We start from the raw sequence: 135,957 nt of genomic DNA on the forward strand, positions 1-135,957 counted from the left end.
AATGAAACGAAAGTAGAGCGAGATGACCCACTGGGATTGGCATTTCTCCTCTCCTCCACTGTTTGGCTAAGTCTGGGGAGCGACAGGAAACTCTCATCCCTGTGGGAGTAGGGAGGGCCACGGCACACAGCTAATGACACCGGACTGCCCTTCTCCTGGACGGACTGTGTGTTCCTGAGGAGTCGAGATACTGGTCCATTACACACATCCAACCACTTGTGTCCTTCTGATAAGCCAACAGGAGAGGAGGGCGACGGCTTGAGTGTGTCTGAAAGGTCCCAGTGACATGTACCATATGAACTGGAACTGCTTAATAAATGTTTCCTTGACATAGTTACTATAGAAATCAAGGCCTCCTTCCTCCAGATCATGCCTGGACCTACGTTCTGGGTTCGAGACTGGATACAGCTCACAGCCCCCCATTCGTACGTACCCATGGTGTGGTTCTGCTACCATCAGCTGCTTGCTACCCCAGGGAATAGCCAGGATGGAGTTTTAGTTACTGCTAACGGCACTACTGTTCCCCCAATACTCTACCACTTCCTTATTTTACTAAGCAAGTTACCTGTGTGCCGTGCCTGTTTGGACCATCGCATGTGACCGGCCAGGAATATGATTGTGTCTGTCCCGTCACTTTGCTTTGGTCAAATTATTTAGCTTCCGTGATGGTACAGATCTGAGGAGTCCAAAGGGCTGAGCAGAGGTACTGTGCACCCGGTCTACTAGAGTGTCTCTACCTTTACTCAGGGTCTTACCCTCCTCCTCATGCCAGGAGAGCTGAATCCTCAAAGGAACCACGCCGGGGCTGGAGCGACAGCACAGCGGGTAGAGCATTTGCCTTGCACACGGCTGACCCAGGTTCGATTCCCAGCATCCCACATCCCACATGGTCCCTCGAGCACCGCCAGGAGTGATTCCTGAGTGTACGAGCCAGGAGTAACCCCTGAGCATTGTAGGGTGTGACCCAAAAAGCGAAAAAAAAGGAGCCACACTATGATGCCTCTTACGTGAGGCCTGTGAAGATGAAGGCACATTTAATCCACAAGATTCTAAAGGCAGAAGACAGAAAAGCTGCCTTTGAATATAGCCGACTCCGAATTACTGGCCACTGCCCAGCTACTTCAGAAGCGGCTGGGATGATGCCAGGAACTCAGCCCACCACTTTAGAAAGACCCCAAGACTGCCGTTCCCACAACCCAGAGATCTGGCCCAAAAGGCTGCTTGTTCTAATGATAGAGTGAAGACAAATCCTTGTCACCGGGAAATCTCTCTGCTGTTGGGCTAATTAACACTCTTAGTAGTCGCTTCTTGCAAACCTGACTTTCCTTACACCACACCACTAGTTTTTTATCTTCTAACAAACACGCTATATGCTTTTCTCTTCTAATACACAACACTGAAAAAACAGTCGTCTTTTACACCAGCTTCTTTCTAGGTGACGAACTGAGAAACTCAATCACAAAGAGGAACAGCATCTCATTCTCAGTAAACCGAGCAGGTCCTCACACCCTCAGACTCGACCCTCTGTGGACTGAACGTCACCAGCTAGGTAGTCAGGCATATGGCGGTTGTGTCACCACTGAACCTGCACAGATTTTTCTTGTCACCTGCCTCTGAACCACACACTGCCTTTTTGTTATGACAGGTCTCCTAAGGAATCAGAGGATTTCCAGTAGACCACCAGGGACCCGAATACCTGTGGGTTCTGGTATCTGCAGGAAGTTTCTAGAGCCAAACCCCTCAGATACTGGGGATCAACTATATATATCAAAATTAAGGTTAACTTTGAAATTGCTTTAAACTACCATAAAAGATCCTCTGGTCTTTTACATTAGCATTAATGACACAGACTAGCTTCCCATATAATGTCAGAAGAGACTAGTTTGACTGAGAGGGCCCAGGCTGACAAGTCCTCCTGAAGATAGAACCACAAGTCATGGCGAAGTCCGGTCACAAGAACAAAAGGCAGCAGGCTGGGCTGGAGCAACAGTACAGCGGGGAGGGCGTTTGCCTTGCACGTGGCCAATCCGGGTTCGATCCCCAGCATCCCATATGGTCCCTCGAGCACTGCCAGGAGTAATTCCTGAGTGCAGAGCCAGGAGTAACCCCTGAGGCCAGAAGGATGAGTGCACGCGGCCCCTTCCCTCCGGGCCGACCCCAGAGGCAGCGACTCAGCCAGGTTCTATGATGCCCCAGCCCATGCGCTTCCCACAAAACCTCACCACCCTGCTCTTACCTTCCCAGACCCTTGGGAAGCATGCATGAGGGCTGGAGAGATGCGTCTGCCTTGCACGCGGCTGACGGGGGTGCAGTCCCCAGCAAATCCCACGTGGTCCCCTGAACCCTGCCTGGGGTAATTCCTGAGTGTGGAACCAAGAGTTACCTCTGAGCATCGCTGGGTGTGACCCACCCCCCCCCCCCAAAAAAAAAACAGAATATATGCATCTACAAGTTCCTCGATACTTGATCAAACACATTGCATCCAGGCTTGGGTAGGTTCGAAAACAAACACTTGACAAAGCCGCATGTCACAAACTCCCTACAAAGGGCAGGCAAATGCTCAAAACATTTGTTTTATCTTTACCCAGTTAGATCCTTTGCACAAGGTCTGAGGAGTCAGAAAGCGGGTTAAAAAAAAAAAAAAACAACCAAACACTCCTTCATTCCTCTGTGTAAGGAATGGAAATGCCTCCCGTGAAGACCAAGATGGGAAGCTTTACTTGCTCTGGTGCAGGACAAAGGTCCTTCGGGAGGAGTAAGAGCAAGCACTGGGCATGTGGAGATTCCCTCAGCAGGAGAGCAGAACGGGCAGTCTCTAGGCAGGCAGTGGTCGAAGGAAGATGAAAAAAACACCACACAAACGCTGTGAGCGCTCTGCATGCAAAAAGCCAACAGGAACGGGAAAACACCGGGAACTCGCCTTAGTTTCACACAAACGAAAACGGAGTATGTTCAGCAAGAGGAAATCACGGTCCATCGAGGAGGGCGCCGGGGCACTGGCCTCCCCATCCTCCCCAGTCAGAAACGCACTCCTGAATTCCAGCTTCCCTGAAATGTAGCCACTGGCCGGCTATTTCCCAGCTACCCTACTGATGAGGGGAAATGGACCAGCACATATCTTGGAGGTCACACTCCATACATGGTAAAGTAAGCTATGAGGGGAAAGTTACTGAGGAAATGAAGGGGCTGAGGAGGGAGCTCAGTGGGCTGAGCGTGTGCTGTGCGTGCAGGAGACCTGGGTTCAAGTCCTGCCACAACAGCAGGAGTGATCTCTTGGCAGGCCCTGAGCACTGTCAAGCAGGGGAGCCCCAAACCAACCCAAGAAAGGGGGAGACACCACGTACAGTACTGTACTCTGGTATCAATACAGTAAGTTTACGCTATTTGCAAGAAATTTTTAATTCACACTCCTGCTGTTCAAGGGACAATTCAAAGGTCAACTGTACATGGTTGTAATAAAGCAAAAACAAGAACCACATAGATCGAACACAAAATCAGAAGAAAAGGTCAAAGACATCAATTGGTAGCTTCAACTCATCAAACAGCTCTTCTGACCAGGGTAAATTAGGTTCTGTTGGTCTCCCCCTGTATTTTCAAGTTCAATGTATTTATTAACTTCCCAGCATCAGCTGAGGTCTTTTTTTTCTTCCACATATAACTTTTAGTAGCATTTTGAGTAATCCTGAGTGCGTAGGCATGGCAAAACGCTCTCTAAAATCCCATTGATAGGAGTTATCAAGCATCTTTAGAAGGGAGAAGGCAGAACGGCTTGCTCTGGCTCGTTCCATCCCAAATTCATCGGAGGCAAAAGCCCAACAACACATCCAGGTACCAAAACTTTCAGTACCACAATCGCCGCAAGCCCAAAGCCACAACAAATTGCAACTACATCCCAAGGGCACGGATGGCTCTGGGCTTCAAGACACCCCTTAGAGAGGAGAATCTAGCCTGACGATTCTTTCAGCCCCTTTTCACTGCACCAAGAACAGAGATTCACAAAAGCATCTCAAGGGTGACAGCTAAGTCAGTCTGCACTATTCAGTGAACTCCTGAGCAACTGACGAGGCAACATCAGTGAACGCCAGAGCTGGAAGTTTGCACTGGTAACAAAGATCCTACATGCAAGGTTACTGCCTCTCCCAAGGGAGTGAAGCCCTAAACCCATGAGTTTCATCCCAACATATCACCTAGACACCAGAGAGCTAAGAGATCTACAGCCCTAAAACTGCAGTTCTGAGAGACCAACAAATAATGCTAACCTAGCTGGTGATAAGGAATTCCACTTTGGGAACTGTTTTACCACTGTAAATTCACTACTTACTGGATCTTGTGCAAAAACAAGCACTATACCCAATGTAACATAGCTCCAGTCCCCTTGAGGGTAATTTTTTGCATACTCTCAAGGATGATAAACCTTTTACTCCTTGAGGCTGTAATTACATTCTTCTAATAATTCAGTTACTTAACAACAAACCTGTAGGCCTGGAACAATAGTACAGCAGGTAGGGCGTTTGCCTTGCATGTGGCCAACCCGGGTTTGATCCCCAGCTTCCCATATCATCCACCGAGCACGGCAAGGAGTAATTCCTGAGTGCAGAGCCAGGAGTAACCCCTGTGCATTGCTGGGTGTGACTCCGCCCCCCCCAAAAAAAAACCTGTGCCCTGTAATTATTACCAAGGGGGGGGCATGTAGATTTTCATCAACAATGCAGAGCGAGACCACAGAATGACACATTTGCACAGTTTATGAACTGGTGCTAACAGCAAATGCAGGAAAACCAAGTATTGACCCCAAGTGGTACATCTGGACTAATTTCTCCAGTTTATTGATCACTTTTCAAACCACAGAGTGTCACACCACTTACGTTAGCTCAACTGTTTCTCATGGGAGACCAGTGAGGTACGGATGGTCTCCATGTCTTACAGAGCACACAACAGCTCAAAAAGCAAGATGCTGCTTGCCTAAGTCACACTGCTGGGAAAACAGACTGAAGTTTTATCCTCAGCATTCTCTCCTTAGGACAAAACTATCTCCTTGAACAAGAGCTCCGTGTCTTCAAAAAGAAGCAGAAAAATTCCTGCAGATGGTCTCTGCTAAAGTGTCTTCAGTGAAGTTAACTAAAATGCACAAACATGATTGCCACTCAATGCCTCTTTTGCAAACCACAACACCCAAAAGGAGAGAGAGAACAAAAGGAAATACCCTGCCACAGAGGCAGGGTGGGATGGGGGATGGGGGGTGGGAGGGATACTGGGACCCGCGGTATTGGAAAGTGGGCACTGGTGGAGGGATGGGTGTTTGATCATTGTACAAGTGAAACCCAAACACAAAAATTTGTAAATCTACCTCATCGTGTTTCACTAACAAAAATTTTTTAAAAAAATGTAAATGATGGAGAATGGGCACTGGTGGAGGGATGGGTACTGGATCATTGTATAACTGAAAACCAAGCACAAAAATTTGTAAGTCTACAACTGTACCTCATGGTGTTTCACTAATAAAAATTAAAAAAAAATTATAAATTGCACTTTAAAAGAAACCACCCACCAATGGCACTTCATACTTAGCTCAAGTTACACTACTAGGACTTGAGTTTGTAGCTAAAGCAGATGTCTTAGATGCCGTCCTTGCCGCTGTATAACAGCAAAAGACAGCAAACGGTCTCAACAGTTTATCAGTAGAATATTGAATAAATTATAATATATCCACCCAAACGAATCTTACGCAACAAAAATATAAGAGCGGCTCCACTCAAGTTCCTTAAATACTAACATGGAATGGTCCTCTTAAAAAAAAAAAAAAAGGAGGGGTTAAATTTTGTGTATATCATTTATCGCATAAAATGCTATAAAACCCCAAGCATCACATTTATCGCATAAAATGCTATAAAATCCCAAGCACAGAGTTGAGACTCACAACCCCATCCACTGAACACCCCACCCAGGTACACAGGAAACCAGGGACGTCTAGGAAGATGGAGCAGGGGCAGAGGGCAGTGATGAAAGACTTCATTCTACATCACGTTTGAACCCTGACCCATAGGTAGATGGAAAAAGGGAGGTGCTTAAACTTTTTTAATTGAAAAATAAAATGAATTGGACAGGGTTTTAGCTCAGCAATAGGGCACTCGCTTAGCATGCGGGAGGCCCTGGGTTCATTCATCCCTGGCTCTGCAAAAACAAACCAACAAATACAGGTGACATGCATGAGACAAAGTGACTTTGCTTTGGGACCGCATCTGGGAGAGCTCAGGGCTTACTCCTGACTATGCTCAGGAGTTACTCCTGGAGGTCTCGGAGGGCCATATGGGATGCCGTAGGTTGGGTGAAAGGCAAGCCCCTCACCCACTGGGACATCACGTCAGCCCCCTCTGAGGGTGATTTGTAACTACACAAAAATAAAGCATAAATGGTAGCAGAAAGCCGATCTCCTTTTTGAGACCTAATTTCACTACATATTTGGAGCAAACTTTTCTAATGAGAACCACTGAGATGTTCTAAGGTGTGATTTAAATGTACAGAAAGCATAGAACTTTTTCTTCAGAGAAATCAGGGTATAATCACCATGTAATGCAAATGCACCACTTGTCCTTAACAAATCTAACCCTTTTGAGGGCAAAGAGCCAGATCAAATTCATCAACAAGGAAAAGCATGCATACTACATCTAATTTTTACTGAGGACAAAGACGATTTGTTTTTTAACGTATTTTTTTAATTCCCCAGTTCCTGAACAGCAGATTGACTTACTGGTTAATTGAGCAATTAGGAAACGGCCTGACAATTTAAATGGATCATCCACCAGAAAAATGGCTTCCAGATATCAATTTTAATTACTTCGAAATGACATCATTTAGTACTGACTGGTTCAACACCCATTACAGTGGCCAAGCTCTAAAATCCGCATTACTTCTATCTGATCATCAGCAACAGAAAGCTCATCGATATTTTTCTTCTGAAAAAAGAAAGGTAGTAGAATCCCAAGAACTAGGGAGCAACCACTGGTAACGGTCACATTCGCTAATCGAGCACCAGAACTCCAGTCCGAGACTCCCGAGGGCCTGGGAGGAGGACAGGAAGACATGAAGACACTGGCGAGGTCGGGGTGGCTGGGGACCCGCATGGCCCCGCTGCGCTCGAAGGCAGCACGAGGTCTAGCAAAGAAGAAAATACGAAAACTGGAGGTTGACACACAAGCTTTTGGTTCAGATCGTAAGGGGGGCCCTCCAGAGCGGCCGGGTCAGCGGGTCCAGAGGACAGTGCAGGGACGGACCTCATGACCGAGGGGGCTTCTTCTTGTCTTCCAAGTCCCTTTTGATGTCTTCAAGTTTTTTAGCCAGGTTTGGCATCTTGGAAAAGGAAAAAAAATAAGATTAGTTTAATTTGCATCCTTGCGTTTCCTTTCCTCTACACCGAGTGGCTGTGTAAGCTTTAACTTTTCTCTGAAACAAGAGCCAGGAGTAAGCCAACAGCACTGCCCGATATGAATCCCAGTGTAGCACTGTCCTCCCATTGTTCATCAACTTGCTCGAGCGGGCACCAGTAACGTCTTCATTGTGAGACTTGTTGTTACTGTGTTTGGCATACAGAATACGTCATGGGGAGCTTGCCTGGCTTTGCCGTGCGGGAGGAATACTCTCGGTAGCTTGCCGGGCTCTCCGAGAGGGGCGGAGGAATCGAATCTGGGTCGGCTGCGTGCAAGGCAAACGCCCTCCCTGCTGTGCTATCACTCCAGCCCATGAACCCCAAAAAACAACAAAACAATTTTTTTAATGAATAAACAAATGTGCTATTCTATACAGTGAAATGATCTCAATCAGTGCTACTACTTGGCAGGGTGAGGGGAAGGCTGAAAACATTGTCCAATTAGAAATTCTCACTTATCATATCATGTCCCATAGACTGTCAGAATTAAATTTAATACTACTCCAGGATAACAACACAGCTGAGGCTAGTGATGCAGAAAACCAATAGTGTCTGCCTCCCTGTCATACAGAGGACAGATGCGTCTATGCTCATTCTCTTCCCAACAGAACAGTTTGTGCTCTTATTCCTCTTCCTTTGGGGGGATGGGGAGGTGGTTTGTGCTATACTCAGCAGCACACAGGGACTATTTCCCGGCTCTGTGCTCTGGAATTAACAGTGCTGGGGGACCGAATGTGGAAACCTAACCAGCACTGGCAGCATGCAAGGCATATAATGCAAGGCCTTACCCTGTACTATCTCCAGGGCCTAACAAAAGAAAAGTTTTCACAAAATTCAGGGCTTTGCCCTCAGAATTATGGACCCAAGTCTGGTGGTGGTGGTGGGGGGGGGGGGGGATTATTTTTATTTATTTTTTTTAGAGGGGGCTACACCCAGCGACACTCAGTGCTTACTCCTGACTGTGCTCGGGAATTACTCCTGGAAGGGTCAGGGGACCATGTAGGTTGCTGGGGACGGAACCCAGGTCGGCTGTATGCCAGATAAACGCCCCACCTGCTGTACTTCGGTGCCTCTATGGATCACAGTTACACCTTTACTTCAACAATCACTAAGACAAGAATGTGGAAATGGTCACTTACATCATAATTCTGCGCCAGAAACATTCCGACCACGTTGCCCAAAGTAAATCCAAGCTGAAACAAGAAAACATGAAGAGTCATACTGGATACTGACTTTGGTGTCAAACCAAACAGACAATATTCTCCCAAGGATCTCAAGGCAGAAGACCCAGGTATTCAATGGGGGGCATGTCCGACCGGAGTCCCATCTTTCGCCCATAAACAGAGTATCTAGCTCCTCAAAAGCTAAAGAACAGACAGAGGCTTGCTCTCTCAGCCTGTGTTCTCCAGTGAGCAGCTATTCCTTGCCTTCTCTCCCCTCACATCTTTTTTTTTAAATTGGTATCTATCTATCTATCTATCTATCTATCTATCTATCTATCTATATCCCTTCCCCCCCCCTTTTTATTGAATCACCATGAGACACACAGTTACAAAGTTGTTCAGGATTGGATTTCAGTCATATAATGTTCCAACATCAATTTCTTCACCAATGTACATTTCCCACCACCAATCACCAAAGTCACCAGTTTCCCTCCCACCACACCAGGACAGCAGATCTCTCTCTCTCTTCCTCCCTCTCCCTCTCTCCTCTTCCCCCTCCCCCTCCTCCCCTCCCTCCCTCTGAGCATTGTGGTTTACAGCACAGGTACTGAAAGGTTTCCATGTGCATCCATTACCTCCTTTCAGCACGTTCAGGTCTTGTCCAGTGTGGCCTCACATCTAAGCCAGTTTCATTCAATAAAAACTACCTTGTGGGTTGGGGCTGGAGCAATAGCACAGAGGGTAGGGTGTTTGCCTTGCACACGGCCAACCCGGGTTCGATTCCCAGCATCCTATATGGTCCCCTGAGCACCGCCAGGGGTAATTCCTGAGTGCAGAGCCAGGAGTGACCCCTGTGCATCGCCAAGTGTGACCCCCTCCCCCCAAAAAAATACTTTGTGGGGCTGGAGCAATAGCGCAGTGGGTAGGGCATTTGCCTTTGCACGCAGCCGACCCAGGTTCGATTCCCAGCATCCCATATGAGCCCCTGAGCCTGCCAGGAGTGATTCCTGAGTGCAGAGCCAGGAGTAACCCCTGAGCATCGCCGAGTGTGACCCAAAAAGTCAAAAAAAAAAACTATCTTGCTTCACACACAAAGACAGAATAAACGGTACCACAGTAAAAATACACTCTACATTCTTCTTGTCCCCTCAGAAGCCCCATAATAATGTGGCTTACATTCCAGAACACAAGTCAAGATTTTCAATTTGTTGTGGTTGTTAAAAGCAGCATTTTGTGGCACTGTTAGCTCTCACCACATCAAACAAAGTATTAGTTTAAAAATAAAATATTTCCTTAAACTGTAACACCTCAGACAATACGGGAACTGTCACTGTTCAACACTTCATATTTCAAAAAGGCATGTGAAGCCCAGGATCATGAAGTCCCTTGCTCAAGGCCACTGACCTTAGTCTAAGACAGAAAGAGACACATTCAGGGCCGGAGTGACAGCACAGTGGATAGGGCATTTGCCTTGCACATGGCCAACCCGGGTTTGATCCCCAGCATCCCATATGGTCCCCCAAGCATCACCAGGAGTAATTCCTGAGTGCAGAGCCAGGAGTAATCCCTGAGCATCACTGGGTATGATCAAGAAAAGCAGAAAAAAAAAAGAGACACACTCAAAAGCTAAAAGATATGACAGTTTTTGATAGCAAAGGACACTAATATACCCCGGAAAGGGGCAGTCTGCCAGGACTAGGGGCAGGGTCTTATAGACAGAATACTCAGAACTGTGAGGAAGCTCATGACAAGAGGGACAGGCATAATTTCTTTTCTTTATATTTTCTTCTCCTGAGTCATACCTGGCGATGCCAATCGAGGCAGGGGCACCCACAGCAGTGCTCAGGGGGCTGTGTGGTGCCCTCTGGGCCTGGAGCCATCTCCCAGCCCAGAGGACAGCACGCTGAGCTGGCACCTGGCAATGCACGGTGGCATCAACCACCTCTTCCAGCTGGAGGTGTGGCCCGGGAAATAAAATACAGCTGGGTCCTCCTGACTAAGGTTTAAGCCTTAAACACCAACAGCATCATTTAACTTGCACGGCTGTTGGCCAATTACTACGTGTACTAGATAACTCTCCTTATAAACCATTTTCTGATCATTCACAACCTGTGGAATAGTTTTGACCTAAGTGACACTGAGGGCCAGGAATGTGATGTAGTGCTACTGCACTTGGCTTCTTTGTGGGAGGCGCTGGGTGATTCCAGGTACCACAGCCCCGCCCCACCCCCCCCCCCACCACCGCCCCCCCACAAAAAAAAAAAACAATTTTCCAAGGGGCTCAGGAGGTAATACAGTGGACAGGGCACTTTCCTTTCTCGTGGCTGACCTGGGTTCATCCCCAGCAACCACTAGGAGTAAGCCCTGAGAACTGCTGGGTGGACCCCGGCCACTGCCCCAAAGTGTGGCATTAAGAAGCAAAAATGATTGTTCCTACTCTATAGGCTGAAACCAGGTGGACAGAAGTCTTCCAGCCAGGAAAATTATAACTCTGCTTAAGGGGAAAAAATTCAACTGAAACTTAGAGCCAAAAGCAAACATAAATGAAGAACATGGACTTGTCGATTAGAGTGCTGGTTCTCCGCTCTCTAGCTAGGGGGGTTTGGGGCAAGATGCGTAAGCTCTGAAACACTGCCGGCGTGATATTCACACAACACTGCCCAGATAGCCCTTCCAGCGCCGACCCTCCAAGGTGCCCAGTCTTTCCATAATAAAAATAAATAAAATAAAAAGGCCCTCCCGTTGTTCGTCGATTTGCTCGAGCAGGCCCAGTAACGTCTCCATTGGAGACTTTGTTGTTACTGTGTTTGGCATATCGAATACGTCACGGGGAGCTTGCCAGGCTCTGCCGTGCGGGCGAGATACTCTCGGTAGCTTGCCGGGCTCTCCGAGAGGGGTGGAGGAATCGAACTCGGGTCGGCCATGTTGGCTGCGTGCAAGGCAGACGCCCTACCGCTGTGCTATGTGTGTTCAAAATCACAGAGGCAGGGGGTGGGAAGAGGTGGGGGTGGAGGGAGGGATACTGGGAACATTGGTGGTGGAGAATGGGCACTGGTGGAGGGATGGGTACTCGAACATTGTTTAACTGAAACATAATTATGAAAGTCTAACTGTATCTCACGGGGGATTCATTAAAACAATAAATCAGCATGGTGGGGTCTAGAGCGACTGTACAGCAAGTAGGGCTCTTGCCAACCTGGGTTTGATCCCTGGAACCCCATATAGTCTCCCTACCTCACTAAGAGTCAGGCCTGAGCACTGCTGGGTGAGCCCTCCCCCCGCTCCACCACACACACACACACACAGAAAGAAGCACAGCACATCTCATGTGGCTCCATTTCGGCAATTTCACCAAGTACCAGACCACATGAAAAAAAAAAAGTTGTTTTTTTTTTTAAGAGCAATCCACTTGACTTGCCCCATTTCTACCTTGCGGCAGGGTCACACATGTGAAGGCGTGTGCTCTACCACTGAGTTGCATTCCCAGCACCCCAAAGCATCAGTGATTTCAAAGACAAAACAAACACTTCAAGCCCCTGGACAAGTCGTGTCCTACTCGAGCTTCAGAATACTGCCAGGCCTCCCAGTGGGATGCCGGGAAATCAAATACACGGCGAAAGGTACACATGCACGCTGAATGCAGGGGAATGCTGGGGTCACTCATGGAGGGTCAATAAACAGGAGAGAAAGCGTCAAATCCATGTAAGTGAAAAAAGTCTAAAATGAAAGCTGAAATCTGAGTCTGAGAAACAGTGACTCATGCGTCTGAGAAGTCAGGTGGACACGCGTCATGCGAGGACGTGGAGGGACTCCAAGAGGATCTACAAGTGCCCCTCAGGCCTAGGAGGCAGCTCTCCTAGGCATGGCCTGTAGGGGCCCTGGAGCCTGGGCAGCGCCATGCCCCAGCCCTGCCCAGCCTCACCCCACCGCACCCCACAGAGTTCCCAGCTGAGAAGGGGAAACACCAGAAGCTTGGGTGAGCTGAGCAGTGAAGGAGAGCTGTGGGGGGCAAAGGCGCAGGCAGCAGAGATGGTGGCAGAAGAGCCCGGGAGAGGGAGGTCCAGCCTGGCTCGGAGCAGTGGACACAGGGGCAGATGACAAGAGAAGCAATGAAGCTCCACGAGCCGAAACCCCAACTCCGTCGCAGCTAAGACTCCTACAAGCCACTGGACGGCAAAGTCACACCAGACTGAACCCACCGGAAACCACATCTTTTATTTTCCACACTTCCGAGCAAACACTCCTTACAGTAGAAATCACAGTCTTTCAACAGAGGATCCCGCCCTTAGTGAGGATTATGTGTGACTCCAACATGTTCGTGCATTTTATTAGTGTTACTCCTGAGCTACTAAGTTGAACATGAAGATTTTTAACTGCATCCGTAACCTCAAAGTTTTGATGAAAGGACTGCAGACCCTTATATACTAAAATCAACTTCATGTTTACTTTAGAAGGATTATCAATGGGCTCTACTAAAAGAATCGGGGGCATCCACAGTTTCTCAAGCACTCAGAGCTGGGATGGGGGTGGGGGCCCTGTGGTACGAGGAGTAGAACCTGGGGCTGGCATATGCATCTGTTCGACAGACACAGCATCCCTGTCCATGCTTATATGAGCTATGAGAATGTGTAAGATGGGGGCCGGAGTGATATCACAGCGAGTAGGGCATTTCTCGGAGAGCCTGGCAAGCTACTGAGAGTATCTCACCCGTAAGGCAAAGCCTGGCAAGCTACCCGAGAGGTCTTCGATATGCCAACAAGCAGTAACAACAAGTCTCACAATTTGTTGTGAGCCGTTACTGGTCCCCGCTGGAGCAAATCGATGAACAACAGGAGGACAGTACTACAGTGCTACCTTTAAAAAAATAATGTGGAAGATGTATTCAAAGAGACACTACATATAAGCCAAGTGTCGAAGGAGGAAAAATGACTAAAGCTAGTCAAACTGTTACCTAACAAGGAAAGAAAAAGCTACATATAAGTAAACTGTTAAATTAACTGGAGAAAAGCTACTTGTAAAAGTACATTCCTTTAGGGCAGGCTGGGGAACACCGCCAGCCCCTAACAGATGCAGGAAGTAGGCAGGGTGGGAGGGCCCCCCCACCCCCACAGCCAATGCAAAAAGGAAGGAGCTGACTTTTTGTGGAAAGCAGACAGGACCTCCCCAGGAGGGCAGAGTAACACTGCAGGGCAGGGGAAGGAAGGGGTCAAAGAGGGCAGCCCTTTGGCCCTGGAACACAGAAAGGAGCAGGCAAGGACTAGGCAAGGACCGGGGTAGTGGGGGGGCGGGGGGGGGGAGGGGGAGACTGGACTCTTCAGTGGGGCAAAGGTGAGGCAACTTTATACAGCCACACTCTCTACTGTCAACATGAAAATAATAATAATTACATTATGCTAATTATAATAATTAAAGCCCCCAATGAGTTTTGCGAAGGAGACAGGGTAGGGGTTGGGAGGGAACCTTGGGACACTGGCGGTGGGCCCTGGGAGCTGGGACACCGTGCCTGGGTCTACTGCAGGGAGTGCAGGAGGGGAGAGCAGGGGAGAGGGGCAGGAAGGGGGGAGTGGGCAGAGAGGATGGCTGGGCGGCGCTGGGGGCAGGCTGGCCCACCACTAAAGACACAGAGTCCAAATAATCTGACTCGTCATCTGCGCCTCAGCCCCTTCCCAAAGCAAAGGTTCCCTGTGCAGCTCGGCCAGGAAAAGTGACCTTAATCCGGGATGGCTCCCGGCCATCACCCAGAATGACTCTCACTACCTGAGAAGTCTCACAGACAACTCACCAAATTACATTTTCAAAAGCACACACCCAAACCAGAGTTAGGACACAAAACCCAAGCCGGCCTCTCTGCACTGACTAGTGTTTAAGAAACCTAAAATAGTCAACAGCTGCAACTGGCACTTGGAGATTCGCCTAAAACTTACAGGGAAAGGCAAATCAAAACAGGAAGACATCACCAGGGAGAAGGGACCTTATCAAAAAGCCTAGAAACACCCATTGCTGGCTGGATGCAGTGAAAACGGAATCTTCATCCACTGTGGGCGGGGCTGCTCACTGGTTCAGTCTGTATGCAAAACAGCACAGAAACCTCAAAAAAATTAAAAACTGAATTATCATTAAAAAAAAAGTGTTACAGGTTTAGGTAGAAAAGTTACATACTAACAAGAAAACAGAAAGTCCGCATTATCTGACACTAATGAAAGGGAAATTCATCAGGTTGTTTCTCAATTTCAGTCTCAGTTACACCGCACTGAGATCTCTCCATCCCACAGCAGAGAACAATCCCCCCTTTTTGGAGGAGTGCTGGGGAGAAGGCTCAAAGGGCTGGGTGCAGCTTTGCAAGGAGGAAGAAGATGCCCCCAGCACCCTGCTGGACTTGCCCCTGAGCACGAGTGTGTGTGTGTGTGTGTGTGTGTGTGTGTGTGTGTGCGCGCGCGCACGCGCGCATGCACACATGCATGCTCACCTCCCATCCCTGATTAAAATAATAACAATAAGACCAGGGGTGTAGAACATTACAACGTGTGTTTAACTACTACTAATTTAAGCAGCATCATTTGCTTAAAATCCCACATTCTGTATATTAAAACAAAGACCTGCGAAGGCTATCATCCATCTCCCTTCCTGTAGCACCACCGAGAAACACTTTGGATGACAGCTAAGTATTGTATTTAATAATTTTCCTTGGAAAATGAGAGAGGGGCAGGGAGACAGTGAGGTCCGAGCTGGCTTTTCATTACCCCTGGGGGCACCTTCAAGCACAGTACAGGGACAAGCCCCTGACCACCACCAGGTGTGGCCCAAAAACAAAAAGAAATGATGGGGCAGGGCCACCTTCATTCTTAGCCATGGCAGTAAGTTCAACAGGGGCACTTCTAAGAAAGTCAGGAGCTTTCTGAGAAAAGGCACATCAGGCAGTACTGGTTCGCCTGTTATCACAGAACAGACGCTTCCACGGGAACCTGAACGCAAACTGCCGGAGCTAAAGAGTCGGCAACACCTAAAATCAAACATTATTTCAAAACGGAGGCTATTCAAGCACAATAAACGAAAAAGAACCTCCTAGAAAAGTATCATGTTAAGCGAAATGAGTCAGAAAGACGGGGATAGACACAGAAAGATTGCACTCATCTGGGGAACATAAAGCAACAAAATGGGAGACTAACACCCAGGAGTGGCTGAGATTAGTACCGGGAATTTTGCTCCGTGGCTTGGAGGCCAGCCACACGTGCTAGGGGAAAAGGGAGCTCAGGTAGAGAAGGGAGCACCAAATAAAGGGTGTTGTGAGGATCCTCCCAGGGTGGGAGAAGCATGCTGAGAGTAGACTATAGACCAAACATGATTGCCACTCAATGCCTCTTTTGCAAACCACAACACCCCAAAGGAGAGAGAAAACAGAGGGGAATGCCCTGCCACAGAGGCAGGGGGGGATGGGGGGTAGGAGGGATGCTGGGATCCGTGGTGGTGGGAAATGGGCACTGGTGGAGGGATGGGTATTTGATCATTGTATAATTGAAATCTAGCACAAAAATTTGTAAGTCTATAATTGTACCTCATGGTGTTTCACTAATAAAAAAAAAAACCTCCCAGAAATAGATATAACAGGGCCAGAGTGACAGTACAGTGGGTAAGGCATTTGCCTTGCATACGGCCGACCTGGGTTCGATCCCCAGCATCCCGAATGGTCCCCCGAACACCACCAGGAGTAATTCCTAGTGCAGAGGCAAGAGTAACCCCTGAGCATCTCTGGGTATGACCTCCCAAAATAAAAAAATATAATAATAATAAAAAAATAGGTATAACAAAGTCCAAGTTTATTACTAAGAGAATAAAACCTGGATAAAGATATGTGAGATCCAAAGAGCCAGGGGGGAGATCATCACAGTGTGGAGACTGCATGGGAGAAGATGGCCAGTGGCTCCTAGGAGCAGAGAAGGTAAAGGAAAGATGGGGAAGCCAAGAGAAGGCGCAGAACAAGGTAAGGCGGAGGATGGACACGGGAGGGCAGAGGGGAAGGGAATGAGGTGAAAGTGGCCCCAACCTCACTGGGAAGATGCAGGACCACTGACAGACGGCTCGCTTCCAGGCATGTGATTCATCCTGGCTGATGACCGCAGCAGCTGCTCGGGAGGACAGACAGAATCAAGGGCACCAGGAGAACATTTATAGAACCGGAGGCTCGCTCTATGGCCGAAAAGACCCCCGGGGGAATGCCATGTGTTTAAAAAACATTGAAAGCTAGTCTGGGGCTGCAGCGATAGTCCAGCGGGGAAGGCACTCACCTTGGATTCCTCCAGGTTCCATCGCAGGCACCACAAATGGTTCCCTGAGCATCGCCAGGAGTGACCCCCTGAACACAACCTGGGATAGTCCCCAGATCAAACCAGAACTGGATATTCAGAAGGGGAAGTAACCAACAGAATTTGAAATCAAGAGAAACTGCAAGAGGCAACACTCTTGACGTATGTAAACAGACGCCCTTGGCGGAATTAAACTGCCTCGACACTGTCCGTAAGCAGAAAATGACCACAACTGAAAGCTCCCGGAGGCAGCAGGATCACGGCCACCTTGCTGTTGGGGACTGAAGCCTGCGCTCCAGCGAGGCCTACATGGGGCTCCCAGGCTCTTTACCCTTTGCCCAAGAAATGCTATGCACGTGAGCACGGCCAGAGGGACCTCCGATTATTTTTTTTTTAATTTTTTATTGTGAGATAGACCAATAAAAAGCTGTCCATGATTGGAGTTCAGTCATAGAGTATTCCAACAGCCATCCCTCCCCCAGTGTACATTTCCAGCACCTGTGTCCCCAGGTTCCCTCCCATCACCCCCCATCCCTTGCCTGCCTCTATGGCAGGCTCTTCTCTTCCTTCTTTCTCTCCTTTGGGGCATTGTGGTTTGCAATATTGATGCTGAAAGGTTATCAAGAATATCCCTGACCTACTTTTAACCCTCGGATCTTGTCCAGTGTGATCATTCCCAGATATTATTGTCATCAAGGGGACCTCCGATTCTTTACAAGGTTGTCTCTGAATTCCTTTTTGGTCACTGCATGTTCAGAAACCTTTCAGAAGTTAAGTGCATTTAACTCCGACCGTCCTGGCCCACACAGGTTGAACAAGTGTAGCTGGCAAGGGCCGAGGGGAGACCTGCTCTACAAGAGCTCCCAGGCTGTGCTGAGTCACAGAGGCCCGCTGTCAGCACAGCTGCTGTTTCCTGGGCCCAAGCACAACAAAGGAGCTCGCTCACTTGGCCGGCTGGTGGGTTTGGCTTGGGGGCTACACCTGTCAGGGCTCAGAAAGGACTCCAGGCTCTGGGCTCAGGGGCAAAATTTGCAGATGGAACCAGGATGGGCCGCGGGCAAGGCATTCCTCTTTCTACCTCTCGGACCTGGCCCAGCCCGTATAGTGCTTCCTTCGAACAGAACATTGCCCAGTTAGTGCTGGGGAAACTGAGACACCAAGGAGACCACTCACTCGCCACGGTCACAAAGCCGGGAAGTGCCAGTGTCCGTCACACCAGCCCAGAGACACACCAGCCCAAAGATACGGGTGAAATTAAGAGATAACTGGATTAGGTCGATGCTGCCAATTTGAGAGAGTCGAGAACAAAGAAAGGAGTGTGAAGCAAGGCGTGAGGGAAGGGGTCCAGAGGCGCCGGGTCCGAGAGAGGGGATAAACTGAGAGACTCAGGAACGCGGGACTGCAGAGAGCAAGCCAGGTCACGTGGGAGCAGAGAGCAAAGGGTGAGGCAAGGCCTGCAGAGGCCACACACCCCGATGAGCCATGAGTGGGCTGGAGGGAGGGGAGAGGCCAGGCCGGAGCCAGCAGGGCGGCCAGGAACCGCAGGCTGGGAGCAGCACCAGTGCCCAGGAGAGATTAGGCTGGGCCGCTCCCCACAGGGCCAGAGCACGGATCCTCAACTCCTCTCCCTCGGTGCAGGTCAAGTGTTCTGTGTCCTGCTGTGAAGACGGTCGGTCCATAAGCCAATGGACTGACAATAAGCTGATTCAGAGCAGCGAGGGGCCAGGGCCACAGAGCCAGTACAGCTTATATTGCATGCAGTCCACTTGGGCAACCCACACAGGTCCCCCGAGCTCCGCCAGGAGTGATCCCTGAGTGCAGAGTCACAAGTAAGCCCTGAGCATCACCCAGGGTGACCCGGATACTAAAAACCAAAACCAAACAAACAAAAAGAACCATGAGGGGCTGGAGAGATAGAAATAGAACAGCTGGGAGGGTACTTGCCTTGCAAGTGGCCAACCCTGATTCAATCCCTGGCACCCCAATATGGCCCCCAAAGCCCCGCCAGGAGTGCTCCCTGAGAGCAGAGCTAGAGGAAGTCCTGAGCATAGCCAAGTTTGGTCTGAAAACCCAAACCTCCAAAGCCCCCAAGTTGTCCCCAACCCTTTTCTGCCCACAGTAAAGTGGGATCACAGGAATTGGGGGGGGGAGGGGCGAGAACTTAGCTCCAAGGGGAAAATGAAGGAGGAATAAATGTCTCAAACAGGTGCAGAGGAAGCCGGATTCTGAGTAGAAACAAACTGAAGGGCTCATCTGCCACCTGGCAGATGGGAAAGAGAACAGTGTGGGTCCTCCAGGGACCAGTGATCACTCATTTCCGTTTCCCTCCAGGCCACATGACCGAGGCCCAAGATCCCGTCTTCCCTCGTGGAAACAGAAGCACTGGGAATCGTTCCAAGTTCCCACAGCCTAAAGCCCACTGGACCAGGGTTCAAAGCCAGCACCGGGCCCCACCGGCAGGGGTCCCGTTCAAAGCAGGTGATGGGAGGGATCCCGGACTTCAACCCCACAGCCCCACACACCAAACGGGGCTGCAAGCCAAAGGGGGCTCCCCACGGCCACCCCGCAGGGCCCCATCCAGGCGAGATGGTCGGGTCCACTTCTTCCAAACACCGCACAGGTGTGCAAGTGCAACACCAGGATCAGGAATACAACAGATCCGGATGTGGCCAACAAGGAACGCAAGAACCCCGACGTCCCTTCTTATAAACACACAGCCCAAGTGGACTTCACACCCAAAGAAACTCGCTCTGCGGAAAGCAGGGGTCAAAGTGGCACCGAGGGGCGCGCGGTCCAGCCGTAGGGGGGGCTGGCGGTCCCACTTCTCGAGGCTACGGGAGGCTGTTTTAGCTTTTACTTCATTTATGGGGGGGAGGGTGCAGCAATATGGGAGAGGGGAATGGAATCGGGGTCATCGGCAGGGGCTCAGCCCAGGGCCCAGAGGCCCTCTGCACCCTGCACATTTCCAGCATTTTCAACACGCACGTGAGTGAGGCTCTTGCGAGGATTCTGGAGGCGGTGGGGGTGGGTAACGACCCTCTCCCCCGTACTCCGGGGTTCCGGGTATCCCCAGAGGGCCCCGGGGGGCGCTCGTTCCTTTTTTCTTTTCTTTTTTTTTTTTCCGTTGTAGCCCTTAGGAAGCTCTCCGCTCCAGACTCGCCCCGGGCCGCTGCAGACCCGGATGCGCCTGGTGTTCGGGGCCCGCAAGCGACCGAGCGGCTCTCGGAAGGAACAAAAACTTTCTCCTGGAAGTTTTCTTTGTTTGCTGGGGGGTGGCGGTGGCGGAGCTCCCCCTCCCCCCCCAACACTTCCCCTGAAACTTTCCGCTCCCCGACAGCACGCCAAGACTTTTGCGGGACGGCGAGCTGGAAACCAACCGAGCGAGCGACCAACCAACCAACCAACCAACCAAAGGTAACAATGTATCAGCGCGGGGCCGCGCGCCGCATCCGCCCCCGCTACCCGCCAGGGGTTCCCCCGCCCCCGGTGATGCTCGCGTCGGCGGGGTCGCCACGCAACCGCCCGGCGGCGCGGGGGGTCCCAGCGGAGGGGTCGGGGTTAGAGGTCCCCGCTGGGGGGTCCGGGCTGGGGGGGGGGGGGCGGGGAGGTCGCAGGGGACCAAGGTGGGGGGGGGCGGCTGCTGCGGAAGTCATCAATTGGGCCCTATGACCGACCCCCCCGACACACACACATACACACAGACACGCACACAGATACACACACAGGCGTACACACAAACACGCACACACACACACAAATACAGACGCACGCACACACACACACAGGCGAGCCGCCCACCCCGAGGGGCGACGGGCGGGACACACACAGACACAGACACACACAGACACACACACATACACACACGCCCGAGCCAAGCCCGCCCCGCCTCGCAGCCGCACTCACCAGGAACTGGAGCATGGCGTCAGCAAGGAGGGCACCGAGAGCCGCAGCAGTTTGTGGGCCGCTCCCGACCTGCGTCCCCCCCGCCCGGCGCGAGGGGCGGAACTGCCCCTCGGCTTCCGGGTCACGCCCCGCCACGCCCCCTCAGCCGGAAGAGCCGCGGAGCGCCCCCGCGCCCCCTAGCGGAGCACGCCGGCAGCCGCGCTTTGAAAGGGATGGGCCCGAAATCCTCAGAGCTGGGACCAAGTTCCCACAGCTTTGGATGTTCAGATTTCGGGAAGCCAGATGGTTAAAGGCTGAGTTTCTGTCAAGCTGGATTGGGGCCTACAGTTTGTATTATTTACCAACACTTTACTTTTTTTTAAAGTTGTTCGCAATAATTGATTACATTCAATATTCCAACACCAATCCCATCACCATTACACTTTCCCACCACCATTATTTCAGATTTTACCAACCACCATCCAAGCCTGCCCCAATAGCAGGTTCTAAATAATTTATTTTGTATTGCTTGCTATGAATAATTCACTAAAGATGATCAAAGAAGCTTTCTTAGAAGAAAGTGTGTGGAGATTGTTGTATCTCGCCCTGGAGCCATTAAGCCCTTATATAAGAGATTACTAGCCCGTTGTTACAGGTTGATCCTGTGTGCTAATATATATTTTTTTTTACCGAGATCGGTTGTCTTCTACTTTACATCCCATCCAATGTGGTGTGCTATTCCTGGTACATCAGAGGTGTAGAATATGAGATGTCCATGCTCCAGGAATTTATTTTAAATAAGGGGATGCAGCCAGAATTAAATTTTAAACTGGATGGTGACTTTAGGGTTGGGGAGCATCTCTGCAGCTTGTTGATCTCTTCTGAGATTTATTTGTGATCTGGACCATGGCCATTAATGAGCTTATATGGCACCAGAGGCAGTGAGTGGGCATGACTGTCAGGCTTCCGGAGAACAGGGGAATGTGGGGAGGTCACCCATCCCGGACTCTGTGTGAGTCTGGAGATTTCAAGAACCAACACTTTAAAGGACATTCTGTTAAGCAGCCCGGTTTTAGGCCACCAGACCTAAAAAGGCTGCATGTGGCAGCAGGTCCCATGACTAAAAGCAGAGCACATCACCACTGGTGCTTGTACACAATCCTGGAATGTCAGGAGAGGGTGTCAGAATGTATTTTTCAAAATGTCTGTGTGTTTTCTACGTTAACCTGAGTTGAGCAGCTTCTCGATTAGATTAGGTGCTTAGGTACTTAAGACCAAGGCAATGATACAGCCAGTGGGCGAGGCATTTGCCTTGCATTCTTCATGAGTTCAATCCCCAACACCCCAGATGGTCTCTCTCCAGGAGTGATCCCTTAGTGTGGAGTCAGGAGTGCCTCCTGAGCACAGAACCAGGAGGAAGCCCTGAGCACCACTTGGTATGGCTACAAGACAAATTTCATAAGAGTAAAAATTTTACTGGAATGCTTCTCAAGCTTTAATGGGCATTCAAGCTACCCGGAGATTTCACCACCTGGGTGAGAAATGCTGACTCGATGATTCTGAACCTACCATTCTACACTTCTACTGACACCCACGTGATCCTTTTACTGGTCCTCATAAATTTGTGAGCTACAGGAGGATGAGGGCTTGGGTTCCTGACTTGTTCCTAGTCCCCAGCAAATGTCTAACATGATCCGTAAAGACAGTAAACACTGATGGGAATCCCTGGCATAATGCCAGCTCCCCTCCATACAGTGAGTCTTACATTACGAAGCCTGGCTTTTCTGCACGGTCTTTACAAAGGCTCCCCTACTCCGAGATAAAGCCAAGACCTGAAAGACAGACCTGCAACCTTCAGACTATTCCTTAAATGTCTGCAAGTAAAATAGCTCCCTTAAGATGGATGTCTTCCTTTGACCTCCATGATGCTTTTATCTGACTTGGCAGGCCTCTCATTCATACAAGGCTTTGAAGTCTGACTAATGCCTTTTAGTTCCATGTTATCCTAATCAAGCGTGACTCCAAATCCATACTTGTATTGTGCAGAGTTTTTATCTTCAGTGATCTTGGTCCTCATGTCTCTTCAGAGCCCATTACCATTACTCCTAATCCCCTGTGCAGTCACTTCTTGGATTTGCTACATCAGCTAAGTATTATTCTCTAGAATCCCACTGGAATCCTGAACTCTGACCTGAGCCAGATCTCTGCTGTTGGAAACTCACAAGCATTCATTCCTTTCTGTTTTCGTTCCTTTTCTATCATATTGACAGGCCAAGGTAGGTAACTAAGCAGAACTGAGACTACTATCCTCAAATCTCCTTAATATGCTATTATTTAGCTTTTAAAATTCTAATTCTTGGTCAGTCCTTTTTTTTTTTCCTTCCAGTCCACTGGTGATTCTGAGCACCAAATGGAGGAAAAGAAGCTGCTTCAGGGGCTGGAGTGATAGCACAGCGCATAGGGCGTTTTCCTTGCACACGGCCAACCCGGGTTCGATTCCCAGGATCCCATATGGTCCCCTGAGCACCGCCTGGAGTAACTCCTGAGTGCAGAGCCAGGAGTGACCCCTGTGCATCGCTGGGTGTGACCCAAAAAGAAAAAAAAAGTTGTTTCAGCAAATGATATTGCCGACTAGGTTAATTGGAATAATTTTCCCTACCTAGGAAAAATAATACTGGGTTCCTAGATCATACTTTATTTGCACATTTAATCAAAACGAAGCAAAAAACAGAAAAATGTTTAATCTAGCAGAAATTTAAATAATTTGCAAAATTATTTAAAATTTTACAAATTGGGACTACAGGGATAGTACCGAGTAGGGTACGTGCCTTGCATACGGCCGACTTGGTTTTGATCCCCATATGGTGCACCAGCCTGCCAGGAGTGATCCTTGAATGCAGAGCCTGAAGAAAGCCCTGAGCACAGCAGGGTGTGACCCCACAAAATAAAATGAAACTTTCAAATCGGAAGTTTTTTCACATGCCCAACAAGGTATAAATGCAGAAGCCATACAAGAGTGATAAAAGACAGATCAGAGAGATATAGCGCAGGCTGGAGCGATAGCACAGCGGGTAGGGCGTCTGCCTTGCACGCGGCCAACATGGCTGACCCGAGTTCAATTCCTCCGCCCCTCTCGGAGAGCCCGGCAAGCTACCGAGAGTATTCGATATGCCAGACACAGTAACAACAAAGTCTCCAATGGAGACGTTACTGGGCCTGCTCGAGCAAATCGACGATCAACGGGAGGGCCTTTACCTTTACCTTTAGGGTTTTTGCCTTGCATGCGGTTGAGCCGAGTTCCATCCCTGACACCACAAATGGAACCTCAAGCTCTCCAGGAGTGATCCTTTTTTCTTTTTTAAAGTAAAACTGATTTTATTTGGAGGGTTTTTTTTTGAAGAAAAGGAGGAAGAGAAAGTGGGAGAGAGTGGAGAGTAAGAGAGACAGAGTAACATGCTCTAGAGAGTATGTGGGCTTTTTCAAAGACGGAGAGAGACCCTACACGTATCCCAGCGTTAGACAGGAAAGCATGAAAGGACACATCTCAAGAAGGGAGATGCGGGCGACACGTTCTCAGGCACTGTAGGTACTTGGCCACGCGGACGCAAGCAGCACACGGACACGGGCAACCTATGTGCCCAGAAGTAATCCTTGAGTGCAGAGCCAGGAGTAAGCCCTGAGCACCACTAGGTATACTGCCTCCCTCCCACCCCCACCACCACACACACACACACAAAGACTCCAGGGAGATAGCTCAAGTGGAGAAACTTGGTTAGCATGTATAAGACCCTGAGTTTGAATCACAACACCACAAGGCCCCAGAGCACCAAGCACTGACAAAAAAAAAAGAGGTGTGGTGTGGGTTGGGGACAGGAACTGAAAAGACAGTAGAGCAGGTAGGGCACTTATCTTGCACATGGTAGACCTGGGTTCAATCCCTGACACTACATATGGGCCCTAGGAATGATCCTTGAGCACAGCCAGGAACCAGGAGTAAGCCCTAGGCATCCCAAGTATGGCCCCCAAACAAAAACAAAACCAAAAAATCAAATACATAAAAAAATTTAAATGCACAGGTTAAAAAAAAAAGAAAATACGATTGTAAAACTGGTGACAACTAATTTCCTAAAAAGATCCTGCAAATCAATGAGACTAACAAGCAAACAAATGCGGTATACAGGTATGAACAGCTCGGAGGAAATAAAACATATATAGGAAACAGGTCAGATGTTTCCAAACATATGGAAAAAACTTAGTAGCATTCATACTACGAAAAATGTTTACTGCCATCATGAGGTTATATCTTTCTTCGACTGGGAAAACAACAACAAAAAAATATTCATCTTGGGGGCTAGCGCAATAGTATAGCAGGTAAGGTGTTTGCCTTGCATGTGACTGACTCGAGTTCAATCCCTGACACCCCTTACGATCCCCTGAGGTTGACAGGAGTAATTCCTGAGCACAGAACCAGAAGTAACCCCTGAGCATTGCAGGGCATGGCCCATAAATCTAAAAAATAAAACAAAACAAAATATGGTCACAACTCTCAATAGTAAGAAAACACAGCACCCCCAAAACTGATACGTAATAGACCTTAACAGATGCCTCACTGAAGGCACAGATGGCAAAATGAACATGTGAAAAGATGGCCCCCATCCTATATCCTCGGGGAAACCACTCTGAGATGTCACTATGTCCCATGTAGAATGGCCATTCAGGACACTGTTTAAACACCTGTAAGAACGGAGAGAAACAGGAACTTGTACATTGCTGAGTCTCCCCAGCAAAACAGCACAGCCACTTTGGGAAGAGTTTGGCAGTTCCTAAAGGAAATATACTCAGTCCATACAACCTAGCAAATGCGATCTGTGGCATTTATCCAAGGGAGTTGAAATTTTATTTCACAAAACCCTGCAGCCTCATTCATCATTGCCAAAACCTAGAGGCAAATAAGATGTTCTCAGGTAGGGGAGCTAAAGCTATGATACTATTTCGTGCTTAAAATGAAATTAAAAGCTATCAAGCCAAGAAAAGACATGGAACATTAGATGTGTATTATTATGAGAAACTGATCACAATAGGTGACCTACTGTCTGATTCCAACACTGATGTTCTAGAAAGGCAAACTGACAAGAGATTAGTGGATGCTGGGGCAGAAATGAACAAGCAGGGTACAGAGGATTTTTTTTTTTTAAGACTTACAAATTTTTGTGCTTGGGTTTTAGTTATACAATGATCAAGTACCCATCCCTCCACCAGCACCCATCCTCCACCACCGTGGGTGCCAGCATCCCTCCCACTCCCCCATCCCCCCCTGCCTCCGTGGCAGGGCGTTTCCCCTTGTTCTCTCTCTTCTTTTGGGTCCTGTGTTTCGCAAGAGAGGCATTGAGTGGCAATCATGTTTGGCCTATAGTCTACTTTCAGCATGCTTCTCCCACCCTGGGAGGATCCTCCCAACACCCTTTATTTGGTGCTCTCTTCTCTATCTGAGCTTCCTTTTCCCCTAGCACGTGTGGCTGGCCTCCAAGTCATGGAGCAAAATTCCTGGTACTACTCTCAGCCACTCCTGGGTGTTAGTCTCCCATTTTGTTGCTTTATGTTTCCCAGATGAATGCAATCTTTCTGTGTCTATTCCGGTCTTTCTGAATCATTTCGCTTAACATGATACTTTCCATGCAGTACCACTTGTATGTAAATTTCATGACTTCATCTTTTCTAACAGCTACATAGTACTCCATAGTGTAAATGTACCAAAGTTTCTTTAACCAGTCATCTGTTCTCAGGCACTCAGGTTTTTTCCAGATTCTGGCTATTGTAAAGAGTGCTGCAATGAACAAACAAGTGCAGATGTCACTTCGACTATACTTTTTTGCCTCTCTGGGATATATTCCCAGGAGTGGTATTGCTGGGTCAAATGGGAGATCAAAAATGCTCTATATTAAATGATAGAAACATGTCACTGTGTCCAAACAGGCATAAGACATACCACCAAGAGTGAACCTTAAGGTTAAAGCAGTGTAAATACACATAGAAGAGAGAGAGAGAGAGAGAGAGAGAGAGAGAGAGAGAGAGAGAGAGAGAGAGAGAGAGAGAGAGAGAGCACAACTTGCTGATAATCCTGAGCTAGGTTAAAGATTTAGGTAAGAGTTCACCACAGTGTTCTTTCAACTGGTGAAGTCTTGGCAAAGTCGGAACAATGGACAATTTACAAAAAAGGCTGGAATGGAGATAGCTCAGACATACACATTTAATCAATTTATGAAAAACTACAGTAACAATGGTCTGGAGTGATTGCACAGTGTGGGTAGGGCGTTTGCCTTGCACGCAGCCGACCTGGGTTTGATTCCTCCGCCCCTCTCGAAGAGCCCGGCAAGCTACCGAGAGTATCTTGCCCGCACGGCAAAGCCTGGCAAGCTACCTGTGATGTATTCGATATGCCAAACACAGAAACAACAAGTCTCACAATGGAGAAGTTAATGGTGCCCGTTGGAGCAAATCGATAAACAACGGGAGGACAGTGCTACAGTAACAATTAAAAAGAGACCTCTTTTGAATGAATCACTCACAGAGCTGATGAATGAGTAAAAGCAGCACATTAAGATCTTGTACTTATTATCATTGTATAGTGTTTGCAGCATAGGGAACTGTCCTTTCAATGCTAATTTTTTTTTAAGCTTTGGGACCACATCTGACAGTGCTCAGGGGCTGCTCCTGGCTGAGCTCAAGGGTTGCGTCTGGGTTAGAGGGATTGTGTGGTGCCTGGGATCGAAGCCTGGCCTCCGGTATGTAAAGCATGCACACTAGTCCCACTGGGCGATCTCCTAGACCCCTAAGTCCCTAAAACTGTCCATCTTCCCCTTGCTTTACTAGAAAGTACATGCTACCCTTTGTTTCTCCCTAGGCCCCAGGAAAAATCCCTTTAGAAAAGAGTCAGTTTGACTTTCAGAGACATCTTCATAATACCTTATTCGCTGTGCTGGGCACAGTGTTCTATCAAAGCACATGGCGAAAGCTTTACTATCCACTTTTCCCCACATAGTGGCCCCAAGTAATAAAAATGATAATGTAGATGCAGAAGGAGAAAATAATATTAGAATTCCAGAAAATAACCATAAATTTTAGCTTTCAGAATAATACCCTTGGGGAGAAACCATATCAATGGAATGTATCTTCGTTGGCTTCCTGATAAAGTCCATTATTTTCTAGAGATAGAAAAGAACAACCGTGTTTTATTTTCTTAAAAAGTATTTACTTTCTTAATAGGGAGAATGGAACAAGGCTAAGAAGTTTACAGAAAAGATACCCATATATAAAGAAAAAAATAGCAAAATATTTTTTGGTCATAATTTAGAAATAAACTAATTTATAAAAAGGAGACAAACTTCCCCAATTCATCTCTTCCCCAGAAGAGCAGCAGCATGAGCTCTCAGTTCCGTGATATCCTCAGCAGGCCCCGGATACGTCTGACAAGGGCCTGTATGAAGCTAGAGCGAGATCGAACTTTCGAGTACAATCCTTCAATGTCCAGAAGTTTCTTCTGCAGAGATTCCCCGAAAGCGTTGATGGCATCCGACTGGAGCTAGAGGCGACAGAGATGACATTTCATTAGGAAAACTCAAGTCTTTGGTACTTCCTCTGTTCTATAAAACGTCTTTTAATTTCTGCCTTTGTGTTATCTCAGGCACCTAGTTAACTAAATAGGCACATTTCCCACCCTGGAATTTATTGGTATAATACAAGCATTTTGTCCTTTGCTCACTTATATATAAAAATGTAAGGTTACGAATCTTGCACGAAACTCTTGTGTATGAGTGCAGAATTTATATAGCAACAACCATCATGGCTGAATTAAAACAACTTTTCCACAACCCCCCAAAGTGCCTGGCTGCCATCCTGCTGAGGCACAGACCAACACCTGAACGCTTCCTGATGGCCTGTCCAAGCAGCTGCTGAGGAAGGAGACCAAGGGGGGGCGGGGGAGATTAGAAAGAAGCCTTTCCTTTTCGCTTCATTTTGCAATGTCACTTAATCACTTAATCACTTAACTTCCCGTTAGTCGTCGATTTGCTCGAGCGGGCGCCAGTAACGTCTCCATTTGTCCCTGTCGCGTGCTAGTGTAGCCCAATGGCATCTGTTCACTCCGGGAACATGAAGGGCCTCAGACCGATCGTTCATGATCTTGACGAAGAAATCTGACCATCTGGTAGGTGGGCGGCCACGTGGTCTTTTGACATCCCGTGGAATCCAGTCAGTAACAGCTCTGGTCCAACGGTCGTCTTTAAATCTCATTACGTGACCAGCCCATCTGATTTTCGACACCTTTTTTTTTTTTTTTTTTACATTGCAAAATGAAACCAGTAACTACAACTGGTCTCATTTTGCAATGTAAAAAAAAAAAACATTTGCTTGCTTTCACACTCAAAACCAAAAAGTGGAAGGAGGGGAACCTGCCTTCTACTTCGGAATTCATCATGTTTGAGGCTGTGCCTGCAGTTTCAGGGGAATCTTTTTTGACAAACAAAAAAATTGGGGGTCTCAGCCAAGCAGAGTGAAGTGATGAACCCTTTGTTTCTTCGACACTCGAACAGACCACTCTCCCGAGAACAACAGTCAAGAACCGCAATGGCTGTTTAGCACAAACGTCCTCCGGACAGTATCTTTACTGGCTACTTCTGCACGGGGCCTCACCCCACCCAGCAGCCCCAAGCCAGCGGGTGATGGAAGGGCTCTGATGCCAGCCACGAAGGGAAGGGAACTGTCAGGGCTGGGTGAGCCCTGCATGTCCAGGCCAGCTAGTGGCCCGCGGCCCGGAGGATGCTGGATTATCCGTGTGTGCGTGCGGGAGGGCGACTGCAGGTCAGGACACTCGATGCCCCGAGCAGAGCCGGCTCTGACTCACTCCTCCTCCTCCATGCCCAAGAACATGACTTGTTCCAGTACTATCTAATCTCACCGTGAGATTTTTTGCTTATTTATTTTTGATGGCCACACCTAGGAGCTATTTCCCGGGCACTGGTGAGAAGGATACTCCTCGTCCTCACAGTGCGGGGGCACCGGGGCGTGGGGTGGGGGACTGCATCTGAGCCTGCAGCGTGCAAAGCACATGCATTATGCCTTTAAGCTGTTTCTCTCACCTGGAATTTTGATTTTTTTTTTTTAAATTTCATCTGTTGGGGCTGAAGCAGTAGCACAGCGGGTAGGGCATTTGCCTTGCATGCAGCCGACCTGGGTTCGATTCTCAGCACCCCATATGGTCCCCCAAGCACCGCCAGGAGTGATTCCTGAGTGCAGAGCCAGGAGTAACCCCTGAGCATCAGCTGGGTGTGACCCAAAAAGCAAAAAAAAAAAAAAAAATTTCATCTGTTTATTTTTGGGTCTTAGGGGGCTTTGGGAGCGATGTCTAGCAATACTCTGCCCCATACTGGTGGACACAAGGTTCGATGATGCCAGGGCCATGAGGGCCACCCTAACACGCTTCTCCCATTTCCATGCAACAAAGAGAGAGCAACAGTTCCAGAGGACCTCGTGGTACTGGGAATCAAACCTGAGGTGTTTGCATGCCAGGCATGGGGTCCAGTCCTTGGAGCGTCACCCCCACCCCTGTGCAATTTGTGATGACCGCTCACTATCTCGCCTTAATTTTCTGAAAAATGAAGTGTGGGGTGAACTTGACGAAGATCATCAAAAAACAAAACAAAACAAAAACGAGGCATTTTCAGATGAGAGAATCTCCAATTCCCGAGCCGCTAACATGCCCCAGGCCTCACCCTACCCAGAGCCTCAGAAGGGAAGTGAGCGGTTCGGGGTCACGCAGCTAGCCAGTGGCCAGGCGAGAATTCCGGCAGATCTTTGCTGAGAACCCGGAAAACGATGCTCTAACGAACACGTGCGGCTTTCCTTTCTCACTTCCAAACAGAAAGACACCGGCGAACCAGGGCAGGTCCTTACCTGGTCCAGGTCGTGTTGGCTCACAATCGTCAGCCCACTTCTGAAATCCATGTTGCTTTCAGACGTGAAGGAATCTAGAGGGAAACAGCGCAGGGTCACACCAGCTCTGCAAGCGCACGTCTGCCACGGAGGCCACCTCGGAGCCCCAGCAGATGGGGCAAAGACAAGCGGGGAGGAACGACCTGCGTTCCGTGCCCAGCACCCCCCAGGGTGCCCCGAGTGCCCCCTAGAGTGATTCCTGAGCACAGAGCCGAGAGGGAGCCCTGAGCACCGCGAGGTGTCTCCCATAAACCCAAAGAAAGTCTGGAGACTTGGCTTCAGTCTCTGAAAAGGAAAGCCGGGGTTTTCGCGAGAGAGGACCACGGGCCTCCACGCATGCTGCAGCTTCAGACCAGACATCTCTGGGAAGAACTCCCAGGGCCTGGCCCAACTTGCCTCTGAAAAGACATTCTTCCAGAAAAGTCAGGAGGCCCAGAATTCCAGGAAACAGTCTGTTTCCAAGGGACACTGAAGCTGGCCAGCCCGAGGTGGCAAAAACCTGAGGCCTCGCAAAGATAATCTGAGGCCCTATAGCATTTACCAGGGGCAGAAGTAAAATACAAACCAAAAACAAACAAAAAAAAAATATGCTGAGCTGTGCCCCATAGCTCAAGCGTTCTGGCTTGCTCGATCCACCCCCAGGAGTGTGGGAAATAGCTAAAGATGTAACTGGTTTTAAAGGCATGCATAGCTGCTATTTCTGGAGATTTTACCTTGCAGTCGTCTGCTTTTAAGAAAGGACCTGGAGGCAAACAGGGAATCTTGCGAGTCCGTCGGGGTGCAATGAAGCAAGTAGAACTCCAGGTGGCGCCACAGAATAAACAAACATGTCTCCACGATGACTGCGGGCAGAGTACAATGAAAGGAAAACCTCTCCTGGAGGAAGATGGGATTCTGCGACCACTTAGAACAGTGGCCAGAGCCGCGGTGTGCCAAATGCTGGCCTCTCCCCAGAAAGCAGCCAAGTGAGCTGAGGATGGGGGTGGGGACCCGGGGCTTAGGACCCCCATCATCCCCAGTATCCTTGCTGCCTGTCCAAATAGAGAGCCTGGGTTAACTACCAGCCAGGGAGATTGAATCTGCTTGTTTCTTTTTCTTGGGTCACACACGACATGGCTCAGGGCTTATTCCCGGCCCTACACTCAGTAATTATTCCTGGAGGTGCCAGGGATCAAACTTGAGAGTTTGCTGCGTGCAGGGCAAGCGCCCTACCCACTGTACTAGCTCCTAGGAAAGATCTTGCTTGTTTTATTTGGGGGCCATATACCGAGATTCTCAGGACTTTCTCCTGGCTCTGCACTCAGGAATTATTCCTGGTGGCTCTCAGGGGGCCCATGTGAGATGCCAGGGATCGAACCCAGGTCGGCTGCGCCTCAGGAGAATGCCCCACCTGCTGTACCATCTCTTGGGTCCCAGTCGAAGCTTTTTAATTGGGATACACATCTGACATCACTAGGAAAAGTGCTAACCAACTCCTGCCTCAGTCTGTCCTGCCAGGCTCCGGGCACCAGGTAAGTTACTCAGACCCTTGGCCACAGCGATCCCCTGTCCAGAGGATCGTCAAGCCCAAGAACAAGGACTGAGTCTTGTTCTTCGACAGGCTGCCCACTCAAGCCCTCCCCAAAGGATACAGGAACAGAGAGACAGCAGCTTCGCCCGATTGTTGATCAGCTTCACCAACCGCCGGCGCGCCAGGACGTACTTCTGGGCAGTGGAGATTTTATCGACACCCGCAGGCATCACAGACTGACACAGCTGCGAAGGGAAACACACACGGCATGAGGGGCGCATGGTGCAGCGCTGAGGGGAATCGACGCGGGAAAGAAGGTTCCCAGTGACCGCAAGAGAAACACCGACGTGCTTTGACATCAGCCCAGGTGAGGGCCTGTCGTCGAGTCAGGAAGCCGGGAACTAAAATAAACCATGTCTAACCAGCAGGGCCCGCCAGCCCTGAATCTCCTGCCACAGGAAACAGTAGGTTTTCCGAGCAGAAGGTATGGCAATCACAGAGAATTTTTTGCTCGTTTGCTTTTCAGCCACACCCAGCAGTGCTCGTGGCTTATTCCTGGTGCTCAGGGGGCCTTAAGGAGTCCTGGGGATCGAACTGATGTATGTGCCAGGCAAGCACCTTACCCACTGGACTCCTGCTCTGGCCTCTACCGTAGAGAACTTCTCTAACAACGTCTATAGCCGCCAGGTATCATCTGGGGGAAATGCGGATTCTAGAGCTTAACAAAAATGGGCTCCAACAACCCGAAACCTTCCCTAACCAGCTCTCAAACCGCCTGCCTGGAGACATACCCAGTTCGGGGGACCACGGACACAGTCCGCTGTGAGCCCCACAACTGAAGGGTGACCCAAACCTAGTCACCAAGTCCTGTTTCAGCCTGTCCTGCTGGGTGAGTTACTCGGGCCCTCAGCCGCAATGATTCTGCTACTTAGACGGAACATAGGGTGTGAGGTCGGGGCCTGAACACCGGAAATGCTCACCGTGCGGGCTCTGTGATTCTCAGGGGCAAGGTAAGGGAGAGGTATGCACTGACAACTCCTAGGGGGTTGCCGTGACATGGAGCACATGGCAGAATGACTCAGGCTCCAGCGGAGCACAGGAGCTTCTGGACAGGCGAGGGGAGGAGGTCGTAAGCTCAGCTGTGCCAGACAGGAAGGAGGCGGGCCAGCAGGGGGCAGGAGATCCGGTCAGAGGGGCCAGGCCACTTGTCTGAAAATTCTTCCCCAAGACTGTGAAACTGGGGGCAGAAGCAATAGCACAGCAGGGACCGCGTTTGCCTTGCATGCGGCTGACCCAGGTTCGATTCCCAGCATCCCGTATGGTCCCCTCAGCACCGCCAGGAGCAATTCCTGAGTGCAGAGTCAGGAGAAACCCCTGAGCATTGGTTGGGTGTGACACAAAAGGCAAAAAGAAAAAAAAAAGACTGAAGCTGTTGGTGGAAAGGCACTCCTTCCTGGGGAATCTGTCATGGGAACTGCATTCATAGAGGCAGAGAGACAGCACAGCGGGCAAGGTGCATGCACTGTAGGCCACCCCTCAGGTTTGGTTCCCAGCATTCCACCAGCAGTGATCCCTGAGTACAGATTGGGGGGTGTGGCCCCCCAAAAAAAAACATAAACAAAACCAAAAATCATCCACAAGAGAGACCAGAGTCTCTCAGCACTGATTTTAGAGTTACCAAATAGTGTTGTTAACTGTGTCCAATTTGCAGAGGCTGTCCTAACGGCAGGGGGGCATCCGTGAGCAGCAGGGAGCAGCACCCCTCACCCCACCTCACACGGGCGGGCTTGGTGGGGGGCTCGGCGACCTCCACCAGTCCTACCTCTTTGATCTCGTCCGGGGGCAGCTGCTCCACGTTCTGCAGCTTGTTGACGCTCTGCCGATGGCTGTCGTAGTAGCTGAAGAAATCACTGGCGCTCTGCTTCAGCAGGTAGACAATGATGCCCAGGCCAGGCAGGCGCCAGCAGGGGACCACCGGGGCCGGGGCGTCTAGCATGGCGGATGATGGAGAAAGGAGAAGAGAGAAAGAAAGCTTCACTTACCAAGACGCTATGACGTGTCATTTTCTGACAAGCGATGCCCAGGAATTTACGGGCAAACGATGACGGAAACCAACCAAGGCTACTTTTAAACACCACCGGCGGCCCAAAGGAGTGAGGAGCCACTTCTACAGACAGGTATGGACACAAGGCTGGCAACTCCAGAGACTAAGTAAAACTGAGAATTGCCCCTTTATATGGCAAAGCCCGCCTTGAGACCTCTAGGAAACCAGAGACCCCCCCCCCCCCGCACCCCATGCATGGCAACATGCCAGCCTTTACACAGAGCTGGGGTTTCCCGAGCCCGGGTAAAGAGCCCAGGTCTCTCTCCACAGATTGATTTCCAAGCCACTATTTTTTTTTCCTGGTTACTTAAGTCACAGGCTAGAGCAATAGCGCAGCGGGTAGGGCGTTTGCCTTGCGCACGGCTGACCCGGGTTCAATTTCTCCGCCCCTTTAGGAGAGTCCAGCAAGCTACCGAGTATCTCGCCCGCACGGCAAATCCTGGCAAGCTCCCCGTGACATATTTGATATGCCAAACACAGTAACAAGTGTCACAATGGAGACGTTACTGGGCCTGCTCGAGCAAATCGATGAACAACGGGAGGACAGTGACAGTGACTGAAGTCACAATTGACAGTCAATTCTTCCAAAGGGATAAGATATAAACAACAAAAGAGGGCTCAAGTCTTTTAGCACAGTTAAGTCCATTTGGGCAGCAAAACAAAGTGAACTTTCACTTGGCTATCTTCTGATAAAGTTACAAAAAAGACAGAGTGATGCCAGCACGCTGTCGGGGAGGGAAGACCGAGGAGCAGCGTCAGACACTATTCCCGGGAAGCCTTGGAAGGGACAGCGAAAAGCACGTCCCGCATCTGCCCGAGGGGGGACAGAGAGAAAGACCAGAGTACGTCGACTGCCAGCTAAGCCGGAAGATCAGCTCTGGCTACCCAGGGCTGGACATGAACAAGGCGGGCAAGATGGGCATTTGCTCCCTGCGCTGCCATCTCCCTTCACTTGGCCCCAAAGTCAGGTCCCTTCCCTCCCTGCGAAGACAGAGACTAGAGTCTGCACACCCAGCCCCGACTCATCTGCTCTGCCAACCCTGAGTAGGGAAGCGCAGCCTTTACAACGCTGACGATGGCCCGACCGAACCAGGACCTTGGCCCCCAGCGGGACTTGTTAATCTCCATCCGGTCAGCAGCTATGCCTGGAGGGAAAGGTTGGCCACTCAGAGACCCCCCCGAAAGGCACCTCCCCTCCCATACACTCACTTGCCCAAGTCTAGAGAATGCTCCAGGGTGCCAGCCCTGGACTTCCCGTGAGGATGACTCATGAGAAACCTAATTCTAAAAAGCTCATGGAGCCAGCAAAGCAGAAGGGTGAAGGAAAGCGACTCTGGCTCACAGGTCACAGCTAACTGCAGAGAAGGAGACGGGCCGGGACGACTAGCGCTAATGAAGGGAGGGAGCAAACACCGGTGCAACACACCGGGGCAGGTGCCCGCTCGACAGAAAGCACTTTTCAGAGAGTCGCACGTTTGAGGTGCGGAGCAATTAGTAATTCACTGCAGAGCTGGGCCCGGCTTCCTCTCTAAGGGTGCTGAGATACAGTGAGAGGAGTGACCAGCAGAGGTGGGCTCAGAGCGGCGGTTCATTGGTCGCATCCTTAAGCTACACCTTTATGGCTAAGGACACAGCCGTATCCTTAAGCTATATATATTATTGAGGAGGGGACGCCTCGCAAAGCTTAGAGACGGCTCCAGGTGGACGTGGGGGGCCGGGCAGTGCTGGGGATCGGACCTGGGCAAGCGAAGCCCAAGCCCCCGTCCTTGGAGGCGTCTCCCTGGCCCTAATACCCTGAGCCTCCCGCACACCTCCCCACTCTGTCTGAATGGAAAAGAATACGCTTATGAACGCTTCCCTTTCCAAGTCTGAGGAGGGGCAGGAGCACATGCTTCGCCTGCAGGAGGCCGGGGTTCAACCTGGGGCGGCACGTGGGCCCCTGCCCAGAAGCACCCAGCCACAAGGAACCCCAGTCGCTGATACGGGTGCCCCATGAAATGGAAAGTTCTATGGGGGAAAAAAACTATAAAACTCACACACAAAGGCGTATGTGTTAAAGAGACACACTTTCCCTCTCCACAGAAGGGGACAGGTTAAAAGATCAACTTGAAAGCAGAGGTAGCCAAAAGGAAGTGTAATAATAAGTGGTCATTATTCAGTAACCTCGAACAATGACTCTGTTAGCAGAGGACTAAGGATCTTTGACATAAAGGAGATGAAATGGCCACTGAGTTGGGAAATCTTCTGAGAGTTGAAGGGGAGAAAGCATCTCCCTCAGGCGAGAGATCTGCGGGGATCAATAGGGAGATTCCTGTTTCCTTGCAAACTGCCCAGCAGAAAGGGACAGGCCAGGTTAAAGGCCATGCTGGGAGGCAAGAAAGGCCATTCTAAAGAAAGGGCCCGGGGCCAGGTTCCCCTCTCCCCTCTGGTCTGCCGACTGTGACAGTCACAGTCACGGGACAGGAGAGAACATTCCCCCCAGGCTGCCAAGGGCAATCAGGGACAGGAATCTACCTGGAGGCACTTCTGCTTTTTGAGTGTAGGAGAAAGGGAGAAAACTGTGTGGCATAATTGGCTCACCGGAGGAACCCTTTCAGACTCCAGCCAGAATGACTGAAGGAGCTTACCCCACCCAACTGGAACTCCTTAGGGCTATTGTTCTATTTCTTTATATATATTCTCAGCCAAGAATGACTAGGCTTTGAATGAATCACTGCATTTCTAAGCCATTTTACTAAACACTAAGGTGTTCTCTGCATATGACAAACTCAGACCAAGACCAGACCACAGCCCCGGCCCAGGGCAGAAAATGAAGACACCGAAATATCATGCAGAAACAACTCCCTGAAGGCACCAACACAGGAGAAGGCCCTACATCCACCTCACTGATGGGTCCATGAGCCACGCTGTCTGCAGGAAACGTTCTCAGAAAGCCCCGTCTGGGGCCGGAGCAATGGTCCAGCAAGCAGGGCGCTTGCCTTGCATGCAGCTGTGTGGGGTTTGAATCCTGGCACCCCATCTGGTCCCCAGCGCCTGCCAGGGATCTCTATTCCTGAGCAATCTAATCCCAAGGGAATCAGATGTAGGAAACCACCGGGTGAGGGTTTGACACTTCCTAGGGTGACACTGAGGGAAAACAAAATATGCTCACAGATCAGTGAAAACACATAGGCAGAGAACAACAAAATGGAAATTCTGAAACTGAAAAGTGCAGTTCTGAAGTAATAGAAAAGTCACTGGATATATTTGCAGACACATGAATCTGTCTGAGGAAAGAGTACATGAACACAAAGTCAGAAAAGCTAAAAATATTCAAGAGAAAGAACAAAACATGGAGACAAAGACCCTCAAAAAAATCAGGGTCACAAGATCAAATGCAAATGGTAGGGCACTGGTCTTTCAGGCAGCTGACCCAGGCTCCATCCTGGCACCCTCTATCACCCCCTGAGCCTGCCGGGGTGATCCCTGAGACCAGAGTCAGGAGTTAAGCCAAAGCACCACTAGGTGTGGCTCCAAACAAAACACTAAGGAATAAAATGCAAATGAGGAGGGGAAAAAAGGGAAAAATGCAAAAAGGACAAGAAGAAAATTAAGTCAGGGCCCACAGCACTGCAGACCAGCACTGCAGGTCTGAGTCTCTGGGTGAGCTCCAGTGCTACATAAAATAAACAGCAGGTTCTGGTTTTGTTTTGGTGCCACACCCGCTGTGCTCAAAGCTTACTCCTGGCTCTGCACTCAAGGAGTCACCCCTGGCAGTGCTCAGGGAACTGTATGCGGTGCCAGGGACTGAAACGCGAGCTGGGCACTTTGCCCACTGTGTTATCTCCCCAGCCCGATTTATTTTTCATATTAATTTTTTTATTGAGGAAGGGGCTCACACCTGCATGCTCAGGGGTTATTCCTGGCAGTGCTTGGGAGACCATATGAGATGCCAGGGATCAAACCTGGGTCAGTCATGTGAAAGGCAAACGCCCTACCCAGTGTACTATCATTCCAGCCCCCCAAATTTTTAAGAAATAAATTATTCTATACTTTGACTGTAGCTGTAGTGGCCTGAGTAGATAATTATCAAAACGAATTAAACTATATAACTGAGATGGATGGATCTTGTTATAAGTAAATACTGCTGAATTTAAAAAGACCGTTTCATCCTACCAAAAAGGCCATTTTAGGCAAGGATTAGACAGCTTTCATAGTACAGTCGTATTAGAGAACACTATGGTAATAGGGTAGAGATCATTAAATGAATCTATTCTTTACATCATTCTATTAAATAATGCATTTTATGTTATTTAGCAATTCTCAGGGAAACTGAGATCTTGAAGAGGATGAAAACGTGACAAAATGATTCACAAAAATATCAAACAAAAGGCTTCCTGAAATCGCTAGTAGTTCATTCCATTACAAACACCAGGATGGGAATAGGTTTGGTCTGTGACATAACAGGTTTAACCAATCCAAAATCCTGCATCATATTCCAAGTCTTCCTTACTGGGTCATTAAGAAATCACAAGCTGTGTCACACACTGTACTTACATCTATGTTTTACTTTAGTCTGCTACAGACGCTGGGAGCTAAAATCCAAAACTCGATTCAGACACTGTACTTGGTGAAACATGACGTCACAAACAAAACTACCTGACTGTTGCATTTTCACTTCGTTCACCCGGTTAACTCTCAAATCCTAACCCCTCTCTTTGTTTTTTGTTTGCTTTTTTTAAGTTTTAGGGGCACACCCGGTGATGCTCAGGGGTGACTCTAGGCTATGCTCACAGGTATTACTCCTGGTGGTGCTTGGGGGACCACACGGGATGCAGGATGAGCCGACTACACGGCAAACACTGTCCCCACTGTACTATCACTCCAGCCCCCACCCAGACCCCCTCTTCGGCGTCTTGAGTACTACCAAAGAAGAGACCCTCACCACAGAGCTCCTCTAGATTCACTCTCGGGAGAATGCCGAGTTTCTCCATTCCATAGGATACTGCAGCCCACCTGTGGGTCTTATAACACATCCTCGCCACTCCTTGCGAGTGCGGCTTATATGGGTTCTCACCATTAAGTCACTGTCACTGGCCTCCCGTTGTTCATCAATTTTCTCGAGCAGGCCCAGTCACGTCTCCATTGTGACAACTGGTACTGTGTTAGGCCTATCGAATAGGTCACGGGGAGCTTGCCAGGCTCTCCGAGAGGGGCGGAGGAATCGAACTCGGGTCAGCTGCGTTGGCCGCGTGCGCGGCAAACGCCCTACGCGCTGTGCTATCGCTCCAGCCCAGGTAAACGGCATCCAACAGATGCAACCAGAGTGTGGCAATAATCTTCGCAACTGAGTAGCTCAGATACAGAAGAAATGAGCACACTCACCTTGGCGGGGCCCGTCTCTGTTAAGGGTTTCCGAAAGGCTGGGGGTGAAGAGACACACCGAGTGCTGGAAGGTGGGCGAGCTCTGCAGCATGAGCGATTGGCAGTACTCCATGACGTTGGCACAGATCTACGAGGGAAGAGATGCCGCGACAAAAGCATAGACCCCCCAATGTCCTAAAGGCGCAGAAATCCAGGTCTGAAGACCCAAACTAGAAATCCTTTCGTAAAATTACCCGCCCCTGCTATATTCCACTCCCCCCACCACCAATTCTCTGGAGCAGGGCTGGGCCGCGTGCAGCAGTGCTCGGGGGCTACTCCCAGCTCTGTGCTCAGGGTCCCCCCCCAGTCACGGATTGGGGGATCACCTGGTGCCTGGGATACTCAGCTGGATACATGCAAGGCAAGCCCCTGTGCTACCTTGCTGGCATCTTATCACCTAAATTTTTTTCTTGGAAGTTGGAAGTTCACAGATTATAAGGTTAACATAACTTAATTCTTTAGTGATTAAAAAAAAAAAGGTTGTAAGTGGAATTTTTTCTTTTTGGGTCATACCCGCGATGCACAGGGGTTACTTCTGGCTCTGCACTCAGGAATTACTCCTGGCGGTGCTCGGGGGACCATATGGGAGGCTGGGAATCGAATCTGGGTCGGGCGCCTACAAGGCAAACACCCTACCTGCTGTGCTATTGCTCCAGACCTTATCAACTATTTTCATTTTATTTATTTATTTATTTTTATTTTTATTTTTGGGTCACACCTGGCGATGCCCAGGGATTACTCCTAGTTCTGCACTCAGGAATAACTCCTGGCGGTGCTCAGGGGACCATGTGGGATGCTGGGAATCGAATCTGGGTCTGCCGCCTACAAGGCAAACACCCTACCTGCTGTGCTATTGCTCCAGCCCTTATCAACTATTTTTAAAGACAAAAGTCAAGCCAGAGATAGTCAGGTGATTGGGAGCACACACATGGCGCGTGCAGCGACCCTGTCTGAGCCCCAGGAGCACCTCTGGGTGTGGCCCTGGAGGCATCTGAGCACCGGGAGGTCTCCATGCGAGCAAGTGTCATCCATGGGCCACATAGTAAGGAACTGCTCATCCCCGTTGGCCAAGTGTCACAGGAGCAGCCACCGGGCCCCAAGCACTGCTTGAGTGGACCCCCGAGAGGCAAAACAAGGACCAGAGCAGTAGCTGATCTGGGTTTGATTCCGGCAATCCCATATAGTCCCCCAAGCCCCACCAGTAGGGATTCCTGAGTGCAGAGCCAGGAGCAAGCCCTGAGCATCGCCAGACGTAGTTCAAAAACAAAACAAATATTTAAAAAAGGAAAAACACAAATGCCCTATGGAACTTTTCAGAAACAGTCACACACTTCTCACCCTTCTTACCTGCTGCATAGCCAGTTCAATCTCATCTTTCCTGTTCACTCTATCTCCCTCCACGTTATCATCTTGAAATTTAAACTGGCGTAATCGGTCCGAGCCACCAAAGCGACAGAGCAATCCTAAGCACTGGCGCTAAGAAAGAAAAGAATACTTAGTTCACTTTAGCTGAATTGTTTGAAATCAGCGATTTCTCCTTTTGGGAGACCACAGACACGAAAGCTTACTGGCTAGTGAGATCACTCTTTCCAGGGTGTAAATTCTTACATCCCATAGAGACAAGTGAAGCTAACACAATCAAAGTGGAGCCTTTTGCAAATGTATTGATTGGCAGGCAACTCAATAAAAGAACATTGATAATTTTTAGCAGTCAATCCCCAATATAACCACAGTATATGCCAAAAAGTTTTCTGAATCACACCTCCCCCCCACCCCCCAAAAAAGTGTTCAGTAATCCCTATGTAGATATCCATTAAAAAGTACAAGTTGTTAAATAACGTAAAGCAAAGTGAGATGGCAAATGGAAGATGATCTATAATAAACACACCCGTGCTCATTTTTCTATTAAGATTCAAGTATTAAAGATTAATGCTGGCAGCGACCTCTGGGGACTTCACAAAGGGACTGGTTTCATACAAGTATGGAACCTTAGCAGATGAACCGCAGATATGATCCTCTTGAAGTGGTACTTTCCACCAGAGAATATTCCTAAGGTTCTTAGATGGGTGAAGGGCAAGTTTTCCAAAACTGGCAACACACAAAGCAGTTATCATGTGTGCTTGGAATTGGAGCTGTGTATTCTAACAGCAAGTAGAGGACTGACTTGCTAAGTAACCTGGGACAAGTTATTTAACTTTTTCAAATCTCAATGCTCACACTTCTAGAATGAGAATAATGAGAGCAATTCCTACCTTTAAAAAAAATTATTATCAGATTACCTGAGACATTGGGTTGTATTTAAAGTGCTGAACATAATTTCTGCACAATAAAAACAGGTATTTTTTAATATTGGCAACATTGAGCCGGAGAGATAGTACAGCAGGTGGGTAGCTTGCTTTGCATGTGGCTGACCAGGGTTCGATACCTAGTAGTATCGAACAGTCCCCTGAGCACTGCCAGGAGTAATTCCTGAGCACAGCTGGGTGTTGCCCAAAAACCAAACAAATAAAAAAATTACAAAAATTAGCAATACTATGTATGTGTCTAATCTCACACACACACACACACACACACACACAAACACACACACGATGTCTTAATTAAACTGTTATTACTTTAAATAAGATTTGATGAGGCAAAATGCATTAAAGAAACAAACTTATTTCCCAAAATGAAATAGATAATTTTTTTTGTCTAGCTTTTGGGCCCGCTCGAGCAAATCAATGAACAACGGGAAGACAATGACAGTGACAGTGACAGCTTTTGGGCCACATTCAACAGTGCTCAGGGCTTCCTCCTGGCTCTGTACTTAGAGATCACGCCTGGTGGAGCTCAAGGCCCTCTGAAGTGTTGGGGATAGACCCCGGGTCAGCCCTGCCCTCTGTCCTATGGCACTGGCTCCTGAGCTTTTGTTTTAAAAAAGGGGGGTGAGGGGGGTGCCCATAGCCAGTGGTGCTGAGATGACGACGCAGGGCCAGGGTGCCCACTCGGGTCTCCAGCGTGCAAAGCCCGACACTGGCCCTCTCTGCCGTCTCCTGGCCTGCTATCTGTGTTTTGAAAACTTAGAACTACATGTTCGGTACTCTAACAAATTAAACAGCAACACTAATAAAACACCTCCAGACCTCACCTGATAAGAGACCATCAAAAAGATGATGGTAGGGACTGGGAACTTGTGCAGGGGTCAAGGTTCTTGATCTCATGGGGCTGACCCTGATTAAAACTGAGCAGAGTCACGGAGTGTGGTTCCAAAACAAAACAAAGCAAAACACTGAATCAAAACAAAAATAAAAACATAGCAGATAGCCTTGCACATGGTCATCCCCAATTTATTTATCCCATATGGTGTCCCAAGCCCTGCCAGGAATGGTCCCTGAGTGCAGAGACGTGAGGAAGCCTGAGCATTCCTGGGTGTGGCCCGAAAAGTGAAATAAAGAAAAACTGGTGCCAGAACACTAGTGTTACAGGCAGCGTGCTTGCCTTGCATGCGGCAGACCCAGGTCCGATCCCTAGCACGCTACATGGTTCCCTGGGCTCACTAGGAGGGATCCCTTAATGCAGAGCCAGGAGGAGTAAGCCCTGAGCACCATAGGGTATGGTCCAAAAACCAAAGTAAATAAAATTAAAATACTGTATCAAACAATAAAATATCAATTCTTGTACATATTTTTATTCTACAACCAGTCAGATATTTAACTCCAAGCAGACTTGCAGAAAGACTGACAAAATACCAAACTGACAGGTTATCTAATACGTGTGGATATATTTCAGACATACCCAACTGGAAAAAAGTTTGGGAATAAATTAGTAGCAAGTACATAAAATAAAAAAAGAAATGGTAAAGGTAAGGTAAAGGCCCTCCCGTTGATCGTCGATTTGCTCGAGCGGGCCCAGTAACGTCTCCATTGGAGACTTGGTTGTTACTGTGTCTGGCATATAGAATACTCTCAGTAGCTTGCCGGGCTCTCCGAAAAAAAGAAATAAAAAATATAAAATATAAAATCTTTTAAAAATCTGGAAAAAAGTATTACCGATGGATTAAGCATAAATATTTACATAATCATTATAATGATAACATTGATCTAACCAACATTCTGATTTTATTACATTAAGTCGGGTGGCTTGGGGTGAGGAGTGCCCAGAAAAGTTGCTGGGAAATGTATTTATTATAGGGTAGAAAGAAAGAAGTAAAGAAATCTAAACACTCATCTTCCTTGATGGAAAGTTAATAGATGATTTCTAACACTGTAAAACTCAATTGACAGTAACATAATCATTTTATTTAGAGATAGAAACAATTGAAACACAGTTAAAACTGGGTTTGTTCAAGTCTAGGAAGCAGAATGAGGAGGAAGGGTCAGAGAACCATTATATTTTCTACTAAGTTTTTTTTTTTCTTTTTAGCTCATACCTGGAAATGCTCAAGGGTCACTCCTGGCTCTGCACTCAGGAATCACTCCTGGCAGTGTATGGTGGGGGACCATATGGGATGATGGGGATCAAACCCAGGAAGGCCGCATGCAAGGTAAACGCCTTACCTGCTGTACTTCGTTTTGCTCCAGCCACAATTTTCTATTAAGTCATAACAGTCACCACTTTAAAACACACACACACACACACAAAAAAAAAAAAATCAATTACCTGGAATCTTCCGACATGGCCCTGTAGCTCCATTAGAGACCCTTCATTCACATCAACATCAAGCTCACTCAATATGCCTATAAAATTAGGAATGCTTTAAAACAGAGTTTTATCAGCAGCATGATAAAACAGAAGCTCAGAATCATATGGGAAAACGTACCTTTTTAGCAACTGTATTATGTACTGTGTATATATATAATATATACACACACATCATTTTAGACACATCAGTCCTATATTCAAATTGCATATTTTGTTTAACATAGCTTTTTGTCATCTATGTGCTATGTTGCCTTCTACTTTTATTATATTTTTTAAAAAGGTTTTTAATTTTAGACACCATGGTTCACAATATTGTCAATGGCAGGATCACACACACAAAAAGACATTTTGGCACCACACCACCCACCAGAGCATCGACCTTCCTGCACTGTTATATCCCCATGCCTGTCCCATTCTAGCCTATGCCCTGCTGCCCTCCGCTGCGGTCAGCTTTCTTCTCCAGACCAATACTGTTTCTGCTGCCACTGGACACTTGTTATTCTCCTATTTTGATTCTTTATATCCCATATATGAGAGAAATCATGTGTCTATCCCTCTTCTTCCGACTAAATTAATTCAGTATGATACTCTCCAGATCTAGCCACATAGCAGGAAATTGTACGACTGCAATTTTATTTTTTTTGGTTTCTTGAGGTGGTGGTGGGGCCATATGTATATGGTGCCAGGGATCAAACCCAGATCAGTCACGTACAATGCAAGCTTCTTACCCACTGTACTATCACACTGACCCGTTTATCTTATTTCTTCCATCTTCCCTATACTATGTATTTGGAATTGATGAGTAAAAAAAAAAAAAGAAAAAAAATTCCAAAGGCGGGAGGGGAAAAAAATCTCCCCCCCCCCCAAAAAAAAAGGGTAGGGAATAGGGTCAGTCAACTCTATTAGCAGTGGCAATTTTAACGATGCATGTACAGCTGCAAAGTAATAAAAACCTCTCTCCTGGAAGTATGTCATTTGTGAAGAATCATGAAAAGTCCATTCAGTGGAAACTCACCAGGAAGTGCTGCTTTACTTATGATTCCAGTCAGCAGAGCCAATTCCTGCAAAGAGCCAGCACTGCCGTCCTGACAGCGCAGAATTGCTTGGATGGTATCAGAATGTGAAATCAGAAACTGCAACACCTAAGACAAAGACGACGAGCGACAGGAAAAGCAGAGGGAGAAGAACGGAACATTGGGTTATCAACCAAAAATTCACTTTCTGAAAAACACGGAGTGAAGGAAATACCAGAGTCGCAATAATCTTTCGCACTTAATTCTTCAAGAAGCAAATGTTTAACGAAAATTCCCATTAAACAAAAATAAGGATTATTTCAATGCTTAGAAATCAATACATTTAGAGACTGGGAGGGAAAAGAATAACATAACCTGAAACCAAGAGCCTATTCAATGCCTAATTTATTTTATCCAGATCAAAACAGAACATGTTTAAAATCAGAGGGTACACAAGTAACTTACTGAGTTCCAGTTGGCCTATCAAAATCTGCCGACATGGAACCATCCCATAAAAGCTTAGTCAAAATTCCCCTTTCCTTTTTCCCTCTCTTCCTATTTCTTCCCTCCCCCCTCCCCCCCAGTGTTTGGTCTATACTCTGTGATGCTCAAAACTGACCCCTGGCTGTCCGCTCTGGGCTCACTCCTGGAAGGATCAGAGGACCATATGGAGTACCAGGGATCGAACCTGAGTTCACTGAGTGCAAAGCAAGTGCACTGCCCATTGTGCTATCGTTTAGGGCCCCTAACTCCCCTTTTCATGTGCTCAATAGAAAAGAGAGCTAAAAGCTGGCCCCTAAACCGTTCTTCGAAGTTGGCTTTCTCCAGAGCAACCTCAGGAGGAGACCCTAATTCCTTTCATCTAAGGTCTCCTCAACACGATCACAAATGCCTTGATCTGTAATCAAGGCAGAGATTATATCCATATAAATCGAACATCTAAATCACACAGAGATGCCTTAAAAAAAATACCAGATTCTTGGGCTATAATCTGGATATGGAATTGGATATGAAACACAAGTAATGTGCAGTTTTTAGAGCAGTGCCCCAGGAGACTCTGCTAGTTGGTCCCAGAGAGGTATTAAAGAACCAAAATTTTCCATAGATACGGAAAAAAATGGTTTTGGTGTGAAAGGTGTGGTGTGTGCCCCAAGCAGCTCAGGGGACCATCTGATGCCGGAGATCAAATGCACGGTCACTGCATGTCAGGCATATGCTCTTGCTATCTGAGCTATATCCCTGGTACCCTAAAAAAATCTTAATCTCCAACAAGCAGGAACAAGCAAAGTCTATGAGTTTTAAAGCACTGCTCAGAGACCTCAGAACAAATGGATCAGCTGGGACTGAGGCTGCCAGTATAAAATAAGGCAGCACACTAGATTCAGCAGCTCTCAAGCCCAACCACACGGAGGACGGGTCAGATCACCCGTTCTTCCAAGACACAGAACAGAAAAGGTACGATACAAGACTGCAGATATATAATGGCAAGCCCAGTTCACAAGAGGCTAGATTATTTGTGCTCTAATCTTACACAAATGATCGTGTGCGCACACGTGTGTGTGTGTGTGTGTTTATGTGTGTGCATGCGTGCGCTCAGGCTTTGTGGGAAAGCAATGAAAAATTAATTTCTAGTGTTTTAAGAAAAAAATTACTTGGTGGAAAATGAGCTTTAAATGACTTTATTCTCCATCACACCTAAATGTGGCTTTTTCTGCAAGGCCTCAAATAGCATATAATCATCTCTCAAAAAATACTCAGTTAAATGACATTTCAGAAGTCGGCTCATGCCTGTAGAGCTCCTGCTCTCAATCTCGCTGTTTTACCCATTAGCTGTGGAATTTCACCCAAACGAGCAGAGAAATGGGCTACTGGCACCCGGAGCCCAGAGCGGGAACAGCCTTGGCTCCTGATACAGCCCGTTTCTGATGCCAGCTCAGCGGCAGTGAGACTGAGGGACACTCTCTTGCGTTCTCTATACCTGGGGTCTCTGTATGTGGAAAATAAAAATCTGGCGCCAGGCAGTTTTATATTTGCACTGAGAAATCCACATACCTGTCCTGCAGCCTGCAAGTGCTGGGCCATACTGGATGTGAGGATAACCTGGCACAGGCGGAGAGCAGGAAGGAGAATCTGCCGGTAGCGATCCACGGGAGTAGGGATGAACACGGGCGGGTCTCTTATGCTGAACACGCTTCATTCATTTAAATACAAGGAGAGAGCAACAGTCCAACAGTGAGAGGATGTGCTAAATGGCCCTGACTCTCACTGTGGCACCTGAGGTGCAATGTCACAAAGTACAACTCTGCGCCCTGAACTGTGAAAAAATCTCAGTCAAGGAAATCTGCAGAATCCGGAAAGACAATATGTGACATTTCTCAGACATATTTACTCTACGCTAAATGTTCCCTTGGGCCAGAATGGGAGGGCCTCAGCGGGCTTAAATGAACGCTTAGCTTGCATGCTAAGACTTGCATGCTCCCAGCACTACACAGTCCCCTAACCACCAGGAGTGACTTTTTTTTTTTTTTGCTTTTTGGGGTCACACCCGGCAATGCTCCGGGGTCACTCCTGGCTCTGCATTCAGGAATTACTCCTGGCGGTGCTCAGGGATGCTGGGAATCAAACCCGGGTCAGCCGCGTGCAAGGCCAAATGCCCTACCCACTGTTACCATCGCTCCAGCCCCAGGAGTGACTTCTGAGCACCCAGCTGGGAAAGTCCCTGAGCACCTCTGGGTTTGGCATGGCCCCCAAGCCCAGAACTTTAAAAAAGCTCCAGTCCAGCCATGCAGGCTGCTTGGGTCAGCACGTCCGGGAAGCCCCAGAGCCACCCTGGGCTACTGGGGTGGCAAGGGAGATTGTGCTGGCAGGGAGCTAAGTTAGGGCCGAGCACATGCCAGTCCATGAGGGATCTCTGAAAGAATCGCCAAAACCCTAAGTGTTATTTGCTGCTAGGAGATCGCGTGGCTAATCTGGATTCCATTCCTGATATCCCATATGGTCTCCTGAGCCCCACCAGGAGTGATCCCTCAGCAGAGCCAGGAGCAAGTCCCCAGCACTGCCAGGTGTGGCCTGACTACCCCCTTCCCTCGCTCCCCAAAAAGCTTAACTTCAAAAAAAATTTAACTTGAAACTTTCAAATTAGCAAGCGGTTGGTAAAATGATAAAATAAGAAGGAAAATATTCAACTCTAAAATGCTGAGTCACCAGGAATAGGAAACCCTCAACAGTGCGAGACAGGGCCGTGGTACAGGGGTGAGAACAGGCCACACTGGGGCGAGGCTCTGGGTCTGATACACTGGCAAAAAGAAAAAAAAATCAAGAAAGCCCAGGAGAGTTTCCAATTCCACTACAGCACTTTGAAAGACCACGGAGAAAGGAAATTCGTATTTCCCTTTTTCCCCTTTGGAGCCACGCCCAGCAGTGCTCAGGGCTCACTCCTGGCTCTGGACTCAGGGGTCACTCCTGGTAGGGCCCGGGTGACCATTTGTCACACTGGGGGCGACAGCATGCAAGATAAGCACTTTATCCCTTGTACTCCAGTCCCTAAAACATACTTATTTCTTATTGAATAAGTACCTAATACTTAGTAACTGAACAAATCAGTGAAGTGGGGAAGAAAAACATGGGGACTGTACTTCCCTTTGCCTTTTACATTAATGCTTCAAAATGGGTCTCTTCCGGTCCCCACTTTTACCCCTACCAGCGACTTCTATTTATCAAGAAATGAATGACTAACCCATGAAACAGTGGCCAGCTGAAGCCTGAGCTCCCTTTCCCCCGACCAGGCCTGTAGGGACACTCACCCCTGTGAGTCCATGTCCGGCCGCATGTCATAGACTTGGCAATGCGCCAGCCTCACAATCACCCCCGACCTCAGCAACTCCAACGCGCCCTGCTGGATCTTTGACACTCGGGTGAGGAAAGCCTGCAAGGAGGAAAGCAGAAGGAGCATCCTCAGTGCGGAAATCACGCCCGGGGCTCCCCTCAGAGTCGGCCTGCACTTCCAACCCTATTCGGAGCAGAACCAGCACGCCTGCACAGGGAGGCCCAAGCGGCCAGTCCTGCTGGCAAGCACCCCGCCACTCACGGCCCTCCCTGGCATTGGGGGTCACATCCCCAGCAGTCACCTGGGTGAGCCGGGTTGCACTTCCCTGCCGGCCCTCTCAGCACCATCCCAACCCACCCTGACTGAGCCAAAGGGAGGGATTTTCTAAGCCCTGTCCCGAGGCTATGTTGGGCCAGGTAGGGCTGGCGCCTCTGCGTGGTGTGTCTCCCTGGCCTGGCTCCTGGCACCACATAGTCCCTCTAACACAAAGTGGGGGGGGGGGGATCTGGCCCCCAGCATCAACTGCATGGGCCAAAAGTAAACACTAAAGGCTGAGTTTCTTTTTCCTTTTTTTTTTTTTTTTGCTTTTTGGGTCACACCCAGCGATGCTCAGGGGCTACTCCTGGCTCTGCACTCAGGAATCACTCCTGGCAATGCTCAGGGGACCATATGGGATGCTGGAAATCAAACCTGGGTCGGCCACATGTAAGGCAAATGCCCTACCTGCTGTGCTATCAATCCAGCCCCTAAAGGCCGCATCTCTGGGCAGGGATGGTCACTAATTTTCTTCACTTCATCTACAGCACAGCGGGTAGGGCATTTGCCTTGCAAGTGGCCAACATGGCCGACCCAAGTTCGATTCCTCCACCCAGCAAGCTACCGAGAGTATCTCGCCTGCACGGCAAAGCCTGGCAAGCTCCCCGTGATGTATTCGATATGCCAGACACAGTAACAATTATCACAATGAAGACGTTACTGGGCCCGCTCGAGCAAATCGATGAACAACGGGAGCACAGTGACAGTGACAGTGACATCTACAGCCCCGGGAGCAAAGGAGCTACAGGCTGTGTGTCAGAGGGCACTAAAGCCTTACCATCTTGGACTCGTACGTATAAAGAGCTTTGAGGAGCGGCGGCTGCGGGGTGAGGAGGCTCTGCAGAGTCCGGTCATCGTCGGCCAGGCTGTCCACGAGCACCTTCAGGTAGCCGCTGTTGGACAGGTACAGGAGCCACTGCTGCTGCTTGTCCACCGACACGATCCGATCGAGCAGGGCCAGCGCCAGCATCTGCAACAACCACCCAGCTCAGGCCAGGACACAGACCAGCAACTGCCTCTCTCTGGAGGTGTCTGGAACTTTCCAGGTGGAGAGACAAAGCTGCCTGCCCTGAAACGTTTCCACTGGGAGCCAGAGAGAGAGCACAGGGGTTGGAGCCCATGGGACACGCCTGGAGCAGCGCTGCAGCCTCGTTATACCGTCAAGCCCACGGCCCAGTGGGCTGAGCACCCCCGGGATGACCACAGTCCCCCGAGTACTGCTTGGGAGGGCCACTGCCACCACACCACCAAAAATTCCCAAACTTTTCCATTTCGTGCTATGTTGTTTTCTTTTTCCAATTGTGTTTGGTTTTATTTTGCAACTGGTGTGCTTTGTTTTTAGGACGAGCAACAGGTTTTGTATCTATTTTTAAAGGCCCTCCCGTTGATCGTCGATTTGCTCGAGCGGGCCCAGTAACGTCTCCATTGGAGACTTTGTTGTTACTGTGTCTGGCATATCGAATACTCTCGGTAGCTTGCCGGGCTCTCCGAGAGGGGCGGAGGAATCGAACTCGGGTCGGCCATGTTGGCCGCGTGTAAGGCGAACGCCCTACCGCTGTGCTATCACTCCAGCCCATAACCTCAACTTAACTCATAAAGGAAGCAGTTCTTTCATTGCTTGCTTCTTTAACTTTTGGGCCACTTCTGGAGTCCAGGGGACCATAGGAGGTGCTGGGGATCAAACCCAGGTTGGCCACATGCAAAGCAAGCACCCTATTCACTATATTATCGCCCCACAAAGGTAACATTTCTGAAAACAACACATTCAATCAATTACCTCAAATATATATATATATATTTTTTGTCAAAATCTAAGCTTTAGTTACTAAAGAACTTTTTTATTTTCCTTGAAAAAATAAAACACTATTTCTTTTCTTAACTCTAACGTTGTTCATGTTCATTATAAAACAAACAAACTTCGGACTATACATAAAAATACACAATCTGAAAGATATAGACCATTGCTGTTCAGTATTTTTTTTCTTCTGTACATAAACACGCACACAAATCCCAAATATCCGTGATCCCTGGGAGTGGCCCCCAGGTCCCCTGAGCACTGTTTGGGTGGCCTCTGTCCCATATGAAGCTTTAAAACAAAATTCAACAAAACATATTAATAAGCAAAATAGAAATCCCAAATTACAGCAAGTGACCAAATTCACTAAACTCCATTACAGGAAATCACAGCAAGCTCTCTCCGAGAAGCCGACTTGACTCTGTCACGCAGAGTACTCGAGCCTTACCCTTCCGATCTCGTGACCATCACATGCATCTCTGCAGACCACCTCCATGAGGGCGGCACCGTAGCTCTCGATGATGGCTATGTTTTCTCGCTGCAGTTTACTGAACACATCTTCGGGGGCCGTCAGTCTTTCCCACATGGTTTTCTTGGCTACAATGGCCACAATAGGAAAGGTTTAAAACACACACACACACACACACACACACACACACACACACACACACGACCTATTATACTACAGAAAACATTCTCCATCACATATACAAAAAGTCTGGGGAAGGAGAAATCCAAGGACATAACACCATAGTCCATGTAGGAATACTAAAATATAGTAATGACAGGAAAAAAGTCAACTATTCTTACAGAAATCAAAATCAGATACCCTGGTGGAGGGTGTGGTATAAGGATGTGATATGCATAAAACCTACACATTAACAACTCTATTATGAAAAATTCTGTATATCATGGTATCTTAATTTAAAAAATTTTAAATAATTTATTTAAAACTTTTTTGAAAGTGGGGCTGAAGCAATAGTACAGCGGGTAGGACATTAGCTTGCACGCGGCCAACCTGGGTTTGATCCCCAGCATCCCATATGGTCCCCCAGCACCGCCAGGAGTAATTCCTGCGTGCAGAGTCAGAAGTAACCCCTGAGCATCATTGGATGTGACCCAAAAAGCAAAACAAAAAATTTGAAAAAAAGAACTTTTTTTGAAAGATAAACCAATTTAGAAGAAAAAGATGAAAACAATTTTTCATCAGAATAGCCCCGTTGTTGAAGGCTCTGATGTAATCTCAGTACGGTAGGTTGTACTGCTCTTTTTATTCTACACGAGGAGACTTAGAGCCATGCCTGGCAGTGCTCGGGGATTACTCTGGCTCCGTGCCTGGGGGTTGCTCCCAGCAGTGCTCAGGGGACTGTGTGGTGCCAGGGATCACACCCAGGCCTCCTGTGTGCAGGCCTGTGCACCGTGCTTTGAGCCAGCTCCCCGCCTCTTTACTGCTTTCAAAAGAGACTCAATATCAACTTCGCATTTCTAGCAGCTCATCATTCAGCTTTAGTTCACGGTAGGTATAAGTAGGTATATGGAAAACATCAATTTAAATTCTTCATTTTAAGACTAAAAAAAGGTCATAAGGGTATTAAATTATTCCCAAAATAGGCCATTTAAAAAACGGGTTTTTTTTTCTTTTTGGGTCACACCCAGCGATGCTCAGGGGTTATTCTTTCTGGCTCTACACTCAGGAATTACTCCTGGTGGTGCTTGGAAGACTATATGGGATGCCAGGGATCCAGCCCAGCTCAGCCACCTGCTAGGCAAACGCCCTACCCGCTATACTATGTCTCTGGCCCGCCATTTAAAAAACGTCTCCATTGGAGACTTTGTTGTTACTGTGTCTGGCATATCGAATACTCTCGGTAGCTTGCCGGGCTCTCCGAGAGGGGCGGAGGAATCGAACTCGGGTCAGCCATGTTGGCTGCATGCAAGGCAAACGCCCTACCCGCTGTGCTATCATAAAATCACTTTTAAAAAATAAAAATAAAAACACCGTAGAGCTCCCTCTAGTGTTTAAGTGGTGGTTTTGCTAATCCAACTCAATGAGGGGAAAAGGCTCATCACAGTCTAGCTTGGTCAAAAGATGTCATTTTATTTTATTTTTTAGGGAGAGGGGGGGTGGCCACACCTGGCAGTGCTCAAGGGCTATTTCTGGCTCTTGTGTCCAGGGAACTAAATGCGATGCCAGGAACTAAACCACAGTTGCAGCCAAGCGGTCACATTAAGGCCTTATTACAGCGGGCTGGGCGTTTGTCTTGCACGTGGCCGACCAGGTTCTATCACCGGCATCCCATATGGTCTCCCAGTACCACCAGTAGTGACTCCTGAGTGCACAGCACAGAGGCGCCACTGGAGAGGGAAGGTGACCCGAGAGCACACATGTCCACGGGGCTAAGTCTCCTGAGCCCAGGTGCTTCCTTCTAGCAGGTGTGGGCATGGTCCCTTCCCTGCTGTGAGGGCCAGAGGGGACCACAGGGTCAGGCCTCTCTGGGCGGACTTCTGCGGGTGCATCCTGTGGAATGAATGTGCTCTCATCTCCCCAGCATAGAATGATTTTCATGTTAATGTAAAATAGCATCTAAATATAGGGCCAAGGGCTGGAGCTAGAGTATAGCAGGAGGGTGTTTTCCTTGCATGCAGCCAACCCAGGTTCAATTCCCAGCACTCCATATGGTCCCCAGAGCCAGTCAGGAATGATCCCTGAGCGCACAACCCAGGGAAAGTCCTGAACATTGACAGGTGTGGCCAAAGACCCAAAAACAAAATAAAAACCCTCAAATTAAAACAGGGCCTCTAGAAATGCGCCCACTAGTACCTGCTTCCAAGGTGTCTGGCTCATCTGGTCTCTGTGCGATCTGCAGGTAATACAGCAGAGAGCCGTACAGGTGTGTCCGCACGCGCTGGAACCCGCCGCCTAGGGAGATGAGTAAGTGCAAACCCTTTTTTGTTTTTTGGAATTGAATTTAAAATAAATGTCAAAGCTATAATTCATAGAAATCTTAAAAAAAAAAAACACACAAACCTGTTTTCAAAATGAAGTCTAAGAGCTTCTTCAGTATGATGTGCAGTGACGAGTCTCCGATAGAAGCGAACCCCACCACCGGGGTCTCTACCGAGGAGGAGGTGAAACCACTGTCCAGCATGCACGTATAATGAGCCTCTGCAGGCCCCAGCACCAACGGCTGCTTCTGCTCCGTGCGGACCGCCTGGCTTAGGTGGGCAGTGAGTGTGAACACGGCCCCCGCCACCACTGGCATCAACTCCTGCGCGGCTTCGTCGTCCAGGATCTTCGAATAGAAAGACAAGCCGGTCAGCAAAAGCCACTGATTACAAGGCCACAAAACACTACGGATGGACCTGCCTCAGTCACAGGAAATGCGAAGCGCATGTTGAACCCTGTCAGAATCCCCTCAGCAGAATCCCTTCCAACAGGCACAAACAGGCTCGCCAGGACTAGAGTCTCAGGGGTAGGGCGGGGGGTAGACTCCCCCCTGCCATTCTTAAAAGCATTCTCTGGAGAGATGATACACGGCTGATGGCTGAATGCTGGTTCAATCCCCAGCCCAGCGGAAGGTCCCCTGAGCAGCCTCAGGAATAAGCCTGCGCACCCCTGCCCCCAGGGTAGCCCACAACAAAAAGTAAATAAACCAACCGAGTCCTCTCGAGAGTGTTCTAATCCACCCTTGGGCTGAAGAGGCACAGAAGAAACCCCTTTCTCAAGAAAAGGGAACCCCCGAGTCCCGTTCCCAGCTGGGAAAGGGAGAGGCGGGGCCTAAAGCTTGACCCGCATTCGGTCAGCGGTGCAGAAGGAACTGAGGAAGAGCGTCACCTTGTCGTGCACGTCCTGCAGAAGGTCTCGGATGATGAGCTGCCGATCCTCTGTCTGAATGAGGTCCTGGGGACAAGCCGTCAGGATGATCTCGACCAGCTGCCGCCACGACTCGAGCACGTGCCGTTTGGCGTGGAGACACTGCAGCAGCTTGTTTCTCTCGACCACATACTGAAGTATGGTGCTGATCTCCTAAAGCCACAGAGAGAGACGGGACCGAGGCGTTCACGTGGGCGGCATCAGAGCCGTCCACTACCAACCGGGCCCTGCTTCCACCACGGTCAGTCCATCGGACAAGATCCAGGCTAGGCCCGCTGGGAGCCTTCTACATGCGTGACAGTGAGCACGTAACGTTTCATATTACATCGGTTGGCCAGGGCTATGAAAGTGATTATAATAAGGCTGTCTGTGGGGGAGAGAGAGAGCTGGAGAGGGAAGGAGGGAGGATAGAAGGAGAGGTGATGTGGATGGCAACAAACATTAAAAAAATAATAATACAGGGCTGGAGCGATAGCACAGCGGGTAGGACATTTGCCTTGCATGCAGCAAACATGGCTGACACAGGTTCGATTCCCAGCATCCCATAGGGTCCCCTGAGCACCGCCAGGAGTAATTCCTGAGTGCAGAGCCAGGAGTAACCCCTGTGCACTGCTGGGTGTGACCTCCACCCCCGCCCTCCCCCCCAAAAAAACGAGGGAGAATAATGCTACTAGTTATTAGACTATTTTTATTTTTAATTGCTGTGGGAGCTATACAAAAAGCTCTGTGGGCGCCCACAAGGGCCAAACTCCAGAGGGGCGCAGGGGACCGTGCAGCGCCAGGAATCAGACCAGGCCTCCCACATGCCTCGGCCACTTGTGACTCAGAGGCGCTCCACCTCTCGAGTCACATCCCTGGTTCCAGAAATAAATTTTGCCAAAACTCCTTGCTCAATGGCATTTTTCCTGGGTGCGTCTTTTCTTTCTTTCCCTTTGACCCTGCAGCTGTGTTTCCAGTGACGTAGATCTCCCGGGCCCTCCTGTTACCCAAACCCCACCCACGTGATCGCCAACAACACTCTCCTCCCTCAGAGAGGCAGCAAGAGAGAGCCCGGCACAGTGTGGCTGCAAATCCTACACTCGCCCAGCGGGAAAGAGGGATTAGCTCTGGCTGCCAGGCACATATTTCTGTTTAGTTTATGAAAGTTCTAAAGTCCAAAGTGAAAGGTTCCATGAAAGATTTTTTCAGTCACTGATTAACTAATAAACTCTATGTCAGTTCGTTGCCTCATCTTCTAAATGGCATTTCAGGAGTTCAGGCCAAGGGTTTTCAACTGCCGTTCCACAGAGGGGTGCCAGTTTGCAGGCATAAAATGCTGAAAAGCACTGGACTAGGCACGCTGAAGGTTTGGCACTCACACCGAGAGACCAGGGAGCTGGCAAAGGAGTGAGGAGCCACGCGCTTCCTGGTCTACCCCAGCGCTGAACTATCCAGCCTGGCTGGGGCGGCCCCAGGCCCTTTGAGCACTGCCTGTGGGCCCCCAAGACCCCCCAAACGCTAACATACTTAAGACTTACCTCCATCAGCAGAGGTCTCTGTCCGATGGCTGCCATACCCTGAAGGGCATTTACCTCTGCGACCAGAACTCTATGAAGGAGCTACAGAACGGGGAGGAGAGAAGTCAGACCATTTCAGACACTGGTAGAAGAGGTGTTGCCAACCATTGCCGACAACTGCCCTAGGAAAGAAAAGCTTCAGACCCTGTCCAGGCTCTAGACCACACCAGCAGGCAGGTCTCCCGCACATTCCGGAGCAGACAAATGCCCCGGACATCCTCCTAGTCAGACCATTCCCAGCTCCCTGAGGGAAGTCACTCGTGAAAGACACTGCCAGCCGGGGCTGACCACGGAGAGGACAGGGTGACAGTGTCCTCTTCGAGTCCAAGCTGCATGAGCAACAGAAACCACACTCTGCACTAAGGGCAAAAACAACACACACGCTTATACTTTCCCTGACCCCTCAGCGTCTGCTCCACCTGGTACCATGACCCAAACCTGAAAGGAGTCCGGAGTCTCACTCACCTTGACATTGCAGACCGTCTGGCCCCGTAAGTTCTTGTGTTCACAGTTGGCAATAACTTGCTCAATCTGAGCCCGGTCAAAGAAATCCAACTGCAGAGGCTCAGGGATCTCCTGACTGAAATCGATGGAGTCGAGAATACTTAGAATTTTCCTACGGACTAGAAATAAAGAGCAGTTCATTTTAACAGGGACATGAAGGAGAGCAAACATGGAGCTGGAGCAATAGTACAGTGGGGAGGGCGTCTGCCTTGCACACGGCCTACCCAGGTTCAATCCCCGGCATCCCATATGGCTCCTCAGTACTTTTAGGAGTGATTCCTGAGGGCGGAACCCTGAGTAACCCCTGAGCACAGGCTGGGTATGATCCAATACCAAATAAAATTTTTTTTTTTTTAAAAGAGCAAACCATCATGCTTGGCACACTCACAGAGAGTCTCATATTCGGGAAGGGCATTAATGTAGGAAAGGAAAACTGTTTGAAATCTAAATTTCATTTGATTTACCAAAAAAAGAGCTCCTACCCATCTTATCATTGGGTGTGAGGGAGAAATGGTAAATATGTATATATTTACATACATACATACATAGATTCATGTATATCTCCTATTGCAGTTTAGAATTTGCAGATACAGGCCTAACAACTAGCTCTTGAAATTTCAAACAATTTAATAACAACGTACTACAAATTCAAAGACCATTACCTTTTGTAGCAGTGTCAAAATGGAGGAATCCAGAAACAGACCTATTTTCATCTTCTATTCCTCCCTCACCATCTGTTGGAACACAATAACGATAGATCCAAAAAATAAATAAATTCAAAAATTCACTGACATAAGTATTTTATTTCTAGGTCATTGTTTCTAGGTCAAAGAGTCCTTTGCAAATGGATGATTAAAATGCAGAATCTGATGAGGGCTTCCTGACAATACTCATCACATTCTTTCCCTGCCGATGGATGCACTTGACAATCGTGAAGAGGATAATCAGAACTTGAGAAGAGGCCGGGCCCAATCATGCCAGGGAGCTGATTAGAAAGGCTGACGCCTCCTTTGCATGTGGAACACACATTAAAATCCTGTGGGCCACTCTTGCTCAGAGCAACAAACTCAGAATATCCGGGCCTCAAAACAGAGTCTACTGTGGGAGCTTCAGACAATAATGCTAACTACGGAGCGACTTAACAATTTTGTGTTTTAAGGTGGGGGAAAAATCCAATGACAGGAAGCGCCCGTTTGCCTAACCACACAGTCTGGGACCAGAGCTGCACATGCACTTGTGCATGGGCTCAGGGCTTGGGCCCGCCCGTTTACCTGAGTAGGGCTTCACCGGCATGTCATCCAGTAAGAGGTGGAGGAGTCTCTGGGTATGTGAGCGCTGGCGATTCAGAGAAGTCACCCTCAGCTCGATGGAGGCCGTTTTCATTAGCCAGGACATCTGGTTCAGCATCGAGATCTCATATTCTGGAAGTGAAATGCGCAAGTTGAGCTTTCCCAAGAAATAACACAACATCAGACCTGAGCAAAAACATCAGTCCTAAGGCATCAGGCCTGTCCCCCTGTGACTTAGCCAGTAAATGCAGGAAACTGAGCAACACAGTGATTTAGCAGTCTGCGACCTTGAAACAGAAAAAGGACCCCAAGGGAGAAGAAACTCGCTGGCATCTGTCTATGAAAGAAAAGCCCAAGGAAATGAAGCAAAAACGAGAAATCGAGTTTCCACTACCTGGATATCTTCATAATGATCTTGAGAACTCTGAATATGTCATAGTAATACACAATTTAGTATTTTTAAAGTAATTCAATTAAAAAAAATCAGTTGGATTTTTACTTCCAGATTTACTTTGGTAATACATTAACAAAAATTTAAATAGGGAAGGAACGCTCCTGCTGCAGAGCCATAGAGGCAGGGTGGGGGAATGGGGGTAGGGTGGTGGGAGGGAAACTGGGGTCACTGGTGGTGGGACATGGACACTGGTGGAGGGGTGGGTGTTGGATCATTGTATGACCGAAACCCGATCATGAACAGCTTTGTAACTCTATATCTCATGGTGACTCAGTAAAATAAATAAAAATAAACAAATTAAAAAAAAACTTTAAAAAAGGGGGCTGGAGAGAAAATATAGGGTTTAAGATGTTTGCCTTGAGTGTGGCCAACCCGTGTGTGATTCCCGGCATATGGTCCCCACCAGGAGTGATCCCTAAGCAAAAAGACCAGAGTACGGCCAGGTGGGGCTCAGAAACAAAAATCAAACAAAACAAATGAAGGTAAGCTTCTCCACAGCACTTGCCTACATGATCCAAGTGGTGCCCGACACTGCAGGCCATGACTGACCATCAAGTTGGAAGAGTCAAGCAGAGAAGCACCGAAAATGGCCCCAAGTCCCCAGATCACTGCTTAGGAGACACCTACCCCCATAAAGCTTCAATCCCATGATCTCAGGGTATCTACTTGGGTAATCAAAGACATCTAGTTTAACATACATTTTAAGTGGTCAGAGTGACAGGACCACAGGTAGGGCATTTGCCTTGCACACGGCGACCTGGATTAAATCCCTGGCATCCCATATGGCCCCCTGAGCACCTCCTGAGTGCAGAGACAGGAGTAAACCCAAGCATCACCAGGTATGACCCAAACAGCCAAAAAAAAAAAAAAAAAAAAACACTAAGTCCAGTAATCGATCACTTATAGCCTTCAGATTTATTATAATTTTTAATTTGCCTGGCTTTAAGCTTCTAAATTGGGACTATATAAAAATATAAAACTCACCAACAATAACTGACTAGTATAAAGCTAGACTGATTTTTAAAAATAAACACAACAAAAAGATATTAACTTTTCTTTCTACATTTTCATTATGTATTTATTTTTGGGTTTAGGGCCATGCCTGACAGTGCTCAGGGCTCACTCCTGGCTCTCTGCTCAGGGACCACTTCTGACGGGGTTTGGGGGACCATATGGGGAGATCTAATCCAGGCCTTGCCAGGCACTGAGACTCTTTTTTTTTTTTTTGCTTTTTGGGTCACACCTGGCGATGCTCAGGGGTTACTCCTGGCTCATGCACTCAGGAATTGCTCCTGACGGTGCTCGGGGGACCATATGGGATGCTGGGAATCGAACCTGTGTCGCCATGTTGGCTGCGTGCAAGGCAAACACCTTACCCGCTGTGCTATCGCTCCAGCCCCAGGAACTGAGACTCTTACTGCTGGTTTTGTTATCAATACTGCATGCTTGTCTAGAAGCCTGTCTGCAAGACGGAGCATTCAAAGACACAAGAAACGAGGCTCTGGAATGTAAAGCCAGGGGCCTGAGCATTGGCTGGTCCCGTCTATCTCTGCCCCACAGCTAAATAAAAAGGCTAACCCCTCAGTTAAAGCTTGAAAGAAAGGGGAAGGGCTACTGGAGCCAGGAAAGAAAAGAGAGAAGGGAGGCTTTGCAACAGGCTTCAAGAATACATATTAGCAGTCCAAAGGGACCAAGCGGATTTCCCTTGGCACAATGCAGAGTTCCCATGTGCCCCTGCTGGGCGCCTTTCAGAAGAAGAGAGATGCTTTCTTCCCGGAACCCGGCTTGGATGCAGAATGGGCCTGCTTGAAGGGGGCAGAGACCAAGCACCAATGTCACTGACACACCGTGGGCGAGTGCCCAGGCCCGCCAGGCTGACGGCTCACGCTGCTGAGAAAACACGGGCCACAGGGCAAACCCCATCACACTTGAATTTTTGCATTTATGGCCACTGAGGAAAAAACAAACAGCTCTCCAGGAGAGAGCAGAGGCCACAGCCGCCCACGCACAGGCTCCTAACTGGGATTCGCAGGTCTGTTTCCATGGAGCCTGGTGCTTCACTGGAACAAGTACCAGGAATGGGAGGGCAGAGCTTTCTGAGGCAAAAGGCCAGTCTCTGACAAACAGGAGCCAGAAGGAAGCAGAGAAAAAGAAAATCTTAGCACGTAAAATAAAGATAGCCTTATTGAGAAAATGATTAGCCATTAGGTAATTCCCAAAAATCCCACACCCTCACTCCAAAAAATTCAATTAGAAAAAAAAAAATTCAATTAGAAGCTGATAATTACTAGCAGTGGGTATTTATTATGAAATTTGTGAGGCTAAATTTCCCAAAACACAGATAATATAAAGCAAGCACCAAGGAAAAAAAAAAAAACTGGGTCAGAGATATTGCTCAGAGAGCTAAGCATAGGCTTTGTATGCAGGAAGCCCAGGTTGCTACCTAGCATGACAAGATCCCCAAGCACCACTGGAAACGCCCCTCTGAGAACCGAGAGAGGAGGAGATCCCGAGCCAAAGAAGAAAGAGAGAAGCATTGAGTGGCAATCATGTTTGGTCTATAGTCTACTTTCAGCAAACCACAGGACCCAAAAGGAGAGAGAGAGAACAAAAGGGAAGGCCCTGCCACAGAGGCAGGGTGAGATGGGGGGCGGGGATGGGAGGTAGGAGGGATGCTGGGACCCGTGGTGGTGGAGGATGGGCGCTGGTGGAGGGATGGGTACTTGATCATTGTATAATTGAAACCCAAGCACAAAAATTTGTAAGTCTATATATAACTGTACCTCATGATGTTTCACTAATTTAAAAAAAATAATAATAATAATAGAAATCAAACAACAACAAAAAATAAAAAAGAAGAGAGAGAGAGGGGAGCCTGGAGAGACAGTCCAGAGGTTAAAGCACTTGCTGTGTGTACAACCAACGCTGGCCTGCTCCCCAGTAACCTACTTGGGGCGAACCAAAACACAGCGTCAGGAGTAGCAGCCCCTTAGTACCGCCAGGTATAGGCTCAATTACTCCCCTCGCCCCAAAAGAACCCAAAAAATCCCCCCTGTCTAGATACGTGAATTTAGAAAACTGTTAAAAACTGGGGCACAGGGGATGGAACCCAGGTTGGATGCTTGCAGGCAAGCACCTTACCTATCGCACTATCTCTCTGGTCCCCACAAACTGTTATAAAACAATTTCCACTAAAGCTTGCTCAGACTTTTATTTTTTGTTTTTGGCTTCTGGGCTACAGCCGGTGGTGCTCAGGGCGTATTCCTGGCCTTGCACTCAGGGATGACCCCTCGTGGGGCTATGGAGTGGCAGCATCAAACCTGGGCCGGTCACATGCAGGATAAGCACCCAGCCCACCATTCTACATTTCTCTGATCCCTGCTTATACATTTTCAGTATTTGTAAAGACAGGAATCAAATTTCATTTTGACCAGCTATTTGAAAGCACTTTTGTTTTGTTTTTGAGCCACACCCTGTAGGGTTCGGGGCTTACTCCTGGCTGTGCTCAGGGAACACTCCTGGCAGGCTCAGGACCATGCGGGGTGCTGAAGGCTGAGCTGAGGTGGCCACGTGGAGGGCAAGTGTCCTATCCACTGTACTACAGCTCCAGCCTCTATATGAAAGTGATTCTTAGGCTAGTAGCTAAATACATTAGATTTCTCAAATGACTAAAGCAATCTTAATTAACAAGCATAGAAACAGAAGAACATCACAAGTACTGAAAAAACTGATAGTCCAAATGTTTTTAGTAATTTAAGAAAAAAAAAAAATCATTCAACAGGGGGCTGGAGCAATAGCATAGCAGTTAGGGCATCTGCCTTGCACGTGGCCGACCCAGGTTCGATTCCCAGAATCCCATATGGTCCCCTGAGCACCGCCAGGAGTAATTCTTGAGTGCAGAGCCAGGAGTAACCCCTGTGCATTGCCAAGTGTGACCCAAAAGGAAAAAAAATTTAAAAAAGAAAGCATTCAACAGAGACTTTGTAAATCTACTTTATGAATAAGGGAAAATATTGTCCTACCTTTGTTAGAAAAAGGTAAATGCTGCAACTGAGAAAATAAAAAATCCTGGCTGGTTCTCAAGTATCTCATAGTAGGGCCAGATGTATCAGAGCAGGCACATAACTGATAGATCACCTAGAGAATTAAAGAAAATCTCCAAGTCAGTTTGAGCTGTATTGCTTTTAGACAAAAGGCAGTTAGATCTTCTAAGACCTAAGAAACTAATATCCATCAACAAGTCAAACAAAACGGATAAACACATTATTAGACAGAAACTCAAGAGTTATCTTCAGTCCACAGCACACCAAAGAGAAGGCTGATGATGTTACTATAAGAACTAATTTGGAAATCAATCTAATGTATCAATATATGCATAGCCAACTAACAAAGTTTAATATTGTAACTATTATCAGTAGCAAAGTAGCAAAGCATTGACTGACAACCACAGATATTTTATCTCAACTTCAGGAAGATAGTAAGTTTACCAAGATCAAAGCAACTGAAGAATTATTTAAAAATCCAAAGGGGCAGAGGCAAAAATCTAACCAAATAATAAATATAAACTCTAAAAAAAATGAACACATAGGGGCCAGAGAGATAGTATAGAGGGTAGGGCATTTGCTGTGGCCAACCTGTGTTCAAATCCTGGTATCCCATATGGTCCCCCAAGCACCACCAGAAGTAATTCCTGAGCAGAGCCAGGAATAATCCCTCAGCATCACTGGGTGTGACCCCAAAACCAAAACAAAACAAAAAATTATAAAAATAGTAGAGAAAGTCAGAGTGACAGTACAGGGGGAGAGCATTTGCCTTGCAGCAGCCAACCCGGGTTTGATCCCTAGCATCCCAAATGGTCTCCTAAGAACCACCAGATTCCTGAGTGCAGAGTCAGTAGTAACCTCTGTGATCCAAAAAACAAAGAAAAGCCAAAAAAAAAAAAAATAGTAACAGAAGTAGAGACCTTTATCTTTAAAAGATAAAAGTTTTCCCAAATATAAGGTGAATTTCTATATTTTAATATATAAAGAGGATTTTTATATATAAATATCAAAAATCCAAAAAGAAAATCATTTTCCACATGAGAAAAAATTAAAATAGCTCATTAAAAAGTATCTAACCTGGGGCTGGAGCAATGGCACAGCAGGTAGGGCGTCTGCCTTGCACGCAGCCAACCCAGGTTCAATTCCTAGCATCCCATATGGTCCCCTGAGCACCACTAGGGGTAATTTGTGAACAAAGAGCCAGGAGCAACCTCTGAACATCACCGGTGTGACCAAAAAAAAAAAAAAAGTCTAACCTTTTTCAATAATGAAAAAAAAAAAAACTAGTAATACAGCAAGTCCATTATGGCAAGTTATCAAAAGCAATTTGCTAAGGGGACTGGAGAGAGTACAGCGGACAGGGTGCTTGCTTGCCTTACACGCATTCAACCCACGTTCAATCCCTGGCATCCCATATGGTCCCTGGAGCCCACCAGGAGTTATCCCTGAATGAAGAATCAGAAGTACATCCTGGGCACAGTCAGTGTGGCCCGAAACCAAATATAAGCATTTGGAAATATGTCTATAAAAATTTTTTAAAATAAGCAATTTGCTGAGCTGTAAAGACAGTACAGCAGATAGGATGCTTGCCTTACATGTGGCCAACCCAGGTTTGATTCCGAGCACCATATATGAACCCTGGGCACAGAGTCAGGAGTAAGCCCTGAGCACCACCAGGTATGGCCCCAAATCCAAAAACAAACAAAAGAGCCTGAGTATCAGGTTAGAGAGACACCTCAGTGTCCTGGATGCAGAAGGTCAGGCTCAATTCCCAGAACCACAGGGTTCCTTCAGCACCGCAAGGAACAAGCACCTAGCCAGCCGTCTCTGAGCACTGCCAGGTGGGGCCCCCAAGCAAATCAAAGTCAGGGCCTTCGCCCTGGGAAAATAAGCAGGGGCAGCGCAGCAGGGCGTCCCAATGAGCCCGTCTCCCTGCCCTCCCACTCTCCCCACCGTTAGTTTCCAGTCTGGCTTCACCGTCTTCCTTCCCCGATTGACTTCTGGAACCGAGACTGTCACCCTGCCCAACTGCTTCCACCTCAGTTTGTCAAATTCTGTCAGTGTAACGCTAAATGCATGGTTCAGTTTGCTGCCCCAGAAAGAAAGGTTGGAACCTCCATGGCGGGGTAGGGGCAGGGGCGCTCCCATGCAGTGCTCTGGGGGCACAGGGGGTTTGCTGGGGAAACCCGGGCCACTTGGAGGACACGTGTTATTGTGATGGCTCAGGCCCAGGGTTCACAAGCACACCAGTGGGGCCGGGGGTCCTCCTGAGCTTTACCTAAAACTCCCCCTTCCACCTCCTCACAGGGCACCAGGGCTGTCCAAGCTACCCGTCCACTCACACGCCCTCGCTGAAACCTCACAAATCACAGAGTCACAGAACTTGCGTCCTGCACCCAGTGACTGGGCTGGGAAAGGGGCAGAGAGGGAGCCCGTGGAGGGGGCTTCACCCTGGCAACCCGACAGGCAGCATCAGAGGGAATTTCTGCATCGCCCAGGCCACGCATTCTGACCCCCTCGATTTTCAAACGAGAAAATATGGAATCTGTGAAGTCCTGGGATTTCCGAGTGACGGAGCTTATCCGTGAGTGAAAGAGGGGCAACAGAATAAGTCTTGACGCAGCTGCAGGGGCAGACCTGGTAGCACAGCTCGGCCAGCTGCGGGGACTCTCGCACGGCCACCGGGCCCGATCTGCCTTCGGTTCCTTTCTCCAAGATGTTCAGGATGGCGTGCAGGCACGTCCGTGGGCAGCCGAGCACTCCTGCGCGACACCAAAGGGAAACGAAGACCCTTAAATGACCCAAGTTAAATTTCAACGGGGACTGGACCGGCAATTCCCCATCGCACATCAATTCAAGAGAAGTGACACATGCTACTTCTGTCAAGCTCAACTTGTCCGGGCTTTCATCTACGTCCTAAAGACTGATCCGCTCCATTGCCTTTGCTCAGGGAAATCGCCCACGAGCCCGTAACTTCTCAATCAAGACTCGCGTCACAACTCAAATCTGAAAAGCACCAAATCTGTGCCCGAGGGCCACACCTGGGTCCTGCAGGTTGGTGGTGCTGACCGGTTTCTTGAGTTCGAAGCCCAGGAGGTAGAGAGCCAGGTTGGGGGGGTTGCGCTCCAAAGAGGTGATGAGGAGGTTCAAGATGTGGATTCGTGTTTCGTGGCGGATTCCAGCTAACTTCTTCTCAAGGTCTGATCCTTAAGGTGGAAATCACAGGACAAAAACAGAGACTCACCTGTGTCAAAAGAAACTTAAGATTCCAGCCCTCTTTATTTTCTTTTGGTTTAACTGCCTAGTCATCACGTTACTATCAGAGTTGACTGAAGAGCTTCCTCAAAAGCCCTGTATATTATTTATACTGCCAACTTTTTCTTCTAGCACTAGACAGCCGACAATATTGAGCTTTATTTCTTTAGGTCAAGTTTTATTTTGGGGCAACACCTGGCGGTGTACAGAGGTTACTCCTGGCTTTGCGCTCAAGATTACCCCCTGCAGGGCTCAGGGGACCATGTGGTAATAGGATCAAATCTAGGTCAGCCACATGCAAACAAGCATCCTACCCCCTGCACTATCACTACCGCCCACTTTAGGTAAAGATTTTATATTAAGTGTAAAATAGACGCACTGGGGGCTGGAGAGTTAATATAGCAAGTAAGATACTTGCCAACCAACCCAGAGTTTGATCCCGGCATCCCATAAGGTCCCGAGACCTACCAGCAGTGATTTCTGAGCGCCAAGTCAGGAATAAGCCCTGAACATTGCCAGGTATGGCCCAAAATTTTAAAAATTTTCAAAAAACAACAATCAAAAATGACATGCTGATCTAAGGTACCTTCTTCTAGACGCACAAATTCTTCTGTATCTTCACTATCCAAACATTCCACAAATCCAGCCATCAGCTTTTGACTAATACCCTAAAGTCAAGAGATCAAAAAAAAAGAGAAAAGATGAATTATAATGTTTCTGATTACTACAGAAACTATAAATATGAGATGCATCTATAATCATTTGCCTCAAAAAAAGACAATATGTTTCAAGTAAGAAATTTATATTACAGTTCTTTATTTGTTAATAGAAAACTCAGATTTTTAACTGCAAGAAATTGGTTGTAGAAAGAAAGTCACTATTTTAAAAGGAATTTGGCTGGGGCTGGAGCTATAGCACAGCGGGTAGGGCATTTGCCTTGCAAGTGGCCAACACGGGTTTGATTCCCAGCATCCCATATGCCAAAAGTAATTCCTGAGTGTAGAGCCAGGAGTAAGCCCTGTTCATTGCCAGGTGTGACCCAAAAAGCAAAAAAATAAAAAATAAAAGTAATCTGGTATTAAAATATGCATCCCAAATTTTCCTTCTCCAAGACTCAATCTAGTATTTTTTTTAAAATGATATTAACATTTCATTGCCTCTTTATAATATCCTTAACACTATGAATTCTTAACTAAAATATAAATTTCTTATTTTCTTAGGAATATAATGAAGTATTTTTGTACTTCAAAATTGAAACATTAGACACCACTCATCTCCCTAACAAATCTAGCAGGATATAAAAGTGGCTAATAATTTATATTAAAATAAACACCTGTCAACTGAAAATCTCCACCTTCAACCCCCTGATTACCAAGTAGTTTCATGAACCTCAGTTAGAACCAGATTTATATTTTACTATAAACAGCTGTCCTCCACTGCGTGACAGTACAATTCCACAGGGCTCTGAGGAATGTCTGGGCACCCTTAGTGCCCTGACCAGCAGTTACTGCTGACAGTCACAGGGACCAGCAATGCTGACATCCAATATTAGGAGTAATTATATACAAGAAGAGGAACTGGTGACACAAAGGCCAGAAAACTCTGTTCCAAACATTGTAAAGAAGCACAGAATAGAATTCTTTAAGGATCTAAACTAGTGATTTCTAACATAAAGATACACTGGGATAGAGGGGAAAAAAATAGCAGATTTCCCCAATGACAACTTTTCAGTGAATGGAAACACAACTACTGTAAACTGGATTTTAAGAAATCTAAAAGCTACCTCTAGTGTAATATCAAAGGAAGTGACCAAACTGGAGTCCACAGATAGCTACAAATTCACAATTCTGTGGGACACATTTAGAATTACAAGGCTCATGCCAGATACAGGCAACTGGGAGGCTGAAATGCAAGATAAAAAAACATAAAGAGGTGGCAAGTCATAAATCTAATCACTTTCCTGTGTTTAGTGTGGCAGAAGTCTCGTGAAGTCCTGCTATCACCTGGTATATATAAACAGACATAGTAAAATCACATGTTCAGTACATGCAGTAGCACTATGAATAGGACCAACTTCAAATATAAATCGGAGCCCAGTGCCTGAACAGGTTTTCATCCAGCATATATATGCAGATTTAGAAAATGTTTCACAAGCAAGGTTCTTTCAGACATAATGATCTCCATGCATGATTTTACACACACACACACACACACACACACACACACACACACACACACACACACAGACTCAGAATGCATGCATGCACTCAAAATATCTTCACTACCTGATCATGGGTGAAATCTCCAACCAACTTTATCTGAATATTGGAGTTGCAAGAGATACAACAGAGGATCTTGGCGCTCTCAAAGGCCAATTCTGGATTCGTATTGCCATGATACAGGTATCTGTAAAAGAAGAGCACACTCGAGGACTGGTTGCTCACGATTTTCAATAAAGAGCATCGATAGCTCAGTGGGCTGGAGCATGTGCTGTCCACACAGGAGGTCCAAATTCAATCCCTCGGACCCAATGGTGCTCTGAGCAATGCACCAGGAAAGACCCTGAGCAGCATCAGGAGTTGGCCCCAAACCAAAAAGAAAGAAAAAAAAAAACTGAGAAAAAAGGGTCAGAGAGATAGTGCAGCTGGCAAGCCTCTTGCTTTTACACAGGCCCACCTAGTTATCGTCCCTGGCATCCCATATGGTCCCCTGAACAATGCCAGGAGTGATTCCTGAGTGCAGAGTCAGGGATAACCCCTAACCATTGCCAGGTATGGGCCCCACAACAAAAAACAAAGAGCACAACAATAAACAAACAAAAACAAATAGCACTTTCCCTTAAATGAAACAAAAAGTTTCTTTCCCCTTCTAAACAGATGCAACCTGTTAAAGAGTTGAACTGTGTTTCTTTAAAATTCAGACAGATACCAAAACTCACAAGATGAACTTAATCAGACAGAAGAACTTAATCAAATTAAGATGAGGACCTGGGATTGGAGCAATAGCACAGCAGGCAGGGTGTTTGCCTTGCACGCAGCTGACCCAAGCTCAATCCCCAGAACCATATACAGTTCTCTGAGAGCTGCCAGGAGTAATCCCTGAGCACAGAGCCTGGATTCAGCCCTGACCATCGCAGGTGTGGCCACCAACCAAAAAAAACAAAAAAAAGATGAAGTCTTTAGGAAAGGCCCAAAGTCAATGCAATGACTGGTATTTTTTTAAAAAAGCCAAAAATGGTGAGACTGGAGAGAAGGCCCAGTGGCAGAACACTAGTCTAGCTGTGCAGTACTCCAAGTCTGAGCCCTGGCATGGGTGTCCTGTGTCTCTCCTGTCCACGTTCTTGCCAGGTGTAGCTCTGGGGGCCCCATGCAAAGCCAGGTGTGACTCCTACAAAGGTAAATTTTTAAGGACAACTATCAAATGTTCTCATTTACCTATAGTATGCAGAACGACAAGAGAATGGCAGGAAACAAGTGACAGATGACAGAACCGAGAATGCCAAGGAAGGCGCAGCTGGGGAAAGTGGGGTTGAGAGGAAGACAAGGACAGACTGGTGATAACGCAAGGCCGTGACCAAGGCCTTGAACATTTTGGTGGTCTAGAGGTGAGGTAAGTATGAGCATCAAGACCGTCAAGAGTTCAGGGCTGGAGCAATAGCACAGCAGACAGGGCATTTGCCTTGCATGCGGCCGACCCAGGTTCGATTCCCAGCATCCCATATGGTCCCCCGAGCACCGCCAGGAGTGATTCTTAAGTGCAAAGCCAGGAGTAACCCCTGGGCATCGCCGGGTGTGACCCAAAAAAGGCAAAAAATAAATTTAAAAAAAAAAAAATCATAGTTCAGCCCACATCCCACAGCAGTTGCCACCTAAGCTCATCCATCAACTCAGACTAAATCTCTGAGGTCCTGGAGCGCAGAGCTGCGAGACACCTCCAAATTCCACAATACCAGCATCCCAGCAGGAACACAGCAAATTAGATGGGAAAGAAACATAGTAGTGAACTAAGCCCAATTTAGAAAGTAACACAGGATAAATTATTTTGTGCCCACTAAGCAGGAAGGCTGGGGGAGAGGTTGGGAAAACGAAGACATGGTAGAGAGAAGGTCACACTGGTGGTGGGACTGGCACTGGAACACTGAATGACCAAAACAACTGTATTATGAACAACTTCACAAATTATGGCATTTACATAAAGTGAAAAAAAAATTTTAAAAACAGAACTAGGAAAAAAAAACAAACATTGAGTCAATACTCTTGTAAACATGAGATCCAAACTACAACCACAATTTAAAAACTGGAGTCTTTACTCAATCATTGTGTGACTGAAATGTAATCACAAAAGTCTGTAAGTCTGTAACTATATCTCACAGTGATTCACTAAAAAATATGTATTAAGAAAAGAAAAAAGCTGGAGTCTGCGAAGGAGATGGAGTGGCGGGGAGTGAGGGAACTTGAGTTACTGGTGGAGGGACGTGACACTGATGATAAGTTAGGAATTGGAACACCGAATGCCAAAAACTTTCTACTCAAAGCTTTATCATTTTTTAAAAAAAAAAAAACTTTGTTTTTTGACTCACACCTGGCAATGCTCAGGGCTGACTCCTGGCTCTACACTCAGGAATCACTCCTGGGAGACTCAGGGGACCCTATGGGCGCCAGGGATTGAATTCAGGTTTGCTATGTGCAAGGTACTATGGATCTAGCCCTCTTACAAAAAAAAAAAAAAAACCTTTTTGGGGAGGCTGTAGCAATAGCACAGCGGGTAGGGCATTTGCCTTGCACCCAGCCGACCTAGGTTCGATTCCCAGCATCCCATATGGTCCCCCGAGCACTGCTAAGAGTAATTCCTGAGTGCATGAACCAGGAGTAACTCCTGTGCATTGCCGGGTGTGACCCAAAAAGCAAAAAAAAACCCCTTTTTTGTATGATTTGATTTGATTTTTATAGTTATTCACAATTTTTTATTACATTCAATATTCCAAATAAAACCTTTTAACTTTCTTATTGAATACCAAGAGATAGACCCTTACAAAGCTGTTCCTGATTGGATTTCAGTCACACAGTGTTCCAACACTCATCCCTCCACCAGTGTACATTCCCCTGCACCAGTATCCCCAGGTTCCCTCCCATCACCCCCGGCCCCTAACAAAGAAAACTTTTTATTTATTTATTTGCTTTTTGAGTCACACCCAGCGATGCACAGGGGTTACTCCTGGCTCATGCACTCAGGAATTACTACTGGCGGTACTCGGGGGACCATATGGAATGCTGGGAATCGAACCTGGGTCAGCCGCGTGCAAGGCAAACGCCCTACTCATTGTTCTATCGCTCCAGCCCCCCAAAAGAAAACTTTTTAAAGGGAGAAATTTGGACAGGTGCAGACCTTTCCCCTCCCCCAGCAGACACAGAGAGAGAGAGAGAGAGAGAGAGAGAGAGAGAGAGAGAGAGAATTGATACAAGCACAAGCCAAACTGTACAGAGGGACAAGTTAGTTCCTAACTCTATCCTCCACACATCCAAGTTCCCTATAGGAAACGGGTAATTTATGTCATTTCATACTTTTAAATAAGGGGAGGGGGGGAGGTATAGGGGTTGGACCACAGCACTGTACAGGGGCTTCTGCCTCTGTACCCAGGGGTAGCTCCTGACCGTGCTTGAGGGACCATGAGGAGCCAGGAATCGAACCATGATTGGCTTTGTGCGAGGCATGCACGTTAAGCCCTGAACTATCTCCCCGGCCCCGTACTTTTAAGATTTTCATGACAGAAAAAATTAGGGAAAAAAGAAATTATAAGTACAAAGCAACTAAAATTAGAGCGATCAAGCAGCCAAGAATAAAATGGAGGAGAAGCAGGAGAGATTTGGTCAGATTTTAGGAGGAATCCAAGCCAGCTGCCCATCTATTCCATCCCTCTCCTACCTGCAGACGTATTTACCTGGCAATATTCACCACATTATCTGCCTTCTTAGTTCTGGGATTGATTCCCTGCAGAAGCTGTTCTAAGGGAGAGACTATTAGAGCCAGCTGACTCTCTCTGAGGAGATCCATGAAGAGGTTTTCCTTCTGCAGCGTCAGGTTGAGGATTGCAAGGCAATGCTGCACTGCTTTCTCCAAGTGTTTCTTCCCTGGAAGTCAAAACCGCAAGTTAATCTGACGTGTACCCTAGAAACTTAGCCACTTCTTAGGAAAGCAAGGGAAAGGACAAGACAGACCCAGAAAACGCCCTCAAAGTTTCGAAATTCCAATAGGCACATCACAAGAACACCCACCCTTGCAAGCCATGGGAACTTCTGACAACAGTGCTTTCCCCCAAGGCACGTGTAATTCCTTCGGCCTCTTCCTACACAGCTCAGAGCAGTGTTTCAACCTTTACCTGCCATGAGGCCCTTCATGGCCCCCACCCCCTCATCTTACAGTTGGCTCTTGAGTTTTGTGCCATGCCCCTTCCCCCTGCTTTAGGCAAATTTTGCCAGTGCTTGGAATATTCTGGGGGCCCTCAGAGGCCCATGAGCCCTGGTTGATAAATGCTGATTCAGTCATGGTTCCCAGTGGCACTGATCTGCCCCCCCACCCCTTTCCCCCCATCCCGTGTCTAGAGACACTGCTGGTTGTCACAAACGGGAATGTACAAAAGACATCTAGGGGCTCGAGGCTTAAAACTCCCAGGATGGCCTCCAAAAGGGAGAACTAATTCAGCTCAAAATGGCAAGATTGCTGCAGCTGAGAAACTGAAGGAGAACAACAAAGCCTTCTGAACACTCTGCGGACATCTCTGCATGGGTGCAGCAGCTGTGAGCATGACGCCCAGGAGCAGAGCGAGACCCCCGAGTGGGATGGTTGGCTCTGCGGTTTGGGACGTCTAGAGCCACAGACAGGGTGGCGCCTCCAGCCTATCACACGTAAGCATGCGTGAGCACTCCTCAAGGGCACTTGAGCACCACGACCAAGTGTGAGCCCCCTGGTCACCACAGAAACAACAACAAAAGGGGGGCAGGGGCAGGGGAAAATGAAAAAGTGGAAAATACTGATCAGGATCACCTAAATCTCAACTGAATCACAGTGAAAATGAGAACCGAGAGCTGAGCTGCCTGAGTTCCAATCACAGACAGTAAATCCATTACTAGAAGGTACATGGGCTCCCAATCAGTGCTCAGGGGGCCTGGAGCCACTCCAGGCAATACTTAGCCAACAGGGCTGGCAGTTCGATGCTAAGGCCTGAGCATGGGGCACCGAGGATCTCAGGGCCACCCAGCGATGCTCTGGGCCTCCGGGGACCATGCGACGATGGGGATCAAAGCCGGGTCAGGCACACTCACTGCACGAACACGCACTGCTGGACTCACTCCTGGCTCCGTAAAACCATTTTGTGCATCAATTTCCCTACATATTAAATGGATCTCAGTAGAGATCCACTACGTAGAGCTTTAAACAAACTGAATGGGTGGAGTACTTTTAAAAGCATCATTAAGTATTCCGTGAACGGTAATATAAAGAAATATTCATCATATTCAAGGAAACTTACTGAACACTATGTGCCAGATACTATCATAACTGCTTTTATAAATACTATGAAAAAACAAAACAAAACAAATCAAAGAGTACCTTAAAATCAATCGCGTTAGAGCTGCTAAAGTGATACAGCTCATCACCTACCGAGGCCCTGTAAGCTGACGGCCACAGTGAAAGCCCTGGCACTTGGGGCAGGTTTCACTGTGACTATATTTTCATCAGTTTATGCCTCACTGAAAACACCACAGCAGAAACAGAACCGTGGTGTGAGAAAGAGCTTCAGAGATCAAACCTCCAGTTTCCGGAGAATGTCACAACTGTTGGCGGGGCGAGAAGACATCCCGGCACGTACCAGGGAAAGGCGCGTAGGTGTCCAGCTGCTTGACCCCTTCCTCCAGCAGGCTCAGGGACAGCTCCAGCATGGGGGACTCGTTCAGCAGGTGGTACATCAGGCTGAACCCTGGGGGCTTGTAGGCGATGATTTCTTCTCCTAAGAATCCAAGCAATGTGAGATTAGCATTAGGATCTCACCCTGCGTTTACACACAGCGTAAGGGATCTGTCAATTATATGGCACCAAAACAAGTGAGGTAGGTTTCAATGCAGACAACGTCACAAACTGTCAAAATTAAAATCAGTTTTAATTTCCCAAAAGGACAGATCTTCAGCACAGGGTGGTTCGTCACCGATTACATTTTAGCAAGTTAAAAAATCTTTAAAGTAGTGATCTTGCAGTTTCATTCTGTAAAATTTTATTTCTTCTTACACAGGTCAATTAGGGCTGGAGCGACAGCACAGCGGATAGGGCATTTGCCTTGCACGCAGCCGACCCAGGAGATCCGGGTTCAATTTCTCTGCCCCTCTCGGAGAGCCCAGCAAGCTACTGAAAGTATCTCGCCCACACAGCAAAGCCTGGCAAGCTACCCGTGACGCATTCTATATGCCAAACACAGTAACAAGTCTCACAATGGAGATGTTACTGGGCCTGCTCGAGCAAATCAATGAACAACGGAAGGACAGTGCAGGAAAGAAGACTAAAACAATCTGACAAAAGATTAAGTCCTAATTTATAAAAAGTAATTTTTTAAAAAAATTACATGCATAAAATTTATAAATGAATAAAGGTTATAAGTAGCTTTTAATGTAAATAACACCTTATATAAAAGGGACAGGATAAAATTACCTTGTAATTCTACAAACTGGTCTATAAAATCTTCAAGTTGAGGCTCGTAATCTCTGAGTAATTTATAAAACACCTCCAAGACCACCTCAGCCACTTCCCACTATAAAAAGACACAAGTATTTCAGGAACAGGAAAGCAGGCCCAAGGGGACACCCTCAACTAGGCGTCATTCCTCTCACTTTTCTCAAGAAAAGAACTCCTTTGTCTGTGATGCTAAGCAACACTGAAACCCAGTGCACATGGCTTGATTTTGTTCAAGGATAATGGTGTGGCTGACTGATCGAGGTAAAGCACAGTGAAAGCATTAACCTTTTATTTTTCCCTCCAAATAAAGATCTCTTGGGTAATACCCAGAGACGATCTGGTTGTTTTTGCTCTTTGGGTCACAGCTGGCAATGCACAGCGGTTCCTCCTGGCTCTGAACTCAAGAATTACTCCTGGTGGTGCTCAGGGGACCATATGGGATGCTGGGGATCGAACCTGAGTCGGCCGCATGCAAGGCAAACATCCTACCCGCTGTGCCACCACTCTAGCCCCGGTGATCTGATTTGTTCCTGACTGTTTAGGAGCCGCTCCCAGATTGGGGGTTGGGCGGGGGGGAGAGGGAAAGAGATTCCACATACTGCCAGGGAGTCTTTTGACAGATGACTGCAGTGCAAACCTGGAGTAGCAATGGAGAAAGCAAGTGCCGTGCTTGCAGCAGTCCCTAGCACAGCAGGTAAGGCACTTGTCGTGCATGTGGCTGATGGCCCTGAGCTTTCACCAGGAGTGATCCCTGAGCACAGCGGGAGGAGGGGGGTGGTGCAGAAACAAGTGTATTCACGTCTCTCTGTGATCAGTTATTTAAACAGAAAAGGCGCATCAACATACAACCAGAGAGGCTGGAGCAGTGATGTCTGCAAGGATGTCTACCTTGCACGATCCTACCCAGGTTCAATCCCTGGCATTTCATATCGTTCCCTGAGCACAGAGCCAGGAGTACCTAAGCACTGCAGGATGTGGCCCATAAACAAACAAAAAAAGATACAATCAGATGGGCCAGAACAACAGCATAGTCAGTAGGGTCTTTGCCTTGCACAGGCACCCAGGTTCAGTCCCTGGTGTCCCATACGGTCCCCCAAGTACCGCCAGGAGTAATTTCTGAGTGCAGGGCCAGGAGCACTGCTGGCTGTAGCCCAAAACCGAAATACAGACAAAAAACAAACAAGATCCAATCACAGATTTCAGAAGTCAAATACACACACCTCTCATACTCTGTTATCTCAATACAAAGCACTATCTTTGTGAGAAACTAGTGCTCTAGAAAACTAGTAAACGCGGGATAAGACTTGGAAATGAAGTAAACCACACCAAGGGGAATTCTGTAGGGTCAGCATGTCGGGTGGAATCAATGGCAGGTAGCCAGGAGCAGCGCAGACACAGCTGCACAGGCAAACATCAGGACGCTGAAAATCACGGGCTGTCTGACGCCCACAGCTCTCGGTCACAATGACCTTCTTATGAAGAGGCAAATAATAAGATGTTCAAAATGCATGTCCCGAAAAAGAGAACACTCAGTTGAAGGGATGACATCACATCCATCATTCAGCTGGAATGTCTTTTATTAATAAAGCACAGCTGGTAAAGTGTTCAGTCAGTAAGGAGATACATGTTCAGGAGTCAATTCTAGGGCTGAAATGAAATACGTGGACTCGTTCCTCCCCGGAGCCCAAATCATAAAGTAATTGAGAAAAATAAAACTTTTGGTTATTTGGGACAATCAGAAACAAACACTGTCCAATGACTGGACAATGAATGAATCATCACCACTAGATACAAGTAAATACTGCTTCACTAAACAGTAATGATTGGGGCTGGAGCCATAGCACAGTGGGTAGGGCATTCGCCTTGCTTGCAGCCAACCTGGGTTCGATTCCCAGCATCCCATATGGTCCCCCGAGCACTGCCAGGATTAAGTCCTGGGTGCATGAGCCAGGAGTAACCCTGTGCATCACCAGGTGTGACCCAAGGGGGGGAAAAAAAAAAGTAATGATTAAAGTAAAATTAAAAAAAAAAGTAAAATTAAAAACAAGACCCAATCATAGATTTCAGAATTGAAATACACATACCTCTCACACTCTGCTACCTCAATTCAAAACACTAACTTTTAAAGATTCCCAATGAATCTTTAAAAAATCCTAATGATTGGAAGTTTAGTAACCTAAAAGGATACAACTAATGCAAACTAATGATTTTAATTTATAAATATACACAGGAAAACGATACTTTTCTGAGCACAGATTTAAGAGAATTATTTCTTCTTGCATTTTTCTAGTTTTCCTAATAATCCCAAATTAGCACAAACTGTTTCTAAAACGTACGATAAAACTCAGTTAAAAAAGCAGCAAACTATAAAAATAGAGCAGAACTGTCTCTATATAGTAACTCAAGGGTATTATGTGAAGCAATAATATAGTTCACCACAGTAAATTACACCAGAACCTGGAAGAGTCTCTTAGATAGCCTAGTGCTTATGAGCCTGGATCTGGAATCAGTCCATCTGTAAAATGGGAATGTTAATAATACCTGTCTCACAGTAACATCGGAATTAGGTCAGATGCTAGGCTCGGCCATGCGTGTGTGACAGTCAGAGCAAACATGGGCATAAATGTCAGTACTCACTCAGCCTCTGTCCATGGCAAATATCCGAAATGGACCCTCAGAAAACTTCGGCCTAAGTCAAGACTACACAACCCAGAAGAGTTCCTAAGCCATGACACCGGAGTGCAAATTTAGAAAAGTCAAACCCTGACCTAAGTCTTCTCAGTAAACTGTGTGTTTTCAACTAACAAGATACATTTTTGGTTCAATTTTAAATCAAGAGTCTGTCAAGTCAAGGTAATTAAGTTACCAATATTGAAGTCAGTGCTTTTAAGGTCCAAATTATTTTTTTCTTGCACATAAACTAATCGGATCAGGGACATTTCCGTGAAGAAGACTTATTCGTTTTACTAACTTTCAAAAACTAAAATGAAACTAGAGCATCTTCTGCCTTTAATGAAAGAAAAACCAGCAATCAATAAATAAGGAGAAAAAAATTTCCCCCTGCACATAACCTTTTCAGCAGCTCTCCGGTAGGCTCTGGTGCGGAATCGGAGGAACACAGAATCTCTGAGGAACTGCAAGTAAGGGTCAAAGCCCGGGGGTCGCAGTCCAGCGCCCAAATTAGCAGGAAACGAACTCTCCACCAGGGTACTAATAAGCTGGCAAAAGGCCCGGGTCATTGGATATTCTTCATAGCGGGATTCGATTTCATTTAGTTCGACCTTTCCAAAAGAAAAATTTTAAAAAAAGAAGTGAAATTTGGTAATATCAAACTATCATCCAGGAACATCCCTGGATGCTGCAGAGACTGACTCATTAACACTACTATAATATCACATTAAAACATACATAAGCAATAGGACCATTTTTTATTTAAAGGAAGAGACGCAACATAAGTGTAGTGTCTACACAGAATTAAGACACAAAAATCTCAACCAGATGGAAAAATTTCAAGTCCCCACATACTGTTTCCAACTTCAAATTAATGTGTTTCTTTAAAAAGAAAAAAGAAAAGAAAGGGAGCACAGGAAAGAAAAGAAACTGAACCAATTCTCACCAATTAGGTTGATCAAGGAGGCTAATTAAATTGAGTTCAAACTGAACTTTCACTGTGGTTAGGTGTCATACAATTTTAAGAGGTTCTGGAATTTAAGAGGGGAAGAATAATTTTTTTCTTAACCTACCATTGTGTAAATGTGTAAACGGAGTATTTAAACCAAAAGGAAAACTTTACCTCAATACCAATTGCTTGTCTCTGGCTTGGAGCTCTTACGGTCTGCAGTATCTTGAACAGAAAGAAATAGACATTAGGGGCACTCCCAATCATCAATAAACAACACTGGCTTTGTAGTAAAATGGTCATATACCTCACCCCAGACATCAATACATCTTACATTCTGGACTAGAAATGATTAAAATGTCCCCAATGGACTTTCACTGGCGATTGTGTCAAGATCAGGTAAGACGCCCAATTGCCTGGACTTTAGGAAATGAGTGATATTTAAGTGCAGATAAGATGCTTTTTTTATCCCAGAAATTTCCTCCTGACATATTCTAGGAATAAATTTTCTGAGGATTTATGGGACAAACATTCATTATAGCTCAAGACATGCATCTGTTTACAACCAGCCCCTTCCCACTCACACCCCCAAGTCCCCAAGTCCCAACTGATGACTTGTGAATTTCACGCAAAGGAGAACATGTCTCCAATCAGACACCTTTGCTTCTACAATGTCACCAAGCTTCTATGGTGGCAGAAACAGGAGCAGAGTAATGGTACCTGTGTGTATTCCAGTGACTGCCACAGCGAAGCAGCAATTTCAGGAGAGCGTCCAAAAGCAGCAAGTGTCTTCAGGAGTTCGGCTTTGAGAACGGGGGGGATACTACACTGCAGCAGTCCCAGGATGACCACCACAGGCGTCCACTGAGGGTGCTCGCACAGGGCCAGGCGAGCATTTTCACTCTGAGAAACGGACACAAGGAAGCAAAACACACTGAGCACCTTTCACCACTGGGAAGAACAGACGGAGCATGTGCTCGGACACAGGAGCAGCAAGCCACATCGCTGGCACCCCACGGGCCCCAACCTCACCGCGCAGGGCCCCAAGACCAACCACAAAAAAGAGCTAGGAAAAGTGATTAGCAACTGTCCACACTGCTAATACCTACACTGAGTATTCACAGGACTACAAAAAGAATCCTGTGGCTTGGGACTACCGCTATCGGTGGGCATGATCTGTCATGGAAAGAATGGAGGAGAAATAGCCTTTGGAGGATATCTGAAAAACAACAGCAATATGAAAGGGAATATTTAGTCCTTTCTGGAGGGCTGGAGCGATAGCACAGTGGGTAGGGCGTCTGCCTTGCACCCAACCAACCCAGGTTTGATTCCCAGCATTCCATATGGTCCCCTGAGCACTGCCAGGAGTAATTCCAGAGTGCAGAGCCAGGAGTAACCCCTGAGCATCACCAGGTGTGACCCAAAAAGCAAAAAGTAAATAGAAATTTTAAAAAAAAATTCCTTTCTGGAACAATACACTTCACAGAAATTGATGCAAATGAGTAAGCACTTTATATATACTGAGGCAAAACTGGACATATAGGGGCCCGAGTGATAGTACAGCAGGGAGGGCTCTTGCCTGGCACACAGCCAACTTGGGTTTTATCCCCAGCACCACATATAGTTCCGCAGCCCTACCAGGAGTGATCCTTGAGTAGAGTCAGGAGTAAGCCCTAAGCACTGCTGATTGTACCTGCCACTCCAGCTCCCGCAATGCGTAATGATATCAAGTACCACTCCATTTTCATTTCTTGAGAAGTAATTATTAACTTTATGTTTTGCTGTTTGGGGCTGGAGCGATAGCACAGCAGTAGGGCATTTGCCTTGCACGCAGCCAGCCCGGCAGAGCTGGGTTCGATTCCTCCGCCCCTCTCGGAGAGCCCAGCTAGCTACTGAGGGTATCTCGCCCACACGGCAAAGCCTGGCAAGCTCCCCGTGATGTATTCGATCTGCCAAACACAGTAACAGCAAGTGTCACAATGGAGACGGCACTGGGACCGCTCGAGCAAATCGATGAACAACGGGAGGACAGTGACAGTGACAGTGATGTTTTGCTGTTTAATCATGCTATATACATCATTCAAAACACGAAAAAGTTGAAGACCCTACATGTACCCTTCAAAGAGAAAGTCATACCCAGCAACATGATCTTGCACTTGGCGAACAGAAATTACTAAGAGATAGGACAGCAGGTTGGGTGCTTGCTGTGCCTGCAGCTGACCTGGGTTTAATCCCCAGCATCCCAAATAGTACCCCAAGCCCACCAGAAGTGATTCCTGAGCATCGCTGAGTGTGGTCCAAAAACAAAAAAAAAAAAGAAAAAAAGAAAAAAAATCAAAAGTTACAGAAGGATTATTTCTAATTCCTGAGCAGGGACATTATGTACTAAAAATATTTTAACAAGGATTCGTTTAGTAGTAGTGGTAGCCAGTAAGGTGGTTTGGTGTAAGGTAAGGGGGGAAAAAGAATAATTCAATAAGTACCTTTCTATTTGGGAATTGGGAGGGCATGCAGAGGGGCAATACCCAGCAACATTCAGGGCGTATTCCCAGCTCTGCACTCCAGGATCACTACTGGCAGGGGTGCTGGAGACAAAAATTGGATCGGCTGCATGCAAGACAAACACCCGGCCAGCTATTCTTTTTCTTTTTTTTTTTTTTTTCCTTTTTGGTCACACCCAGCGATGCACAGAGGTTACTCCTGGCTCTGCACTCAGGAATTATTCCTGGCGGTGCTCACGGGACCATATGGGATGCTGGGAATTGAACCCAAGTCAGCCACGTGCAAGGCAAATGCCCTACCTGCTGTGCCCCAGTCCCTGACCAAGTACTCTACACACACACACACACACACACACACACACACACAGAGGAAACCTAGAAGAACATATATCCAAAACTGGACTCTGATTTCTGCTTGTCTTCTTTCAAGATTAGGCTATTATTCTCTATGACCCTATGGCAGTGTGAAGCGACTATGACGACAACCAACGTAAGGTGAGGAATCATCTTAAGAAGTAAATATTAGGGGCTAGTGCAATAGCACAGCGGGTAGGGTGTTTGCCTTACACGCGGCCGACCCGGGTTCGGTTCCCAGCATCCCATATGATCCCCTGAGCACCGCCAGGGGTAATTCCTGAGCGCAGAGGCAGGAGTAACCCCTGTGCATTGCTGGGTGTGACCCAAAAAGCAAAAAAAAAAAAAAAAAGTAAATATTATATGGATGCTAAATTTATTACACACAGGCTTTAAGCATTACAAGAAACTTTGGAGGTGCTCAAAATGCCAGTATGGGGCCAGAGTAATAGCACAGCAGGTAGGGTGCTGGCCTTGCACCTAATCAACCCTGGGTTCGATCCTAGCCAGCCCAGAAGGTCCCCTGAGTCCAGCCAGAAGTGATCCCTGAGTACAGAGCTAGGAATAACTCTTGAGTACTTCTGGTGTGACCCAAAAATAACAATAACAACAAAAAAATTTTAAATGCCACTGGGGGGGCCAGAGAAATAGTGCAAAAGGTAAAGCATTTGCCTTGCATAAGGCAGACCTGGCTTCAGTTTCCTACATCACATATATATATGTTGTTCCTGAATGCCATCAGGGGTAATTCCCTGAGCAAAAACCGGACGTGCCGCCCAGAACAAATCAAAAAACGCCACCATACTGGCGCACAAGTGGAATCCTCTGACACGCGAGGGGATGCATTACATACCCACGTAATGATGGTAGACGTGAGCTGCAGGAAAGCAATCAACCCGTCCTGCTCCTTCTGGGTGATGCCGCGCGAAGGGAGGTGCCGGTACTGGACACTGTCTGCGCTCGGAAGGTCCTTCCGGAGGTGTTCGTGGTACAGCATCAAGGAGTGGAAGAAATGCTCCCAGGAAACAGGGCTGCCGCCTGCTCCCTGGATATTTTCAACTGTAAAGAAAGAGAGGACAGACTTTTCCTACCAGAACACGGTAGGCATCTGCTTGGAAATAAGAGACCATAAGCTCTGCCTCTGTCCTAGGTGAGTAGTGTGCTATATGTTGTCAAGATACAGTGATGAAGACTGGTGAGAATCCTTCTGTGGGCGAGAACTCAGGATGAATTTTGCTCAGGGCAAGGACTGGGTAGTGGGTAGTGCCCACATGAATGTGAAGGTCAAGGACTTTGGACATCAGTTACCTCACGTCCAGGAAGGTTCCTGGTGTTGTCATCTAACGCTATAGGGTGCTTTTCCCACTAAGTAATTCTTAAATGTTGAGTTTATATTCCCAAAGAGAGAGCACCAGTCTAGATTTGTCCATTTAACTATACCATTATACTATAGTTATATTCAGAGACTGTGAGGGGAAACCAATTAATCCAAGACAAGCCAAAATAGCCTCTGGACCAAATCCCAGCCCAGAGCACAGCGCCACAGTTCAAACCAGGTTCAAACCCCAACATCCCATACGGTCCCCCAGAGCACCACCAGGAGTAATTCCTAGCGCAGAACCAGGAGGAACCTCTGTGCATCGCTGGGTCTCCCCTCTCCTGCCCCCTCCCCAACAAAAAATAACCCATAAGCTCTCAAAGGCAGGGAGATAATGAATTTAAGAATGTCACAACAGGGGCTGGAGCAATAGCACAGCAGGTAGGGCATTTGCCTTACACGCAGCCAACCCAGGTTCGATTCCCAGCATCCCATATGGACCCCCGAGCACCACCAGGAGTCATTCCTGAGTGCAGAGCCAGGAGTAATCCCTGTGCATAGCTAGGTATGACCCAACAAAAAAAAAGAAAAGAAAAAAAAAAGTCACAACAGACAACACACAGCATTTTCTTACCATGACTACTACCGTTGACTTTGAGCAGGCTAAAACAGTAGTGGGCACACTGGGGCCCGTTGGCCAATCCCTGGAGCATTTTCAAATAAGGAATATAAATCGTTGGAGGCAGCAGGTCACCCATTTGCCTAACAAACTTTGACAAAACAACCTGAAATAGAGAAAAGCCAATAGTTTACAGAGAGCACATCTTATCTTGATGGTAAAATGAACTAGCTAATATATGAATTAAAGTGACATGATTCAAAAACAAACCACCTTCCCCACCACCACCCTCCTGAGAAAGACAAAAATAACCTGGTATTCTATGTATAGAAAAACCTTGCTTTCAAACTTGTCCTTAGCAATTTAAAGCAATTATGTAATATCTATGTGGACATAAAACTAAATTTTTCTACAACGTTTTAATGTCATGGAAAACAAAGACTACTCATATACCTAAATGTGTAAAGCAGTTGGAGAATATTTTCAGCTAAAATAAACTAGCAAATTCAAAGATATACATAGACCCCAAAGTTTCTGAATCTAAAATTTAGCATGAGAACTTGGAAATTTGGGGGGAGGGGGTCCCAATTACTTTAAGAAATGATGCAAATGAAAGACTAAATAGATATTTTGGTATAACTCATAGAAAACGTAAAAAGTATCTTGGCGACAAGACACTCCCGTGCCTACGGAAAGCCCGCCGGGGCTTGTCACGAAGAAATACTCTGTCCTGTGGGATTAAGAGGCCCCATCTTGGACAATCTGATTATGCAATCACAGTTCTTTGATCAATTCCACCTGCTCATTCAGGTAACAAGTCTCCAGAAATTAATTATTTCAGTATGTGGGCCTTCCCAGGCTGTGCTCAGGGGTCACTCCTGGCAGAGCTCAGGGAAAGCAAATGTGGCGCTGGGAATCCAACCCAGAAGAGCTAGTGCAAGGCCAAGTGCCTTACCCTCCTCCCAACCCGAGAGGTGAATTTTTGTTTTGGAGTCACACCTAGCAGTACTCAGGGCTTATTCCTGACTCCCGGGATCATTCTATGCTCCGGGATCATTCCCGGTGGTAATCGGGAGACCACGATGGGGAGCAGGGGATGGAATTAGAGTCAGCAGCAGGCAAGGCAAGCGCCCCACCATGTCATCTCTCCAAGTCCTAGAAGTGATTATTATTATTATTTTTTTTTTTTTGCTTTTTGGGTCACACCTGGAAATGCACAGGGCTTACTCCTGGCTCATGCACTCAGGAATTACTCCTGGCATTGCTCGGGGGACCATATGGGATGCTGGGAATTGAACCCGGGTCAACCGCGTGCAAGGCAAACGCCCTACCCGCTGTGCTATCGCTCCAGCCCCTAGAAGTGAATTTTTTTATGGCAACCTAAATAGATTGTTTTGTGTTCACACCAATACTACATTACTACATGCCTATTTTGAATTTACTTCTTAGTATTTGTTTTTCCTGCATCAGTCTTAATCTATTACTGATAATTTGAAATATTATGCTGTCACTGTCACTGTCCTCCCATTGTTCATCGATTTGCTTGAGCGGGCCCAGTAACATCTCCATTATGACACTTGTTGTTACTGTGTTTGGCATATCAAATATGTCACGGGTAGCTTGCCAGGCTTTGCCTTGAGGGCTAGATACTCTCAGTAGCTTGCCGGGCTCTACGAGAGGGGCGGAGGAATCGAACCTGGGTCGGCTGCGTGCAAGGCAAAGGTCCTAACTGCTGTACTGAATTGGTATGTAGATCAAAAGAACACTACACATTTCTAGAAATTACTGTTAAGTCTGTTAGATATAAACGTGGTTTGTGATTGTATAGGTACAGATCCTTATTTTTTGTTTTTAGTTTTTTTTTTTTTATTTGGGGAGAGGTGTACACCCAGCAGTGCTCCGGGCTGACCCTTGGTTCTGTGTTCAGTGATCACTACTGATGGGGCTTGGAGGACCATATGGGGACGCTGGAGATATAACCCTAGTTGGCCACGTGCAAGAGAAGTGCCCTACCCACTCTACTATCGCTCTAGTCCCCACATCCCTTTTTTACCCTGGATCACACCCAGTGATGGTCAGGGGTTACTCAAGGCTCTACACTCAGAAATCATACCTGGCAGTGCTCAGGGGACCATATGGGATGCCAGGGATCAAAACCGGGTTGGCATATGCAAGGCAAGCAGCATACCTACTGTCTCTCCACAACCACCCCCGCCCCCCATCCTTATTTTAAAAAGAAATATAAACTTATTCAATGAAAAACAAAATATTATATGGCATACAATCTTATTTCATAATACGCCAAAGAAACAAAAACTATAGTGCAACAGATGGGTCCGCTTGCCTAGCACACTGAGCTGGGTTTGATCTCTGGCATCCCATATGGTCCCCAGAGCCCACCAGAAGTGATTTCTGAGCAATGCCAGGTGTGGCCCAAAAACAAACAAAAAAAAAAAAGGAAGAAATGAAAGCAGTTAAAATAACAGAAGATGAAGCAAATATAGCAATATATTAGCAGTTGTTCAATTAAGACATAGGATGTTTATTATAATTACTCTCCTCTTTTTCATCATAGAAATTATTTTTAATCTTTAAAATGTTTGAGCAAATTCTTCCCCAAATGTTTCTCAAATGAGGAATTAAGTAAATATAAGAAATGCAATTTAAAAAAAGGCAGTCAAGATTATAATTGTTACTTTGGAAAAAAATAAAATGTAAAAGGCATGAAAGATTATAAAAGAGGAAATCCTGGAGTCAGACCCACATGGCCGAGGGCAGGGCATTTGCCTTGTACGCGGCCAGTTCAATTCACAGCACCACATCTGGTTCTCCTACCAGACAGGAGCGATCCCTGAGCAGAGACTGCTGTGTGTGATCCAAAACCAGGGGAAAAAAAAAGAGGAAATCCCAAAAAGATGAAGATATACACAGCAGTCCATCTTACCTGCTCTCGCGAATTATACTTTACATAAAACAAATGGACTTTGTGTTATACTATCAACTGACCGAGGGGCATGTTGTCATCAGTTCTAACACCTCAGCCGTTTTCTTTCGCACTTTTACCTCCGTTTTCTCCAACGATTTCAGAATGACGTACACAGGTTACTGCTGTGTCCGTGCAGAACTAGTCAATGCTGATAAATAATTAACACATAAAGGGACAAGACACTCTTCTGTCTCCAACAACTCAATGTGTCAATAACCTTAGTTCCAAATGAATGAGACCTTAAATTTAAGAGATTTGCACGCTCCTTTAACTAAAGTTTATAGAGTGGTCATTTATGTGACGGGCAAGAAGGAACTCAGAGTTACTGTGCTGGAATAAGGAAGCAGAGGAGGGGCTGGAGCAATAGCACAGCAGGGAGGGCACTTGCCTTGCATGCGGCCGACCCAGGTTCTATATGGTCTCCCGAGCACCGACAGGAGTAATTCCTTGAGTGCAGAGCTAGGAGTAACACCACAGCATTGCCGGGTATGACTTAAAAAAAGAAAAACAAAGAGAAGCAAAAGGAAAAGCAAGCAGAGGAATGAAGAGCTCACCTGGCGTTGAGGGGGGCGCTGGTGAGCCACCCCCAGGTAGGAGCCCAGGATAGTGGACGTCTGAAGCGGCTCGGAGGGGCACCAATATTCCAGAGCAAGCTCCAGGTTGAAAGGGTTCTTTCTATACAGCTCACCAATCTGCGGGCAGGAGAAGAGGGAACGATCTCGAATTCAAAACTAACTTGAACGACTTCAATGATTAAGTTTCAACCACACAGATTTTTGACCGAAAAATCCCCCAAGTTAGGGGATAAATAATGGGAGGAGCGAGAAAGCAATTCAATCCTGAAGCTTACCAAGAGCATTAAGTGTTCCAGGTCCCTTCGGAGTGAAATGGGGGGTTCATTTCCCATCTGCACGCTCATGTGAATCATTCGAGCATCTTCATCGGCCCGATTCCGCAACTGTTTCACCTATCAAGATAATTGCATTAATATGTAATATATTACATGAGTTAAAAACAACAAAGAATTCTCGGGGCCAGAACGATGGTACAGAAGGTAGGACGCTTGCCTTGCATGAGGCTGACCAGGATTTCAATCCCTGGTAATCCACATATTTCCCCCAAGCTCTGCCAGGAGTGATTCACGAGCAGAGCCAGGAGTAATCCCTGAGCAGCGCTGGGTGTGCTCGAAAATCACGATCACGATCACGACCATCCTGTTGTTCGTTGATTGCCTCAAGCAGGCCCTAGTAAAGTCTCCTTCGTCCAAGCCCTGAGATTTTTTAAAAAGTGCCATATTCAAGGCTCTGTTAGGGTTAGGAGAATGAGACCCATCATTGTTACTGGTATTTGGCATATTGGGTACACCACGAGGAGTTTGCCAGACTCTGCCATGTGGGCAGGTTACATTTGGTAGCCTGCCAGTTTGTCAAAAGTAGGAATGAGATAATAAGATGTTGTGCGGCCGCGCGCTTCCAGGAACTGGGTTTTATAGTCTCTGCTCGAAAATAAAAAAATCAAAACAGCAACAGCAGCAACAACAAAACACGGTATCAGGCAACTGTCTAGAAGCAATTAAAGAAAAATCTGTCCAAACTATTTCACTGCGATGACATGAATATATGATATGCTAGGATTTTATTGCACTGAATCTGTATCTTAAAATATGAAAGCATTTTTCACTACAGAGAAGTTGATTTTTAACCTCCATGTTTCTCAATTACTGACATTTGGGGCGAAACATGTATGTCTTCACTGGGTTGGCTAATTCCAAACACTGCAGGAGATGTCGACTAAGCACCACTAACAATGCTGTAGTTAACTAAGCAACAAGCTAAACTGGCCTCACTCATTTCCCAAGCACTCTCTGAAGGACACTGCAACTCTGGCCAAGAATCGCTGCCTCAATGCACTGTGTCAACTAAATGCCAGCTGAGGAAAAATTCCTTTTCCTTTCACCAAGAAATCAGAAGCCCAGAGGAACAGTGCAGTGCCTGGGAGCAGCTGTCTGCGACCAGCGACCCAGGATGGAGAGGGGTCACCAGTCCCTGGACTGCACAAGGCCAGTCCGCAGGTGTAATGTGGTTGAAGAACACTGGCCTGGAGCAAACAGGGGACAGTCACAGGCTCAGATGCCCAGTGAACCACCGCACTTGCACAATCTGGAGAGCCCAGCGATGAGAGCATTTTCAGCTACAACATGGCCCAGCATGCGTGCACACAACGTAGGGTGAATCACTGCCTGTGGGGAGCAGAATGGGACACCTAAGAAGATGTCAGAGCACCACGGCCAGGAAGTGCAGGTCTGAGTGAGTGCATGTGTGAGCAGCTACCCTGGTGAGTACCACAACTCAAAGGGCAAACCTCAGGGAGCACTATGACCAAGAATACAAATATCACACTTGATGTGCAACCCCCACTCCCTCCCGCCCACCCCCCCCCACACACACAGCGATTTGGGGGTGGGTTCTGTCCAGGCCACACTGGGTGGTACTCAGGACTTACTCCTGGCTCTGTGCTCAGGCATGTGCAATGCCTGGCAGTGCTTAGAGATCATAAGAGGGGCCAGGATCAAACCCAGGCCTGCTGTGGGCAGGCAAGCATCTTTCTTCTCTCCAGCTCCAAACTCCACAGCTTTACAAACAAAATGTGTGAGTACAACAGACAATCTAGGTACAGAACCAGCTCACTGCAATGATGACAAAGAGCAGAGAAGGAAGTAAAGAAAACAGACGAGGGCGCCAGAGGGGTAGTACAGCAGGGAGGGCATTTGCATTGCATACGGCCAACCTGGGTTTGATCCCTGGCATCCTATATGATCCCCTGAAGCATCGCGAGGAATAATTCCTGAGGGCAGAGCGAGGAGTAATTCGTGAGCATCGCCAGGTGTGACACAACGAGGGGAAAAAAATAAATAAATAAAAGAAACAAAACAAAACAAAGAAAAAAACAGACAAATCCACAATGATTGGAAATATCAGCAGTCTTCCCCCAAAATACAATACAGCAAATCCAGAGAAAAATCATTAAGAACATGACAGACTCAGGTGCAAGCAACCAACCTCACAATTTGAATAGTTACAGAATACACAAGAGCAGCAGGACATAGCCTCGTTTCCTGAGCACATGGACCAATCAGCAAGACGTGCTCATATTTTTGGTCATGAAACCTTTCCTAACTTAACATAACGGAAGTCCTAAGAGCAATACTCTTTCTACAAACTCCAATAAACTAGGAATCAGTTACAGAAAGATATCTGCAAGTCCTTCTAACATTAGGAAATTAAGCCATACACCTTTAACTGAAATGATAAAGTCACACTGAATTTTACAATAAAACACTACATATTGAAATTTGAGTGACACAGCCATACCAGCAGAGATAAATTTATAACATGAAATGTTTAAAAAGAGAAAGAAATGGAGGGAGGGAAGGAAAGAGGGGATTAGGGAGACAGTTCAAAGAGAGAGGACAGAGCAGTACAGTGGGGAGAGCGTTTGGTTGCCTTGAACGCAGCAGATGCAAGATTCAGTCTCCAGCGCCCCATATGGTTCCCTGAGCACCACCAGGAGTAATTCCTGAGCAGAGAGCCAGAAGTAAATAAACCCTGAGCAGCACTGCGTGTGGCCCCTCAAAAAGGGTAAAGAGTTAGCATGCTCTGGACATGGGAGCGCTGGGTTGGACCCCTGGTCCCACCTGGTCCCCTGTGCATAGCTGGGAGCAACCCTGAAGCACACCAGGCCTGCTCCCCAAAAAAGCAAAGCAAGTTTCAAGTCAATAATGCTTCCACCTTAAAAAATCAAATTAGGGGCTGGAGCAATAGCACAGCGGGTAGGGCGTTTGCCTTGCACGCAGCCGACCTAGGTTCGATTCCCAGGATCCCATATGGTCCCCCGAGCACCGCCAGGAGTAATTCCTGAGTGCATGAACCAGGAGTAACTCCTGTGCGTCGCCGGGTATGACCCAAAAAAGAAAAAAAAATCAAATTATGTGAGCACACTGAAGTTAAGGGAAGAAGATAATGGAAAGAGAAATTCGTAACGTGGACTAAAGAGATAGTGCGTTGGATGAGGTGCTCGCCTTGCATGCAGCTGGCCTGCTTTGTCCCCCCAGGCTCTGCCAGGAGGTTGCTGGAGCACTGCAAGTGTGGCCTCCAAACCCAAAAGAGTAAGAAATTTATAACAGCAAAAATATAGAAAAGTCAATGAAGGTGCTGGGGAAACAGCTCAAGTGGCGAGAGAGTGAATCATCCACATGATTTCGTTTTCGTTATTCACAAACTTACAAGTTGTAACACAACTACCATCAAATCTTAATCTGTAATAAAAAGGTTTTATTAGTTCCAAAACATTAACTTAATTGATCAACTTCTAATTACCATATAAAACATTCACCTAGGGCTGGAGCGATAGCACAGCGGGTAGGGCGTTTGCCTTGCACGCGGCCGACCCGGGTCTGATTCCCAGCATCCCATATGGTCCCCCAAGTCCTGAGTGCAGAGCCAGGAGTAACCCCTGTACATCGCCAGGTGTGACCCAAAAAGCGGAAAAAAAAAATCACCTATTTTGACTACACAATGTCACACTCACCTTCATTGGCATAAGTGCAAGGAAGTCTGTGATGAGGTTATGAATTCTACGGATATAAAACTCCTCCTGGTAGAAGTTTTCTGAGGCCACGACAGATTCAGTGAGGAACAGGAAGACATTGTCAGTGATAGCGAGCTCGGCCATCGCCTCATCTGCTTCCGTGAATTCAGCCAGAGCTGCAAAGAAATTTGGGAAAACGACACATGATCAGAAAGGTGCTCATTGTAGTGTCTCCAAGTACTCTGCGGATCTTCCCCTATCAGCGCTGTTCTCCACCAGCTGGTCTCTGCCACGTACATGGCAAGAGTGGGTAACTGAACTTAGCGCTCAAAGCCTGAAGAGCTAGTGCAAAAGTCCATTAGAGAGACAGGCTCTTGACACGGCCACAAGCGCTACTATCAATCAGACGAAAACAGTCAAGTTGGTTCTTAATTTCTTCCTTTCTCTTTTGCATTTTGAAACAGAGCCTGCAAATCTACCATACAAGTTCCCTGAGAGTAAGATTTCCTTGATTCCTTACTATGATTAATCTTATGCAAATTAAATGATTAATAATATTAATTCAAACATTCGCTTGAATTCAAAACACCAAAATTAATATTGCATGAATTTTGAAGACAAATTCAACAAACTTTTATTTATTTATTTTCACTTTTTTGGGTCATACCCGGCAATGCACAGGAGTTACTCCTGGCTCATGCACTCAGGAATTACTCCTGGTCGTGCTCAGGGAACCATATGGGATGCTGGGAATCGAACCCGGGTCGGCTGCGTGCAAGGCAAACACCCTACCCACTGTGCTATGGCTCCAGCCCCTCAACAAACTTTTAAAACACATTTTTTGGGAGGGGGTGGATTTAGAGCCACACCCAACAACTCTCAGAGCTTGGCCCTGGCTCCGTGTTCAGGGATCACTCCTGATGGGCTCAGGAAACCCTAAGAGGTGCTGGGAATTGAACTCAGGTTGGCCACGTGCAAGACAAGCGCCCTATATACTGTACTATTACTCTGACTCTTAAAAAACATTTTTTATGAAATAATGTAATACACTGGATAAATGTTTCAGACGCCTAGAGAGTAGAAACTCATTATTCAAAATTGAATTCACTGTCAAAATTTGCCTCGGCTGGGATGGTAGTTCAAAGGGCTAGAGCACATTTGCAGGCAGGTGACCTAGGGTCAGTCCTGGATCACCTGATCTCCCAACCCACATGAGCACCACCAGGTGACCCCAAAATGTAAAAACCAAAACAGAAACCCTGCCCTGATTTCTGGACCCCTGCTAAGATACCAATTATAGTTCTCCCCCGCACACCTTACTGTGCATCTTTCCTCAGTTTCAGATACCTAAAATCAACTTTGGTGAAAATACTATGAATATTTTATATAACTTTCCATATAATCTATTGTTATACCTAATGTTATGATTAGTTATTATCGTCCACCTCTTAATGTGTCTAATACAGAAACTAACTTTTAGCATAGATAAACACACACAGGGAAACATATCTAACATATACAGGATTCAGTATATACTATATTTTTTTAGGTATTCAGAGGGGACCTTGAAACATATTCCCAGCAAATGAGTGGGAGTTCAGTAACAGAAAAATCTTTTATAGCAAAAAATGTTCAGTGGGGCCAAAGAGACAGTATAGGGTTAACTCGCTTAAATGCAGCCTACCTTGCATGCATGCAGCCTACCTGAGTTCAATCCTGTGATCCCAAAATCAAAATAAATTAGAATATCCACTGAAATATGTTATAATGTAAAATTAGTTACCAAAGCTTGTTATAGGATATAAGCATATAACGCCATCAAGATTCAGTAGTCAAAGATATGGGACTTGAAACTACATCTGAATTTCTAGTCTATTCTTCTATACTACTCTGGAGCAAACAAGAGCATACTCTAATCTTGCTCACAAGGCCACAGTAATAACACAGTAAATTACAGTATACAAATTTGATTAACTATCACACAACCCCTTACAACTTTAGAAGGCAATTTCATATTGGAACAGTACTAAACTAAGACCTGTGAAAGAATACAGTGCACATATAGTGCAGAACAGAACCTGTACATGAATATAAACATCTAGTTAGCCCATATATATGAGATTTTTTCCATAAAATCGTCCTAGATTTACCATGAGAACACTGACAGGGACTCACTTTGCTACAGTAAACCACCATTGGGACACTAAGTACATGGATCTGGACAGCAGAACAGGACACACCACGGTGGGTTAAGAGCCAGGCTTCTTTTGGGTCACACCCGGCAATGCACAGGGGTTACTCCTGGCGGTGCTCGGGGGACCATACAGGATACTGGGAGTTGAACCTGGGTCAGCCGTGTGCAAGGCAAACGCTCTAACCGCTGTGCTATCACTCCAGCTCCCTTCACATTCATTCTTTTTTTTTTTGAAAGGATAAATGATAGTATATAATAGTTACTTGTTCATACATTACATTGGGTACTTCTGAAGACCGTTTTGGAATTTTCCTTTGTGACTTGGGCATTAAAATATTCTTGGGGGCTTAGGGGTACTTGCCTTGCATACTGCCCACCTGGGTTGGACCATCAACTTTCCATATGTTTCCCCTACCTACCCAGAGTCATCCCAGACCACAGAGAGCCAGAAGAAAGCCTTCAGCACTTCCAGATGTGGCACAACGCTCCCAGCCCCACCATTCACATTCATTCTTGATGGGTCCAAATATCTCCTTTTTAATAAGCCGTATTTTAAAAGTTATTCTAGTTTTTATCTTTTAGCTTTTATTTTCTTTGGGGGGAGTCAACCGAGTCATACTCAGAGGCCCAGCTCTCTCTGCTCGGCGGTCACTCCTGGTGGTGCTAGGGGGACCAAGTGTGCTGGGGACGGAATCTGGACCACCCACACGCCAAGCATAGGCTCAACCCTGGAAGGGATCTCTCCAGTCCTTTATTTTAAACTACCAGAGCAATGGGACTCACTCCATAAAGTGGAACATTTTAACCCAAATTCCTTGGGCGGGTGCTGGTGGAGGGGCCCCTACTTCACCTAGCAGTTTCATTTACTACAGCCCTGGATATCATCCAATGCTCTTGCTCTACCTGCAAGGGTGCAAGTTCCAAAACAAAATGCTGACATGCTGTTTCTCATGAAAACACTACCTACAATCAATTCACCTGTCACATCGGGTAGCTGCGATATCCCCCTCAGAGCCAGTGCCCAGGCGAGTCGAACAGTGGCTTGAAGCCCAGGGAGCTTCCATGGCTGGGAGTCTTGGAGACGAGAGTGAATCGTTGCAATGTACTGTCGCTCGGTCAACAGGGGAAACTGATGAATCATATCTGAAACACAGAAACCGAACACAGCAGCAAAGATGATCTCACTTGATACAAAGGAATGATGTTTAAAGATCAGAGAACGTGGGGTCAGGACAACAGTATACATCAGCGAGGGTGTTTGCCTTGTACCCAGCCAACCAGGGTTTGGTCCCCGACACCCCATATGGAACCCCACGCCTGCCAGCAGTGATTCCTGAGAGCAAAGCCAGGAGTAAGCTCTGAGTACTGTCAAAAACTTAACAATTTTTTTTAAAAAAACAGAGACAAAAAATAAAAATAAATTTAAAAACCAGAAAGTATTCCTATGAAAGAATTATGAATAACATTACTGTTAATATGTTAATAAACCAAAAGTACTCAACCTTGCTTTAATATAAACTAAAAAAAACATAATGGGTAATGGACAGTAATTCTAAGTTTTAATTTCATTAGTCAATGGTTTTTATTTTTACTGGGGATAGGGGGGTCGTTCACCCAGCGGTGCTCAGGACTTACTCCTGGCCCTGCACTCAGGGGTCATTCTGGCTAGCCAGAATGAGTAGGGCACCAGCTGGAGTGCCAGCAGGTAGTGCATATGCCTACCCACTGAAATATCCCTCCAGCCCCGAGTCACGTTTTTTTATAAGTATACTATAAATAAGATTAAAAAAAAAGAATCCATGCTTTCCACTATCAAAAATGACTGAATGTAAAAAAATTAATCCGAAATTTAAGATATCTAACAAAACCTGACCAAAAGGATGAAAACTGCAAATAAGTGTCAATTCTGATTACAAGATGAATGAAAGGATCAGTAAATAAATTTCAATGTATAGTTAAATTACACCGATAATTTAATCTACACTTAGGTACGTGAATAAATGCGAAAGAACAGGAAATATCACTCTCCATCTAAGAACTTCATTCTTTTTCTTATACATTTTTGGATGTTAATTTGTGAATATTAGTTTACTGACTTCCAATCTTGAAGCACAATTTAATTTCCTGTATTTTGGGGGCTATAGAGATAATACAGTGGGTAAGGTACTTGCCTCGCACTCAGCTGACCCAAGTTTGATCCCCAGCCTCCCATCTTTTTTTTTTTTCTTTTTGGGTCACACCCGGCGATGCACAGGGGTTATTCCTGGCTCATGCACTCAGGAATTACTCCTGGCGGTGCTCGGGGGACCATATGGGATGCTGGGAATCGAACCTAGGTCAGCTGTGTGCGAGGCAAACACCCTACCCACTGTGCTATCACTCCAGCCCCCCCAGCCTCCCATCTGATCCTCCAAACACCATGAGGAGTGATTCCTGAGTGCAGAGCCAGGAGCAAAGCAAAGCACCTAACTCACTATACTACCTCTCCCCTGAGTGTTACTGGGTGTGTCCCAAAAACAAACAAAAAATTTCCTACATTTTTAAGTTTCTTCCTACGATGGTACATATATGTATGATCCACTACTTCCTTTACTAATATAGGATAAAAGTGTAAAATATGCACATAACTTTTTTGTTTTGTTTTGTTTTTAGGCTACATCCGACCATGTTGAGGGGTTATTCCTGGCTCTGCACTCAGGAATCATTCCTCGTGGTGCTCGGGGAACTATATGGAATGCCGGGGATTGAACCTGGGTCAGACACACACAATGCAAGCACCTTACTCACTGTACCATCTCTCCCGCACAAAATATTTTAATATTAAAATATAGGTAATGACTTACAAGCAACTCTAATTAAAATGAGTCAACGTAAGCAACCTACATTTACAACCGAAGGCTAAAAATCTTGGATCTTAGATTCTAAAGTGTGTTAGGCATTCCATTTACTTTGAAAAAGGCCCACCTTAAGAACTTCCACTTTACATGATCACTCTGGACAAGAACTGAGCGCTGAAAGTAGGTAAAGGGATAGACAGGAAAACCTGTCAGTACCTGTATTACAAACCATAATGTGAGAGAGAAAGTGAGAGAGAGAGAGAGAGAGAGAGAGAGAGAGAGAAGAAAAGTACCTGCAATAGGCAGACTGGCAGTGCAGGTGGAAGAAGGGAAACCCAGGACACTGGTGGTGGGAAATGTACAGTGGGGAAGGGACCAGTGTTGGAACATGTATGACAGAGAACCCAATCATGAACAACTTTGTAACTATGTATTGCAAGATACAATACAAGGTTTAATATAACTAATCGACTTTTAAAAAAAAAATCCTCCCTTTGGGCACAGGGAGGAATTGGGGGGATGGGGATGGGGCCCAGACACACTGGAAGAGGAAGAGGTGCTGGGGTGTATTAGCATGAACCCCTATCGTTCACGGTTCTGTAAACCAAACAGCGCCTAGAGTAAAATTTTTAAAAAATAAAAAGTAATAACTTTCAGAAACAAAAACAACTTTCCACTAGGAGCCAGAGACATGACAGGGGCTAAGGCGCTTGCTCTGCACATGGTTGACCCAGGTTTGCTCCCCAAAACTACACGTGGGCCCCCACGACTACCAGGAGTGAGCCCTGAGCAGTTGAGTATAGTACAAACTACCTCCACCCCAAAAAGTATGAATACATATCCACAGAACTATGGAGCGATAGCACAGCGGTAGGGCGTTTGCCTTGCACGCAGCCAACACGGCCGACCCGAGTTCGATTCCTCCACCCCTCTCGGAGAGCCCGGCAAGATACCGAGAGTATCTCGCCCGCACGGCAAAGCCTGGCAAGCTCCCCGTGACGTATTCAATATGCCAGACACAGTAACAACAAAGTCTCCAATGGAGATGTTACTGGGCCCGCTCGAACAAATCGATGAACAACGGGAGGGCCTTTAATTTAATTAATTTAATAATTATGTGTACATATATACATATGTACACATAATTATTAACATATATATGTACATATATACATATATATGTATATATGTATATATGTACATATATATGTTAAAAGAGCATAGCCCCTTTTAAAACATTCTCTTCTGGGGGGGTAAAAGGGGGCATCACACCCAACATGTGGCTGGGCACTCAGGGATCACTCCTAGGAGGCTTGGGAGAACATACGGGGTGCCAAGGATCGAACCTGGTCAGCCGTGTACAAGGTCAAGGCCCTCCCCGCTGCACTACTGCTCCCGTCCCCAGCTTCACAACTCAAAATCTGGTCTTTCAACAAGAAATGTAGAAACAGCTGTAAATCTGCGTACCGTCTCGTTCCTCGGTGCTCTGTTCCAGGAAACTGATATCGAAGCAGTAGAGCAGCGCCATGAGAAGAGCCAGGTTCACAGCATCCAAAGAGCCGTTGGCTTCAACAGTCACCCTCTCCAGGTGGCCAATCAGGAGGAGCGTGTCGTCTTTGCCCAGCGGTGACTGGCAAGCCCAGGCAAAGAGGCTCTCGGCCAGGGACTGCCTGCACTCCTTGATGAGGTCAGACACCTAGAAATAAAAACGTACAGTTACCAGAAGGAAATTACAGTGAGGCCGAGCCTTACCGCAAAGCGTAAACTATCACCTATAAGAGGGGGTTCAATAAATCTATCTGAATCCGGAGCTGACCCTACACTCTCACTCTGGAATTCTAAATAAGCTGTTTGTTAATGCTTTAAGGTCTACGCTCCATTAGGAGATGACTGCTCTGCTGAAGAGTTTATTCCAGAAAGGCACAAAAGAGGCTGGAGAAACAGCACAACAGGTAGGGCACTTATCCTGCACATGGTCAACCCGGGGTCCGAACTCTGGCATTCCATATGGAACACTGAGCCCTGCCAGGAGTGATCCCTGAGCACAGAGCCAGGAGTCAGCCCTGAGAACAGCGGATTTGGCCCTTCCGCATGGCTCCCTCCCCCCACCCCAACACCAGAATGGTACATAAATCATTAGAAAGAAGCTAAAAGAACTGCCAGTCCGTTTCGTGGGCTTAGACACTGCAGCGTACACCATCAGCCTCTCTCTGCCTGTAGTACAGGAACACGCAGACTCTGACCCACACAGCCCACGGTTCACCCCTGAACCCTTGCCTCTTTGCGATGCTTCTCACTGCCCAGGCCTCTCTCCCGCTGCAGTTTCTCAAACTCATTGTTCACATCAATCTGTGACACCAGACTAAGAACTTTATAAGTCAACCCTTGCTCCATCAGTTCGTCGGTGAAGTGTGTTGTCATGGTCACCAGCTCTGGACTGTAACGAAAAGAAATGAAGAGACAAAGCTATAGAATACCTGGATGCTTATCCTCTTCATCATAAGCAAAAAGCTCTTCAGTCGGGTGGGGGTGGCAGGGGATTCACTGACCAGTGCTTAGGGGACAAGCCCAACAAAGCCAAGGATGCACTCCAATCTTCTGAATTACCACCTAAGCCCCGGGAAATGTCTTTTGACAATACGCCTTACTGGAAAAAAGCTAGGATAAACTGAAACCTAGGTATTTTATCTTTTCTAGAATCACTGGGCTTCAAGAAACTAAAAATCACTGATTTTTTTTTTTTTTTTTGCTCTTTTGGTTCACACCCAGCCAGCCATGCATAGTGTTAACTCCTGGCTTTGCACTCAGGAATTACTCCTGGCAGTGCTCAGGGGACCATATGGGATGCTGGGAATTGGACCCAGGTTGGCCGCATGCAAGGCAAAAGCCCTACCCGCTGTGCTACCACTCCAGGCCCACTGAATAATTGCTTTGTGGGAAAAAAAAAAATCGTGTGAATGCCTATTGTTGACAGAGTAAGAAAGAATTCAACTTCTACATCTAATTCATCTATCTATCCGAGGAAGAAAGTCTTGTTGGTCTAAAGTTCTAACTGCAGGCACAAAGCTGATGCAGATACTGGCACCGGAAAGCTCTCCGAGCTCCTGCAGCCACGCTGAGCCAGGGGCAGCCTCCAGCCCTACCAAGTCTGCAGTCAAAGCACCCATCCTCCCCACCACCACAAGGAAAAAGAAAGGATGAGAAATCCCAGAGTCATTTCTAACCACCCCCCGAAATGCTTCAGGAGGAGCAAGCAGACCTGAGCTCGAGGGTCCAAGTCTTCCCTCGTCTGGACTGGACCAGCGCCTTCAGGGAGTTCGCGATGCAGCGCTTCCCATCCCAGTACAAGAGAACAGCCACCAACCCTCTGGTGAGGCCGGGAAAATGCGGCTGCTGGTGCTCGCCTACGAGACAAGGTTGAAAACGAAGGTAGCAAGTACACGCGTTTACTTATGAAACGAAAAAAAAAAAATCACACTACTACTGTCCCCCTTAAATGCACCCTGATCTCATCTGACAGCAGAAGAAATCACCACGCCCAATACTCTCTTCACAGAAATCCCAGCATCGCCAATGTTGGGGGGGTGGGGGGGGTCTCCAGGTCCTCTACTTCAAACGCCCACCCACTGTTTTCCTCCATCCACAGCAGATTCGAGGACCGCATATAGGGTGAGGCTGGAGCACCACTGACAAATGCAACTCGGATTTACCAGTGCAAATCCTAGAGAAATCCTGCCTCCAGGATTTCTTATGCCGGGAGAAAAGCTTTGGTGTCACACTTCGGCTCTTTGCTCTCAATAGAAATTTTGGAACGCTCCCTAATATTTATAACGTTTTTTTCCCCCCAAAGTCGTCTCTAAAACTTAAATAACAAAATGTGTAGTTTAGACAACACGATTATAATAGTGTTCATTTTTATGGTTGTAGGTTTTGTTGGAGCTCTCTTTTTATTGGGGGGCCATACCCAGCAGTGTTCAGGATCTACTCCCCCGTCTAGGCTCAGGGTTCGCTCCCAGAAGTGCCCAAAGGACCAAACCCAGGCTTCCGGCATGCAAAGCCAACTGAGCATGCTCTTAGCCTGTTGAGTTCCGTGGCCTGGCGTTTATGGCTTTGATGCACTAAGTTACTACACCTTCACCATCCCAACGAAATGCCTAAGACCCTCCACCACCACCCTGGGTTACTTCTAGCCTCTCCTCCTTTGCCCCAGCTCCCACCCACCCTCAGCCCACCCCCACTGCTCGGTAATCTCAATTTTGTCATCAAATTCTAAGGGTTTGTCTTCGATAGATACTATCTATTCCCTTGCTTGGTTACTCAAGACACCACAAGCGAATGAGATAATTGGGGTTTGTCTTCCTTCTGATTTATTTCGCTTAGCATGATCCCCTCCATTTCATCCACATTGCAAGACCTCATCATCAACTACAGCTGCATAAAATTCCACTGCATAATATGCATAACACATTTATGTTGTTTCCACATCCTAGCTGATGTACTACATGCTGCTGTGTATGGATCTTTTCGAACGAGTGCTGGGTCTCGGGGACAGATGCCAAGAAACGGCATCACTGGGTGACACCGAAGTTCTACTCTCACTTTCCTGAGAAGTCACCACATGAGTCCTGAGCACCACAGTTGTGGGCCCACCTCCCCACCCACATCCCCTGCCAAAAAAAATAGGAAAGAACAGATTTTGGTGAACCAGGGTTATGGCTCATTGGTGGAATGCTTTGTCTTGCATGTGTGAGGATTCAATCTGAAGCAAAATAATGAAAGCGGGAATCTGGGTGGTTATCATTTATTTTTGATTCTGGGGCTTCCCAAACAATGCTCAAGGAAACTGGGGACCCTCCACAATACCCAGCCCCGAGCTCAGGCTCAATGATTCAGAGTCGCTCAGGCTCAGTGGCTCTGGGCCACCAGAACCACTCCCAGGGGTGCCAAGGGTCCCCACAGCTCAGTCAGGCCTCCAGCACTGGGACCTAGCTCCTGGACCCAACCTCTCTGTTCCTGTGTTTTGTTGTAGGCTGTGCTCAGGGCTTACTCCTGGCTCTGTGCTCTGGGATCACGCCTGACCTTGCTCAGCAGACCATATGCAGTGCTGGGACTACACCCAGGTAGGCCGAGAGCAAGGTAAGTGCCTTAACCCATGGACAGTCTCACCTGCCCTACGATCCTTAGGCATATCAGACTTTCTTTAATGATAATGCCCAGAAGCCCACATTTCTTCATGTGAATCCTGTTACAATTTAAATTTCCTTTAAAAAAGCAAACAAACAAACAATCTTTTGGGGGAGGGGAGGAGGGACATATTGAACCACAACTCAGGGCTAACTTTTCAGTTATTTGTTTCTGTTTTGGGGTCATACGTGACTCACTCGGGGGTTACGCTATGCTCAGGAATTATTCCTGGCAGTGCTCAGGGGACGATATGGGATGCCGGGGATTGAACCTAGGTTGGTTGTGTACAAGACAAATGCCCCATCTACTGTACTATCTCTCCAGCCTCCAATTACAGGGGGGAGAGGGAAGGGGGGGTATGAGGGGTGGGGCACAAACTGGGATGGGGGGGTTCACACCCAGCAGTTCTCAGGGCTTACTCCTGGCTCCGCGCTCAGAGATCACTCCTGGTGGGTCCAAGGGAACATATGGGATGCCAGGGATCAAACCCAGGTAAACAGCGTGTACTATCTCTCCAGTTGGGCTAACTCATTTTGCCTTGATTTGGTTCACTTTGGTTTGGGGACCACATCTGATGTGCTCAGGGTTTACTCCTGGCTCAGCACTCAGGGATCACTCCTGGCGGAATCAAGCGACCATATAGGATGCTGGGGATCGAATCCGGTCAGCCATGTGCCAGGAGAGCATCCAACCCACGATACTATCATTCGGTCCCAAGCAGTTGTTTTTAAAATAGAAGAGTTAAGTAACCTGGAAACGTTTTTCAGGTGAGTTCTTCGGTTGCTATACAGAGAAAAGATATACATTTCCATAAAGGGAGAGATTTCGATTAGCCTGAGGGGTCGAAGAGACAGTACTGCAGGCAGGGCACCTGCCTTGCATGTGGCTGACCGGGGTTTGATCCCTGGCACCCCACAGGTGATCCCTGAGTGCAGAGTCAGGAGTGAGTGCGAGCAGAGTGACCCAAGGTGTCCCAAAAATTGACTAAAATTAAATGTCACCCCCCAAAAGGAATAAAATTAACATCCAAACCACTGCTCCTTGTAACTAGAGTAAAATTCAAACCATTTTCTCAGGGCCCGGAAGATTATGTATGATCCGACCCTGCCCTACTCTCGTCCTCCCTCACTTTCCCTCATCTCCGATGCTCCAGCCACAACGGTGTTTTGGCAGCTACATGCCTTCGCTCTCCCCTCAAGCGTCCGCGTTTGCTCTGCTTGGAGCAGCCCTCCTACCGGCTCTGGTGCTTGTCACCATGCAGGTCTTGGCGTGGCTGTCCCCATGTCAGGCGATCTCAGCTAAGTTCCTAGTTGAAGGATCTTCCCTGTCAGAGCTCAGCTCAGGGTTGAAATTATCCTGTTTCTGTGTATGTGTGTGCACATGTTTTTAATTTGCAGGACCACCCCAGGCGGTGCTCATAGGTACTCCTAAAACAGTGCTCAGGACCCCTCACAGTATTTTGGTGACTGTGCCATGCTGTGCCAGGGATCAAAGCTGGGATTCAGCAAAAACTCCAGCCCTCTGAGCCATCTCCCAACACAAACTAACCTATTCCTAATCTGAGTCACCCCCTCAAGAAGCAACTAAAACAAAAAAAGGAACGAAGAGATAATATAGGGGTTAAGGCAGCATATCTGCTCCCCTTTGCACCATCAGGAGTAACCCCATACGTGAGCACTTCCAGGTATGGCTCCAAAATTAAAAAAAAAATTAAAGCAAAAACAATCTTCCCCCTCTTAATCACTGCATTAACTGCTTTGTGCTGTATGTCTGTCTAAGCTGTAAATCCATGACCCCCTGAAGACCCGTTCGGGAATCTCAGATGCGTTACGATGCTCAGCTGGGGTGACTTGTTTGTGCTTCTGTCCGACCTTACCAGGCGCACAGGGAAATGCCAACCTACCAGCAAGGAGCAGCTCAACAGCTGCCAATTCCCCGATATCAAAAAGGTCACTGAGGATAAAGGCCTCTTTAATGAGCTGTTCAGGAAGAAGACGCGTGCCCTGCTGGCCCTGGATGGCGACGCCCTCGGTACTGGCTTTCTGGACCTTCTCGTGTTGCTGAACATTTTTTGGCTGCAATGGTGGAAAAAAATCGGTCAGATAACGTGATTAAGAACAGAATTATCACAGGCAAGGGCTTTGCAATTCAAGAAAATGTTATTTCTTGAATAGCTATAGCAGCTTGGTGGTAGCTATGAAAGACAGAGAAACACTTCGTACCATACAACTGAGAATCAGACCTTCACGAGGCAACAGTTTGCAATGGTTTCAACTTTTTAATTCTCTTACTACCTCCGCCCACTGCCTCGACTCAACTCTAAACTACAAAAGGTTGAGAAACTGTTTTCTAAGGAACTAAGAAACTAAGCTGCTAAAGAAGTTTTCCATTGAGGTAGGTATTAAATATCTTAAAAACAAAGCAAAACAAAAAGGGGACCAGGAGCTGCAGTGATAATACAGCAGGCAGGGCACTTGTCTTGGACACCGCCGAGCCAGGTATAATCCTCAGCATGGCATATGGTGCCCATAGCCTGCCGAAGTGATCCCTGAGCACAGAGCGAGGAGTAAGCCCTGAGCACTGCCAGGTGTGACCCAAAAAATCCAAAACAACAAAAGTTAAGTCTCCAAAGGGAAAATAACAAATGAATTTGTGAACTGGTGAGTTAATTAGCAAAGTTAATGATAGTTTATTAATCTTGATTCCTAATGTAGTCTGATCCCCCAAAAAGGCTTTATTCAAATATTTAACAAATGACTGTAAGAAATTACTTGATGGATCATAAAAAGCTTAGAAATAAATACCTTGAAAAAGGCCACAAAGGACCAGAGCAATAGCATTAGCACAGCAGGCAGGGCGCTTGCCTTGCACACGGCGGACATGGGTTCAATCCCCAGTACCCCATGTGATCCTGTGAGCCCACCAGGAGTGATTCCTGAGCACAGACTCAGGACTAAGTCCTGAGCAAGGCCGAGTGTAACCCAAAAACCGGAAAAGAAAAAAAAAGGTAAAAAAAAAAAAAAGAGGTCACAAAGCACATGTATTTTATTTATTTATTTAGTAGTAGTTTTGGAGAATCCACTCAGCCCAGTGATGCTCTGGGGCCACTCCTGGCTCTGTGCTCAAGGATTACTCCCACAGGCTTGGGAGCTAGAGGCAAGAGATGTGCTCAGCCCACATCTCTCTCTCTCTCTCTCTCTCTCTGGCTCCACCAACTTTCCTATAAACAGTAGGGAAAATGGAAGCCAAAAAAAAAAACCAAAATTACTTAACTGTGACCGCACCACCTAAGTGGTAAAGTCACACTGGATCACGACCACTAATGGATCTTTTTCGAAGGAAAATGAAAAAAACTCTTTCGAGTGAAACAAGCCCATAAATAGTTCTTAGATGACCTTGTTAGTCTAGACAACTGTTTAGCAGCAGGAGGAGTTTCTAGATATGCCTCCCTTCCACGTACACGCTCTACTCCTGGTTGAAAAGGATTTCAGGATAGAGTCACTACTGATAAGCAAGAGTTAATTTGGTTGGCTTACACAGGATTATAAAGGAATTAAAATAGTCAATATTACCGAGTTCAGATGTATTAAATAATCCAAGAAATTCCAAGGCTTGTATTTCTGGAATACACTACACTTCCAAATTGTAATCGAACATTACAGTATTTCCAAGCTAGAGGTAAAGGCAATATTAGCATCGATGGAACTCGAAAGGAAGATAATAACTGTCCGTAGGAAAAAGTTAGACTTTTAGAGAAAACTTGGATCAAAAGACTAGGGCAAGCAAAACACTTCATTCACATGCATTAAGAGTATACTTGTTTCTTCAATCTTTTTAAAACAGCAAATCCAAGAAGCAAGAAAGAAAAAGTTCCTACTGGGTTTCTGAACAGTGAGATGAAGTCAGGTTTGTGTTTCTTCAGAATCATGTCGAGAAGGTGGACAGCTTCAGGTTGTCTTCTCCAAAGGGCATTTCCCACCGTTTGCCAAATGTCTTTGTAAGGACCCCACAGGCTAGCAGCTTAAAGGAAAGACAAAACCAGCGTCAAACAAAACGTAGATTTGAATGTAATGGAAAAGTATTGCCTACACATTTTTAGTGGTGCACCTGGTTACTTTCAAATATACTGAGTCATACATACAAACCAAAGAATATAAAAACATACTTAGAATTATCAAGCAATACTATAAACATCATTTTATCTAACTCCGTTTGGCATAAATACTGAGCATGTTGAGGATCGCCTGAATCTGGTCTTGTTACCACACACAGCTGGTTTTAGCTGGCTGATACGGAGAGAGGAACTAAGTTTTGGAAGCAGAGAGATAAAGGACAGCAGGTAGGCCATTTGCCTGGCACGTGCCAAGCCGGGTTCCATCCCCAGCACCCCATATGGGCCCTCGAGTCTGCCAGGAATGATCCCAGGAGCAAGCCTTGGGCACTGCTGGGTGTGGCCCAAAAACCAGAGGGGGGGGGGGGTGAGGGGTGGGAAATAAGACTTTAAAAATTTAAATTTAGGGGCCAGAGCAATAGTACAGTGGGTAACGAGTTTGCCTTGCACACGGCCGACCTGAATTCAATCCCCATATGGTCCCCTGAGCTCTGCCAGAAGCGGTCCCGATAGCCAAGAGTCAGCCTGTTGAGTGTGGTCCAGAACCAAACAAAAAATTTAAGTTTAGGGGCCGAGGAGATAGCTGATGGGCTGAGCACAGCTCAGCATGCAGGAAGCCTGAGTTTGAGCCCACAGGACATGTTCCCAAGAGTAACTCCTGAGCACTGCCGGGTGTGGTCACTAACATGGAAAATAAATAAAGCTTTAAAGGTAAGTTTGCTGGGGTAAAAGAGATAGCTCATGGGGCTCGACTGTATGCCTCGTATGCACTACAGACCCCAAGCTCAGTCCCTGGCTCCGCATGGCAGCCGGGGCACTGCCCAGTGAGCCCAGTGTGGCCCTGGTGAGTCCCAAGCACTGGAACGATGGTACAGCAAGTAGTTTGCCGTCCACAGCCAACATGGGATTGCTCCCTGGCCTCCCCTGAGCACCACCTGGCGTGACCCATGAGTACAGAACCAGGAGCAGCCCCTGAGCATCACCGGGTGTGGACCCCCAGAAAAAAAACAAAAGCCACCACCAACAAAGGCGTCAAATGATAAAATAAAATCGGTGACCAGGGGTTGGAGTAATAGCACAGCGGGTAGGGCGTTTGCCTTGCACGCGGCCGACCCGGGTTCAATTCCCAGCATCCCATATGGTCCCCTGAGCACCGCCAGGGGTAATTCCTGAGCACAGAGCCAGGAGTAACCCCTGTGCATCGCCGGATATGACCTGAAAAAAAAAAATCGGTGCCCAGGAGGATGATGTGACCAATGGATTTGCTAGAACTGGGAAGTGTCAGGAACTAAGATGATGGAGAAGCCAGTGCAGACAAGGCAGTCGCAGAAAGAAGAGGGCCTCTGGGTGAGTGGCGGGTACCCTACTCAGGGAGCGCCAATCACCTGCCAAAGCAAACCCGCCGTGCGGAAAAGCAGTAGCTGATGGGCACTGGTTCTTCCTTAAGAACTCGTAAAACTCCTGGGTCTATACAAGTGAGTTTGAACATGCTCTGCGAATTTGAGAGGGAACACTATGACCCGCTTGGCCTTTTTGGGGAGCAGCCGTCAATATCAGGTCAGAACCCCTCATACCCGCAGACAGACTGGCCTCCTGGGTTCATCATTAAACTCAACATGTCACATCTGCAGCAAAATGTGTCTCCAGTTCGTTTGGCTGGTGTTACTAATTACAAAAGAAGCGAGGCTGTAATTTCCCCCGAATTACTAATATGTGTTTTGCTTAAATCTCGCAATACACCTCATTTTCATTACAGCCACTGAAAGAAATGCAAGCTTGTCATTTTCCTCTTAAAAGTATGCAGACCGTTGCATTTCACATGAACTTGTTGTGCATGCATTACTTGCAAAAAATGAAAATACCATTTTTATAAAGAAGATAAAGTAACACTTAAAAAGTTTGGTATGTAATTTTTTTGGTTGACATGTATTTTTAATGTCAGTGATTTCCTTAAGAAATACATTTCTTGGGGGCTGGAGCAATAGCACAGTGGGTAGGGCATTTGCCTTGCACGTGGATGACCCAGGTTCGATTCCCAGCATCCCATATGGTTCCCGAGCATTGCCAGGAGTGATTCCTGAGTGCATGAACCAGGAGTAACTCCTGTGAATCGCCGGGAGTGACCCAAAAAGCAAAAATAAATAAATAAATAAATAAAAAGAATACATTTCTTGGAGTGATAGCACAGCGGGTTGAGCGTTTGCCTTGCACACGGCCCACCCGGGTTTGATTCCCAGCATCCCATATGGTTCTCCGAGCACCGCCAGGAGTAAGGAGGAACCCCTGTGCATCGCCAAGTGTTACCCAAAAAGCGAGAAAAAAAAAAAAACTATTTCTTTTTGGGCCAGAGCAATAGTACAGCAGGTAGGTCACTTGCCTTGCCTTGCACAGGGCCAAGCCAGGTTCGATCCTTGGCACCGCATAGATCCCCCATACACTGCCAGGAGTGAGTCCTGAGTGTAGAGTCAAAAGTGGCCCAAAAACAAATGAAAGAAAAAGAAATACATGTCTTTGCCTTTATGTTTAGGGCTACCTCCTGACTAGTCCCACTTAGTCCCTTGTTCAGCTCACGGTGCAGCGAGAAAGCCTCTGGGCACAACACCACACAGGAAGGGGAACATGCATTTTGGTAAAAGCGTCGATGAATGTGAGGTGTCACGGATGGAGGTCACAAAAGATGGGCGGGGAGTGGGGGGGGGGAGCCAAGGCCTATGAGAGGTGAAGGGGGAGCAGATGCACCGTGGGGGAGACCGGCTGCAGGGGGAGGCTGTCTGCAGGGGGAGGTTAAGGGTGGGAGCGGTGGACAGGCAGGCAGTGCGCGGGTCCCCGCGACAAGAGCGGGCAGTGCGCCCTGCGAATGGAAGAGGCGGATGGGGCACGCGCACAGGGAAGGACTGGGTCCCCAGCCCTTGCTCCTAGCTCAGGAGGCGGACCTGCACCTGAAGACACCAAGGGAGAGGGAGGCTTCAGATGCCTGCGGATCTGAGGGAAGCAGAAAATAAGCCCACATGCTTACAAGCGCTCGGGCAAGGACGGCGCAGCACAGAGCCACTGGAGGAAGGGCGGTTTTGCAGAAGGAGTAAGTGGGGTCAGGGAGATGACTCGGAGGAGGGTGCTCTATACATGGGCCGCCTCGGTCCGACCCCTGGTGCCACATGCGCCTCGCAGCAACTCACCAGGGAGCAACTCCTGAGCACTGGAGGGTGCTCCAGTGCAGTCCAAAAATAAAGAGAAAGATGAGAAAGAGGGGAGGGGAGGAGCGGGAAAGGAAGGGGAAGAGAGGAGGATTCTAAACTGACAGATCCGGATGTTCTGACCTCAGCTGGAGCTGAAGCACGAGATCAAGATCCAGAGAAAAGGGGAAGGGAAAAAAAGGGTCAAAGAGGTAAACATGCAAGGGGGATAATGTGGGGAAGGGCATGGAGGGTGGGGTTTACTTTAAAAAAGGAAAACTCGGGCTAAAGTGATATGGATAGGGCGTTTGCCTTGCACACGGCTGACCTGGGTTCGATTCCCATAGGGTCCCCTGAGCATGGCCAGGAGTAATTCCTGAATGCATGAGACAGGAGTAACCTCTGTGCATCGCTGGGTATGACCCAAAAAGCAAAAAAAAAAAAAAAAAGAGGAAAAGACTGGTGGTGGGAAGGGTGGGGGGTGCTCAAAGGCTTGGGTCCACGCTTCTCATGCGGGAGCCCTGGGTTCCATCCCCAGCACCAAGGGGCTGGTTCAGGACCATACCAAGAAAAGGAAAGACATAGGAACTTTGATTCAAAAAGTGCAGATAGGGGCTGGAGCAATAGCACAGCGGGTAGGGCGTTTGCCTTGCACGCGGCCGACCTGGGTTCGATTCCCAGCATCCCATATGGTCCCCTGAGCGCTGCCAGGGTAATTCCTGAGCGCATAGCCAGGAGTAACCCCTGTGCATCGCCGGGCGTGACCCAAAAAAGCCAAAAAAAAAAAAAAGTGCAGATAGAACAAGGTCTGTAGGTTTGCGGGTGAAAACCCCATTTGTGCCTGTGGTTCTCTGTTCTCTAAGAGACAGGAGTCCGAAGAAGGCTGGCGACATGGGAATCAGGAAAGAGGTCTGGAAGAGCCAAAGCCATGACAGTGTCAGGGATTGTACCAGGCTTGGCCTGGTGAGAGCCAAGTGCCTTAACCCCCTGCACGATCTCTCTGGCCCCTAAAATGTTAAATTTTAAAAGAAGCTTCTTGAGTCTAACCATTAAAAATTGTTTCCCGGGGCTGGAGCAATAGCACAGCAGGTAGGGCGTTTGCTTTGCATGCAGCCGACCCGGGTTCAATTCCCAGCATCCCATAAGGTCCCCCTGAGCTCCGCCAGGAGTGATTCCTGAGTGCAAAGCCAGGAGTAACCCCTGATCATCGCCGGATGTGACCCAAAAAGCAAAAAAAAAAAAAAAAATATTGTTTCCCAAGGCCCGAGCGATAGTACAGCAGGTAAGGGGCTTTCCTCGCACACAGCCGACCCAGGTTCGATCCCTGGCATCCCAGACGGTCCCCTGAGCACTAACAGGAATACTTCCTGAGCACAGAGCCAGGAGTAACCCCTAAGCATTGCCGGGTTTTGGGTCTCCCCCAAAAAAGAATTGTTTTCTTTCTTCCTACATTGCTAGTCCTGCTATAAGACCTTAAAATAATTATACTTTTGCAGGAGACAGTATCCCTTTCCATTTCCCGTGACTGGCTTATATCTAATAACAAAAACCTGTGATGGGTATATCGTCCAAAAAAATGTATATACGGATCCTGGAGAGATAGCACAGAGGTTATGCATTTGCTCTGCGTGCCCCTCCCCCAGAAAGAAACAAAAAATAACCTTGCTTATACATTTATATGGCAGAGGAAAGATCAGCCATACTGAGAAAGTTAACTCCAGCGCTAACACTCAGTCACGTGAAATTTTTATGCAATAAAATGAATTAGACTGTCCTTAAGCAGTACAAGTCGAAGCATTTGAGAGACGAAGGGATGTGAGAGATAGATGCAACAATCAGGGCATCAGCTTTGCATGCAGGAGGCCAGTACTCAATCTCCAGCAATGGCATCCCATATGGTACTTGAGCATCAGTCCACCCCACCAAAAAAAAAAAAAAAACCCACAACTAAAGAAAGCCTTGAAAAATCAATCAGTAGCTATATAACCCTGTGGGAAGCTAAGTAAGCACTCTGTGCCTTGTTACCAAACATGCAAAACAGCATATTGAATAACAAGTCATACCTCAGGTTTATAACAGGGACGCAATGAGAGTCTAGACCTACGACCTAATAGGTGCTCAATAAACATCATCCTTCACATTTTAAAATCATTTATGATAGAACACGGCATGACTTGGAAAAACTCAAGATTCAGAGACACTTTCAAGAATATTAGTCCTGGGGCTGGAGCAATAGCTCACCGGGGTAGGGTGTTTGCCATGCACGCGGCGGACCCAGATTCGATTCCCAGCATCCCATATGGTCCCCCGAGCACCGCCAGGAGTAATTCCTGAGTACATGAGCCAGGAGTAACCCCTGTGCAATTGCCGGGTGTGACCCAAAAAGAAAAAAAAAACAAATTAGTCCTATGGAAAGTTGAACCAGACCAAAAGCAGGTACATGTGTGGGGGGGGGGGGGGGCGGGGGGGGCTGGCATATTTTAAAATACAAAAACAAAACAAAAAAAAAACATTTTTTTTTCTTTTGCTTTCTGGATCACACTCGGCAATGCTCAGGGGTTACTCCTGGCTCTGCATTCAGGAATCACTCCTGGTGGTGCTCAGGGGACCATATGGGATGCTGGGAATCGAACCTGGGTCGACAGCGTGCAAGGCAAACGCCCTACCCGCTGTGCTAGCTCTCCAGTCCAAAAAAAAAAAAAACCAAACATTTAAAACAAAACAAAAACTACCACTGGCACCTGGAGCTGCCAGTGGTCTGGTTTACAGGACTGTACTGCAGCTCTTCTAGAGCTGCTCTCTGAATCGTAAGTGTGAAAAATGTAGAACGCAGGCATGCCTTTTAATGGTGCCCAGGAAATTACTGGCACCCCATAGGGTCTCGATGATGATGATGATGATGATGATGATGATGATGATGCTGCTGCTGGGGGTGGGGGCGTTGCCTGCAGCACCTCGCCCTCCCGGAGCGGAGATGTTGGCGTTGTCCCCTGCCCCGCCCACTAAGCGCCAACAGGAATTGCACCAGCCCAGACCCACCCATTCGGTGCCCCGTGGGAGAAACCACCCCAGAGGACGCCAGATCTCCCTTTTTCGAGACCGCCTGGCTTCCAGATCCGGTTCCGAAGGGCGCAGGAGCAATCCCGGGCCGGACCGGGCCGCAGCCGCAGCCGCAGAGCCGGGGTGGGCACCCGCCGGGCCCACCGCCCCGCGCTCCCGGTCGCCCTGCAGGCCGGCACGCACCGGGCCTCGCTGCCTGCCCGCCAACCCCCGGACAGGAGCCCCGGCGTCCGGACCGGCCCAGCCCCCAGCCCCGGGTTCGAGCGGGACGCGGCTCCCGGCCCCGCGGGGCCCCCAGCCGGGCCGCGGCACCCACGCGCGCCATTCAAACTGCGGCGGGCTCCGGAGGTGGGGAGTGGATGAGGGGGAGCGGGCGGCTCGCGTCCCGGCGGCGCGAACTCGGACGGCGCGGGGCAACACGCGGGGTCCCGAGGGGCCCGCGCCGCTGCCCCGAAAGCCCCCTCGGCGCCGCGGGCCCGCCGCGCCCCGGCCACCCCGGCCGCGCTTACCCGAATTTACCGCCAACAGCGTCGCCATCTTGGAGGCGCACTAACGGGGGCCGCGGGCCGCACGGAGGCCCCCGCCGGAGAGCGCGGGGCTGCCCGGGACGATGCCTGAGCAGAAAGGTCCGTCCCCTCGCCGGCCGCCTCCGGAAGGCACCGCCGAGGGCGACTAAGGCTCGGAGTCGGCTCTCGGCCGCCCGCCGGCGTCAAGGCTTGTCGGGATCAGGCTCCCCAAGCGGGCGTGGAGCCGAGCCACTTCGGAGACGCGGGGGGCTTTGGTTTGACTTTCGTCGCGCAGTGCATCCTGGGACTTGTAGTTTCCTTGAAATGATGCCTGTAAAAAAAGTGTAAAGCTTCAGGGAACCGAACGTGATGAGAATGATGATTGAAAGGGATGCTCCTTCTCCTGCTAAAAGATGTCCTCTCAGATGAGCCCATTTCAAGTTACCTGTCACTTGCATTCGAACACTTGGGAAGTGGAGTGTAATCTGGACACCTCAAAAAGCCATTTTAAGGCGATACAATGTTATTATATATGTCAATTGCCAGTGTCCATAACCGTTGCATTTAGTGAGGGAAAATAAAATAATCACTTTTTTTTTAAACGGGAAAATACTTAGAAACTGTACATTTGATTAGGGCTTTGCATTTAAAGTATATAATAAGAATGCATAATCAGGGTTAGGGAAATGAGATCCATTTATTACTGGATTTGGCATATCAATTTGGTCTATTTGGCATAGATCACGGATAGCTTGCCAGGCTCTGCCGTGTGGGTTGGATATTTAAGGATATTTAAGGTATCCTGAAAATTATTAAATAAATAGTCTTATTTATTTATGGTTTTTTGTGGTTATCTCTCTCTTGGCATTCCTTGCACAATCATGGAGGTGCTGAATCATTCGATCGTATTAAATTAAATAAAAATTAAATTAAATAAAAATAAAAAATTAAATAAATCAACTCCCGGGAGCTTGTTGTGATAATCTTTGGATCCTGGCCTTTGTTGGGGTTACACGGCAGTTGGAGGGTGTAACTGTCTAGCTACTGACAGGTCCAGTCCCAAACCGTGCAGGCTTAGAGATCTCAGTCCCGGGTCCCACACACCTGGGTTCCTCTGCCAGTTCGGTTATGTCTGAGGCTTATCCAAGTGTGTGGAGAGTGGCTCCAGTAAGGCCTTGGTTGGGGCCTGGAAGTCTTCAGCTGTTGGGCCCTGGCGAGGATAGTCAGACACAGGGTAGGAGACTCTGCCTTGTGTTCTCCCGGGAGCTTGTTGTGATAATCTTTGGATCCTGGCCTTTGTTGACATGGGAGTCTCCCGATGGACGGTTCCACAATGAAATAGACCACATCATATTCAATCGGCGGTTTTGCCTAACCGATGTTGCTGTTGTCCCAAAATTCCAAACGGGATCAGACCACCGTCTTCTTCGTGCAAAATTCTACCTCACAGAACGAGGAGAAAAGAATGCAAGGTTTAAGAAGAAGACTCCCAGAACAACCACCAACTGGGAACTCTTTGGCTCTGTTGCAGCAACATGGGAAGATGCCGTCATTGACAACATTGATGAGGAATACGATCGAATGATTCAGCACCTCCATGATTGTGCAAGGAATGCCAAGAGAGAGATAACCACAAAAAACCGTCTTTCTTCGAACACTCTTGAACTTATTCGCCAACGTGGCGTGGCACGTGCCTCAGGCAACCACAAGCAAACGTCCGAACTGGCAAAACAGTGCAGAAAAGCCATCAAGGATGACCTCAAAAACAGGAGAGCAGCAGTACTGGTAGATGCAGCAGAAGCTGGGAAAAACATTCGTAATGCCCGCCTGTCCTTCACCAACTACAAAACCAAGATGACTGCCCTCCGACATCATGATGGATCTATCACATCTTCCAGAAGGGCAATGGAGAAGATTATTCATGACTTCTACTCAGATCTCTTTAATAGCCACATCCACTTGCCCACATACCACATACCACATGATGGATATGTCGTTCCCAATGTTCTCCCTTCCGAAATCCAACATGCCATCTCGTCGGTAAAGAAACAAAGAGCACCTGGCCCAGACAAGATCAGACCTGAACACCTGAAGAACTTACCATCAGTACTCATCAATACATTAGCTCGACTCTTCACACGCTACCTGTCTGAATGCAAGGTTCCATCCCAATGGAAAACCAGCAAGACTGTACTACTATACAAGAAAGGAGACATCCACGACATTGGCAACTATCGCCCAATCTGCCTATTGTCTGTCATCTACAAACTATTCACTCGAGTCATCCTGAATAGGATTAGCAGAACACTAGATGAAGGACAACCATGTGAACAAGCTGGATTCCGAAAAGGATTCAGTACCATCGACCATATCCACACAATAACCAAGCTCATTGAGGTATCTCGGGAGTTCAAGATGCCGCTCTGTCTAACGTTCATTGATTTAAAGAAGGCCTTTGATTCTGTTGAGACGGAAGCGGTCATGGAAGCCCTAGCCAATCAGGGCGTACAAACTCAATACATCAGGATCCTTCGTGAGCTCTATTGCGGATTCACTACCAAGATCTCACCATTCTACAAAGAAGTAATCATCCATATCAAGAGAGGGGTTCGGCAGGGTGATACCATTTCACCAAAACTCTTCAGTGCCACCCTCGAGAACATCATGCGACGACTAGAATGGGAAAACATGGGAGTGAAGATAGATGGTCGGCAACTACACCACCTCCGCTTTGCTGATGACATCGTTCTAATAACACCAAACATCAGCCAAGCGGCACAAATGCTTGCGGACTTTGACCGTGAGTGTGGAAAGGTCGGACTACAGCTGAATCTTACGAAGACAATGTTTATGAGAAACAGCCTTGTTCCTGATGCTCCATTCGCTCTCAACGGAACCACCATCTCCGAATGCAACAGTTATATATACTTAGGTCGAGAAATCAACATGATGAATGACCTGGCACCTGAGTTACGCAGGAGGAAGAGAGCGGCTTGGAATGCCTTCAAGAGCATTGAAGAAATAACTAAAAGGACAAAGAACCTCCAACTACGAGCACATCTCTTTGATTCCACTATTCTTCCTGCATTAACATATGCCTCAGAGACCTGGACCCTACGAAAACAGGATGAGAACACTATTCGGGTCTCTCAAAGAGGAATCGAAAGAACTATGCTTGGAATATCACGATTCACTCAAATGAGAGATAGAATCTGGAGTTCTGATCTTCGTCAACGCTCAAGAATCAGGGACGCTGTCTCATTTGCCAAGACATCAAAAATCAGATGGGCTGGACATGTAATGAGGTTTACAGACAACCGCTGGACTAGAGCCATTACTGATTGGATTCCACGAGACATCAAAAGATCACGTGGACGCCCACCTATAAGATGGTCAGACTTCTTCGTCAAGACCCTAAATGATCGGTTTGAGGCTCTACATGTTCCTAAAACAAACAGATACCATTGGGCTACGCTAGCACGCAACTGGGATGAATGGAGACGTTACTGGCACCCGCTCGAATAAATCGATGAATAACGGGGATTAAGTGATTAAGTGATAAGTGAAATAAGAATGCATAAATCAATACTAAGAGGGAGCAAAATGTACTAGTGATTAGAATAGTCCCTCTCCAAAGAAGTTATACAGATGACCAATAAAATTATGAAAAGATGATTGGCATCAGGGAAATGCAACTGAAAACCACAGTGAGGGCTGGAGTCACAGTAGTGATTAGGGCAGTTTCCTTGCATTCTGAAGACCGGGATTCGATTGCCAGAGGTGAACCCTACCTATTTTCTTGAAACAATCCTGTTACGAAGATGATATCCACAGACATTTATCTCAGAGATATTCCATTTGCTCGAGCGGGCCCAGTAACGTCTTCATGTGAGACTTGTTGTTACTGTGTTTGGCATATCGAGTACATCACGGGTAGCTTGCCAGGCTTTGCCGTGCAGAGGAGATACTCTAGGTAGTTTGCTGGGTTCTGCGAGAGGGGCAGAAGAATCGAACCCGGCTCGGCTGGGCCAGCTGCGCACAAGGCAAACGCCCTAAGGCTGTGCTATATGCCTTACAAGTTCGCCTTATCAAAGATTCCAACACCTTATCAAGAAGCCACCATTCTGAGGTTGGAAGGAAATAGAATTCGCATTTCCCCGTAACTGTTGAAGGTCAGATTAAATAATTCAGATTAAACCACAGAGTGTGCTGTAAAGAATAACTGCATAGGGGTCAGAGAGATAGTACAGAGGTTAAGGCTTGTGCCTTGCATGCTAACAACCAAGGTTCAATCTCAGGTGTCACATGTGGTCCCCAGAACACCACCAGGAGTGTCCCTTGAGCAAGAGCCAGAAGTAAGCTTTAAACACTGCTAGGTGTGACCGAAAAAGAAAAAAAAACACATTGTTTTAAACAAACAATAATGAGTGACATGAAGTACATTAAGTAGAACATAAAAGTCACCGGTGATGTTTTAAAAGGTCATTGCTACATCACGACAGATGCCAGACTACAAAGAAAGTGGTTTTAGGGAGTGAAGGGAAGAGAGAATAAAAAGGCAAAGGGTTTTTCTCAAAGTTTGGCAGGAAGGAGAGGAGAATTTTAAGCAGAAACTAGGCAGGAAGTGGCAATCAAAGATTTTCTTTCTCAGCAGAACTATTATAAGCCTTCCCCCACACATAGTCTAGGAGCCCACACACTTCCCTCTCAGTAGATTACTCTGCTTTCTATGAAGAAACTTTTAACTTCCTGCGACTCCCCCTCACCCGTCATCACCCTTACAAGCATTGTCCCACTGACTCCTGAGTCCTAGGAGTTGAGATTGCCATCCTAACTCCTCAAAAGCTGCCCATGGCACACTCACCAATCATCAAGTGTCAAACCTATGTTCACTTTTCTACTTTTCTTTTTTTAATACTTGGGGTCACACCCAGTGATGCTCAGGGACTATTCCTGGCTCTGCTCTCAGGAATTACTCTGCCTTTGCTTGGGGGACCATATGGGATGATGGGGATCAGACATGGGTCAGCTGCATGTAAGGCAAACACCCTACCTGCTGTACTATCGCTCTGGACTCACTTTTCTAATTTTCTTAAGAATTCTTTTCTCCCTAGACTGGTGGTACTTCATCCTGTATTTCCTTCTATCTTTCTATTTCTTCTTAGGCACCTTTATGTGTGTGTTTTTGGGGGGCAGGATGCAACACCAGAGAAATTACACCCAGTGGTGCTTAGGGTGTCCCTTGGAGCTCTGTGCTGGGGGAATCATCAGGGTACCAGGGATTGAACCTGGGGCTCCCACATGCACCCATGGGATCCAACCCTTTGATGCATTTGATGTGGTTGCTCTTGCCCTTTGCACCTGGCCTGGCCTCTGTTATTTTTATTCTATCTTCTTTCCCTGAGAAATCACACTAACACCTGCTTGCTGATCGGTCTTGTTTGTGTCTCTAGTCCAATCCTCTCTCCTTCAGATTTGTGAGTGCAACCTGTGGACTGACGGTCACACAGGCATCTAAAAATCATATAATTCAAACATGTATTAGCACTTTTCTCCTACCTGCATCTTTTAGTTATTGGCTTGAAAGAGTCAGAAATTGGGGAGTCATGCTTTTTCCCCCCCAGTGAATCAACATAGTTTTGTTTAAAGAAATCAACTTAAAGAAATATGGGGGAGAGTAAGAGAAAGAGATGCGTTTTCAAGAAAGAACATAGGCTTTCCCAGAGTGGAAAAGCCTGGGAGTCATTCTGTATTCTTCTGTCAATTGCCAAATCTTTTCATTCCACCTCCAATCTATTTTTTGCAATTCCTTCCTCCTTCTCTATCCCTGTGGCATTGTTTCATCCAGGGATTTTGATATTTTGCAATAGCCTCCTCTCCTTCTCACTGATCTTCTTGATTTTCATATCACTCCCCTTTCATGAATTCCAAAACAAAGTTTCCTCATTTTTCTTTTCTTTTTTTTTAATCTTTTAACCTATATTTCCTTTTTTCATTTGGTTCTTGGGTCACACCAGCTATGCTGGGTGCTACTCCCAGCTCAGTGCTTAGGGAATCAAGCCCCAGGGCTCCTGCACGCAAAGGATAAACTATTTGTTGGCCCCGTAGTAATTGTTAAATGCAGAAATTATGTAATGTGTTTGCCCTGATTTAAAAAAAAAATCTCTTTGACTCGGCTGGAAAGATAGTACAGAACGTAAAAGCACTTGCTTTGCATGGAGCCCACCCAGAATCACTTATGTTCCCCCTGAGCCCTGTCAGGAGTAACTGAACGCAGTTACTGAACACAGTCCAGACCCTGAACACAGAGCCAGGAGTAAGCCCTGAGTGTCACTGGGTCTGACCCATGAGCAAAATCAACTCACTGACTTTTTACCTAAGGCTAATACTTAAAAATATCTTCACGAGACACTCATGTCTTTCCTGTCCTGGTTGAGCCTCCTCACTCACACTCTTCCTCGTTTCCTTTAATCTAATCATCCTGTGCCATCTGTCATACCAAGTACATGCTTCTTATGCCATGTATCAGTGCCTTTCCCCCTGCTGTTCTATCCCCTAGGGTAATTTTCCCCATCCCGCTACTGGCCAGTCTCTGTTCATTTCCCAAGAATAACCCAGGGCCTGCATTAATGCTACTATCGTTGAGTGTCCACCAACCAATTCAGCAGTTTCTTTCCCTGTATTCCTATTGCATGATGTGCCACCTCTGCCTCATCTTAGGATGATTGTTTCTCCACCAGAGCTATTATTTTCTTGGGGCACTTGGTTACTAACAAGTTCCTCAGAGAGGCTGCAGGGATAGTATAGCAGGCAGGGCACTTGCCTTAGCTTGCAGCCAGCCCAGGTTCAATCACCAGCATCCCATATGGTCCCCAAGCACTGCCAGAAGTGACTCCTGAGTGCAGAACCTGGAGTAACCCCTGAGCATCATCAGGTGTCCCCCCCCCCCCCCCCGCAAAAAACCTTCCCTAAGATATCACATGTCTCTAAATTTAAACCATCATGCTACATTGAATCTGGCCAGGCCTTGTGATTTCCTTGAACCCAAACATTGCCAAAAGAGAGATGAAGTAAATATAAATCTAGCATTTAAGAGGTCTTGCTTGCTTCCACTTTTGCTCATCTGGTACCCTGCCACAACATGTATGGAAACCCTCCAAGAGGAAAGGACACGAGAGAGAAGCCCAGCCAGCCTCCAGCACATTCTCCCTCCCACCCCACCTCGGACCAACCCTTCCTCTGTAAGTCATTAGGTAACTGCTGTTAATTATGTGAGCTCAGGTTAGCCTGCAGAATCATGAACAAAGAAACAACTGTTGTGGGACCGAGAAATAGGCATTTTCCTTGCAAGCAGCCAAACCAGGTTTGATCCCCCAAATCCCATATGGTCTCCCACCACCCACCCCTCCCCTCCCCCCAGCTCACCAGGAGTGATCCCTGAGTGCAGAGCCAGGAATTAGCCCTGAACACCATTCAATGTGGTAAAAAAAAAAAAAAATTGCTACTGTTTTGGTTTCGGACAACACCTGAAATTTCAGAGGGTGAGGAATGCGGGTTACTCCTGGTGGTTCTCAGGAGATCCGTGTACTAAACCCCAGGCTCCAGCATGTAAATCAGGACTCCAAAGCTTTGAGCTACCTCCCCAGACCATGGCTGGGTTTTTTTGTTTTGTTTTGTTTTGTTTTGTTTTGCTTTTTGGGTCACACCCGGCAATGCACAGGGATTACTCCTGGCTCTGCACTCAGGAATTACTCCTGGCGGTGCTCAGGGGACCATATGGGATGCTGGGAATTGAACCTGGGTCGGCCGCATACAAGGCAAACGCCCTACCCGCTGTGCTATTGCTCCAGCCCCATGGCTGTTGTTTTTAAGCAGCTCTTTATGCTCTGTGATATCCATTATATACCCGATAATATTGCTAGAGCAACAACGGTGCCTATTGTACCTACTGATATTTGTATTCCCTGCTCAGACCCTGTCTCTTATAATCTTGCAGTTATAATTCAAGCGGGGGAGAACAGCATTTTATTTTCTTGATTGGTGAGCAAGGGGCATCTACCATGTTCTAGAAGAGAGAGACCAGATATAATTGTGGTTCTGGAGATAGATCCTAAAATCAGATGGATGGGTTTGAATTTTGTTTCTGCCATTTATTAGCTATGAAATCCTCCTTAGTGGTTCCATTTTCTAAACGGGGATGATAATATTTTCCCCTTCACTGTAAACTTGTTAAAAGGCTTGTTTGTAAAGTGCTTAAAATGTGTTTCACACATAGCACAATCTGCGTGTTAAAAGTAAACTATTTCTAACGCAAAATAAGTACTAAGCAGAAAGGCACAGTCAATCACTTAGTATAAGTTTAACCCAAGTTGTTGGAATGCACTGCAAATATGGAAGGATCCAACAATTAAACAATTTGTGATGTATCTAGGGTAAGAGATAGGCCGTGTCCAGTCTAATTGATCCATTATTTGTAATTTTCAACACTGCCTCAGTTAGTTCATTAGTATAAACAAGGTTCTTTGAGTTCTTAAAACAAGGACAGTGGGGGCTGGAGCGATTATAGTGGGTAGGGCATTTGCCTTGCATGCGTTGCACAAGGCTGACCCGGGTTCAATCCCCAGCATCCCATATGGTCCCCCGAGCACCACCAGGAGTAAATCCTGAGTACAGAGTCAGGAGGAACCCCTGTGTATCGCCAGGTGTGACCCAAAAAGCAAACACAAAAACAAAAAACAAATAAAATAAGGACAGTTCATTCTTATTTGAAGTTCATTCTTATTTGAAGCCCACAAATAAAAATGAGGGAACATACCGAGAAATGACATTTGAACAGCAAGAGGATTTTACATGATCCTTGAAAGTGGATGTAAACAGATCTGTGAAAAGGATCAGTGAAAAAGTGACAAAGTCCGAGGTTTAGTATTTACAGAGTTGCAACAAGTCCTGCGGACCAAGCTTAAAAATTGAGATGAATTACAAATTCCCTGATTCTCCTAAATCACCCAGTAGGGGAGACCCTAGCAGGAGAGATTGTGTTCCTCTCCGTCTGTCACCAGCTAAGAGGTTGCAATTGTAGAACCACCAGCCTTGAAATACTTGCAATATTTAGAGAAGGAGGAAACAAATTTGCCCTAGATTCTCCTGGAGACCGAAAACCTTGACATAGCAAACGGGGAAGAGCATCCCTTCATAGACTGGATTATTATTATTCAAGTCATCTCCTTCCTGGTGTCACACCCTCCTGTCTCACCCATTTCCAATCCACCTTCCACAGTGCACCCAGAGGGATGGTTGCATTCTTTCTCTTAGATTTTCCATGTTTCTGTTACTATCCTAAATAATTGGTTCGTGCTTTATTTGGTGGTGGTGGCGGTGTGGGCGTGGCTGGGCTGCACCTGATGGCTTGGATAGTTCCTGTCGATGGTCAGGGGACCAAAGATCCTGGCAGTTGGGGCTGGAGTGATAGCATAGCGGGTAGGGCGCTTGCCTTGCACGCCGCCGACCTGGGTTCTATTCCCAGAATCCCATATGGTCCCCCAAGCACTGCCAGGTGTAATTCCTGAGTGCAGGACCAGGAGTATCCCCTGAGTATCACTGGGGCTGGAGCAATAGCACAGCGGTAGGGCGTTTGCCTTGCACGCAGCCGACTTGGCCGACCGGAGTTCGATTCCTCCACCCCTCTCGGAGAGCTCGACAAGCTACCGAGAGTATCTCGCCCGCACGGCAGAGCCTGGCAAGCTCCCCGTGACGTATTCGATGTGCCAAACACAGTAACAGCAAAGTCTCCAATGGAGACGTTACTGGGCCCGCTCGAGCAAATCGATGACTCAAAATGAAAAAAAAAAATCAAACAGATCCTGGGAGTTGAACCCAGGCCGCACATATGCAAAGCAAAGACACGGACCATTGACCTATCTCTCTGGACCCAGTCCACATTTTTAACATGGCATCCTATGGGCCAGAGGGATTGTACAGGAGATAAAGTACTTGCCTTGCATGCATCCAGCCCTGGTTTGAATCCCAAGCACAACATCTGTATCTGAGCACTGTCAAAGGTCACTCCTAAGCACAAAACACTGGGCGTGGCCCCAAACTCAAAAATCAATTTTTTAAACTAGAATGGCATAGCAGTCTGTAGAGGGTACCACTCCTGAAGGTAATCTGCTGGGCTAGAACCCAGAACAGCACTTTTAGCTTTGTGCATTCCGCACCCATTCTAAGTTTGGTTAATGCAGTGTTTGAGGTGATTATACAGCAGGTGTGGGGTTTGCCTTCCAAACAGCCAACTCGGGTTCAATCTCTGGCATCCCACGTGGTCTCCCAAGCACCGCCAGGAGTAATTCCTGAGCTTTGCTGGGTGTGGCCCCCCAAACAAAACAAAAATACAAAAAACAAAAACAAACCCAGTAGTTTTCCCTTCACTGATGAGGTACATTCCAAGACCTGCAGAAGATACCAGAAATCTTAGATAACTCTGAACTCTGTGTGTGTATAGACATTTTTTCTGTTCATATATACCTGTGATACAGTCTAATTTGTAAGACAGTCTCAGTTGGAGATTATCAACAATAACTAATAATAAAATGAAAATTACAGTAATGTACTGCAATTGCAGTTATGTGAATATGCTTTCTCAAAATAACTTATCGTATATAATATTTGCAGGCCTGGTTGATGGCAAGTAATGAGATGGCACAAAGCCAACAGTGGATGGGGGGGGGGGTAGGGAGGGTTTGTCCGTAACACTGTGGTGTATATCTGGAAGTTGCTAAGAGTAGATTTTAACTGTTTTCATTCCAAGAAATAAAAATGTGAAACTCTGTATGGTAAGAGAGAACTAGGCTTCCTGTGGTGAATAATTGCAAATACTGAGTCATTATTTTGTACACCTGAAATTAATGTAAAGTTCTGTCAATTATATCTGAACTTAAAAAAATGAGTCATAGAGTGGAGTTCATGCCCAATTCAATCAGCCTAATCAGTGGCTGAATAAATAGCAATACTCCTACATTAAAAAAAAAAGTCATAGAAATGGAAAAAAATCATTTCACATCTAATTCCCTTTAAGACACTTTCATGATCATTGTGGTTATTTCAGTAAAATATTGTCAGCCCCTCCAAGCTATCAGTTCTTATTTTGGGGGGGGGGGGGGCGTGACCATTGGAGTCACACCTGGCTGTGCTTAGGGTTTTCTTCTGTCTCTGTGTTCAGGGATCACTCCCAGCTGGGGCGGGGTGGGGGGTTGGTGGCACGGGGAAATGTCATACATGGTGGTCACCATCAAATCAGGGTTGGCTGTGCGCAAGGCAAGCACCTTTTTTTTTCCTTTTTGAATCACACCCAGCGATGCTCAGGGGTTACTCCTGGCTCTGCATTCAGGAATTACCCCTGGCGGTGCTCAAGGGACCATATGGGATACTGGGAATCGAACCCAGGTCAATCGCGTGCAAGGCCCTACCAACTGTGCCTATCACTCCAGCCCGAGCAAGTACCTTAATTCCTGAACTAACTTTCCAGCCCCTTGCAACTGCCCACCCTTGAACCAGTGCAGCCCCATTTCCATGGGTGTTTCCTCTGGCTACTGCAGCACACCTGCCTTCCCTCCAGATCCCTACCGGCCCCCTCATTGGGCATCACTGTCACCCCCACTCCTATTCAGATTGAATCAAATGCCTTTCTCTGCAGTCAACTTTCCCCCAACCTTCTCTGCCTCCCTGGACTGAAAGCTCCTCCAGAGAAGAGTCAGCAGGTGGGCCCTGAGCATTCATGGAGTGTGTAACGGTGAGGAAAGGTCAAATTGAGGTCTTCTACTCATTGCCAACCATGACATGGGCCCCTTCAAGGTGGCTTCACGATCTGCCTTTCAGGCACCAGGAGGCCCTAAGACAGTCTGGACTTCTCTCTGCAGACGTGAAGGAGAGTGAATACTTCAGACTTCCTTTTAGGAAGACCACCAGGGATCCAGCCAGCCAATCATTTGGTTGAGTACTCTGGGGAGGTTTTCCTACCGACCCTGTGAGGAAGTCTGTCCCACAACAGATCTTAATTGAAAATAGGGAAACCAGAAAGAGCAAAGTAGTGGTAAAGTCCCGGGGAGGGGGGAGGGGACAAAGTCACCTTATCTGTCTGCAAAGAGTCTGGACAGAACTCTGGGAAGGAGCATGACTCCAGTCCCAGGCACGAGGAGGGAGGGCCATGCGCAGTGAGCTGGTTGAATCCTGGTCCAGCACGCCGGAAGTGGGCATTCTCTCCTCCAAGAGCAGGGGGAGTCACCCCGCGCAGAGCCTGATGTAAACCCAGACACTAAGGTCAGTGGGAAATGCCTGGAGCCCAAACAGATGCAAAAGTAAAGAATGAGAGAAAGAAGAGTTGAAGGAAGACCCTGGGTTTGCACCAAGAGCTTCAAAAGAAGAGTCCTTCTTCAGAGATGCGTATTTAGTATATCCCCACTTCCTGGAAGGGTTGAGATTTGAGGAGTAGGCTGATAAACAGTGTCAGGTTTTGAGGTGGCATTGAGGAGAGATTTGGGTGTTTTTGTTTTTGTTTCGTTCTGGAGTGATAGCCCAACGGGTAGGGCATTTGCCTTGCACACGGCCAACCCAGCTGACCCAGGTTCGATTCCTCCGCCCTTCTCAGAGAGCCCAGCAAGCTACCAAGAGTATCTCGCCCACATGGCAAAGCCTGGCAAACTACCCGTGATGTATTCGATATGCCAAACACAGTAATAAGAAGTCTCACAATGGAGACATTACTGATGCCCCCTCGAGCAAGTCGGTGAATAAAGGGAGGACAGTACAGTGCAGACAGTTTTTGTTCAAGCCCAGCAGTGCTCAGGGCTTATTCCTGGCTCTGTGCTTATGAATTACTCCTGGAGACTTGACGGACCAAATGGGATGCTGGGGGTAGATTCTGGGTCAGCCCTGTGCAAAGCAAATGTCCTATCTGCTGTATGTAGTATTGCTCCAACCCCCAAAGTCCACACTGAGAAACTAAAAAAACATGGGAAAGGGGAGCAATTTTGGCCATACCTTGTGATCTCCGGTGTATTCCTGGCTCTCTGCACTCAGAAATTACTCCTGTCAGTGCTCAGGGTACCACATGGGATGCTAGGGATCAAACCTAGATTGCTCGATCAAGGCAAACGTCCTACCCATCACACTATCACTCCAGCCCCAGTGGAGAGACTTTGAAAGCAGGTTTCCCAGAATAAAAATGCCTGTTTAGACAATGACATATTGGGTGATAGTGAACAAGTTATTTCGCCTGTGTGTGCTGAAGTCTCCTCAACTATTAACAGAGAAAGAATAACATTTCTCAGGGACACAAAGATCGGGCATGTGGCTTTTGCATGTGCCTTGCATGTGGATAATGCTGGTTTGGTCTCCAGCACTGCAGGGTCCCCTGAGCACTACAGGCAGCAGCTCTGTAGCACAAAGCCAGGATTAGCCCCCAAGCACCAGTGGTATGGCCCAACGTGTCCCACGCCAATAAAACCTCACTGTTCTTGGATTCCTGTTAAAGATTTATTAAACGACACAAACTTAACATAAAGCACTAGAGGATATTCTGACTGGAAATAGGTGTGGTGGCTAAGTATGGGGTATAAAGAGACGTAAAAGGGGTCATTGAGTATCAGTGAGATAAAGATGTATTAATACTAAGAGAGCATCAGTGAATTCTATTAATTTTACTAATAATGAATAATTTTATTGGGTTCTCAGGTTCTCAGGATGTTAACTCGTCCATGTTATATAACCCTATACATTTAAAATTGCACACTGAATAAGCACATAATTAGTACCAAGACAGACTTAAATGCTTTTAAAATTAGGTAGAAAATCAAAGCAGAAACTCCAAGTTGAATTCGCTGTGATTAAGATTTCAATCTCTAGCCATATGTGTGACAACTCCAAAGCAACGTAATCATCTTTAAATCTTAACTTGAGGCAATGAAGTACCATCCAGCATTGAAATAGTGTTGGCTCCTAGTATCTAAAATTATCTTTATCTAAAGCAAGACCTGAATCACTTTAGTTTATTGTGATAAAGTATATATAGCTGAAAATCATTTTAAAGTGTAGCATTTTGTGGCATTAAATACATTCATTCACACTGTTCTGAAAGAATCAATACCCACCCATATCTGGAACTTTACTATAAACTTCAACCAAACTGTGTATCCATTAAATACTTCCTGTTCTTCAGTTCCCAACCCCTTGGCAACCAAGAATCTCCTTTCTGAGTCTATGAATTTGACAACTAGGTCTAGGTACTTCGTAAGAGTGAAATCATATAATAGCGTTCTTTTTATGATTGGCTTATTTTCACTTATCATTACATTAAGCTTCATCCATACTGGTGCCAGAGCAGATAGTATAGTGGGTACAGCCCTTGATTTGCACAAGGACAGCCCAGGTTTGGTACCGGGAATCCCATAAAGTCCCCTAGCATTGCCAGGAGTAATTCTTGAGTGCTGAGCTGGAAGTCACTTCTGGGCATATCTGGATGTCGCCCAAAAACAACCCCCCCCCACAAAAGATTCATCCATATGGTTGCATGTGTTTAAATTTTCTTTTTAGTTTTGGATGGAAATCTCTGACCTTTATGGCTCTTGCTTTAAGTGAAAATGCTTGCCTTTTTCCCCTCAAGGAGTGATTTCTGAGTGCAGAGCCAGAAGTAACCCCCGGGTAATGCTAGGGGAAACCCCAAAACAAATCAAAAACAAAGAAAGAGAAAAGTCTTCCATAGTATTCTATGATATGTCTATACCGCACCTTGTTTACCTATTAATCCATCAGTAGATGCCTAGTTGCTTCCATTTTCTGGCCACTGTAAATAATCCCCAGCAACTCCTGCACTTTACATTTCTACCAACAGTGAACAAGGTTTCCAATTTCTCCATGTCCGTAGTATTGTTTCCATGTCAGCCGTTCCAAGAGATCTGAAGTGATATCTCACTGTGATCTTTATTGAGCATCTTTTCAGGTGCTCATTGACCACCTACTTATCATCCTCAAGAAAGTGTCTATTCAAGTTCCTTGTTCATATTGTCTCACTGCTCTTAAGTGATGAGAGTTCTTTTTGTTTTAGTATTATTTTTAGTTCATTTTACTTTAGGGCCACACAGGGTTCAGGGCTTACTCCTGACTCTGTGCTCATGGATCACTCCTAGTGGTGCTTGGGGAACCATATGCACTGTCAGAGATCAAACGGGAGTCAGCCACATGCAAGGCAAATATCTTAATCCCTATGTTGTCTCTCAAGTTCTAAACTCTTTATTTCAAACTAAAATTCTGCAAGCAACCAGGACAAGTTGTTAATTATAGTCAAGCCTTTAAATTATTAGAAGGGCTCCATCCTTTGTCCACTTTTCAAGCTGTGAGAGCATAAAAGAGAAAATTTAAATCAACATAATCGCAGCACTCAAAGAGAACCTCAGGGGGCTGGAGCGATAGCACAGCGGGTAGGGCATTTGCCTTGCATGTGGCCAACCTGGGTTCGATTCCCAGCATCCCATATGGTCCCCTGAGCACCGCCAGGATAAATTCCTGATTGCATTAGCCAGGAATAACCCCTGTGCAAAGCTGGGTGTGACCCAAAAAGCAAAAAAAAATAAAAATTAAAAAATGAGAACCTCAGCAATTTGGGAGGCTCACAATGGCAGGACTCTAGAGTGGTGATGGGATCTTGAAGCTTGATGGTGCTTATGAAAATCAGCTCTTCTTCTTATATTCAGAAAGAGCAAGGATCTTGCCAGAGAGATAGTACAGTGAGAGTAGGGTGTTGGCCTTGCATGCAACTGACCTGGGTTTTATCTCCAGCATCCCATATCCTCACCGAAGCACTGCCAGGAGTTATTCCTGAGCACAGAGCAGGAGTAACCCCTGAGTATCATCCAGTATGGCTCCAAAACAAACAAACAAACAAACAAAGTTTTTGATTTGTTTTGTGTCATACCCAGCAGTGCTGAAGGGCTACTCCCAATTGTGTGCTTGGGATGCTCAGGAGACCATGTGATGACAGGAAACAAACCTGGGCTGCCCACATGCAACGCATGCACGCCAGCCTATTGAGCTATGTCTCTTGCCCATAGAAGTCTTTTCAAAATATCAACTGAAGAACAAAGCCTTTATGTTGTTAATTTTTGTTTACTTCACTAAGGGGTAGAATTGGATCACTCCAAAATGTGTAGGGTGCTATTTCTAGCTCTGTGCTCAGGAGTAACCCCTGTCATACTCAAGGGATCTCATATGTGGTGCAGGGGATTCAAATTAAAGCCACAGATAACACGTGCATGCAAGGCAAGTGCCTTACCCTCTGTATTACCTCTCCAGCCCTGATATCTATTTTATTTATTTATTTATTTTGCTTTTTGAGACACACTCAGGCAATGCTCAGAGGTTACTCCTGGCTTTGTACTCAAGAATTAATCCTGGCAGTGCTTGGGGGACCATATGGGATGTCGGGGATTGAACCTGGATTGGCCGCATACAGGGCAAACATCCTACCCACTGTCCTATCGCTCCGGCCCCTAATATCTATTTTTAAAAGACTAAGTATAAATTTGTTTTGAGGTTCTAGCAGGGGAGCGCAGCTACTCGTATACCCTCGACCGAAGACCAGTCCGTCTCTATCAGGGAAGGCTGTCCTCTTCGACCAAGCGCGCAGCTTTGGGAGGGACGCACATGGAGTGGTGAGGGAGGAAGGGGACACCCGCCTAGCCAGCCAGATCAGCCGAATCAACCCTGGCGATCAATGGGGTGACAGATGTCGCAGCCAGATCGCCCTCACATGGAGCGATAGCACAGTGGGTAGGGCGTCTGCCTTGCACGCAGCCAACATGGCCAACCCGAGTTCGATTCCTCCGCCCCTCTCGGAGAGCCTGGCAAGCTACCGAGAGTATTCGATATGCCAGACACAGTAACAACAAAGTCTCCAATGGAGACATTACTGGGCCGGCTCGAGCAAATCGATGATCAACGGGAGGGCCTTTACTTTACCTTTACTTTAAGTATAAATTTAAGGACTTAAAAATACAATACCCGGGGCTGGAGCAATAGCACAGTGGGTAGGGTGTTTGCCTTGCATGCGTCCGACCCGGGTTCGATTCCCAGCATCCCATATGGTCCCCCAAGCACCGCCAGGAGTGATTCCTGAGTGCAGAGCCAGGAGTAACCCCTGAGCATTGCTGGGTATGACCCAAAAAGCAAAACAAACAAACAAACAAAAAATACAATACCCAAATTTTTTGAATTTCTAAACTTAACAAGTAAAACACTCAGGAAAAGGAGGTCCATGGTGCTCACTGGAGTAAAGGCAAGGCCAGACTAAAAACGAGGCAGTTCAAGCCAGGGCAGAGAACAAAAAATAACTCAAGGCTAAGCCTTTAATCTACAATGTTTTCTTCAATCATGCAATAGTTTTGTTTTTACTTTTTTCTCACAACCCACATCAGAAGTACTCTTTAGGTGCTGGAAACATAGTACAGCTTGGTAGGGCACTTGCCTTACACGCAGACACAGGTTCAATCACATCATATCCCCCCTCCCCCCACCATCCCGTATGATCCCCAGAGCACCACAAGAGTGGACTGTGCAGAGCATGGAGCAGACCCTGAACACGGCTGGGTGGGGCCTAAACAAGCAAACAAACAAAAATCTAAAAAACCACCTTCCTTGTGATCCTCCACATGTAGACAAGCAAATACTCCATGAGGTGTTGGTGTTACCATGAGTTGACCTAGGACTCACAGCTGGGTCTTCCTGGTCACCCACCAAACATAAACAAGGTCATGATCATGATGAATTAAAACCCAAACAGAGCCCTCGGAAGTCACATCACAGTGAATAGAGAGGAAACATGACTAGTATCCAAGCTACAAACACCGAACTTCCTCCTTGCAATTAACAAGTCACCTCTTTGCCAATCAGCCTTACTCTAGTCTGCCCTCCCTATGGACATGACACATAAATCGCCCAATTAGCAAGTTACACTTCCTGAAAGTGCCTCATCCAGATGAAGCCTCTGCTTCCTTGGACCCTCCGTCCAATCACCTAAGCCAAATCCGAAGCCCTTTATGTCCTTTCTAACATCCCGTTGCTGAAAGACCCGATGGTTCCCCAGGGTGTGTTCTCCTTCCACAGCAACGAGCTAATAAACGGTCTTATTCCACTGCAGGTTATTTCTAGTTTATCACTCACCAATATATTTCCTGGTTCTTGCATATTGCTTGGCACTTTGGAGGTACTTAATATCCTGGATAAACAAATAAATGAATGAGAATAATGAATTAGTTGATTTCTGGCTTGCTGAGCTGAGCTGGGGGATCTTTTGGGGTGGTTACCTGACCTTTCCAGGAGACGTTGTGCTGCTTTACTGCCTAATGCCTTCATAGTGATCATGTTTCAGTGGCATCCTCCTTAAGCGCTTGGCACTCTTCTCTCACCACCTCTCTTGCAAGATGGAGTTTTCAACTCCATGAAACGTGTTCAAACCTTGGCTGACTGACAGACTTTGTTCTCTAGACTGTAAGTGACAAAGCTGAGCTCTCAGCCCTACTGTGGTGCTCGGTGATTCTCTTTCCAAGCAAGAATTTCTTTGACAATCCTCTTGTGATGCTCTTACTCACACCATCTGGCTTCTCATAAAATATTTTAGCTCCATGTCGAGGTTAACTGCTGGAGCACAGCGGGTAGATAGGGCATTTATTTGCCTTGCACACGGCTGACCAGGGTTCAATTCCTCCGCCCCTCTTGGGAGCCTGGCAAGCTATGAGAGTATTCCGCCTGCACGGCAAAGCCTGGCAAGCTCCCCGTGACGTATTCGATATGCCAAAAACAGTAACAAGTCTCACAATGGAGACATTACTGGTGCCCGCTCAAGCAAATCGATGAACAATGGGAGGACAGTGGTACAGTGCTACAGTTGAGGTTAACTAATAAGCTTTTGTAAGTTTAAATTACTGTATTTGATGATAACATAATACGTGTTCATTACTGAGCATTTATGAAAGTGGATGGTGGGGGTGGGGCAGTGGTGTGGGGGGGGACGACAGAGATATAGCACAGGGGGTAAGGCCCTTGTATACAGCTGACCCAGATTCAATCCCGGAACCTAATATGGTTCCCTGAGCACTGCCAGGAGTGATCCCTGAGCACAGAGCCAGGAGGAAGGTCTGAGCACTGCTGGGTGTAGCCCTAAAACAAACAAACAAATGATTGGTGGGTGGGGGACGAGTAGTATAAACAATAAAGACTAAAATTACCCATTATCTCATAGACAGATATATTTGTTGGGCTTTTGTTTTGTTTGTCCACACCCGGCAGTGCTCAGGGGTTTCTCCTGGTTCTTCATTCAGGAATTACTCCTGGTGGTGCTCAGGGGACCATATGGGATGCCAGGGATCAAACCTGGGTTGGCTGTGTGTAAGGCAAACACACTACCTGATGTATTATCTCTCCAGCCCTCAATAAGCATGCATTTTTATTTACTTCAGTTGGACATAACTGAATAAATGATTAATGTTGTTTATTAATTAAAATATTTAATTTATTTTCTTCTGTTTTCCTGAAGACAATGAGTAAAATCTTCATCATCAAATATTCTTTGAAGGGGCTGGAGCGATAGCACAGCGGGTAGGGCATTTACCTTGCACGCGGTCGACCCGGGTTTGATTCTCAGCATCCCATATGGTCCCCTGAGCACCGCCAGGAGTAACTCCTGAGTGCAGAGCCGGTAGTAACCCCTGTGCATAGCCAGGTGTGACTCAAAAGGCGAAAAAAAATATTCTTTGAAATCATCATTTAACTTTGAGCTCCTGACATTTAGACTTCTAATTTTTTCTTTCATAACTCTCTAAGAAGGATATTTTTTCATATATATATATATATGCCTTTTTTGGCCACACCTGGCAATACTCGGGGCTTACCCCTGGCTCTGTACTCAGGAGTCATTCCTGACAGGGCTCGGGGAACCATGTGGTGCTGGGGACTGAACCCAGGGTCTGTCGCATGCAAGACAAGCATTCTACCTATCGTATTATCGCCCTTGCCCATTAGCATTTTTTGGGGTATTAAACTTTTGTCTACACTCTTTTTTTTTTTTTGCTTTTTTATTTGGGTCACATCCAGCGATGCACAGGGGTTACTCCTGGCTCTGCACTCGGGAATCACCCCTGGCAGCGCTCAGGGGACCCTATGGGATGCTGGGAATCCAACCCAGGTCGGCCGCGTGCAAGGCAAACGCCCTACCCGCTGTGCTATTGCTCCAACCCCAGTCTACACTCTTTAGAGAGGTTTTCTACAAATTACATTGTTGATTTAATAATCATGATATTTTTGAATATGCAGGATAAAAAGGTAAAGGCCCTCCATTGATCATCGATTTGCTCGAGCGGGCCCAGTAACATCTCCATTGGAGACTTTGTTGTTACTGTGTTTGGCATATCGAATACATCACGGGGAGCTTGCCAGGCTCTGCCATGCGGGCGAGATACTCTCGGTAGCTTGCCGGGCTCTCTGAGAGGGGATGGCTGCGTGCAAGGCAAACGCCCTACCGCTGTGCTATCGCTGAATATGCAGGATAGAAATTGCAAAATTATCTTAGAGTCTTAACATTTCTGCCAGAGAATGTACTTGAGTTTCCAACTTTTGTCAACACAAAATAGCAAATTTTATTGGTTCGTTCTTTGTTTTGGTTTTGGGGCCACATCAAGCTGTGCCCAATTCTTGCTCTTGGCTCTGTTCTCAGAGATTACTCTTAATGGAGCTTGGGGAACCATATGCAGTACCATGGATCAAATGTGAGTCAGTTGCATGTACAAGGCAATTCCATGCCTGTTGTACTATTTCTTCGGCCACTATATTATAATTTTAAATGGATGTCGGGGGCCATACAGGTAGTGCAGTAGGTAGAGCACTTGCTTGTCTTGCATATGTGCCTGACCCAGATTCGATCCCCTACACCACCAGGAGTGATCTCTGAGCGAAGAGCCAGTGACGAACCCTTAGCATAGCTAGGTATGGCCCCAAAACCAAAATGTAAAAATAAAGCTGGCACAGCAGGTAGGGCGTTTGCCTTGCAAGCAGCCAACATGGCCGACCCGAGTTCGATTCCTCCGCCCCTAGTTACCAAGAGTATCTCCCCTGCACGGCAAAGCCTGGCAAGCTCCCTGTGACGTATTCTATATGCCAAACACAGTAACAACAAAGTCTCATGATGGAGACGTTACTGGGCCCGCTTGAGAAAATCGATGAACAACGGGAGCATAGTGACAGTGACAGTTAAAAATGTTACACAATTCTAACTTGCATTATTTACTTCTGATGCTGTCTGTAAATTTGTCTTTATTAATAAGGTCCTTTAGGAGACCAAATACTTTCAAACAGTTATTTTAAAAGAAATATTTAAAAGCAATTACATAAAGCACAATACCTTACAACAATGTTATATGGTAGTTTCCTCGCATAGAAACTAATACATATAGTCATAATACTATTTGGTATTTGGTAATATTTTAGACATCTAAAATGAGTCAAACTGAGATAATTTCTGAGAGTGAAAGATATTATTTTATTTTATTTATTTTTGCTTTTTGGGACACACCGGGCGATGCACAGGGGTTAATCCTGGCTCTTTGTCCAGGAATTACTTCTGGTGGTGCTCAGGGGACCATATGGGATGCTGGGAATCAAATCCAGGTCGGCCGCATGCAAGGCAAATACCCTACCTGCTGTTTTATTGCTCCAGCCCCAAAAGATAGTATTTTAAATCAAAACTGTAGTGTAACAACAGAACATATAGTTGCCAAATTTATGTATCACCTTGATTGCAAAATTATTGGTGAGAAGTCTGTAGAAAAACAGGCTGAGTGCACCTTGGCATGTGAGAGGCCCTCCTTCATTCTCTAACACCTCACAGTTCCCTGAGCACCACTAGGAACCACTCCGCAAAAACAGAGCTTGAAGTAATCCTGAGTAACCCTGAGCTATGACCCAAAACCTAAAACCACATTGATCAATAAAAACAGGACAAGAATTATTGGTTTGGGTTGCCAGGTCACAGTCTTAGGAATCAGGATTTAGAAAAAGATATTTATGAGTTTTATATTATGTGCTCGCAGAATCCTGGGTTAAGTAGTGACTAAGATTAGAGATATGAGAAAAGGGTAAGAAGAATATTCCAGACAGAAATGCATCTCTGTCAAAGGTTCAAAACTACTCACATACTTCCCTGGTGGTTTTGCAATTTCCCTGATAGTTTTGCAATTCTTCACATTTGCATTTTTCTCCTAACAAAGACCCTAGCTGGTAGCCAGAGCTAGTTCACCCTACCCTCCAAATTCTCGGAACAAAATTGCCTGGCTCCAGATCTCTATTTTTATCCTACTTGAAAATCTTTTTGAATGAATCACTTGATCAGAGGGCATGAAATAGGCTCGGAGCTCTGCAAAGCTTTCATCCTCTTATGTTCTATTCAGGTAAAATCAATCTAACAATATTTATTAGGACTCATTATGAAAAAAAAAAAGGAAATGGAGAAAGAAAAGTCCACAGATGTAACAAACGTGAACACGTAACTCCCAAACACCCTAATACTCTATGTGACACAGTGGGGTATCAAGGATGTCAGATACGGACATGAAAACTACAGATGGGTACCTATAGTTATACAGATAAGGAAAACTCCTCTTACCTCTTTTCACTCTGCAGAATGGGTGAACCAAGGGGTTTTCAGGCTCAAGAGATAGTGCAGGGGTTAAGGCATCTGCATCACAGGCAGTCTACTCGGTTCAATCCCTGGCATCCACATAGTCCTCCAAGAACCACCAGGATGACCCTTGAGCACAGAGCCAGGAATAGCCCCTGAGCACTGCCAAATGTCCAGTTGCAATTCCACTAGCACTGGCATTTGTGATCCCAGGACCTTAGCAAAGTGTGTGCTGTGTGAAAACCAGTGGACCACACTTCAGCCTGTACTAAAGTGTGCAAAGCGCCCCCCCTCCCCCGCCACCGCCCTCGCCACCCGTGAGCACCACAAACAGGCAGCTGACGCTTCACCCGATTACAACCGTGCCATAGGGAAGGGGGAAATAGTCAGTTTGGCTGCTGTCCTCTCTGTGCGGAGCCTGAACGCAGATTCAGGCCAGAGAGGTCATTTGGGCCTCAGAGCACATGCCTCGCGGGTACTAGAACCCACATCCCTGGATTTTTATTTATTTATTCACATTTTAAGGCCACAGCCAGTGGTGCTCAGGGCTTATTCCTGGCTCCTGGTTCTGTACTTAGGCAACACTCCAGGAGAGCTTGGGGAACCACATGGGATGCCAGGGATCAAACCTGGGTTGGCTACATGCAAGGCAAATGCCCCGCTCACTGGCTCCCAGGGATGGAAGCTTTCCATTATACCATTGTCTTGGACAAAAGAGGAAGGAACAGAACTAGGCCTGTGTGGGGCCCTGGGTTTGATCCTCAGCACCAGAAAAATAAAATGTGCATGTGAGGAAGACCTAACGCAAAAAAGTTTTACCTGTTTTGGGTGGAGCAATAGTACAGCGGGTAGGGCATTAGCCTTGCACACGGCCTACCTGGGTTTGATTCCCAGCATCCCATACGGTTCCCTGAGCACCGCCAGGAGTAATTCCTGAGCACCACCAGGTGTGACCCAAAAAGCAAAAAAAAAAAAGAAAAAAAATTTTACCTATTTCATAAAAGCATAGATAAGCTGAGGAGTAGAACAAGACAAGACTGATTATAATAATCTCATATTATCCTATATTCCTGATGAAATAGTACTCTTCAGTAATAATA

The 135,957-nt window shown here is 47.0% G+C and overlaps 2 protein-coding genes across 2 annotated transcripts; both read right to left on the reverse strand.

The window, feature by feature from the left end:
* Positions 1-6,808: 6,808 nt before the first annotated feature.
* Positions 6,809-20,907, reverse strand: STMP1 (short transmembrane mitochondrial protein 1). Its single transcript, XM_056124042.1, has 3 exons — positions 20,790-20,907; positions 8,563-8,616; positions 6,809-7,347 (listed from the first exon to the last, which is right to left on the reverse strand). Exons 1-3 carry the CDS (start codon positions 20,802-20,804, stop codon positions 7,273-7,275), a joined length of 144 nt encoding a protein of 47 aa, XP_055980017.1. The 5' UTR covers positions 20,805-20,907; the 3' UTR covers positions 6,809-7,272.
* A 7,095-nt stretch (positions 20,908-28,002) lies between these two features.
* Positions 28,003-112,267, reverse strand: NUP205 (nucleoporin 205). The gene is made up of 43 exons (XM_056123999.1): positions 112,150-112,267; positions 105,174-105,316; positions 103,200-103,371; positions 99,372-99,516; positions 98,390-98,549; positions 97,580-97,808; positions 94,254-94,418; positions 91,082-91,257; positions 87,345-87,461; positions 87,049-87,186; positions 83,524-83,674; positions 82,425-82,630; positions 79,437-79,619; positions 78,891-78,941; positions 78,169-78,378; positions 75,074-75,173; positions 74,244-74,381; positions 72,318-72,507; positions 68,665-68,785; positions 66,966-67,047; positions 66,166-66,330; positions 65,762-65,886; positions 63,104-63,218; positions 58,610-58,759; positions 58,001-58,072; positions 57,300-57,457; positions 56,796-56,876; positions 55,240-55,431; positions 54,433-54,697; positions 54,226-54,324; positions 51,853-52,001; positions 50,388-50,579; positions 49,272-49,393; positions 47,521-47,659; positions 45,471-45,597; positions 44,414-44,490; positions 41,120-41,248; positions 39,734-39,860; positions 34,088-34,254; positions 32,387-32,510; positions 31,469-31,597; positions 30,717-30,790; positions 28,003-28,347 (listed from the first exon to the last, which is right to left on the reverse strand). The coding sequence occupies exons 1-43, from the start codon at positions 112,175-112,177 to the stop codon at positions 28,195-28,197; spliced, it is 6,036 nt and encodes a 2,011-aa protein (XP_055979974.1). The 5' UTR covers positions 112,178-112,267; the 3' UTR covers positions 28,003-28,194.
* Between the last annotated feature and the right edge of the window lie 23,690 nt (positions 112,268-135,957).

The sequence above is a fragment of the Sorex fumeus genome, unplaced genomic scaffold (assembly GCF_029834395.1).
Source record: "Sorex fumeus unplaced genomic scaffold, SorFum_2.1 ptg000048l, whole genome shotgun sequence".
Classification (NCBI taxonomy): domain Eukaryota; kingdom Metazoa; phylum Chordata; class Mammalia; order Eulipotyphla; family Soricidae; genus Sorex; species Sorex fumeus.

Bases quoted from the DNA above. Each gene is read 5' to 3' on its own strand.
- STMP1 (XM_056124042.1), bottom strand. The intron at 7,348-8,562 runs GTAAGTGACCAT...TCCTTTTCCAAG, and splicing joins TTCTGGCGCAGAATTATGAT to ATGCCAAACCTGGCTAAAAA.
- NUP205 (XM_056123999.1), bottom strand. From the start codon at position 112,177: ATGGCGACGCTGTTGGCGGTAAATTCGG. The intron at 99,517-103,199 runs GTAGGTTGGCAT...CTTGTCTCGTAG, and splicing joins TGTTGAGCTGCTCCTTGCTG to GCGAGCACCAGCAGCCGCAT. The intron at 55,432-56,795 runs GTAAGTCTTAAG...CTGTGGCTTTAG, and splicing joins AGAGACCTCTGCTGATGGAG to GAGATCAGCACCATACTTCA.